At 35.8% G+C, this 139647-nt stretch overlaps 14 protein-coding genes, 1 long non-coding RNA gene and 1 pseudogene across 28 annotated transcripts; 10 read left to right on the top strand and 6 right to left on the bottom strand.

Annotated features, from left to right (window-relative positions):
• Positions 1 to 5725: 5725 nt before the first annotated feature.
• LOC121262893 (probable alkaline/neutral invertase B) lies at positions 5726 to 8785 on the top strand. Its single transcript, XM_041165575.1, has 4 exons — positions 5726 to 6391; positions 6628 to 7059; positions 7368 to 7926; positions 8174 to 8785. The coding sequence occupies exons 1-4, from the start codon at positions 6005 to 6007 to the stop codon at positions 8467 to 8469; spliced, it is 1674 nt and encodes a 557-aa protein (XP_041021509.1). The 5' UTR covers positions 5726 to 6004; the 3' UTR covers positions 8470 to 8785.
• Positions 8786 to 12401: 3616 nt separating this feature from the next.
• On the top strand, positions 12402 to 19768 carry LOC121263078 (ER lumen protein-retaining receptor erd-2.2-like). The gene is made up of 6 exons (XM_041165867.1): positions 12402 to 12935; positions 14388 to 14587; positions 18509 to 18649; positions 18804 to 18884; positions 19284 to 19408; positions 19498 to 19768. The coding sequence occupies exons 1-6, from the start codon at positions 12713 to 12715 to the stop codon at positions 19544 to 19546; spliced, it is 819 nt and encodes a 272-aa protein (XP_041021801.1). The 5' UTR covers positions 12402 to 12712; the 3' UTR covers positions 19547 to 19768.
• Positions 19769 to 27386: 7618 nt separating this feature from the next.
• LOC121262845 lies at positions 27387 to 33843 on the top strand. 9 transcript variants are annotated; one of them, XM_041165496.1, is made up of 13 exons: positions 27393 to 28740; positions 28888 to 29087; positions 29183 to 29264; positions 29872 to 29999; positions 30089 to 30296; positions 30414 to 30702; positions 30796 to 30959; positions 31096 to 31165; positions 31255 to 31345; positions 31489 to 31674; positions 31777 to 31839; positions 31929 to 32153; positions 32391 to 33259. In XM_041165496.1, the coding sequence occupies exons 2-13, from the start codon at positions 28992 to 28994 to the stop codon at positions 33048 to 33050; spliced, it is 2262 nt and encodes a 753-aa protein (XP_041021430.1). In that variant the 5' UTR covers positions 27393 to 28740; positions 28888 to 28991; the 3' UTR covers positions 33051 to 33259. The 9 variants fall into 9 exon arrangements, 8 of the variants coding, with proteins under 8 accessions (XP_041021425.1, XP_041021430.1, XP_041021423.1 ...); XR_005940179.1 differs by adding an exon at positions 33330 to 33843 and having other exon boundaries at positions 27394 to 28740; positions 31489 to 31839; positions 32391 to 33157; XM_041165488.1 differs by having other exon boundaries at positions 27394 to 27732; positions 28532 to 28740; positions 31489 to 31839.
• An 883-nt stretch (positions 33844 to 34726) lies between these two features.
• LOC121263175 (AP-2 complex subunit sigma) lies at positions 34727 to 38680 on the bottom strand. Of its 3 annotated transcripts, none has more exons than XM_041166003.1 (7): positions 38464 to 38680; positions 38264 to 38362; positions 38121 to 38171; positions 37652 to 37825; positions 35435 to 35494; positions 35024 to 35083; positions 34727 to 34949 (listed from the first exon to the last, which is right to left on the bottom strand). In XM_041166003.1, the coding sequence occupies exons 1-6, from the start codon at positions 38464 to 38466 to the stop codon at positions 35042 to 35044; spliced, it is 429 nt and encodes a 142-aa protein (XP_041021937.1). In that variant the 5' UTR covers positions 38467 to 38680; the 3' UTR covers positions 34727 to 34949; positions 35024 to 35041. The 3 variants fall into 3 exon arrangements, with proteins under 3 accessions (XP_041021937.1, XP_041021936.1, XP_041021935.1); XM_041166002.1 differs by having other exon boundaries at positions 34727 to 34838; XM_041166001.1 differs by having other exon boundaries at positions 34840 to 35083.
• Positions 38681 to 39385: 705 nt separating this feature from the next.
• Positions 39386 to 40820, top strand: LOC121263121 (WEB family protein At1g75720-like). 2 transcript variants are annotated; one of them, XM_041165916.1, is made up of 2 exons: positions 39386 to 39760; positions 40068 to 40820. In XM_041165916.1, exons 1-2 carry the CDS (start codon positions 39620 to 39622, stop codon positions 40590 to 40592), a joined length of 666 nt encoding a protein of 221 aa, XP_041021850.1. In that variant the 5' UTR covers positions 39386 to 39619; the 3' UTR covers positions 40593 to 40820. The 2 variants fall into 2 exon arrangements, with proteins under 2 accessions (XP_041021850.1, XP_041021849.1); XM_041165915.1 differs by having other exon boundaries at positions 39392 to 39760; positions 40062 to 40820.
• Positions 40821 to 41668: 848 nt separating this feature from the next.
• On the bottom strand, positions 41669 to 42587 carry LOC121263181. The gene has a single exon (XM_041166007.1). The coding sequence runs from the start codon at positions 42342 to 42344 to the stop codon at positions 41940 to 41942; it is 405 nt and encodes a 134-aa protein (XP_041021941.1). The 5' UTR covers positions 42345 to 42587; the 3' UTR covers positions 41669 to 41939.
• Positions 42588 to 52343: 9756 nt separating this feature from the next.
• Positions 52344 to 54599, bottom strand: LOC121262972 (annotated as a pseudogene).
• Positions 54600 to 57446: 2847 nt separating this feature from the next.
• Positions 57447 to 64071, top strand: LOC121262937 (tRNA (adenine(58)-N(1))-methyltransferase non-catalytic subunit trm6). Of its 3 annotated transcripts, none has more exons than XR_005940181.1 (14): positions 57447 to 57833; positions 57927 to 58054; positions 58706 to 58826; positions 59057 to 59138; positions 59238 to 59308; positions 60078 to 60119; positions 60578 to 60702; positions 61226 to 61319; positions 61460 to 61562; positions 61639 to 61814; positions 61889 to 61994; positions 62118 to 62208; positions 62765 to 62851; positions 63566 to 63609. XR_005940181.1 is itself a non-coding variant. In XM_041165644.1 (14 exons), the coding sequence occupies exons 1-14, from the start codon at positions 57709 to 57711 to the stop codon at positions 63650 to 63652; spliced, it is 1395 nt and encodes a 464-aa protein (XP_041021578.1). In that variant the 5' UTR covers positions 57447 to 57708; the 3' UTR covers positions 63653 to 64071. The 3 variants fall into 3 exon arrangements, 2 of the variants coding, with proteins under 2 accessions (XP_041021578.1, XP_041021579.1); XM_041165644.1 differs by having other exon boundaries at positions 62161 to 62208; positions 63566 to 64071; XM_041165645.1 differs by lacking the exon at positions 62118 to 62208 and having other exon boundaries at positions 57451 to 57833; positions 63566 to 64071.
• Positions 64072 to 66458: 2387 nt separating this feature from the next.
• On the bottom strand, positions 66459 to 70381 carry LOC121263063 (putative HVA22-like protein g). The gene is made up of 8 exons (XM_041165847.1): positions 70079 to 70381; positions 68929 to 68968; positions 68736 to 68834; positions 68599 to 68655; positions 68447 to 68510; positions 68129 to 68338; positions 67019 to 67424; positions 66459 to 66863 (listed from the first exon to the last, which is right to left on the bottom strand). The coding sequence occupies exons 2-8, from the start codon at positions 68958 to 68960 to the stop codon at positions 66847 to 66849; spliced, it is 885 nt and encodes a 294-aa protein (XP_041021781.1). The 5' UTR covers positions 68961 to 68968; positions 70079 to 70381; the 3' UTR covers positions 66459 to 66846.
• A 3549-nt stretch (positions 70382 to 73930) lies between these two features.
• LOC121263162 (protein SPA, chloroplastic) lies at positions 73931 to 75842 on the top strand. Its single transcript, XM_041165985.1, has 5 exons — positions 73931 to 74273; positions 74370 to 74453; positions 74574 to 74625; positions 75127 to 75283; positions 75683 to 75842. Exons 1-5 carry the CDS (start codon positions 74109 to 74111, stop codon positions 75702 to 75704), a joined length of 480 nt encoding a protein of 159 aa, XP_041021919.1. The 5' UTR covers positions 73931 to 74108; the 3' UTR covers positions 75705 to 75842.
• Positions 75843 to 76602: 760 nt separating this feature from the next.
• LOC121262910 (endoglucanase 10) lies at positions 76603 to 81638 on the top strand. The gene is made up of 6 exons (XM_041165605.1): positions 76603 to 77097; positions 77495 to 77778; positions 78164 to 78601; positions 79688 to 79835; positions 80808 to 80977; positions 81096 to 81638. The coding sequence occupies exons 1-6, from the start codon at positions 76887 to 76889 to the stop codon at positions 81426 to 81428; spliced, it is 1584 nt and encodes a 527-aa protein (XP_041021539.1). The 5' UTR covers positions 76603 to 76886; the 3' UTR covers positions 81429 to 81638.
• Positions 81639 to 86331: 4693 nt separating this feature from the next.
• On the bottom strand, positions 86332 to 88503 carry LOC121263130 (cytokinin riboside 5'-monophosphate phosphoribohydrolase LOG3-like). The gene is made up of 6 exons (XM_041165932.1): positions 88349 to 88503; positions 87723 to 87820; positions 87629 to 87659; positions 87433 to 87532; positions 86853 to 86923; positions 86332 to 86554 (listed from the first exon to the last, which is right to left on the bottom strand). Exons 1-6 carry the CDS (start codon positions 88490 to 88492, stop codon positions 86363 to 86365), a joined length of 636 nt encoding a protein of 211 aa, XP_041021866.1. The 5' UTR covers positions 88493 to 88503; the 3' UTR covers positions 86332 to 86362.
• A 3141-nt stretch (positions 88504 to 91644) lies between these two features.
• LOC121262809 (5'-3' exoribonuclease 3) lies at positions 91645 to 112021 on the bottom strand. The gene is made up of 23 exons (XM_041165419.1): positions 111627 to 112021; positions 110534 to 110636; positions 110358 to 110434; positions 109108 to 109299; positions 108861 to 108980; positions 108648 to 108710; positions 108322 to 108471; positions 108057 to 108221; positions 107162 to 107239; positions 106958 to 107044; positions 98842 to 99213; positions 98534 to 98629; positions 98330 to 98425; positions 98165 to 98235; positions 96922 to 97050; positions 96756 to 96832; positions 96616 to 96656; positions 96451 to 96525; positions 96193 to 96350; positions 93981 to 94085; positions 93811 to 93886; positions 92611 to 92690; positions 91645 to 92499 (listed from the first exon to the last, which is right to left on the bottom strand). The coding sequence occupies exons 1-23, from the start codon at positions 111828 to 111830 to the stop codon at positions 91788 to 91790; spliced, it is 3327 nt and encodes a 1108-aa protein (XP_041021353.1). The 5' UTR covers positions 111831 to 112021; the 3' UTR covers positions 91645 to 91787.
• On the top strand, positions 100851 to 101535 carry LOC121263252. Its single transcript, XR_005940226.1, has 2 exons — positions 100851 to 101018; positions 101407 to 101535. It is a non-coding gene; the product is annotated as an uncharacterized LOC121263252 (long non-coding RNA).
• Positions 112022 to 125024: 13003 nt separating the features above from the next.
• On the top strand, positions 125025 to 129121 carry LOC121262926 (ATP sulfurylase 2-like). The gene is given in 6 exon segments (XM_041165627.1): positions 125025 to 125378; positions 125381 to 125711; positions 126579 to 126984; positions 127296 to 127556; positions 128307 to 128393; positions 128730 to 129121. Coding segments are annotated over 6 exon segments (1452 nt in total). The 5' UTR covers positions 125025 to 125149; the 3' UTR covers positions 128868 to 129121.
• An 8532-nt stretch (positions 129122 to 137653) lies between these two features.
• Positions 137654 to 138392, top strand: LOC121263198 (auxin-responsive protein SAUR50-like). Its single transcript, XM_041166032.1, has one exon. It carries the CDS (start codon positions 137939 to 137941, stop codon positions 138254 to 138256), a length of 318 nt encoding a protein of 105 aa, XP_041021966.1. The 5' UTR covers positions 137654 to 137938; the 3' UTR covers positions 138257 to 138392.
• Positions 138393 to 139647: the final 1255 nt, after the last annotated feature.

Genomic DNA, 139647 nt, shown 5'->3' with positions numbered 1-139647 from the left:
TTCTTCAGTGTCAGTGTGAGTTGATGTGGTTCGTTGGTCTACCGTTGGCGTAGCTGTGAAGAAGGAGGTGAGCGGGGGTGGGCAGCGAGGCCCCGCTGCTCCGCCCGATTCGCCCCACCCCCACCCATGCGCGGGGGGGGGGGGGGGGGGGGGGGGGGGGGGGGGGGGGGGCGCTCGAGCAGAGGGCCCTGCCCGCACTCTAGGAGGCCTGTGAGGGGGCTAAGCCCCGCTCTGCTTTTTTCCCGCCCCCGCTTAATATATATATATAATTAAAATTATATATATATAAACCCCATAAGTAAGTGAAACGGCTCCATTTTGTCCATGACAAAACGGTGTCGTTTCACTTTTAGTTAAGTTCCCCCCTCCCCCTTCCCCCAACGTCCTTCTCGAACTCTCTTCTCTATTAGACTCACTCTCTCGTGCTCTCTCAATCTCTCTTGCTTGATCTATTCTCTCTCTCGCACAACTACACGAGCACCACCGGGACTTCAGTCACTCCACCGTCGTTTGAACTTGTTATTTTGAAACTTTGCATTCGCCACCACTCAAAGGTAAGACATCCGAAACCCTAGATTTTATTTTTTTAGTTTTGGATTGGAGATTGGAGGAAGGATGGGTTAAATAGGAGATGGAGGATGGGAATGATTGTGAATTTGTGTGCTGTGGATTCATTTGTGCATGTGTTTGAAATTTATCTCTTCTCTCTACTTGTTTTTTTTATTTTTTTGGTAGTTTGTATTTTACTATTACTGGGTTTGGATTTGGAACCTTAATTGATTTAGGGGTTTCGATTGAAACCCCTAAAATTTCAATTTAGGGATTTCGATTAATCGATTTATTTAGGGGCTTCGGATTGAACCCCTAATGATTTAGGGGTTCAATCCGAAGCCCCTAAATAAATTGATTTAGGGGTTTCAATCCAAAACTCCTAAATTGTGTTGGTTTTACACTTTACCTTGTTTTTTCATGTGTGGTGTATTATTATGATTTTTTTTTTATGTCATGTGTTGATTGATTTTATAATTTTTTTATTGTATTGTGGAATCAGGAATGTTTTCTGAAAGAGATTTTACTGATAGCTCTCATACCCCTACCAGTACCCCTGCCCCAAAACCTAACCCTACTCCAACCCCTGTGAGTGGGAGTACATATTGCCTTACCCCCAAGCCCACACAAAGCAAGAAACCTATTTTCGTAGTTTTGTCTCATATTGTCAAACTAGAGGATGGTGACCCCAATAACCCCTAAGCTAAATATAATTATTGTGGAAAATATATAGATGTCACTGTAGGAAACATGATACATCCCAGTTAAAGATCCATTTAGAAGAACAATGCAAAAAGAATCCAAGATCATTACTAGAGAAGAGTCCATCTAGACTAGAAATTGGACTAAAAAAAATGACGGATGAGAGTAGTGAAGGTCCAACGTTGAAGGGGTATACGAAGTATAATACTGATGAGTGTAGAAGGAAGTTAGCTCGTACGGTTATCATAGACGAGCTACATTTTTAGTTTGTAGATGAAATATGGTTCCAAGAATTTGTCTAAAAATTGGAACCTAGATTTATGCTTCCTTCTCGCCACACTGTGGCAAACAATATTAAAAAGATATACTGGAAAGATAAAAATATTTTGAGGGGCTAATTGGCGGGTTTGGTAGTTTGCCTCACTACCGATACTTGGACTTCTGTCCAAAATTTCAATTATATGTCTTTGACTGTTTATTTCATCGATTCTGATTGGATTCTTCATAAAAATATTATTCAGTTTTGTCAAATAATTGATCACAAGAGTGAGACGATTGGGAAGGCCTCAGAGACCTCAATAAAGGAGTGGGGGTTGGCAGGAGTTTTGACAGTTTCGGTTGACAATGCCTCGTCTAATGATGTCGCCTTGGGATATCTGAAAATTTATCTTAGAGAGGCAAATAAGAAATTCTTGAGTGGTAAATATTTGCATGTTAGATATTCTGCATATATCTTGAATTTAATTGTGACTAAGGGGTTGAAAGATATTGATGACTCGGTTGCACGAGTTAGACTTACTGTGAAATTTGTGAGGTCTTCTCTTTCTAGATTGGAGAAATTCAAGATTGTTGCGAAGACTATGTGCATAACATCAAAGAAGGGTATTTGTACTGATGTTCCTACTAAATGGAACTCAACTTTCTTGATGTTGAAGGGGGCCCAAGAATATAAGGCAGCCTTTTAATTATTGGGTGATGAAGACATTCAATATGTCAAATACTTTGATTAGCACGGGGATTAGGAAAGCCTAATGATGATGATTAGGAGGTTGTTTCTACTTTTGTTGATTTTCTCGAGCTTTTTTATAATGTTACATTGAAGTTATTTGCTTCTTTGCACCCTACATCCTATTAATTTTATCAACAAATATGTATGGTGAAAGAAGAATTAGACGACATGTGTAGGGGTTCCAATCTAAGGATGAGGGAGATGTCATTGACCATGAGGGTTAAATATGACAAGTATTGGGAGATTTGACTAGACTAAATATTTTGTTATATGTGTATGTTATTCTTGATCCATGTCTGAAAGTTTCAGGCATGTTATATGGTTTGAGACTTGCGCACAATTAGGTATGGACTGATCTTATTGGTAAGATGGCCCGAGATAACCTTTATAAATTATATGATGAGTTTAATGCAATTAAGGGTGGTACTGCATGTATTACATCTACACCTACCCCAACACCTCCTCCAGACACCGGGGTAACAAAGAAGCGTAGATTGGCATGGACTATGACCCTCGCACATAATCTCACACTAGTCCGTCAATCTACGAAGGTGGTTTCAGAATTAGACAATTATTTATCAAGAGATCTTATTCAAGATGATGATAGTTTCAACATATTAGGATGGTGGAAGACATCATCAAAGAAATATTCCATCCTTTCTGATATTGCTCATTGTATGTTGATCATCCCTATTAGCACCGTTGCCTCGGAGTCTACCTTTAGTACCGACAAGCACATATTGGATCATTTCTATAGTTCATTGTCTCCAACAACTGTGGAGGCATTGATATGCACACAAAGTTGGACGATGGAAAATGATATTTAAGTTTCGGATGTTTTAGATTTTAAAGAGATTGACGAAGAGGGTGGTGATCAGTCTGGATCTAGACCATCTGGTAATTGTTGTTTTTATTTTATTATTTTGATTTATTTATATTCATTTCGATTTCATCAGTATTAATTTTAGTATTGATTGTTATAGCAACACATGAGATGACTCAAACGATGTCTACCTCCACTGTAATATGAATATGTGCTTAAACCTTAAAAGACTACCCATTCGGACCACCCTAAATGTCATAGTCAAAGACCCAAATAGCTCGCCTCTATTTTTAGATTCTTAATTTATTAGAATATTGAAATTTGAATCAGTTGTACGTATTATGTATTTGATTTGTAATTTTTTAATATTGATACAATGTCGCTTGGACGCTTTTTTATTTGTAATTTTGTAATTGTTTAGACTTTCTATTTTATTTTTGTAATAGCTTAGCTATTATTATTATTTATTAGTTTATTAGGTAGTAGACTTGTAGTCTATAGTAGTACTTCATTAGAGTCTTAATTATATAAATTTGTATCATGTATATATTAAAGACGGGGGAAGAAGAAGAAGAAGAAGAAGAAGAAGAAAAAAATGGGGTTTATTAAAATTAGGTGAAACAGCGCCTTCCTTTTTTTTTTTTTTTATATACGGATAATATAAATATATATATACAACAACCGGTTCAACTGTTTAGATTTGGTTCTGACCGAAACAAACCGGCCGACATCGGTTTCCTTAATTTTATACTGTCGGCCGATCAGTTCTCTGTCGGTTTTGGCTGGTTCGCATCAGTGACAGCTGGTCCCATCGGTTTCGGTACAACCCTAAGCAAATATGGGAAGATATTGTCTCTGTAATGAGAGGTTTATCTATCGCATTATTCTATTTTCAAATTGGTGTGTAAAGTATATCATTCACATAACTTAAATGTTAAGATTTGATTTGTAAATTCAAATTTTAAAATTTTTATTTTGAATTAAATTATGTCATGTAAATACTTTATTATATATATTATCCACACTTAAATTTTTCTTATCTATAAAGTTGAATACGTATATAGAAAAGTCAACACGATAGCATATTTCCCTGCAGAAGATGGGGTTCAGGGTGTTGACTTTAGAGAAGGCAGGTTGTAACTTATCCCAACCCGTGATATGAGTAGGTTCATTCTACACATGGTTTTGTTGTGTGATTTTTAACTTTTGGCATTGCTCATGCCCTTTTCTTTGAGCTGATTGAATGGAAATTGGGTTTTGAAAGGAAAACAAACAATGCACTCCTCACGAGTCATGAGTATTGAGTTACAATAACTTCTTTTTTATTTGGCATTACAATACTCACAAAGCATCCACAGATACAACTGCTGCAAATGGCATGCACATTTGTTGTCCATTGCCAAGTCAATCAATTATTTTTAGATTAAACACATCATCCCACCGTAATCAAATGCATTGCATCCATTAATATGATTGAAAATTATTAATGAAGAACGGTATTTCTCTTTAACGAGAGGTCGAAAAAATCTAGAATTCAAATTAAAACTTAATACATCACTTTAAAGGAATATTATATTATGAGTCCTGTGGCCTTGAGGATTTCTAACGAGAAGTACAAAATATTTTTTTTATTTAAATTATTTTAAACATTAAAAAAAAAATTCACAAACTCATTTAAAAATATTTATTAATTTTATGGGAATGTATTCTCGGATGCATAATTTCCTTTATGTTATATCAATTATCAGCTAATTTTGACTTTTTTTTTATAATTGTTGATAATTGATGATTCATGCATTAGTTTGAAGTGGCTTTGCGTAAATAATTCTATATATAACTATAAAGTATGTAAATATTATAAAATTATTTAAAAAAAATATATAGTTTATTATTAAAAATTTAATTTTTTATATAAATCTTATATTTTATTTATTTTTTTAAAATGATTACGTAATGATTATCCAATTCAGGATAGCAAATTTTTTTTTCCTCATTTGGCCTAACCTCGGGCATTCTTTGGAAAAAATATAGAGTTGACCGGAATAAACCATAAAAAATAGCCAGTCTAGCAGTAGAGAGTGTATCCCACCAAACAGGTAGTTTGTAACGAGAGGTCTGCTGTCAGAAGTTGAAGAAAGACGAGCTCGTGAGGGAATTTTCCCTACCCGTCATCGTATTTCCCGAGATGTTCACTTTCCACCCGATATACAACTTCACCGGCTTTGCATCGGCCGAATTACATTTTCTAACCAGCTATATCAGGTTTTGCCACGACTAACTTCACCTACCCGCCATGCCGCTATATAATATATATCACAGAAAATAAAACCATGGCTTGCAGGAAACGTGATTGTTTTCTTATTCATTCTCGTTGATGCGCACGAAGGTGACGTGCGTTTGTTTCTCCGCAGCCCCACGGCGCTTCCGAGGCATCTTTCCACTGAGTTAGGTTTCTTTCTTGGCATTTAAGGTTCATAAATCGTTCTGATTCTGGTAAGCATCTTTTATTATCTTCTGTCATATGCTACTAATATCGTGCAAGGACTTTAAAGTTTCATAGCAAAACTTTTTTCTTCTGTCATTTTAAATCGCCTCATTTTCTAGGTATGTCTCATTTACTCCTTGCAGTACAACAATTAACCGTTCATTGCTACTTGTTGGTTGACTTTGGAAGTCTATAGCTTATATTGCAAATCAACAATTCTATACATCAGCTAAGATTTATTTTCGCACATCACATTTATAGTTTTTTTTTCATAGAGCTTGGACTATTTTTTATAAGATGTGTTATATGGAATAGTGAACAGTAGCTGATAGAATTTTTCATTGCAAATAAACATCTTTCTCAGCGACCAAGTGTAGATTTTGAAACATTCATTTTGTAGTGGGTATTTGAGGTTTTGAGTATTGAGATTTCAAGAATGTCATCAGGTGTCACGAATATGTCCCAAAATGGGAGTAAGAAGAGTTTTGAAACGTCAGGCTCTATATTTGAAATCGAAGATATTTTGGGGTCATTGGACAGATCAAGGCCGATTCATGTTGAGAAAAATAGATCCTTCGATGAAAGGTCAAATGGCGGATATGCAGACAGTTCCGCTCCCATCGTAGACCATCTTGAGAATGGATCTTCTCCCTGTAGAAGTTCTGGTTTTAATACACCCAGATCGAGTAGCCACTTTGAGTCACATCCCATGGTAGCTGAGGCATGGGAAGCCTTGAAGCGTTCCTTGATTAACTTCCGGGGGCAACCTGTTGGGACCATTGCTGCAGTTGACCATTCTGTTGAAGAACTTAACTATGATCAGGTGAATCCCAATTTCCATTGAAAACTTCTTCAAACTAACTTGTAATATTCTGATATTTGTTAGAAACTAAGATGTTTGATCCATTGAAAACTTCTTGAGGTTTTTTTTTTTTTTTTTTTTTTTTTTTTTTTTTTTCTGTTCTTTTAACATTTCGCACAATTTTCTCTGAAACAGTTATTTGCATTTTATTCTTCTTTTTGAGCACCGAAAACAATTGAATTTACTTTACATGGCAGGTCTTTGTTAGAGATTTTGTACCAAGCGCCCTGGCTTTTTTGATGAATGGGGAGGATGAAATAGTAAAAAATTTTCTGTTGAAAACTCTTCACCTTCAATCAAGGGAGAAGATGATAGATTGGTTCAAACTAGGAGAAGGAGTTATGCCTGCAAGTTTTAAAGTGATCCACGATCCAGAAAGAAACTATGAAACTTTGATTGCAGACTTTGGTGAGAGTGCAATAGGAAGAGTAGCTCCCGTTGATTCTGGATTTTGGTGGATTATATTACTTCGTGCATATACAAAACATACAGGGGACTCTTCCTTGGCAGACATGCCTGAATGCCAAAAGGGTATGCGCCTTATTTTGAGTTTGTGTCTCTCAGAAGGCTTTGATACTTTCCCAACTCTGCTGTGCGCTGATGGATGCAGCATGATTGACAGAAGAATGGTTAGTTTATTTCCATAATTTGTGATATAATAAATAACCTTCAAAAGAGAAACTGTGACAAATTGGACAGGCAGTTGACATGAAAAGATTTAATGTTACATATTGTGAATGGATTATATGTTAGAAGTTTTCCTGCCAGTGCCAGCTCTCAATGCCTGGTTTTAAAAATGCCACTTTGTTATTTCTTGCATTTGGTATCCAGCACCATGTTATTTTGTGGACCATAGTTTGATTGGAGCGCATGTACTTTCCCATGATTTCTCGGTATTCTTCTGTATTCTTTAATTGTCTAATTCTTCATCATTCAGGGAGTATACGGATACCCTATTGAAATCCAAGCACTCTTCTTTATGGCTTTAAGATGTGCTTTGCTTTTACTTAAGCAAGATGAAGCAGGGAAGGAATTTGTGGACCGAATAGTTAATCGTCTCCTTGCTCTTAGTTATCACATGAGGAGTTATTTTTGGCTGGATTTGAAGCAGCTCAATGACATTTATAGGTATAAAACAGAAGAGTACTCTCATACTGCTGTTAACAAGTTTAATGTAATGCCTGATTCTCTTCCGGATTGGGTGTTTGATTTCATGCCAAGTCGCGGTGGCTACTTCATTGGGAATGTTAGTCCTGCAAAAATGGATTTCCGTTGGTTCTGCTTGGGTAACTGTATGGCAATTTTGTCATCTTTGGCAACCCCTGAACAATCTGTAGCTATAATGGATCTCATTGAATCACGTTGGGAAGAGTTGGTTGGAGAAATGCCATTGAAAATTGCTTACCCAGCACTTGAAAGTCATGAATGGCGAATTGTAACTGGCTGTGACCCGAAAAACACTAGGTGGAGTTACCATAATGGAGGCTCTTGGCCAGGTTAGCTTCTGCCTAGATTTTCTTAGTTTTGGCTAAGATTGTCACTTAAGGTGTCATAAACTTGGGCATGCATATGATTTCTTAACTATGAAATGCTTTGAAATATAGCTTAGGCTTAACTAGAGCCATACAACTAGCATTCAAAGTGTAGTTTTCAATATATATCATGGCTCTTTTTTTTTTTTTTTCTCCATTAAAAAAAGATGTTCCCAAGATATTCAGTTGATGAAATTGCCTTTCGCTGCAGTGCTTTTATGGCTGCTCACAGCTGCATGTATCAAGACCGGACGTCCACATATAGCTAGACATGCCATTGAACTCGCCGAAAGCCGGTTGTCCAAAGACCACTGGCCAGAATATTATGATGGAAAGCTTGGCAGGTATGTTGGAAAGCAGGCTCGAAAGTTCCAAACCTGGTCAATTGCAGGATACTTGGTGGCCAAGATGATGCTTGAAGACCCTTCTCATTTGGGAATGATATCACTCGGGGAAGACAAGCAGATAAAACCCATTGTAAAAAGATCTGCCTCCTGGAGTTTTTGATACGTCCAAACTCGTATCTCCATTCTCAAATATATCTCTTTTCTCATTCTTCAACGTTTGACCAATAATCTAGCTGAGATATGTTAAATCCTACATGAAACAATGGAATTCATGCACTTCACAGGTTGAAGGGTGGCTATTTCTTGTTATCTAAAAAAAGTGTTATAAACTTATGCTGCGTGTCCCCATATTTCCACAATTATTTGGCTTGGACACATTTATGATTGTGATTCAGCAGAATAAGCTTGCATTTGGGTCTTAAAAATTGTAATAAGTTTATGCTATCGAACAATCCGTGGAATCAGATCATATTTTATTTCCGTGAGTATGGAGTAATTATCGGGTATTGGTGTAAGGTAGTTTTTTTTTTTTTTCCTCGGCAAATAGAAAGGATTCATTAAGAAAATAAAGGAGTCTTACAAAGTAATACAATAACGACAATTACATCAATTAATAAGGAATAAAGGGTGAGTCTTTTCCACTATAGAAATCCAACATACATTGAGGCACTTTCTTAAGGGGATGCTTCTGAACAAGTTGTTCAATGTTGCCTATTGCGCAATGAAATGTGCGTATCGATTTTAAAATCGATGTATTTTGATTTTTTTTTTTTTTTTAGAGGACGGTACCTCAATTTTATTGATAACTCTCACTTATGACGAAGGAAAACCGTGGTTACAACTAGAAACCTATTGGTTTACAGATATGCAAGAAAGACTAAAACCCGGGCCTAAAAAATCATAGACATGAAACCAAAATTACAAGATGCCAAAAACAACATAAAAAAAAAAAACCTATAAAAAAATATAAACAACCTGCAAGAAAACACCAGCGCAAGCAGATAGCTACTGAAATAACAATGAAAACAAAAGCAAATAAAACATACCTTACTAAGATATCCTCAAATAAGGAAGACCAAGTCTATCCATCCAAAGAAGACCTCTTAACTTACTGGGCAGAGAAACTCTATCTTCAGTCCAATCCATATTCAGACCCCCAGCTCCATGTTTCGCAAGAAAATCTGCCACCGCATTACCTTCACGAAAAACATGATTCACACTATACTCCAAATAATCAAGACAAACTTGAATTTCATCCCAATAATCCTCAAGATACTAGATATTACACTCTCTCTTTTTAATCCAGTTAACAAGAATTTGAGAATCTGTCTCAATCTGAACTCAACGAAAACCCAGATGACAACACCTCCTTACACCTTCCAGCAAACTCCTTAATTTAGCGAAATTATTGGAACCCTGTCCAAAGGAGGTAGAAAAAGCAGCATGCATCTTACCTCTAACATCACGAATGACACCCCCCGCCCCTGCCGGACCAGGATTTCCCAAACTGCTCCCATCAATATTAAGTTTAACCCAGCTCTGTCGGGGCGGGATCCAATTCACCACAAAAACCTTCTTTGCTTTAGGAATCGAAATCAAAATATCTAGTCTCTTAAGAATTGTGACATCCTGGCTAGTAAGCCTCAAAGCTTTCATATTTAATTGCATAATTCTACGGATCCAATAACTAATAACATGCCAAACAGACTCAACCGTATCAAGCTTACCTTCATACCTGGCTTTGCAACACCTTTCCCACAACTTCCAAGAGATAATGGAGGGAAGGAGGCCAAAAATAGTCTGAACTTGAGATGATTTACCAGCACGACAAAACCAAAAATTAATTTACTCCTTCCAAGTTCGGAACTCACCCATATGCACACTTAACTGAACAGAAGACATGCGCCAAATCTGTCTAGCAAAATCACCAGAACAAAAAAACATGATTAAGGTCCTCAATCTGACCCAAAGAACAGCAATTACATTTAGACACCAAAGGGATCCCTGTCATTTTAATCTTTTCATCCACATTCAAGCAATTATTAGAAGTCTTCCACATCATAATTGAGATTTTCTTAGGAAGGTTATTGTGCCAAAATTAATGGGCCCAAGGTAAATGGGTTGTCCAAACCCTAATACAATCCCAGACACTTTTAGTATTAAAAATACCATCATTTTTTTCCTCCAAATTAACACATCTTGTCCCTCTTTATGCCTCGCCAAGAATTGAAGCAATTCTATAGCTTTTTGTTGACCCACAAACATTTTCAGGAGAGGAACATCCCAACCATTGTCAATGTACAACTCTTTAATCTTTATAAAAGGTTGCACAGTCACTGTAAATTGGGCATTGAGCGGACCACCCTCCTCCTAATTATCATACCAAAAAGTGAGATTACCCTCTCCCACACGCCACTTAAAGTTATTAAGAATATCAGGAATACTCTTAACAATAGATCTCCAAAAACGACAATCCTTATTCGGCGCCAAAATAGATAAATGATTGCCCCTAACATACTTGCCTCTGAAAAAATCCGCTCACAATGAATGACCCGAAAACAAACGCCATGTAAGTTTCATGTGTAAAGCCCGCTGAATATCTCCAAAATCCCTAATACCCAAACCACCTTTTTCAGTAGGACGACAGATCTTATTCTAAGCCACCCACTTTCTTTTACCCTTCCCGTCGGAATCACCCCAAAAGAAAGAACTCAGAAGCCGATTCAACTCCATGATCACAACCTTTGGAACATTTAAAATAGCAAGGAGATGAGTTGCCATACTTAATAGAACATGACGCAAAAGAATAGTTCTCCCACTTGCAAAAAGCAATTTCATCTTCCAACCATCAATTTTCTTTTTAACTTTACCTAACAACTCACCAAAGTCAGAAGCTTTCAAATCTACCAACCACAATAGGCACACCTAAATACTTGAAATGAAAAAAGCCCTCAGAAAAACCGATAATACGGAGCATGATCCTTGTATCTCTGATTGGGGCTTCTATTGTCCAATCTGGAGTTTGTTGAGTTTGTTGTAGAGCTTCGACAACCACTTGTGAATCACCTTCTAAAATGACATTTTTAATTTGGTGTAGAAGGGCTTCCTGTACTCCTATACTTGCTGCGATTGCTTCTCGTTGGTTCGAGTTCTTTAATCTCAAGGTAGTTGTTGATGTGATCAGCACATATAAAAAGTCTAATTTAAAATATAAATACTTTAACTAAAGAGATTATACAAAAATGTATTAAAAAAAATTGACGTGATGTGATATAATATATCAGATTATAAAATTTCTTTTGTTATAAAATAGTTCATTGTTAGTTTATAAGTTTACTTTTGTAAAATTTCTGTCTATAGCACTTCTAAACTTAAAAAGTTGACATGTGTCTCTTTGTTAAAAAAACATGCTTATATTAATCATTTAAATGGGTTGAGCTTTCTCCGATTCAATCTAGAAAAACACTGTCCATATTTTTATTGGAAAATGCTGTTCGGCAATGAGTTTACCGCTCAAATGGACCACTTAATCTGACATTGTCACATGTCATATTAAAAGGCAAAAAAAGCATAACACTTGTTTTTTTCCTCAACTGCATCAATTTTTCATTCTTTTATTATTATTATTAATAATAATAGCAATGACGGTAAAACATAGCAATAATTATAGGCTATGATATTTTTTTGGTACAATAGAATGAAAATGAAATTATGATTTTGGAAATAAGGGAGATTGAACAAAATGATACATTTTGGAAGTTTGTTAAAGGATTTGATAATCGTTTATAGTGAATCATTATATAAATACTTGCCATCACGACAACATCTTGGTGATAAAAGGAAAAAAATGAATTTAACATTCTGTTTATTTTTTAATTGAGTAACGCTAGATACTGTACAAGCTTCGCACACTGTTTTGAAGAAAGAAGACGTGATGCTTTCAAACTTGTCAATATCATTCTGATTCATTTCATTTCTCCTTTTAACATGACGCACGGGTCAAGCGGTCCATCTAGTAAACTCAAGTAGGCGAGTTGGAGCTTCCATTTTATTCTGTGAACTCCTTTTCATGCGCCGAAACAGATCTTGTACGCGAAGAAGATAACTGGGCCAGGCCCAGGCACCAGGATGTTGCTCAGTGGTTGAACCGCTCAATGCCCAACCCCAACCAAATAGTGTTCTCCCCACGCGTGTCAAAACCGCAAACGAATCGAAACTCGAAAGTCTTCGAGGCTCGAACCTGCACCACATCTAAAAGTCGCGCACTTACAGCGCGAGAGCTCGCTTCTTTGAAAATTGAAACTTCGTGGAATCGATCATACAACGTTTGTTTGCTGATACCACATCTTATAGGTAGAGATAGATAGAGAGGGAGAGTGCGTGTGAGAGAAAAAGTAGACGCAATGCAGGGGCCAAAAAGGCCAATCCACGCCGTGGCGACATGGGTTCGCAGACAGCCGCCGAAGATCAAGGTGTTTCTTGCGCTTGTATCGGCCTTGGCCACACTCGTTCTCCTGCGACTGGTCGTTCACGATCACGACAACCTTTTCGTCGCAGCCGAGGCCGTTCACGCTCTCGGCATTTCCGTCCTTATCTACAAGCTCACCAAGGAGAAGACCTGTGCTGGTAAGGGAAAAAAAACTCATCTCCTTCTTTGGTTTCTGTTTTTATCTTCTTCTTTTTTCAATTTAACATTCTGATTTGGAATTGGGCCCTTGTGGGTTACACCGAAAGTTAATATCTTTGACACTAATAAAGGGATAAAATAGATTAAAGCTCTAGGCAAAATGGTTTGGCTGCCCGGGAGTAAAAAAAGTGAAATATATTGACTATAATGATTTGAGAATAATCCTTCAGCAACTAGAAAGAAGACTAGCTCTGATTGACATTTTACAAGGGACTTTTTTGAAGTATTGGAATCTGGCAAATACTTGTGATTTATTTTCCGGTGGTTTGGAGGCAAATCGCACTCTGGATTAATGTGCCGACTGATATGAACAAACAAATGGCTGTCCTTCCTGCATGACCGTGCGGCTTTTTACCGTTTACCTTTATATATGGTGTGATACATTCTTGCGTTCTCGAATTATAATTTTTTATTTTTTTTTTCTAACCACAGAATTCTTTTGGGTATTGGATACTGAAACTGGTCTAGCGTTACTATTCTGTGGCTCTTTTAGGGGATAATATAGAAGATAATTTTCTTTTGACAATACTAAGTCGAAAATTGTATGTCAGTGTTCTATTATGTCCCAAAATATTGTTCATTAGGAAAATTATATATGCCCTTTCGCTCTTTGATTTGTTGGTGTTCTCAATTTACAGGGGAAATTATATTCTGCACCCTTGAACTACTACCATTATTTTCAATTTACTTCCTGAAATACTCTCTTTTTTATTTATTAAGTAATTTACTCCCTGAGAGACTAAAACTGATAATTAGAACCCTATCAATTTATTCAATTTGCACCTTGATTAAAGTTTGACTTTGAGGGTGCAAATTGACTAAATTTGATGGTTTTGGGTTCTAATTATCACTTTTAGTAGTTTAGGGTGCAAACTGAAAAAAATGATGGCAGTTCAAAAGTGTAAAATGTATTTTCCCTGAACTCCTAGTATATCATAGATATTCTTGATGGGCATTTATCTAGACAAGGTTCCATTTTTTTAGTGAAAAAGTAAAAACTTGATCTCCTAACTATAAAGGTTTTCAAGCTTCCTTCATTATTTTCTCTTTTTGCCCTGGCATCAGTTTCTAGCTGGGGAAACTGCCAGGTTTTTTATTTTTTATTTTATTATTATTATTGGCACCATGTGTCCGGGAACAGAGTCTCGACTAATCCTGGGGGTGCACAAGCCCTCAGTAATGAGTTTTCCGCAAGTGCACCTCGGGTAATTGAAGGGAAAAATCTACCAGTCCAATGGCCCCTAGAGATTGTTTGCACCCATTGGGATTCAAACCTTAGACCTTGGAGGGAGCATACCACCAAGACCAAGGCCTTGACCAATTGCCAGATCTTGTTAAGATTATAACTGCCGAAATGCCCTTTTTGATTCAATATTATTAACCATCTGCAGGGCTTTCACTCAAATCACAGGAACTAACAGCCCTATTTCTGGCGGTTAGACTCTATTGCAGTTTTGTCATGGAATTTGATTTACACACACTACTTGATTCAGCAACACTGGTGACAACTCTTTGGGTGATCTATATGATTCGTTTGAATTTGAAGTCTAGTTACATGGAAGAGAAGGACAACTTCAAAATTTACTATGTGGTGGGTCCTCAATCATTTTGCAGAACAAAGTAACCTTCCTTCTTGTATCTTAACATTTGTGGCATTTATATGTTTTTAAAAGCAAGTGAATGTAGGAAAAATTGCCAATACCGGCTAAACTTGATTTCCTAGTTTGTTAAGTGGCGTCTCTTGCTGGTCATGAATGGCTATTTCATTGCAATGTTGCATGTTTGTCTGAAATATGGAACCGATTTTTTGTTTCTCTACATGTATCCATTTGTTTGCTGTTTTATCAAATCATTTGGGTTCAATATTTCATCCTCTGAGTTCACTGCTAAACATATTGTCCTCATTCAAAGTAAAACATTATACTTGTTCATACTACACTGTGGTGTGTTGAAGGTGAGAAACCATTTTAACGCTTCAAATTTTGGTAAAATTTCTTTCTGTTTGCATTTCTCATAATTCCAATAGATATAGTTTTGCTAATATGGTTCATCTATTATTTCTGTTTTTTTTTTTTTTTTTTATAAGTAATAATATTATTTATATATATATATATATATATCAATAGGAGTAACTAAGTATACTGGATGTATACAAGAAAACACCTAGCCCATACAAGAGAGCCCCTAATGACCCAAAACTCCCATGAAACCTACCCAAAATACACCAACCCCAGCCCCTTGTTTCCATAAAACTAATCCTTTAACCGAACATCCCACTACGAGATTGTCTTCACAATGTCCTCCCTTTAGGCTACGTTTGGGTAGCCAACATACCTCAACACTTTCCAAGTATTCTCGTACTATTGGAAATACTCCACGTGCCAAACACAATGAGCCATCTTCATATCAAAATCTTTTCAAAAACCACTATAATATTTATCACTATTAAATATAAATAAAAAATAAAATCACTATAATATATAAATAAAAAATAAAATTACTATAATATTGATCACTATTATATATATAAAAATAAAATCATTATAATATTTATCACTATTATATATAAAAATAAAATAAAATAAAATCACTACACTATTTATTAATATAATAAAATCACTATAATATTTATTACTAAAAATAAAATCACTATAATATTTATAGGTCCCACACCTTTTTCAACTACCTATCCAAAAGTCAACAACTCAACATACTTCACACATCCAAACAACTCAAAATACTCTCAATGGGACCTACAAACTCACTTCAATCTCTACTCATAACTATTCACAAACATTCTCAACACTTCTCAAGTATTCTCACTATCCAAATGTAGCCTTAGTCTTCCCTAGACTTGAGCTACCTCCTTTAGCATTGTAGTTGATTGCCCATGAAAGATGCTTTAACTCTCTGCTTTTCTTAAAATGTGATTTGGTTTCAAACGCGTGACTTGCCTCAATCGCAGTGATTAGAGCTTTAAATTGGTCTTCATGTTCTCTATATGAAAGCCCCAAGAGTTGTTGAAGCCCGTTAACTTTATTCAGAATCTAATCCAATGGTAAACCCGCTATATTGTTTAACGGAGGAAGAGAAACCAAGGGAATGACATTATCCCCAACCATAGTAGCCAACTGCACTCCCGATTCTAAACCTTCCCCCACATGAGGCACCAACGACAAACCGCTAGTTTCCTTCCCGCCATATTGTTGCTCAACAGCTATATGGTTTTTGTCCATTGTTTCTGTCACCATTATAGGTTCCTCCCCTCCATCAGCATTGCTTGACTTTGCACCCACCCCCGACGATCCTTGTTGTGTCATTTTATCTGACCCTACTGCTCCCTCCGTAGAACAAGGGAAGCACTACCTTCTGTAACCCCATTTGCATCTTCTAAAAGAGGCTTGACTATTTCTTCCAAAGTTCTCGAGACCCTGGAGGGACCCCCGTCTTCAACTAAAGATGAGCCCTGGACAGAAGTACCAACCCCATCTGCATTTGGTGCCTGAAGCCCTACAACTCCCTCAGGAGGCATAGTGACACTAGCATGGACTAAGATGCCAGCGTCCAACGACCCTATCTGTGACGGCTTTCATACACCCTTTGCCAGCACACTTGTAGCCTTCAAATCCAAAAGATCTACCCCCTGCCCTCCCTCATCCATACTTGACCCACCACCAATACCCATGACTAGGTCCAACCCCTTATTTACTTTAATCATCAGATATTTCACATACTCCATAACTCCATTCAATTGATCTTTGACATCCTACAATACCCCCTCCACCTCTCCCAATGTCACCTGACGACCTTTGTCTCCTACAAGTGCCCTACTCTTTCTTTTTGCCGCTGAGCTGAGCTCGGCCGGACTACCCGCCATTGACCTCAACACCTCAGCGTACGAAGCACATTTGATTGAGGACGACCTTCCCACTGTTTTTCCATCAACAAACTTCCCACTTCAAATAGTGGTTTTGGACTCAGTAACACTTCAAATGGATTGCAGAAAGACTTTTCATCCAATGCCATTTGCGCCTTTCGGAATCACCAATAAACCTGTCCTCCCATTCCGGAATTCTAAGAGTTGTAGAAAGCTGCCCTTGCGTTAGCATGATGTTAAATGATAAAAACTTCATTACCCATCCTTAGCTCTCTGAAGAAACCTTCGTGATAGATAAGTTCTAAACAATCCTCAATCCCCTTTGCCACCCACTAAGCTGTCATCCCCCTTAGACACATGAACTTAGCTATCATTTTGCTATGTTTAGAAATATGAAAACTATTTCCTCCCGCTTTCGTAAAAACGAAAATTTTTTATTCCACTTTCAACCACCTCTTGCCTTCCAACTAAGACGAATCCACATCGCGCATCGTCATTGTCAAATCTCACTGCTCCCTACTGCTCCCGCTTCATCCTCTTAAGGTAAAAAACAGATCTGTGCCCACAGAATGGACTCCCGGTCGTCAGATTCCGTCGATCAAGTCAAAAGCAGGTTGCAGGCAAAGGCTCAACGCAACTCAAAAGAACCAGTACCATGTTGACTCAAAGCAACTCAAAAAACCCGGTCGCAGGAGGGGGACCGACGTCGGAGGGCCCTCAAAAGAGTTGTCGGAGCCCAATGACCTTGTCTAGGCTAGTGGTGAGAAGTCACTCGCCGGTGGTCAAGGGCGCAACGTCGGAGGGCTCCAAGAAAGAGTCTTGCGAAAAAAGTAGGTCGTCGTCGCCAGGACCTATGCCGGACGACCCTCAACACTATCGCCGGGGCCTGTCAACCTTGTCTGGGACGGTGGTAAGTATACACTTGCCGGTGGTCCAAGTCGTCTCTGAGAAATGATAGAGAAAACTTGTGAAAAAAGAAAACCAGATCGTCGGCGCTAGGACCTACGCCGGACGACCCTTTGCGGGGTTCACGGGAGTCCGTCGACCTTGTCTGTGCCGGTGGTGAGGGGTCGGTCTAAGGTGGTAGCACGAGGGCGGCGGTTCTTCTCTCTCCATAAGATTTTCTATCACACATTAACGGCTTATTTCTGTTATAAATGATGCATGTTACTTGGCTATGAGAAACTTCCATAGATTTTACAGATTGATCAGGTTGTAGTTTGTATGACTTATGATTCCCCTTTGGGGTTTGGATAGTCTGGATTCAGTTCACCTTTTTATGCTTGAATAAGCATGCCAATTCAAGCTTCCTAAGTGTAACTCAAAAGTCAGGTATGGCTTGTTGATTTGAAAACACTTGATAAGCTTGATCTGGATATGCATCCATGAACAGAGTCATATTTCCTTGCTTTCAGATATTCTTGGGCTGGCCGGACTATCGTTGTCCTGACAGGTTTTCATTAGATTTGATATTTGCACTTTCATAATTTCTAGGTAGTTCCCAGTTTCTGTGATGCATTGAAAAGCAAAAATATTTATTTCTTAGAATCTAGCAAATAGTAAGTCACTGTATTAATGTATTCTGATTAGTGAACCTATTTAGGTAATTTACGCTCTTATCTTTTCTTGGTGCAGGTGATACCTTGTTCTGTGCTATTATTTATAATCCATCCTACAACACAGCATCATATCTTGAACAGGATTTTCTGGGCCTTCTGTGTTTATCTTGAAGCTGTTTCAGTGCTACCCCAGCTGCGGGTAATGCAGAACACAAAGGTATGGTTTCAAAGTTACTCTTGCATGCTCTCTTAGTTTTCCATTCCGATGGTCCATCGTGCATGGCACTTTAAGCTATTTTTTTATTAACTAAATTTCATAAATGACGTTTTGATATTTTTTTTTTCTCATCTTTGTTTCTTCAAACTCTCAGATTGTGGAACCATTCACTGCACATTATGTATTTGCACTGGGGGTTGCAAGGTTCTTGAGTTGTGCACATTGGCTTCTCCAGGTTTGATGATGAAGCTCAAAACTGCCATATATGCCACATATGAGATACAATTCAGTTGTCTATATTCTGGTAATTGAGTGCGAATGTGGCTAGCTCAATTTTGCTACACAAGCCATCGTTGCTTTTCAGAAGCTACAAGCTACAGTGTTCAAACCTCACCAGCTTCGAATGTGTCAATAAGTGAAGGGAAACTTGCAAGCAGTCTATTTCACGATATCTTATAACATTATACAAATAACTAGCAGAACGACTGTGAAGTGTTTTTCTTTTCAGTCTTTAAATTGTTATGCATGGACGCCATTAACATGTTGATGGAACTAATCCGGGATTTGATTCATTGATTGTGGTAATTATTGCCTTTCTTAATTCCTTAGTTTATGGTTTCCTTCTTTTACACAGGTATGGGATACTCGAGGCCGCTTACTGACGGCTTTGGGTTATGGTTTGTGGCCTCCAATGGTTCTCCTCTGCGAAATTGTGCAGACCTTCATTCTTGCAGATTTTTGCTACTACTATGTTAAAAGGTAGGTAAAAACTTCCTGATTTTGAAATCCTTAGATGCTGTACACTACTTTCCTAGTGAGCGCACTGCAAAATTTTCCTCTGGATGCAGCATTCTCGGTGGACAACTTGTTCTGCGACTCCCCTCAGGAGTGGTGTAAACTTTGGGATGATGCCTCAGTTTTTTGGTATACATCTAGTTAAAGCCGGATCGTTCCACTCAGCAAGTCAACTATTGTAATGTCAGGGTTAGTATTTAGCAGTTGTGAGCTTTGGACAGTTTCTTCTTGACATGATGCATGTTTTAGATGCTATCCTCAATGTGTTAGGCCCGGAACTTTTGGTGTGTAAAAGCTCTGAATTTGCACAAAGATTAATTCTATATATGGAAACTGTTCTTGTATCCTATCTTTATGGAGAATGTAAATTGTAACACACATTTTCGCACACTAAATCTAACGGTCCATAAGGGCCCATGTTACTCACAGCATTGATGAAAGAAAGCTTACAAATAGCGGAAGATTTGCGCGAAATTAATATAAAAGAGTACTGTAGCTTACAGCCCTCTTGACATGGCATCACCTATCACATGGTTTATTAAAAAAAAACATATTCAAAGCAAAAATCATCTGAAAACATAAAAAAAGAAAGATGATCGAAATTTTAGGTTTCCTCCGGTACTTTACGTATGTGATTTTTTTTTTTTTTTTAATAAATCATGTGATGGTGCTATATTAAAAAAGTCATCTAAACGGCGGCAAGTTTTTAGATGGCCAAGTAGCATTATTCGTAGGGCTGTAAGTCGGCCGGTCCGGACCGACAAAACCGACCGGACCGGATCGAGAATAGGCATTCTCGGTTTCGGTCCTCCTCACAAAATGAGAATTTCGGTCTTCGGTCCGGTCCCGGGTTTAGGGGTTTTCGGACCGGACTGGTCCGAGAAGCATTGGACCGGACCGGACCGACAAAAAAATTAAATTATATATTTATGTTTTTTATATAATAAATTATGTAATTTTCATCTAACCTACCACATGGTCCAATTAACCTATCATCAATTCACCACTAACTAATTAGTAGACATCTACAAATACAAGACTACATCTATCTAGATTCTACATTATTAGATAACATTTTGTAATATATCTAAATTGTAAGTAAGTATAAAGCAATTAAAAATTTAAAAGTAACTAATGTAAATTATAATTAACTTCATGATTCATGTATGACATGAATATCAATTAACTCACCTATGAGTCTATGACTAATTCACCATTAACTAATTTATAAGTTAGAAGTTAGAACTATAATAAATTGTAATACATTGACATACTCTAATTAGTAATAAAGTAACAATTAACATCATCAATATAATTATAAGTTTATAGCTAAACTAAATTTATAACTAAATCAATGTAAGTCTATAAGTTATTATAACTAGTAACTACAAGTCTACAAGTCTATATATAGTATCAATACAACTAATACTATGACTAATGACTAATGAGTATTACTAATGAGTATGAGTAATGAGTCTATATGATATATCACTGATTCACTATGACTCTAGTTTACTATTAGTAATTTAGTATAGTATAGTCCATAATTTAGTATCCATGTGTTATTATATAATATATATTCCATAATATATAACATATATAATTATATTATTAGTATCACTATTACTATTAGAGTATAATATATAATATTATCATTAATTATTTTTTCAATGAGTTACAAGAATAATCACCATTAAATAGTTTAATTAAATTTACTAATTTAAATAATTTTTTTAATTAATTTATGTGCCAAAAAGATAAAAACAATCACAAGTTTAAAATTAAAACACATCAAGTTTGGAAAACATCAAACGGCGCCGTTAAAAATAAAATTGGACTTAAACGGTGCCGTTTAAGTCCCAACCGGTCAAGATATGCATTCACTGGTTGCGTGAAACGGCGTCGTTTCACGCAACCTTTTTTTTTTTTTAAATGAGTGCAAACTTACTTAAATGGTGCCATTTGGGTTCAAATTTAACCCAAACGGCGCCGTTTCGTCACCCCCACTTCCCCAGTTAGCCCCCGGCCCCCAACACCCCACTCCACGGGCCACAAAATTGGAATTCTCAGTTTTCCAATTCCGTAACCCTAGCAGCTGCGCGACAACCGCCCTCTCCAGCAGCCAAGCCCCTCCGTTCGGTCCCCTGAAAATTCCAGCCTGCAGTCCATCGTCTGAGTCGTCTTCGTTGGGTCCCCAAAAAATTACAGCCGACAGCCCCACTCAATCGCTCCGGTGCTGCCTCAGACTTCAAAGCCTCACTCTCGGTATGTTTATTTCATTTCATCTACTTGTAATTCTCGGTATCTTGATCTTGAATATTGTGAATTTGTGGGGGTATAAAATTTTGGATGCCCAAATATGAAACCCTTTTTTCCTCTTGATTTTGTTTATTTATTGGCCCTCTTGTTTGGTTGGTTAGAAAATTTTTTAATGGTGAATCGGTGATTACAGAAAAATCTCTCTTTTTAAATCATAGACTATAGTTTATTATGTCTTAAATTTTAACAACCTGATTATAGACTATAGTTTATTATGTCTTAAATCATAGATTAGTAGTAGAAGTAGTAGTTATATGCATCTATTTTGGTATCATTACGCTGCAATTAAAGGGGAGCCTAATGCCCTGCAACAATATATCAAACAGTTGGCTGACCTAATTTCCTTGAAGCCAAATACCTGCACCACAGCTAGCCATGTTTAATTAGCTTGCATGATCTACCTAGCACCATAATCAGATCAGTAACATGCATGCATCGTGAATATCCCTAGCATATATATGATCATCATGATATGATTAATATGTACGTTATTATATATAAGTTCAAACTGGAGCATATATATCATGATCTCCATGATGATATATTGCAATTAATATATATTACTTTTGAAATAATAAATGGGTTCCAGCTTATTGCAACTAAGATTTTTGTCCCTAGCAAGACCTAGTAGCTAGTTGTTTTTATATTTCAAAAATGTGTAGGAAAATCATGAGCACTTAGCTCTCAAATGAATTTCCCACCAACATTGATACAAGTTTTAATGGACGTGAATATATATATATATATATAAAGCCAGAGTAATATGAGAGTAAATAAGATTTCTGATGTGAGATTTCCAATATTCTAGCGATGCTATGGGTCATCACATGACTGGCATGCATGTGAGATAGCCAATATTCTAGCGATGTTATTTACAGGCCATGCAGCTATACATGGTGTCCATATAAGTTGAAATCTTCTCAAAACACTTACCAATCTCTCTCTATTCACTAAAATTTATTTTGTATTTCAACATAGGATACTAATTTTCGTGTCCATATGTCTACTTCATTGACTTTCTTGTATCCCTTTCTAGCTCCTTTTTATGTAACTAAGTGTAATATATCTACTATTTATTGATTATATGTTATTTTTACTTAATTTCATTTTTTTTTTCTAGATGGAAACGATTCCAGAATTATTTCCACATGATTCTACTACATATGATGTAGAGTCAACACAGGCTACACATGGGCAAGACATTCCTCCACTCCCACCCAATGTAAGTGTTAATACTACACAGAGTGGTAGTGGTAGACATAGGTCAATGGTTTAGGATCACTTTACAAAAATACCAAAATGTGATCCAAGTAAACCTAGGGCTGCATGTAATTACTGTGGTGCTTTGTATGCATGTGATACGAAGACCAACGGTACAAAGTCCATGAAATGTCATATTGAAAAACAATGTAAGAAATGTCCATTGAGACAGACAGATAAGTCTCAAACTACTCTCGGTTGGAAGGCGGGTGTAAGAAGTGTTAGTGGGGAATTTGTGCCCATATCATTTAGTGTTGAGGTTTGCAGACAAGCCTTAGCAGAAATGATTATTCTTGATGAGTTGCCATTTAGGTTCGTTGAAGGGAAGGGTTTCAAGAAGTTTATGCTCATTGTTTACCCTAAGTGGGTCGGGATTCCATCTCGTGTTACGGTTGCGAAGAATTGTTTTAGTGTGTATATAAGGGAAAAAAGTAAGTTGAGAAGTGCTCTTCAAGGGCAACGAGTTTCCCTCAACACGGATACATGGACATCCGTGCAAAACCTCAACTATATGTGTCTCACTGCACACTTTATTGATGATAATTGGAAACTACACAAAAGAATTCTTTCTTTTTGTTTGGTTGAGAATCACAAGGGTGATACACTTGGTAGAGCCATAGAGATGTGCTTGCATGATTGGGGGAGACCGAAAATACTTACAATCACACTTGATAATGCAAGTTCTAATAATGGAGCAATTTCTTATTTGAAGAAAAAAACCAAGTATAGGAAAGACACTGTTTTGGAACATGAATTCTTGCATGTTCGGTGTTGTGCCCACATTCTAAACTTAATTGTCCGTGAGGGGTTGAGGGAATTTGATGAGTCTATTGTGAAAGTGAGATGTGTTGTGAAATATGTTAAGTCCTCACCTCAAAGGTAGACTACATTTAAGAAGTGTATTGGGTTGGAAGAAATTTCAAGCAAAAGTGGCATTTGTTTAGATGTACCAACTAGGTGGAACTCCACCTATCTTATATTGGAGGGGGCTTTAAAATTTCGAAAAGCTTTTGAACGGTTGGAAGAAGAAGATTCAGGATTCCTTAGTAGTGTTGGAGACGATGATGTCGATGATGATGAAATTGGTGATATAGTGAATAGGAGAACATCAAAGAAGTTAGGGCCTCCCAATAATAATGATTGGGAGAAGGTAAAGTTGTTTGTAAGGTTTCTTGAACTATTTCATGATGCAACTTTATCTTTTTCGGAGAATCAATATGTAACTTGCAACTCTTTCTTTCTGGAGTTAGTTAAAATATCTGATGCAATTAAAGTGGAGTGTGAAATAGGAAGCCCTGTGGTGGGATTAATGGCCACAAATATAAAGAAAAAATTTGAAAAATATTGGGGCGACTTAGATAATATGAATATGTTGTTGTTTGTTGGGATTATTCTCGATCCTCGATATAAGATGCGATATTTTGACTTTGCATTGGAATGCATGTATGCCAATGACCCCACAAAAGCGGTTGATTTGAGTTGGAAGGTGAAAAATACTTTAACCTGCATGTATGAGGCATACACTGATAATGACGGAGGCAACAATTCTGATTTACAACAGCAGCGCACAAGTCCCCCACGTGAAGAAGTAAATTCTACAGATGGTAGTGGTAGTGGTAGAGTTGATAGGACGGTAGAAAGAATAGCCATATTCAAGCAGCGGTTACAGTCGGAAAACACTTTAGGGAGCAAGAATGAGGTTGATAGATACCTAGCTGAAAGTTGTGAGGAGGCGTTCCCAAGTTTTGACATTCTTATTTGGTGGAGGGTTAATTCAGTTAGATATCTTGTACTTTCAAAAGTTGCATGAGATGTATTCGCAATACTGGTATCTACAGTGGCCTCTGAATTTACATTTAGCACGGCGGGTCGTGTCCTTGATCCTTTTCGAAGTAGTTTATCTCCGTTGATGGTTGAGGCTCTCATTTGTACACAGAATTGGCTTCGTTTTTCTTCTATTCCAATCAACCTTAAGATTTTAATGAATGAGGTGGAGGATTTTGAAAGGCAGTTGAGTATGTTTCTTACTTACTTCATTTTATAACTTTTTTTTTATAAGTACATCATTTTATAACTTTTATGAGCTATAATACTATATGTTATGTAAATTTATTTAATTTGTTTTATTTCTTTATTGTATAGAACTTGTTCGGGACGGTGACAATTCTATGGAGGCTTCAAATACAATATCTACAACCAATGCAAGTTAATGAGGTGAATCTATTTTAGCTTGTTAGTTTTCAATTTTCACTTTTGCTATTTTCTAATAATTTCTTTGTTTACACTTTACAAAATACTGTGAAAATTGAAAAGTATGCCAAGCCAGAAGATGTAGGAAGCTATGGCTTATGAGCTGTCAGGAGAAGAATTATCTTTATTGTAATTTGTATTTAGAGCTTTTAATTTTTCAGTTATTTGGGAATTGTATAATTTTTAATTTTCATTATCATTTATCTATGCTTGGGAATGATTTTTTTTTTCTTTCTTACTTTTAGAAGCCAAATCTGCTTGGAATGTTATTTCAATTTTCTTTCATTATCTAGTATAATTTTTAGTTTAACCATGTTTAAATTGTTTGGAATCTTTGGATGGATTAGTAGTAAGAAAATCAAGTAGCTATTCATTTTTTAAAGTTTTTTATGGATATAGACAAAATTTATTTTTTGTACTAAAACCTTTTATTCAAATTTATTCACTGTAATTTAGTTAGCATATTGCTTGGCAACACAAGTATTATTAATTTATTATATTGACAATTTTTTTATGATTATTTTTATTTCCCTTTAAGTTCTTTTGTATTTTTTTGCTTCAAATTGGATAAATTGTTAGTGGGCTTTCACCATTGGGCCGAAAAAACAGAGGAATAAGATTGGGTTTTTGGCACCATTGGGCCGAAAAAACAGAGGAAGAAGATTGGGCTTTTGGCCCATCCGGTTAGGATTGGACCGAATAGGACCGACCAGACCGGACCGGACCGAATTGGACCGGACCGGACCGGTCCTTCTGCCTATTCGGTCCGGTCCAGGGTGAAAAAACCCTGGACCGAATTAGTCCGGTCCGGTCCATTCCATAACACCTCCTTCGGACCGACCGAACCGGACCGAATTCACCCCTAATTATTCGTATAAAAAAATACACAATATCATGTTGCTGGGTAGAGGGAGAGGGAGGATTTGGCCTATCTCCAGGCCGCCCCCGCCGCCACATGTGAACATGTAAAGAGGGATTTTGTTTTGGATAATAATAGACGTACACTTTATTTATTACTGTTTTACTATACACTTATTTTTTTCTCCTTGTGCTATTTGAATTTAAATTAAAAAAATTTTAAAACATGACCTTCTTACATAATCTAGAAGAAAATAAATTCAATTAACCAACGTAATCATGTAATTTAATTAAAAATCAATTCAATTTTATAAAAATTAACCTTCTTTTGCTTTTTCTTATAACAATGTTTTCTTATAAATTATGCAAGAATATTATGTTATGAGACTTTTAATAGAGATTCAAATTACAAAAAGAGAAAAAAATAATTGGATAGTAAAACAGTATTAAATGTATCATTATCGATGCCACGGAAAGAATATCTAAGGCTTTGTTTGGGAACCTGTCCCATCACATCATCTTCTTAAATATCACTCAAATACAAATACTTTTTAATTTCAAGTTTTTAACTTTTTTATGTAATCATTACAACATTTTCAAACTCCTATATAAAATAATAATAATAATAATTCTGACTTTTTTAAATTTTAAAATAAAAATAATATTCTAACGAAATTTTAACTTTACAATATTTTTATTCAATTTCTTCTCTCTCATTTCTCAAAACTTAATAAAACTTTTTAACTTAAATAACTTTACTACTATTCATATATTTCTCACCTTATCTCATCTTATTCTCGAGAGAACATCATGACCTGTATTAATAGCATGTTAAATTGTAAAGCTCTTCATGTTTTCTTGACTTATAATATCGGCTACTAAATACAAGATATCTTTAGGAATGGTAAGAAATGTTGAGCGAGGGTTTATTTACTTTATTTATTTTTAAAACAACAGCGAATTGCATTCATACTATTATAAATGAATATATTGTTATATAAAAGAAGATACAAGAACAGTCAAAATTAATAAGTAAATTTCATTCATTTATATTTTCAATGTCCATATAAGCTGAATTAAAGTAACAATATTACTCTTTTATTTTTTTCATTGCAGTTTCCAATATAATGCGTTTTGTTAATATTTCTACAGCTTGTAATATATTGTGTACCGATCAATTCATGCATATGAATATATCCATTTTAGATTTGTGCATTTTACAAAAGGCATTACTCTCTCCAATAATAAAAACATCGAACGGCCAATGAGGTGGAGATTTTCTAAGAAACGCATCGGAGCCGTGGATTCTGGGCCGTCGAGCTCTATTTTCACGTCATTCCATGATCGACGGTTCACACTTGGCAGTCACTCGTAGCCGTTAGATCACCGCCGAATGTGATGCTAGAGAGAGGAAGAAAGAAGAAAAAGGCCAAAGGCGGAAGGGACAGAGAAAGGTGGTGGCAGTTTCGCGACGCAGCGCGATTTTACGGTGCCAACCTTTGGTTTTCTTCGGTTTTTTTATTTATTATTATTTCTGTCGGAGCTCGTGCTTGATATTTTTGTGAGAGGAATGAGCTTCAGAGCACTGATGTGTGAAATCTGTAATGCTTTTTTGGGATTTTCCTTTGACTTTCTTTTCTGGTTTAAATTTCCACTCTCAGATTTTATTTTTAATTTTTTAAATTGGAAGAAAGAGTGATAATATATAGGGGGAGTCGGCAATGAAGATGGGTTTGGAATTGTTGGGAGATTCGCGCATTAATGGGGTTTTCTTTGATTCTCCAAGTGAATGAATGTGATTCATCCGGTATTTTGGTTCAAGGACTTTTTTTTCGGGTATTTATGATCTTTTCTATTTTGTCTGCCAAGTGCCAATGTTACCTGGCTGGCTCTCTCTAACACACTCTCTCTCTCTGGCCCCCTTTTTCTGTTCTGTTACCCTGCTTTATTTCACGAAGAACCTGATTCTCTGAACACGAGGAACGAATTTCCTTCGTTTGTTTTCTGCCATATCTTTACCAGCCTTTTGCCTCTGCCTCCTGTGTTCGTGTGTTTGTTTTTTTGTTCTATTTCACCGTCGAGATGCTTGCGAGCACTTCTACTGTGAGCTCAGAGAGAGAGATAGAGAGAGAGAGAGAGAGAGAGAGAGAGAGATGCGGAGGGATATGTGGCAACTATAATTAATTTTGTCTTTCGTTGGAAAACCCAAACGCCACCTTTCCCGTTTTCTTTCCGGCGAGCTTTTCGCTAGAAACTAAAACAAAACAAGAAAAAAAGACTACGATGTTCTCATCTACTTCTTATTCACATTTTCATTTTTTTCGTTCGTTGCAATAACGGAAACATTTTTTTCTCCGAGCTTTGATTTCTCTGACTCGTCTTTCTCTTCTGTGATTGAAGAAACTCAAATTCTCGAAAGTCGAATGATCATAAATACATAAAGAGAGCTGGGCGTTCAGTCTCGTGACTGGTTGGGTCCGATTAAATTCCGAGCCGTTGAAGCCTTTTTCAAAACTCAGATGTTGGGAAGTCAGAAATGGACAAAGTTCGAGACGTGAGGCGTGGAGCCAGTCGGTTCTCTCCTGCCAAGCCCGACAAGCTCTTCTCTGGTAAATTTTCACTCACACACAAATATACCAAAAGAAAACAAATCTCCCATCCGTTTGGTACTTGTCGTTATCTGGGCGTTCCTTGTTTCGCTTTATGATAAGGCTGTTGTTGTTTATGTGTGTTTCGATTTGTGTGTGATTTTCAAGGGTCAGATGGTGTTGGTGGGGACTTCGTACATGGGGAATGATCGAATGAAGATAGAAGATTGAGAGTTGTTGGTAGGACAAGCTCGAGCTACGAAGACGACGAAATGGTTAGCGATCTGTCCGACAAAGAAGATGAGCTTCGCTTACAAGCACCGTCTATGAGTATTGGTTCTAGCAAGAGATTTAAGATTCCCAAAAAGGTCGATAATTTTGATGAGTCGATGTTATATTATTGGTCATGGTCACCATCGATTGGTATTTTTTAGCTTCTTTATTTTCTGATACTTTTCTACAGTTTTTTTATGACCGCAATGGTGTGGATCAGGCCTCTGTTCCGAGAAGGCTGCGTTCAGGTGCTTGGCGAATCAAACAAGCTGGTAGAATTTTGCTTTTATTTTTCTACATAATTTTTCTTCCATTCGAGGGTCTGCAATATTATTTTTTAGTGTTTTTTTAATTGTTTGTAGTGATTAAACTTGGGCCGTTTGGATTAAAGCTGAGACAAAGATAAGTTGAAATGGTTTTAAATGGATTAAATAAAATATTATTAAAATATTATTTTTTAATATTATTATTATTTTAAAATTTAAAAAAATTAAATTATTTATTATATTTTATATAAAAATTTAAAAAAATTATAATAATCACTGGCTTCGACCGTCGGGTTTAAGATTTGGTCGTTCTTCTTGGAAGTTTCTTTTGTTTTTTGTTTTTAACTTTTTGCTTTGTGAGTTTGAGTAGGACTGAAGAAAATTCGAAGCTTTTCGCTTTTTCTTTCTTGTCCTGGACGCAAGATTCTGTCTTTTTTTATTTAATTCTATTTAATATAGTGATAGTGCAATTTTTACTGCTCCTTTGTTCTTTTTAATTTAGGACTACGTTGTTTTGTTCTGAGTTTGACTTTTGCAAGATAAATACTTTTGCATTAGTGAATCGGAAAGGTTTTCTGTATTAAATTTAAAACACAATGCTTAACATTTACAGACATGAAGAAGCGCAATCACGAATCAGTTTCTCCACCTTTACCAGATTCAAAGAAGGTGAACAGTACAATCAGCGGAGTCGAAGAATCACCCATAAAAAATGGTGTAAAGAAATCTAAACTGAACTTGGTTAGTCCTCTCTAGCTCATCACCATATCGCTCTCTTTTGCCTTTTTCACTTAGCATTTCAATTGATAGACTTCAACTTGTTTTTATAGAAACATAGAGGCTCAGACTGGTCCCCAGAACAGACTTTCTCTGGGCAAATAACAAAAGAGGAGGAAGAAGTAGTGGAAACCTTGTATGCATTGGCTGGAATGTTCCCCAACAATGATGCAAATGAGAAGAGTAAATTAGACAGAGAATATACAGAAGCAAGACCTTTGGCTTTTCCAGAGTCAAGGGAGAATCCATTGTCTATGCAAGGTTTCTTCATATAGTTTCTTTATATGATACTAAGTTTTTTTTTTTTTTTTTTTTTTTTTTTTTGCCAGAAAAAAAAATCATTTGTTGTGGTGTTTTAATTTGTATTCTTTTTATCAGATTCTGCAGTTACAAATGACGACTTAAGTACAATGCCTTGGAAATTATCCAATGTTACCAATCCCTCATCCAACACGGATAGTTTGCCCAAAGAAACTCCAAAAGTAGATTCTTTGAATGAACCCAGTATTCAAGAACGGCCAGATTTATCTAACAGAGAGAAAATTCATATGGAGTCAGATTGTCCCGTTCCCCAATTGAATGCAAGTAGCATGTCATTCTTGGCTAAGAGTGACAGTGGCAGTGACGGTGAAAAGCCATTGCGCAATTATGAGCTAAGCTTGACTGCGTGCGTTCTTTTTTTTTAAATAATTAAGTGCTCTGTTATCAGCTTTTCCTTTTACTTTGTGTATAACTATTTTCATTTTTATAAATGACCCAGCAGATTAAAACTACCTACACAACCGGAGACCCCACTAATTGAGAAAGAATCAGAGATGGCAATGGGGCCAGTAAATGTAATTTCCAAGTCTAAACTAAATGGGGCCATAACTATTGCATCTGAACCGGAACAACCAAAAATGATCAAGGAGCCCAAGAAAAATGGTAAATTTCTAGCTTGATTAGAAGTCTAATGATCATGTTGTCCGGACTCTATCGTACTCTTTTCTTTGACCAACAGGTTGCATATTAATCATATTAATATTGTGACTCTTATCATACTCTTTATTTTGATCAACAGGCTCGGCATTGTGGCCAGGCTTGTCTTCAGTTGTGCCACATGGAGTCGGGAGTCCTGGTCCTTCTTTACAGTAATTTTCTTACATTCTTGTCACTTTTGAACCATTAATGTAGCCATTTTTTGGGTGCTCCCATGTCCTCACGCATTTAGCTGTCTCAGGTCCCCTGCTGCTGAAGTTCCAGGTTGGCTCGATACTGAAATGATTGCCCGCAGACACAGGTCATTTGAAAATGGTTCTTCAAGTGGAGAGGTGAAGATGGCTTGTAATCTATGATTATATCGCGTTTATGCTTCTTAGCTGTTGTTCACAACTTTAATATGAGGCTGTCTGTTTCCTCACAAATGATTGTGTGCTACTTTGATCATCTGATTGGTATATGGTCAACTGTGCAGGTTTCAAAAGTTGACATCGAAAAAGATACATGGAAGAGGTGCTCTGCTCATGTTCATATAAGTCATCTCATTCAGAATTTACAAATGCCAGAGAACCAAGGGAGGCTGCTGCTGCAATCTAATCAATTGAAACTCGAGAAAGGACCAAATCTTGGAGCTCGTATGGCACTTAACAGCTTTCATGGGGTGAGGACTAGTTTCAACGGCACTATTTCTTCTACCACTACATGCAATTCAACTGATGAAAGAAATTCAAATGACGCTAAAACTGGTATTCTTTGGCAACAACAACTCCATCAAGATCAGCCCCATGCTGCTCTGGCATCTGAGGCGTACACTTCGCAGAAGCAGGTAAGCTTATACTGCAATTGCCAATGGTTTCTTCCCTTCCAATTGTTCTCTCTCCCCCTTTTTCTTTAACTATTCTCTGTTACTTGCAGAGTTTCAATTTCTTGTCCTTGTTCGCTGGAGGTGGTGGGATGGAAGCTAAGAATTGTGGTGATAGAACTATTTATGGGTTGGATCCTTCGTCACAATGCCAAGTTCCTTATCTTCAATCTCTTGCACAACAGCAGACTCTTTTGCCTTTCGCTATGCCTCAAACTCGCTATACCTCCGCTGCTTACCCTGATCAGCTTTCGATAACATCATCAGCAGCAAATAAGGTTTTATTCTTTCTTTTAGGACACATCTACAAGTGTGTTAGGAAATTCATTGGAGCCAGTTAAACAATTGCTTGCAACTTTCTCTTTATTGTGTTCTATCCATCACCTGACTGTAACGAACTTGCAATAAGCTGCAAATTTGGTTGTATAATATGATTTAGTTGCTAACAACTACAGTTCTTCCTAGTCTTGTTAAGCTATAGAAACTCTAAAATATGTTGTCATGCTTCATTGTAGGTGCAGATGCGGGTAGCTCCATTTCTTGTCAATCCATTCAGCGGTCGTCATGTAAGTTCTGCAGCCTTGACAACGCAGCAGCAGCAACAGCAACAACAACAGCATCAGCTGCAGCAACATCAACGACATCAGCAACAGCAACACCTTTGGGCTGCCCAGCTAGCAGCTCATTACAGGCATGTGGCAACTTCAATATCCATGACCCAAATTTCGAGCTGGCAACAGGGAAGGCAGGATCCTCCTATGCTGATCCCATGTGCCCAAGCCAGTATCCCACCATCCCTAGAGGTACTTGGCCCTAAGTATGCTACAGCCTCTCAACAAAAGCAGCGCCTTATGGCCATTACTCCATCATTGCCCCAGCCCAGATTAAAAAACAAGACAACCTTTTCCCCTCTACCTACGGAGAGACCGAAGGAGGGTTCCATGCCAGTGGCGTGCTGCCATTGCAATTACTCTGTAATGAGCACCTTTGATGTGACTTTCACTGGCAGTTTAATAAGGCAATGGGGTGGGCAATACAATATTGCATCAATTCTTTCTGTTCATACTCAAGTCTTCACGTGGCATGATCAAAAAAGTGCAGATACATGCAAGGTTCGACTGATTGCCATGTATGGAATATCAAATGATCAGAAAATAATGCCGTGCATTTCATAATATCAAATGATCAGAGAAAGAAGAGCATCCAAGTCAGGCAAAGGAAAATTGCTGGGACATGTGCATATGTTGGGGGAAAACCTGAGACCTGTCAGCTGCTGGAGATGGTAATTAAGTTTTGTTGTATGATCCTTTTATCAGCATCTATGGTCACACTGGTGCCCTTTTACAGAGAACATTACTAAATAGAATCGTCAAACTTCTTTCTATTTGCCTGTCCCCCACAGAATTTTCTTTTTAGCTTGCTTCCATTATTGTTGTTGACTTTTTCTGCCTCAGCTTTACTGCTTTAGGGGTTAAGGTTAATGCTAACCACCCAAAGAATGAAGGGGAAACGCCAAAATATAAAAAGGATAAAGTAGTAAAGAATGAGATCAGAATATGGGTCTTAAGCAACTTCAGTGGAATTCCGGCATTGGCTCAGCGACAATCACAGGATGGGTTCTGCTAGGGAAATGGTGATGTCTCTCTCTCTCTCCCTCTCTCCCTCCTTTTTGGGGGTTGAATAGACTATCAAGAGGAAGATTTTACAAACTACACTTTCATCCCACTATGATAAGGTAGCATTGTCCATCAATCTTTAAATTTCTTCTTTAAAAAAATACAGGATGATTAAGGGCAATAAAAGTGCAACATATGACTAGAATGAGAGTGAGATGAGAATGGTTTGTGGATGTTCATAGATAACGAATCAATCCTTCAAATATGTTAGAACCATGTACTCGATTATGCACCATCAATGTCATTTTCATTGCATGATAATGCATTTAAGTATCGTGAAACGTGATTTCAAGATTTTGTTGTGTTGCAAGTGTTCGTATTAATTCATTATGATATTGCAATGTCATTGTACTTATTTATTTCTTGTACATTTTTTTTCCCTTGAGAATTAATTAGGCTAGAGGGTACTGGATGAGCATATTTAAACATTAATCAATTTTTAATTAAGTCCTTAAAAGTCTAAAACAGCAAGGACTGGTCCCAACATTTAAAAGCCACCTTCGCCTGATTGCATTGAATTTTGGAGCATCCTTTTGGGAATAAATAATATTCGATGCAAGTTATATGCAGTCCTTTTAAAAAATAGTTAAGTTGTTTATGTGAATTTCAAGTGTACTTCACTTTTTTTTCAAATAGACTGCAGACTTTGCTACGTACAAATATTTTCCTTTGCATATTGTGGGTGCGTGGCTTAAGCAGCAGCCCTTTACTTGTGCTGCCGAATTGGTATCTGGCAGTCATTCTGACTTTGGAAGTTAAATTGGATTAGACTAATTGGATTTTTTTGAAGATGTAAGCACAGCATTGTGAAGATGACACTTGGGGTCACATTCCACGCAGCTTTCATTTCATTACTATTAACAAGATTTGGTGCCCAACACTTTCTCCACCAAGGATTCATTCGGACAGTCGAATGGAGGCCCCATTCTGTTAGCACCTTGCTTTTATTGGAATTTCTTTTTGAAATAAATGTCCAGTGAATATGGGTGTTTTTTTTTTTTTTTTTTTAATGAGATATTTTTTTTTTTCTATTTTACAGAAGTTGTAGCCCATGTTTTAACTCAGACGCTAGCTGGTGTCTATGTTTTTTTTTTTTAATCTCTAAATAAGGTTATCAAATGAATCTTGGAGTCCATGTTTTGAAGCATAAGCTAGCTGGTAACACTTAAAATTATTCAAAATATTTAATTCTTACGAATACTAATAATAAATAGTGTACTATTAATTAACATGTCTTGTATGTCTCTATCTGTAATCCACCTATGAAGCACTACACCAAACAGCAATCTGCAGAGTGAACGTGCACAGTCACGTTTTATTCACAGAGCGAAATGGGAAAAGAAGTGGAGGACCACAGTACAGTAATGAAAAAGGAAACACTTTTTCTCGTTCGATTTTCTGATATACAAGAGGAAATTGGCAGTCATGATTTTTCTGAATAATTACAAGAAAAAGAGCGACAGGTTGCACACCTGGAACACAGAAAATTTTCACTCTAACTTCTCCAGCTCGCCCATTCTCTCAATAATCGCCTGCAAGTTGAAGCAAAAATCAGCCAAACACTTCAGTCGCGGTACTGCAAATAGATATCTTATGAAAAAACCAATATTAGTTGCTTCTAAGTTATTATAAATATAAGAGCCCCGATGAACAGGAATCAGACTTTAACTATATGACAGGTTGGTGCGGTAGTTGTGTAGTGGCAGAATAAACCATTTACTAGGAACAATATGAGGGAGAAGGAAAGGCAAACAAGCTTTGGTCTTGGCATACTCTAGATGCAAGAATATGCACACCTAGGGTCTTGGCAAACAAGCTTTACCGATCAAAAAAACTATTCTAGATGCACAGGGGAAGCACAACGAATTCACAGTTTCACACACCTTTTTGCTTGTTTCTTGGAGCTCTCCAGCAAGAATGAATTCATCGAGTATCAAATAAACCTTCATTGGATTTTTTTTTTTTTTTTTCCCCAAAATAAAGGATCAGTACAAGAAGTCAATAAAAATAAAATAACCACAACAATACTCCCCAAAACACACACGTGGGAGGAGTAGAGCATATATTAACACTTCAAGATCAAGCAATATCCTCCTATATATCTTCCATACATACTTCTTGCCACAGGAGTCAATATAACCTGGAGATAGTCTACACATGCTCGGCCCAACACTATGCATTGTGCAGCATGACTAGCCTAACATGAAGGGAATCAGAGATTGTGTTGTAAATGAACAAGGGCATCGCAGAAATGCCAGGCATCGTTTTCCAACGAAATCAAATCCACATGAAAGAAATACATGGGAATTGTGCATTAATTCCTTGCTGCCATGGGAAGCCATATGAAAGAAGATATATACAGTCATTTCAATGCAATGGAGAGTTAGATACCAACACATGCTGACAGCTCAACAGAATTAGTTTAGTTTCTCCGTCCCAAAAACAAGGGAATATGAGCTTTTAATTAAACATTGAATGGAGTAAGGAAACTAAACATAAAAGTAGCAATCGCATTAGAGGAAAAGAATAAGAAAGTACATAAAAGGATGAGACAAACTTGACTCTGAAGCAACTGACAATTCAGAATAATTTAACAAGAAAACACAAGGTGACAATCTTGAGAAAACTAGATGTCAAATCTAGCTTGCATACATTTCTGTTGAAATTGTATGCTATATCTACAGAAATACTCCATTGCATCCAAACATCCCAACCCATTAACATTAATGTCAGCATTGTAGCAATCAACAGTACGGCAGAACTAATAGCAATACAGCTGCTCTCAAGTTTTCTCAAAAGATATTTCATTCTCAAACATCACTCAAATACAAAATACTTTCAATTTCAATACTTCACTTTTTTATCTAATCATTACAACTTTCTCAAACTCTCAAACAAAACACAAAAATAAATAAATAAATAAATACTACTTTTTCAAATTTCAAAACAAAAATTATATTCAAAAAATTTCTTAACTTTATAATATTTTTATTCAACTTTTTTTCCTCATTTCCCAAAACCCAATAAATATCTTAATTCAAACAATTTCATTACTATTCACCGATATACTGAGATATTCTAAGTATCCAAACGGACCCTAAATTTGACCAAAATATATCTAATTAAGACTAAGATTAAATCACAGCAACTCTGATTTAAAATTTGGTTGTTGTGTGGCAACAAAGCTTAGTTGGAGTAAAAAAATTATTATAAAAAGTAAAAATTATTTTTTTATTTATTATTTTAAATAACACATTTCTGTTAAAACTCATATTTACAGAAGCACTATTCTAAGTAGGAAACTGCTTAGTTAAAAATGATATATTAATTAATATTATACATTCATTTTGCTGAGATTTCTCACCTTCAAGGACCAGTTCAAATGATACTTTCATCACAGTTTTAGGCTCCATTTGGGTAGTTGCACTACTATTCATTATTTTATCATTACTTTTCACTACTTTTTACTACTATTCACTATTATTCAATATTTTATCATTAGTTTTTCACTATTATTAACAGAATATCTGAGATCACCTCACTACCCAAACGCAACCTAAAACACACTTTTATTGATCACCATACGGCGTTATATCAAAAAATCTATTTGGAATGGTGCTTTCATGGTATTTATTTGTCTCAAGACATCACTTCAAACAATTCACTCATCATGGAACAAGAGGAGCAATTCCTAACAATGATTTAGAACTACCATAAAGGCGTTACTTGAAATACCGCTTCAATGAAAGAATTATTTCTAAAAGCATAAGTCCCATAAGCTCTTTTGTCATATTATTAGAATCTTTGTCCAAATACATTACTTCCTGTTACAAATTTTTCACAGTTTTCCTTCGGCCAGAAAGAAAGCACCATTTTTTTTTAATCACACATTTAACATTTGATGTTGACACACTTCATTTCAAGCTTCCATTTTTTCCCCCAAAAAATTCTGTCTAGAGACATCATTTAAGAAAATAATTTTACTACAGCACTATTACTTGACACTAGCATTGATACATTATATACCAGAAGCAGAGAAGCATTGAGTTGGTGTGATTTACAAATAAGTGGGAAAGAAAAATCATTATTAAGTGGCAAACCTTGTGAAAGTTAAAAACCAAATCTAGCTCGCACACATTGCTGAAGAAATGGTCCAAAATCTCCACAAATAGATGGATGCACTCCAAATAGGCCAACTCATTATCAGTAATGTCAACACAGAGCGAGAAAAATAACCCTGCATATCGCCTGTATATTACTTTGTGTGTGCGGAACTGCAACAAGTAATATAATCAGGTAGTTAGCACATAGTAACATCAGGAAAACTTCAATGAAGCAAAGCAGATCAAAACAAGCTAGCCTGCAATAATTTCAAGTCGGCACATTTAACCTAATCCAAGCTTGGAAATTAGGTTTAGTAGCCGAGGGTTGATTTTATTTTCTTAAGCCAAAAATACAAGAAATGTAAGAATGAAAGCTCTCCATTACAACTTCCAATCATTCCCTGTACCCAAACAAAAAAAAAAAAATCCGCAAATTTTAAAGAAGATGAGAGCAAATATATTTCACCTCGACAAAATTTGTGAATTTGGGATCTCTGTTTACCACCAATCGATGAACCTACAAAGCCAGGAAATTCAAAAAACTAAAAAATTCTCCCTTCCCTACAATTATACTACGATAAAATTAAATGAAGACGATGAAGATCATACCTCGTATTCGACTTTGTGCTTCTCGGAATCCTCGAGAGGAACGTAGTACTTGGCAAGACGGGTCTTTCCCTGCCTGTTCTGTAGCAGTATGAACCGGATCTGCCAAATCAAAGAGTTAACGATACGGTCAAGAACATATAAACCGATTAAGATCAAAGTCAAACACTAGATGAGAATTAATTCGATACTAATTGAAGTACCATTCTCCCAATTATGAGAGGGAAATTAAGCAGTGAGCAGCTAGGAATTAAATTTGGAGAGAGCTAAAAAGGCACAATTTCGTTTTTCAATTCAGTCGCGGGTTCTAGTCTATGCACGAGGCAAAGAGACTTTGAGCGAAATCTAGCGCGTGCGCATGGCAGACGAAGAAACGGTGTCCCAATTCAATTCTCATGCCAGATCAACTTATATTGTAATATTCGAATTTTATCTCCCAAATTAATCGATTTCATATAAATATTTTATTAAATATACTCTATACATCAATTTAAGAATAATTTTTTTCCTTAAAAATATGCATAATTTTTTTTTCAATAAGGCAAAATGAGTTTAGTACTTTTAAGATATGGAATGCATTATTCACAAAAGCATGTATCAGAATATACAAAACGAGTCATGTTATACTACCGCCCCGCAATGATCGTTGGGTGTGCCACTTAATACAAATTTTTATTTTTTTCTTCTTTTTTATTCATATTTTTTAACATATTTAAATATTTAAAAATATATATATATATCAATACATTAAAAATTACTTTCTTAATCATAAAATTAAAAAAAAAAATTAATATATGAACAGTCAAAGTGAGGGGCCAAATTCAGGCGATATAGTAGCATTTTCCTTATCCAATTACAAAACCAAGATTAGTTGCCATTTTTAAATAAAAATTAGTATTAATTATTCTAAATTTTGTTATATTAACAAGTATAATGAATGATAATAAAATTTAAAATAGAAAGTACAATTATTTTTTATAATCCATCGTTGATAAAAATTGCATCCATTTTTACTGAATGAGTGCAGGCAGGCAGGCAGATCCATATAACCAAGAGTCACCCACCCACCCAACCGATGGCTTCAGCTTCAAATACATTATTACATTAGTAAGTACAGAATTCGATCCAGTGAAGTGGGCACGAAGAAAGGAAGCTCCCCCATGAAATATTATTGCATCTCTCAACCCCTCTTCCTTGCATCACTCACCCTTATACCTATTCAGCATCTCTCTCTCACACTCTTTCTCTCACAGTCACAATTCCAAACATAAAAGGACATCCTTGAATTTTCATTCAATATTAATCCTACGCCTCTGATCTATCTCTGTCTGTCTCTCTCTCAAGGGTGCATGATTAAACATGGATAAGGAAGATGGAATTGTGGTGATGAAAAGGGCGGAGATTGATACGAGGGCACCCTTCAGGTCTGTCAAAGAGGCCCTCACATTGTTTGGAGACAAAGTTTTAGCTGGGGAGCTCTATTCCAGCAAGCTCAGACAGGTGATTCATTCACTTTAGATTATTTCAGTTCTTTTTCACTGGAGATTGCCATTTAATAGGCATACATTTTCTAACATGTTCGGATATTGATTATGTAATTAGTATATATAGTATTTGAACGAAATTAAATTTACAATTTCTTATCATGTTTGGATTTCAAGAAATCATGAGACAACTTTTTTCCTTTTCTGTTTCCCCAGCATTCATCAATACACGAAAAATTATTTAAATTCAAGACTTATGAATCTGACAAAAGATGTATTTTTATGTTTAGTACTAAGTAAGTTTATTGATCATATAGATGCAGGGTGGAGGGAGTGAAAATGGATGTAATGGCCTTTCAAGGCTCGGAAATGTTACAGCTGAGCTAGAGGAGACAAAACAAAGCCTCCAGAAAGCAAAAGAAGAACGCATAATTTTGGCAACTTGCCTCTCTTCTATGAAGACAGAGCTTGAACGGACAAAGCTTGAACTCCAACAATTGAAGGAACATGAATCCAACAAACAACCGATGGAAATTACAGAGTTTGAAGACATCAAGTTTGTTGAAGACTCTACGAAATTTGAGGTCAAAATACAAGACTCTGATCACAAAGAAGAAGAAGAAGAAACGGAGTTTCAAAAGAAAAGATATGTGACTAATTTTGCAAATCCTCCCTCCTTCGCACAAGTTTCGATCCCACAAGTTGTTGAAAAACTTGAGAGGCACCCTTCTCCCAAGAGGAAGAAGAAGAAGAAGAAGAAGAAGATCAACATGCTGATCCCTCTAATCGGAGGGATGTTTTCAAAGAAGAAAGGCAGCCCAGAAGTTGCATTGCCTCGAGTTCCCTAACTGCACTGCATTTCAAAGTACTCGACATGGTACATATTTTGGGTTCCAAAAAATAATACCAAACCGTTTTCTTTTTCTTTTTTTTTTTTTTGTCGACTTTTCTTTCAATTTCCTCTGCGATTCTAGCCAGTAAAAGTTGGCACTAAATGGAAGGAAATTGTAACTTTGTGAGCATATAATATGTTCGATATCCAATAAGAGAGCCATGTGATAAAAGTATTCTCCTTATAAAGCAATATCAGTATGCGAAGATCTTATCTATTTATTTTTTAAATAGGACGTATCTAATAAATTTTTTAAATTCTTTTCTTGAAACTATTCTAATAATTTTCTACCTTGCATGGTTAATTCTCACGTGGCATAAAATCTTAGAATTCCAAATAATAAATCCAAATCCTTTTCCACTATTTCAGGGGCTTTTGCAATTTTTTTTTTTTGGATTAAATACAAATATTTTTTAAAAGGGAAACACTACAAGCTCTCTCTTTTTCGTGTAAAAAAAAAAAAAAAAGTGTCTTTTTAGGGGATAAGGGGAGTGGCCCAATTCCTTAAATGGACCCAGACATATTAATTGAGTGGACATAAATCATAAATTAGCCCAACTAGATTTTCAGCTTATAATTTCCTTTAAATTGACTGGACCACGACATTTTTAGTTTCCTTTCTCGATGAAATATCTTCATCTTCATGAATGGCAAACCAAACCGTTCATGAGGATCTATCTCATCATCTTGGACCATCTTCCATTTGGCCAACCATCATATCCCCCATACATATATAACCGATTCAACTCTAGCAGACATGAGACATAGTAGTTAGTACAACATGGTTAACGAGAAGTCACATGCCAAAATGTATATACAATAAAAAAAATGAGTATTTATGATGAACTATAACTATTTATGTTAGAATTAATTCAATTTTAAGAAAATTATCATTTTTATAATATATAACTGTTCACAAATAAAAAATTTTCTTATAATGATTTAAGGTTTATTATCAATGACCAACGCAACTCAACAACGATGAAACCCTCTAGGCTCTCTCTCTCTCTCTCTCTCTCTCTCTCTCTCTCTCTCTCTCTCTCTCTCTCTCTCTCTCTATATATATATATATGCGTGTGTTTGTAATGTATATATCAATTGTAGGTCAAGATCGGAGAAACGAAAGAGAACAGGCAAAGCATAATTAAAACAGGACAACAGTACTGAACCCATCATATTTGCATTTTCTGTATGAATATGTGCTTTAGATCCAAAGCGAGAACGATCGAGGAGAAAGAACTGGTCAAAGAAGAAACAGGAACATGACAGTTAATTAAACATGAATATATATATTTCCATTATATCAAACCATGACATCGGATTTACGACCATCCAAAATCCCATCCTGCGACGACTTGTTGAAGAACTCGATGCAGTCAGCGATGGCCTCGTTGTAGTGCGAGTGAGAGGAGTAATAAGAGCTGCATGAAGTCTTTGGCGGCTCAAATCTGTCACAGCTCTTTTGCCTCGAAGCCGAACTTCCGGATGTAGGCGCTGATGATGAAGAAGACCCAGGAGAAGGGAGTGAAAACAACAGGCGCATGAGAATCTTACGGAAACGATTAAAGAGCTTCATTGCAGAAAAGTTAATTAACTTGGGAGAGACAGTACAGCTGGTTTGATCAGGAAGATGATGATCAGCTTCACAATAATTACCGGTTACTTGAATGATGAAGCTGCTCTCTCGTTGGGGAGGCCTGTACTGCATCGTATTGATCTCCCTTTGACGCCTCCGGGAAGTGTAATGCTATGATGGGTGTCGTTTGCTTCTGTGGATTTATATAAAAAGGGGTGAATTCTTTGAGTTTTTTTCTATGGGAAGACTCGAAATAAAGAGCATATTTCTCTGGGGGGGAAGGAGATGTGTTGGCGAAGTTCATGTGCCCAAATCATTTGCATGGGCTTCCTTGTCCTGACAGAAAGATTTGTTTATTGGATTTCTATGATCATCTTCAAGTTAAGTAATGTAAGTTTAAGAAACGTACCTACAAAGTTTACGAGCACTTGGGTCTTAATAATTTGTTAAATTTTCTGAATCAAAGTTTGTTGATAAATGTTTGAAAGTGAAAGTGAATGATGAGTGACCCCTTTTTGTCCCCTAATAAATCCTCAGCGACCAGATTTTTGGTGTTTGAGAATGGTACATTAGTGATTTCATGGAAAGGCCGTTAGCCAAAAACGAAATTAAGTTTTGTTTGGAAACATAATATTCTCGTCTCGTCTCATCTTAAAAATTTTCATATTTTTTTTTCAAACATTATTAAAAAATAAATACTTTTTAATTCTAAATTTTTATCTAATTATTACAACTTTTCCAAATAAAATACAAAAAACCATACTGATTTTTCAAATTCTAAAACAAAAATTATGTTTTAATAATATCTTAACTTTATAATATTTTTATTCAATTTTTTCTCTATACTTTCTTAAAATCTAATAACACATCTTAACTCAAACTATTTCATTACTATTCATAAATAATTTCACTACTATTTACAGATTTCTCATCTCATCTCATTTTCTAAATATTTTCGATTTTTATCAGATGAATGCTATGAGTATGAACTGAGAAGTCGAAGTGATCATTGACGACACCACGAGAGATTGTCATTCCAAATACTTTGGCAAATTGTGATATTCGTAATTGTTCTATGATACGTGGGTTTGATTCTCTCTCAATAAATAGATCTAACACGTAAATTATTTAATTAATGAGATAAAGTATAAAGTCATAATTTAAACTCCAAATTTCTATTCTAATATTATTTAAAATCAATACTATTTATGTAAAAAACTTAAATCGACAAAATAGATATATTTAATTATTTATATTCTCAACACATTCAATGAATGATCTGACTGTCTCTATATAATTATTAGTGAAATAAGAAAACTTTATAAATAAGAAAAACCAATAATCTGCCATTAATTAGTTACCAGATCAATTGCTGAACTGCTATAATTGTCAATGCAGCCAGTTTAACGCAAGATGATGTAATTAATTAGTGCTCTAAAATTTGAGAGGACAAAACCGAAGAACAATAGTATAAGAAACGTAACATCATAAGATCGTTTGGGTTTATAATATAAACAAATGGTCGGAAGTAGTACAACATGATGATCATGAAGTGGTGAAGGTTCAGAGGATATTATGGATGGCTTGAGATAATAATTATTTTTCAGACACCATAATTGTGTCTCGTACTTTCTTCCTTATACTAAAAAACTTGGACAATGATGAAGTCACCAACTGCCTTAATTGTTCACCAATATTAGTATACATTATTCACATTTTAGGGACAAAGTACTACTCATCTGTGACTGTCATGTATGTTTAACAAGATAAATTGTCAAATTTCCAGTCAATATGACTCAGTTATTGACATGTATAAAGATCATGAGGAAGATCTGTTATAATTATATTAAAAAAAAAATATCAACCCTTTTTATATTAATTGATGTGAAAAGCGTTCCTTTGTTAGGGGTATAAATTACATAAAATTAGTTAATAAAATATTATTAAAATATTATTTTTAATTTTATTTTTATTTTAAATTTTGAAAAAAAATTAAATTATTTATTGTATTTTATATACGAATTTGAAAAAATTATGATGATTAGATGAGATATTTATAAAAACAAACAAGTTATTAAGATCCTGTTTAGATACAAGAAGTGTTTTATCTCATTTTATAATCTCATCTCATCATTATAATTTTTTTAAATTTCTACATAAAATATAATAAATAATTTAATTTTTTCAAATTTCAAAATAATAATAATATTAAAAATAATATTCTAACAAAATTTTATATAACTTTCAACTTTATTCTCAATTTATTTAAGCAGTTTGACTCGTTCTTGTTTCATCAGCTAATGGCCTCAATCAAGTTTAATGAGTTTGTGAAAAGTCGAGTCAATAGTCTCTAGCTAGGACTATGATGCAATTAGGTTTGGTTATGATTTTTTACCAACCTTCTTACAATAAGGTACACTGTTGTCAACTTGTCCATGACCCAGCTTTACTCCAATAATGAGGAGGGATTTGAGAGGTTGTGTGCTTATGGGCTCTAAAATTTGGTGATTAAAGCACCCATGATTAAGCTGAATTAATGGACATGAAATGCTGTGACTCCCACGTATTAGCCTATTACCTCAGCCTCGTCTCGCATATATAGAATCTACAGCTAGCCCAAGGTTGGATCCTCAGCCCAACAATATTCCAAGTCACTAGCCGAATGAACGGGACACGATTTTAAAAGGATTTATGCTATATATATAACTTAAGAAAGGTGTTGTAAATTTCAAATATAGACATGAGCTCGCGGCCTATATATATATTATATATATATATATATATATATATATATATATATATACACACACACTTGTGCATTCCTAAATTACTATGGAAGTGAGATATAGTTTTATAAGACTAGTTAGATTAAATAAAACTACAGTCAGTACTACTTGCTGAGTATTATTTATCTAAAAAAATACATTTTGTATCCTCAAGTACTATTATATATAAGAAATTCTGCACTTAATTTGTACCATAAATTATATATACAAACTAACACATGATTGTATCCTTAAATTAACTACTACAAATTTTCAAAAGTGCACCATCATTTGATTAATTATGACACCATTAAGCGACGTGATATAGTCTTAACGATTCAATATTTTCAATATATAGTGAAAAATGTCGCTTTTCTATAATTTAAGGGTGCACTACTACTTGTTAGAAAGAACAAAGTAGAGCATGAAGACCCACAAATACTCGAAGATTCTAGAAGCAATGACTCAGCACAATCAAAACGAAAAAACCTAGAATAAGTGGCATAGTGGAATCGTCTGGAATTATTCTTGTAACAAATTATGTTATGTAAATATTCTCTAAATAGAATATTCTTCTGATATATAATAGCCTATATAAATATATTGCGACAGTCTGTAAAAAGTATTGTAGAAAAACTGACCAAAATGTCACAAGGAATCGATAGTGTGGTTGAGGTTTTTCTTCATACAGCAGGTGCATGTGCTTTCATTCTTCTTACTTTAACATGGCATTAGAGCTATCATAAAGACCTACTAGCTCCTTTTTTTTTACTTTCTTTCTTAGCACCCAAACATGAATCCTGGTCCAAAAAAACACTCTAAAACTTCCCCATCACCTTCCTCCCCTTCCATCATGAACTTTGTTTCTCATTTCGTTACTATTAAGCTAACCATAGACAATTATTTGCTATGGAAAGCTCAGGCCGTTCCCTTCCTCAAAGGTAACCAGCATTTTGGCCATGTCGATGGCACCATTCCTATGCCCTCCCCCACTACTGATGATCTTCTGAATCCTGCCTACCATCGTTGGCTCCTTCAAGACCAGCTTATTGTTTCTGCACTCAATTTGTCTTTCTCTAAACAAGTGCTTTCCCAGGTGCTTGACTGCACCACGGCCAAAGAAGTATGGTCCACTCTCCATACTGTTTTTGCTGCTCAATCATGTGCCCATGTCATGCAAACTAAATACCAGGTAGCCACTCTAAAGAAAGGTTTTGATTCCATCACCATCTACTATCACAAAGCCACCACCCTCTCTTCCTCTCTCAGTGCCGCAGGACAATCCCTCTCCCCCTCTGAATTTTCTATGTATCTTCTAGCTAGATCGGGCACTGACAATGACTCTATAGTCACCTCTCTCACTACTAGACCAGATCCTTTAACTCCTCAGCAGGTCTATAGTTTTTTGTTAAACCATGAGTCGAGGCTTGCTCATCAAACACAATGTCTTCTTTCCAGTACCTCTTTGTTGGCTAATACCACTTTGTTCAAACCTTCATCACCACCTTCACGTGGTAGAGGCCGCACCCGTGGTCTGGGTACGGGTCGTGGCCCTCCTAATTTATTTTCTCCTAAACCAAACACTCAGTCAGTTTGTCAAGTGTGCCTTAAACCAGGCCACACAGCATTAACTTGCTACCATCGATTCAACCAGACATACCAAACATCTCCTACCGCTTCTCTCGTTACTCACTTAACCACCTTCCATTCTCCCTAAGCTCCACCAAATGTTTGGTTTCCTGACACTACAGCTACTAACCATTTTACTATAGATTTCTCCAACTTAAATTTGGACTCAACAGCTTATCATGGCCCTGATCAAGTTAGCATTTGTGATGGCTCTTCTCTTTCGATCAATTACATTGGCTCGGCTCATCTTCCCATTACCTTTGGCAAATTTCTACTTTGACACCTCCTTCATGTTCCCTCTATTTCCCGCAATTTATTCTATGTGCGTCAATTCTATGTAGATAACTCTGTTTATTTTGAATTTCATTCCTCTCATTTTCTTGTGAAGGATTTGCAAACCAATGAGGTAGTTTTTTAGGGAACCGTTGAAAATGGGTTGTATATGCTTCCAGTTGATGCCACTGCCACCACCTCCATTGGCATTCTCAACTTGGTCACCCGTCCTCACGAGTCACCTCCTTTACACTCAAGAATTTTCAGCTTCCAATAACTAGTAGCACAAGTTTCACTTCATGTTTAGCTTGCTCTCAAGCAAAATCACACACACTTCCACATCCCACCTTACCCTTGCAATCTCACAAACCTTTTGAACTTATATTTCTTGATGTTTGGGGGCCGACACCTATGCTATCTACTTTGGGTTCTGGTTACTATTTAACCATTGTAGATGATTTCACCAAGTACAATTGGATATTTCCCCTTCAATCTAAATTTGATGTCTCAACTGTTTTTCTTGCCTTTTTTATTTATGTTCATAATTGTTTCTCTTCAAATGTAATTTTTGTGCAATCAGATTGGGGCGGTGAATTTCGTCCCCTTTCCCCAATCTTAAAAAAATTTGGAATTAATAAAATGATCACTGCTTCTCATTCCCATGCCCAAAATGGCAGTATTGAATGTCGTCATCACCGTATTGTAGAAACAGGGCTCTCTCTTTTAGCTCATGTGTTCGTACCACTCAAATACTGGTCTGCCGCATTCCAAACAGTAGTATTTTTAATCAATCATATGCCCACCTCCATTCTTAATAACATATCTCCATTCCAAAAATTATTCCACAAATACCTGATTACAAATTTCTAAGGACATTTGGGTCTGCTTGTTGGCCTCATTTACGCCCCTTTAATAGATACAAAATGGAGTTCAGATCTCAACTCTATGTCTTCATGGGCTATAGCTCAGATCACAAGGCCTACAACTATTTGCGTGTGCTGTCAGGTCATGTGTATATTTCAAGGGATGTTAAGCTTGATGAGCTTAATTTCCCTTTCGCTCATATGTCCAGCATGAGTCTTTCAGCACCCACGGCCCCATCTCCTAGGCTTCATAACTTTGTCTCTCCGACCATATATACCAAGGCCCAACTCTTCCTTTTCTCTACAAAGTGTTCCACCTAGTCCTTCAGTTTCATCTTGTGGGCCTCCCGTTATTACTAGAGCCCATTCCCTTTTTTCCCCATCAAGCCCATCTTCTCCTCAACCCAACTTACAAACTTCTCAAACCCTACCCGATTCTTCTCAAACCTTCCCATCGCATACACTCTCTCCTTCCTCTGCAATTCCTTCCCCTGTACACACCTCTTCAAACCTTAGCCTCCCTGAGCCAATTCCTCTTCCCAACATTAAAGCCACTTCTCGTCAAAACCGAACCTCATCTCTCTCCTCTCATCCTATGGTTACATGCCTCAAAGCTTAGAAAATCTTTCCTCCTAAACAGACAGATGGCATGGTTCCTTGACCCCCACCTAAACCTTCTCTCTCTCACTGTATCTCGACCTTCATCCATCGGAGCCTACCGTATTCACAAAGGCTTCTAAGTATCAAAAATGACGATCTGCCATGGAGGCTTAATTCCAAGCATTACTCATCAATCAAACATGAGATCTGGTACTTTTCTCTTCCTCTTTCAATATATTGGGTTCCAAGTGGGTTCTCAAAACAAAAAGACTTGCTGATGGTACCCAAGAAGGCTGTAAAGCACGACTTGTGGCTAAGAGATATTATCACCAAGTCGGTTTGGATTACACTGATACATTCAGCCCTGTAGTAAAACCTGTTACTATCCGTTTACTCATTTCACTTGTTGTATCTTCCAATTGGCCGTTGCATCAACTAGATATACATAGCATTTTTTTACATGGTGATCTACAAGAAGTTGTTTACATGCAGCAGCTTTCGGGTTTTGATCATCTTGATCTGCCTACACACGTTTGTAAGTTGAAAAAATCCATTTATGGACTTAAACAAGCCCCTAGAGCTTAGTTTTCAAGACTACGTGATCGACTACTCACACTTGGTTTTCAGAGTTCTAAATCTGATTCCTCTCTCTTTATTCTTCAAACTGCTTCCACTGCTATTTACATTTTAATTTTTGTTGATGATATTATTGTAACTGGCACTAATTTCTCTATTATTTATGAATTTATTGTTGCACTTGGGCTTTACTTTCTAGTTAAAGATCTAGGACCTCTGCATTATTTCTTGGGTATTGAAGTGTGTCGCACTGCCTCTGGTTTATTTTTGTCTCAATCTTGATACATTTCAGACTTACTTACTCGGACTAATATGCATAAGTCCAAACCTGTTTCGACCCCCATGTTTTCATCTCTTAAACTCACTGCACTAGACGGTCATTCTTTTGAAGACCCTGGTTTATATAGAAGTGTAGTGGGTAGTCTCCAATATTTGACCTTCACTTGGCCAGATATATCCTTCTATGTTAATAAAGCTTGTCAATATATGCATTGTCCCCGTGCCCCTTATTGGCAAGCTGTGAAACACATTTTGCATTATTTACGGCTCACTGAACAATTTGGTCTTCACTTTTCTTCTTCATCCTTTCTCACACTCTCGACGTACTCCGATGCTGACTGGATAGGTTTCCCTGATGATCGCAACTCCACAAGAGGATTTTGCATTTATTTTGGTAAACATTTAATTTCTTGGGGTTCTAAAAAGCAACCCATAATTGCTCGTTCATCTACTAAGGCCGAGTATAAAGCTGTTGCAAATACAACTTGTGAAGTCTTATGGTTGCAATCTCTTTTGAAGGAGCTTGGTATTTTCCTTTCGGATCCCCAACATTATGGCATGACAACTTGGGGGCCACTTATCTGTCTGTGAATCCTATTATGCATGCTCAAACCAAGCATGTTGGGTTTGACTATTATTTTATTCGTGAAAGAGTGGCTGCCTAAAGCCTCAAAGTCTCATTTATCTCCAACACGGATCAACTTGCTAATATTCTTACAAAACCACTTTCAACAACTCAGTTCAATCTATTGCGATCAAGCCTTACCATTGCCATGGTGCCACTTGATTCGAATGGGCTATTAGAAAAAATAAAACAGAGAATGAAGACCCACAAATACTCGAAGATTCTAGAAGCAATGACTCAACACAACCGAAAGGAAAAAGCTTACAATAGGAGGCAAAGTCGAATCGTCTAGAATTATTCTTGTAACAAATTCTATTATGTAAATATTCTCTAGCTAGAATATTCTTCTGATATGTAATAGCCTATATAAATATGTTGCGATACTCTATAAAAAGTATTGTACAAAAATTGACCAAAAGGTCACAAGGAATCAATACAATCTGGTTGAGGTTTTTCTTAATACAGTAGGTGTGCCTTCATTCTTCTTACTTTAACACTACAACACATCGAGTACTTTTGTAGTTTAAACTTTAGGATACATATAATTACATAACCTAATTGGTTGTTTGAGGGTATAAGCATATTTGTCCATTACCATAAATTAGAGATCATAATCATCTTCTAAATTTCCTTTTGCAAATTCTATGATTAAGAGACATATAAAGAATATATATAATTCTATATATAATGTATATTGTTGTAAGTTTGTGTAAGTTTTAGAACCCAAACAAAAAGTACTCTACCAAAATTTGATTCGCAATTTAGTAATTGAGATTGATCGATAAGGTTGATCTTAATGATCAAAAGGGGTTTTAACGACTTTTAATAACACATGCAAATTCCAAAGCCATCTTGAAATGCGAGTCTTTAGAAATTAAATACAAGAAAGATTAGGTAGCTGGGGCAAAGCAGGAAGCTTCTTCGGAGTACTCCCGGCCTTCTCTCTCTCTCTCTCTCTCTCTCTCTCTATATATATATATATATAGTTTTACGTGCAATATTTTAAATAATTAATTGAGGAAGCCTTATAGCTATTTGTGATTATCCCATGCTCCAAACACACCAAACAATGAGAAAATGCACACATATACATGCTCAAGCATGTGTGCGCAATTATCATACCCTCACTCATCTCCTCCTTGCACAAGCTGACCTTGATCATCTGCATATATATATATATATATAGTGCACTGTCTAATTCCCAAGTCATGCTGTTTAATTAATTGGTCAAAGTCAAGCAAACTCTAATTTTCTCCTTCTCTCTTTCGTTAAATCTCCTTTAATTCCACACTTTCAGCGTTCCAATAATACTTCACATGGCTCTCCATATATAAATTCAACTTATTTGCTACACGATCAAAACTAGTCAAATAGAAAATTAGATTTATTAATATTAACTCCGTCATCGATATCTAAAAGAAAATAATATAGGAGGCCGGCCGGCCTCTCATGCACAGACTAATCATATAGAATTCAATATGCTGTTCTTTTTAGTTACATGAATTTCCTAAAACTTTGACTCAAATATTCTTCATAATAAAATAAATAAATACATAATTACATGCATGCAGCAAACTATATTATAATTATTGTTGGGGTGATCTCCAATTTTTATAACTTGAAAAATATATGTATAATATATAATACATAACAGTGAACTCATCGTAATTAGAAAAATGATATTTACAATTCTAGATGGTTCAAGTTTCATGTATTCATTTTGAAAAAAAAAATAGATAAATATAAGAATAAAAGAAAAAAATTAATTTTTTTAACGATGGACTCCACTCTTTTTCAAAGAGAGGGCATTAGGTTTGCACATCATAAAATTGTATCTAACATGCATTACTTTTGTAATTAATATTAGAATCCATTTTGTCTATAGATATATTTAATATTTAATATTATGAGATTTATATGTTGTACTGTCTATCACTTCAAATCATAAACTTCGTTTGAATATATAAAAGAGAAGTTACCCTTAAAAAGAAAGTGCATAGGATGTCAATGGAGTTGTTGAATAGATTCTTGGTGTAGCTTCCAAATGTACGTCAGGACTCAGGGCCTTTGCAGAAGAAAGACCAAAGAACGTCACGAGATGAGCCGAGGCCAGCAGAGAAAGAAATTTGGCGCGAGTGCTTTAGACCGACAGTACGTACTAAAGGATGTGCCTTGAAGATGACAGGTACTCCACGCTTCCAGCGGCTTCCATTTCAAAAAGTTGCACTTGCCCTCGTCACCTTGGAGTTCAATCTCATCCTTTAGCATGTCCACTTTACACTTTTCTTCCTAAATCATGATCTTGTCTCGAGAGAAAAATAATTAAAGACGTTTTAGTAAATTATTATCTTAATTGCTATTCCAAAACGAATTCATCATGTATATAAAAAATTGATCTTTTATTTGCATGATAAATCAATTTTTAGTACGTAAAACAAATTATTATAATTATAAATCCATTAAACTCGAATGGACTCCTACAATGTGAGCTTCGAAAAGAAAGAAGAAATTACATAATATATACACAAACACAGATATGAGGCCAGCACGTTAGCTGACCCTTGGATTGTAAGTACTGTGATTTTGATAGTAGAAGGTACAAAACATTCTTAGGAAAGAACAACGTTAATCAAGACTCCAGGGCTTTGTAGATCACTACGAAACAAGGAAGGATAGCCCTAGGATTAAAAACAGTCAGCTCCTCAAAGTTGGAGTAGATCCCAGCGCAGCCAACGGCAGAATCATACAATCCACCTGAAACCGCGTTGTCCTCATCCATTGGCGTTGCATCATCCCCTATACGCCTCACCCTCCCGGCAATGACACGGCACACCAGCATGGCCCTGCGGCTGTCCGCACAACGTAGGGAGTCGTGGGCTCTGCCACTACTTGCAGTGGTGGTACACATGATCCCCTTGCACTCCTCGCCCTTACCTTGGAACCCGTGCCTAATGATGGTGCATACTCCACAAGTAGGTATAGAGCTGCACAAGTTGGACGAGCCGCTTGCCCCAAGCGTGCATGTTAAGCTGGTGCAGTGGAATCGGAGGAGCTCGTTCCCGTCAGCGGCGCATCTTGGGTTTTTCTTGTTGCTGTTCAACGCACGAGTTTTGACTACATCTCGACAGTCCTCAAACGTTGTATCGTCCTCTGGGTGTTGTGAACCTTCAATATCCGCTCAATCTTGCATAGTGAATTGTCCCTTTTGAGCCAGCTTGATTTGAAGATGATCTCCACGATGTTTCGACCCGAATCTTCATGTCCCAGCTCCGATACTGTACTCAAATCAGATGCCTCTCAGGCTCCTTCGATAAAGAAAATCGAAATAATAATAATCATAATACTAATAATAATAATGATGATAAGGAAGATAAGAATTTCACTTTACAAATTTAATGTCTAGAAAGGTATAACTGGAGCGGTCACTGACAACCAATGAAGGTACGCCGGCTCACCGAAACAGGCCCTTCATACGGGAACAGCTGTTTGGGTATACGAAATGGTCCCTACAGCCTTCTAGCTAGACCATAAAGGGCCCAAGGGGGAAGCGGCTTGATTTTGGTCTTCACGGAAAATAGTGATACGAAGAAGAGTTACGCCCAGTTTGTTTTTACCATTTTTCTCAATTTATTTTATCTTATTTTATTTAATTATTATAATTTAATTTTTTTAAATTTTAAAATAAAAATAATATTAAAAAATATATTCTAATAATATTTTATTCAACTTTTAATTTTAATTTCAATTCATCATCTATGAAAACAAACGAAACCTAAAACTATCTAGCGATAAATGATATACAAAATTAGAAATTAAATATTAATATAATTAATATTATTACCAGCATGGCGAACTGCTTGGTGAAGCTCCAAGCTTTCAACCTTCGGAAAGACTTCCCCGCACTGAGAGCAAGCACAAATAGAGGTCCTTGGAGTTGGGTACCTGATTTATTTGCTCTATTTTAATTCTCCACCATATTTTCTTGACAATTAAATCATGAAAATATAACCATTGGAAGGGGAGGGGGGCTGGGGTACTGAAAGGTACAATACCTGCTAGGGTCAACGATCATGCGACACTCATAGCATCCGGAAAGCTTTCGGAATTGCATGCCTCTTGAACCAGACGAGTACGTTGATCCACCGTTGGATCTTGCTGTTGCTGGCCTTGATACTGGCCGAATTGAAGACCCGCCGGCTACGGTTTTCCGACTCAGCAGCCCAGTTTCCTGAGTACCGACTATGCTGCCCTCTGGCGAGTTATCAGCTCTATGAACAACCCTAGTTTTCCCATGAACTATGTCCCGGAAGCTGCATATGGAGCTGCAAGAAGACCCTAGCTTCGAGTACCCAACGCCGGTGGCGCCGTTCTTTGACGGATCATGCACTGATCGGGACCCATCGATCTGTTTGCAGGTGATGAGGTTCTTGATTTGGTCCCATGAAGACGGTGGTTTTTTCTGCTTCTTTCGCTTGTGTTTGGAATATTGTTGTTTTTTAGGCTCTAAGGGCTCTGGTAAGAAAGTTAAGAGCGCCATAAAAGAGCAAACCAGGAAAATAGAAGGCAAGTAAAGCAAAACGATCTCTCTCTTTAGAGAGAGAGATAGGTGCTTTTGAAAGTCGAGCGTGGTGTGATGGGGGTGAGGGATCCGAGCTAGAGAGGTAATAAGGAGTCAAAGCGGGTGGGAGTGGTGGGTCTGCTTTTGCTTATTGTTCCATGGACATGGCCGATCGACTCTCTCTCTCTCTGCTTAATTTGGATTAACTTAATTCAATATGTGCTTGTCTTGCACACTACGAATTATGTGCATCTTTGGCAGCTAATAATCTCAGCTTGATGGTTGACCTTCTGTTGACTGGATGCATGGCTCGATTTATTTAGAGGAAAGTTCATCGTGTGGTTCAGGACTATCCAGGTGCTAATTGTCCCACTGCTTTCACGGTAATAGAGATTAATCTATGTTTGGACGTTCAAGCGTCACTCAAGATGCACGTATGTACATGCTTTTTTGTGAGTACAGCTTGGAACACTAGGGGCTTAAGTGTTTCACAAGCTTACAACTGTACGTTAATTGTCATCACGGGTTAACCAAATCAACACATGCACCCCTTTTGATCAGTTTCTTTCTGCAGTGCTACAAGGACCGATAATCAACCAAAGAATTCAAACCGACAAGTACAAATCTATTTTTATATTTTTGTCTTTTTTTATCATTTTTTATATATATATATCTTTAAACATTTTTAAAAAAATAGAAAACATATCAATTCATTAATATTTACTTTTTTAACCATTAAGTAAAAAAAATATTTTAAAAATAAAATAAAAATGTCACTTTTATGAATTCAACCAGCATTTTCCTTCTATTTCCTTCTAGAAAATGCTTCGGTTTCAAAATGCATGCCAATGATGCCATATGAATATGTGAATAAAGTTGACTGGAAAGAGGTATATATAATTATTTGTATTATATTTTTAGTACTTTTTTTGAGTTGGGGGAGGAGGATTTCGAACTCCAAACCTCTATTTTGAAGGTTGGGAATTATGTCAATCAGGCTATAGGTTTTTAGTTATAGTCTTAGTACTTGATCCCCTCATGTGTGGGTTAAATTCTTTTTTAATGAGTGGGTCTAACACATGAAATATTTAATTAAATGAAATAAAGTATAGAGTTAGAATTCTAATTCAAGATATCTATTCTAACTAATACCATCATGTCAAATCATCACTAATTGTATAAAAAATTTAAACCGATGAAAATATGTATATTTAATTACTTATATCATATTCTTAACAACGTATAATTAAATATTGTCATGTGGTGATGACACGTAAGTTATTAATAACTAATTAAATAATTAAACGGGCCGGGATGTTTATAATAAGCAGGGTAACTTTGCGGAAATGATCTCTAATTGGTAAAATATTATGGGGTCAGCAAGCTCCCAGCTCCCATATATGATCATTTTATAAAATATGGTGATCAGAGTGGGCACGTATATATATATATTTGGGTGGTTTCTGGAACAAAATCACGTGTGAAGGAGGGGTCCAGATTCCAAAACGAAGCAAAATGAGCCGAAGAGATATCATATAAAACAGGGAGAACGAATTAAGGATCGAGACTCCTATGCCAGTTTTCGTTTTCCAATGCCCGGCCTTTGATCTATCTACTTTGGTGGACAGACGTTGCGTAATGATCATGACCATGCAGTACCCTTTTCTGTTTTGGCTGGGCTCGAGATTTGTTCTAACATCTAATATATTCATAATCATAACCAGAAAATAGTAATGTATAAAAATAAATATTTGTAACGAATTATTTACGACGATAACGATTATTTATGATAAAAATAAATTTATTTTGATAAAAAATAATTATTTTTATAAGAAATAACTGATCACAAATATCAATTTTCTTGTAGTGACGTGCTAGCTAGCTAACATAAAGTGAAAAATAATGTAGCCTGTTTGGCATTTTGCTATGAATTATCTAATCAAGTTGTTTGAGATGAAAATAATTATTTGTGTTTAACTATTTTTATTAAATTTTTTGGAGCAAGCTGCATTTTTTTTTTTCTGATCCTAACAAAACATGGTTGAATTATGTGATTCTTGGTGGTTTTGTTCGTGCCCACGTATCAAAACATATGAAATAGTAAACTCGGATGAAGAGTATCTTACTGCATGCATGGGAGTGGTTAGAACCTCAGATGTCAGACACGGATCGATTTCGCCAACCATTCCCCTAAAAATAATGGAGATCGGTGTGTACGTGCGTAGTACCCTTGTCGTCCACGACTCATGACAAGATAATCACTCACTACCTCTCACCATCTATATATTATGGAAATATCACTTCCCAATCCATTAATTACGTAAGAAAAGCATACTTATGTTCATGCTATATAGTACGATCGATTACAATTATTATTGCATTATTTTCTTAGTCAAACCAAACCATTGTATTATTTCTTGCCTAGCTGTAGCTTCGGATTCATAGCTAGGTTAATGAATTCCTGGCCTAAGATGTGTCTTTGTCTTTGTCTTTGTCTTTGTTCTCTTGTAGCCATGTGAGATGTCCCTCCTTTGTTTTATTCTAAAATATATACCAACAATTTTATTTACAGGCCGGCGTTGATAACACATGTAGTAAAATAATTACGTGGTATAATTTAATTTTAAAGATAAATTTTAAAATTTAAATTTTAGGGTATTTCTCATCTTGGAGCATGGGTTTTTTCTACCTTAAATCCAAAAAGCTAGCTAAAACCAAGAAATATATATATTCTATAATTAATTAACGTAAAACATACCATCCATATAATTTAAGGAAAATGTTAAATATATTTAAGAAAAAATTATAAAAAATTTATTTTTCTACATTTTAATTAAAATAAAGTTTATAAGTAAAATTATAAGTATACGTAACACCACTCATAATTTAAATAATAAGATTTAATTTGCCATAAATATAAGGCCTAAACTATAAAACGAGATGTCATAACAGATTCAATTCACAATCACAACTTTGTTATTCTTCGGCCCAACGTTGGTTTGGGTACGAACAAAGACCGTGGAACATCATCATTGGGCCCGAATCAGCCTCCACACTTGGGGCAAGGTTAGCCTGTCAGCAGTTAAAAGTATGTTAAACCCTAGAATCAGGGTTCTGAAGTTTTGGTACCTTTAATGGCGTTCCTTCTGGACTTTGTATTTATATATACGCTTCCCTCAAGTTTCTTTCACTCAATCCGTAATTTGTTATCCAACAGAAAATAAATCTGCAGTCGCAGTGAATTCTTTCGGCTTTCCATTTTAATTGTATCTTTTGTTTTTCATATTCTTCACCATAAGAGTTGATTTTTCTTCAATAAAGAATCGAGATGTCCCAAAATAATTCTCAAGCCGGCATAATTCAAAACCCTAGAGTAACCTGGGAAGGTTGCAGTGTCTTGCTCGACATCAATGATGGCGACCGTTTGGTTTTTGCTCGTCTCTCGGCCGCTTCGTAAGTCCTATTTTTTCTTTCCTCGTACAAAAGTTGTTTTTCTTTTCCATATAAACTTATTTGGCATCGATAAAGACTTGGGTGATTTTGCAGGACACTCAAACTTGGGAATAAGAACTTCTCTCTGCAGCCCCTGATTGGCTGTCCTTTTGGTTCTTCTTTTCAAATCGAGATCGGAGACAAAGGGCCGTTTTTGTCTCGCTTTGTTGCCTCCATAGAAGGTTTGTTTGTAATCTGCATTGACTTTCTTACGACTCCAAATAATGAATTCGATACCTTTTTACTGTCTTCATCTGAAGTCCTTCACTTGCCACTTTGATGTCGAGTTCTCCAGGGAAAATAACTTTTTTATATAAGAAAGAACAGATAGCCGCGACGTTTAGGACGCGATAAAATGCTCTGTTCTTAAGTTGTCTTATTCTGGAATGAAACCACCCCATTTTGTCCTCAGATATAGCCACAGCGTATGGTACACGATTGCATGTCTATGACAGTTGATGGTTAAAGACTATGTATTTTGCCCCCTTTGTTTCCCTTCCTCTTCTCAATCAAAACTTTCCTTTCACTTCTTTATGGAGAATTCAACCAGAATGAGAAATGGTTTATATTCTTTACTCTCATTTTATCATTTTATTTAGCCATTGTATTCTTCTCTCTTCTCATACAACTAGCTATGGATTAGTGGATGCAGTATTGTAGGTATATTTTTTCGTTACTGTAGTCTAGAACTCTATCTCTGTTTTTCATGTTTGTGACGTTTAATATTTTTCTTTTTCTCTTTGTTATAAATTTCCTCACATATTTTAGCTGTAGGTCCTTGTTCGTTCTTCTGGCCTCATTTTGTGCATCTTTTTGGTTGAATTTCTTGGCAGGCAATAATGCTCAGGAGAAAGAGGACTTTGAATCACAAGAAATATCCAAAGATAATCGAGCGTTAGTTGATAATAATAAAGCCCAAAGCCTAACCTGTGAAGATATAGATGCAATGAGAAGGTGAGAACATCATGCCTGAAGTTTTCTGCCAATGTTGTTGCTTCATGCTGTTACTTCTAGGTTTCTACTGAGGTGAGTTCATGCATGTCACATATAATATAGAAGGATCTTACGATAAACAACCTATAGGGACATCTGCTGAGTGAAAAATCTACTAGTTACAAGTTTTTGTTTCGTTTTTTATATTTATCTCAAGAAATGTTGTGTAATGCTTGCTATTTTTCTCACAGACAGGGTGCAACAGGTGATGAAATAGTTGATGCTCTTATTAAAAATAGTGCTACATTTGAAAAGAAAACACTTTTCTCACAGGTACGTTAGAGAATGAAATTTTCAAACAGTGTTTATTTGGGAGAAAAGCTGATTTTAGAATGTTTTTTTTTATAAGCACTGATTTTATAATGTTTGTAGGAGAAATATAAGCTTAAGAAGCAGAAGAAGTATGCACCCAAAGTTCTTTTGAGGCGCCCTGTTGCTCGAAGGTATTTGCTTTGTTCGAGATATTTTATTTGCTGACATTGCTTTGTTCGAGATAGTTTGTGGATTTACATGCTGCCATTCCCTAACAAGCCTCTAGCATTTTCTTTTGAACTCTATGGCTTTACCTTAGGCAAAAGATGAATACCCAGCATTAATAAATTCCTCCTAACTGTTGAATGACGTCAACAAACTTGTGGTAGGCTTTGTGCAATTAAGAGGAGCCAAGCCAAGCTTTAGTTGTTCAAGCTTAACTTATAAAAGACATAGTGTTCAAGCTTGACTTGTTATTGACTTCAGCTTTGCCTTTTCTCCATTTGATGTTAGTTAAGCTCAAGATATGAGCTTAATCTCAAGATTGAGCTAAGCTCATCTAATCTACATTTTGAGCTGAGCCAAGCTTAATCTCAAGATTGAGCCGAGCCAAGGTTTAATGTCGAGCTGCTTGTGAGTTTGATGAGTCAAGCTATATCTACATTCAAGCTTGTCCCATTTGAAAGACAAGCTTGAAATTGAGGGTTGAGTGGCTTGGTTCATATTCCTCATGACTGTAGTGGAGTATTTCCTATAAATGGAAGCATAAGTTAATAAACCAGTCAATTATCATAGTGCATTAGGAAATTGAAGAAACATTTTGTTATTTTTGTTTAGTTGGGATGAGGATATGGGGGACATTGGCATTTATGATTGGGAAGATTGGCTCTGTTAATTTCTTTAGAATTATTTTGATGACTTAAGTCAATTTCTATTTTCTGACTTGTGTTTTTTCCCCAGCATATGTGAGGCATACTTCAAGAAATACCCTGCAAGAATTGGGTAATGATTCATGTTTTTTCCTCATTCACATGATAAAATGAGTGGACTATTTTTGTACTTGAAATCAAAATCTTGAAAGGTAGCTAACCGGACTGATGAAAAATTGTGGAATCAGTCTATGAAGCTATGATATATTTTCAATAGGCAATCAAATTAACTTTACAGATTTCATATTCTGCTCTCCAAAACTATTGTTTAAACTGTTATTTTGTTCTTTTTTTAGTTGAAATAGTCCATTGAGAATCTCATAACAGTTACAGCACTTGCATATATGAAAAACCTGGAGTTAAAAAATAATTTGGAAAGACCATGTCTTTCTTTCTTATTTTTTACTTCTGTTGATTAATGTGACAGTTAGCTTTCCAAGTTTTTTTTTTCTTTTTTTTTTTTTTTTTTTTTTGGGGGGGGGCTTCTCTTCTATACTTCTTGCTATTTATTCCTGTTTTCCTGTGAATCAGATTCTTGCGCGTGGATACATTATCTCTTCTGCTTTCCATGGCTAATGTTTCTGCAAATTCTGATGTTCTCGTAGTGGATATGGTTGGTGGCCTTCTAACTGGTGCTGTGGCAGAACGTTTAGGAGGTTTTTCTATGCTGAAGCTCTTAAATTGGGTTTCATTATCTGGATTTGGAATTTGCGTACTAAGCGAAAGTTTAGAACAATGAAAATGAATATCAGCCTAAAAGATTGAATAAAAGAGAAAAGAAATCACAAACTAAACGTGGAGTTCTTTCTTTTAATTAGATAGATACTCTCCCCATCCCCCCCCCCCCCCCCCCCCCCCCAAAAAAAAAAAAAAGAAAAGAGATCATAGCACGGACTAGAAGTTCTTCCATTAATACGTGAAGTTCTTTCATTATCTGGATTTACTCACATTAACACATTTACATTTTTTACATCTCGTTTTGGTAACATTTCAAAATGCTACTTTTCCTGATAGCATGGACTAGAAGTTCTCCCAACATTTGTCTGCATGCTCCATTTTAGAGTTGGATCTATATAGTCTTTGCTGTCTGCAGGAAATTTCTTTGTTATGGTTGACTCATTTATTGAGAGCGATTTTTGCATATATTCTTGGTTGTTGAATGATTTGTCGGTGTGACAGGCACTGGTTATGTTTGTGGCACATATCTCGGAGGTACACCCTATCCTATGGATATAGTAAGAATATTTAACTTCAGCGATGAAGTTTGTAATAGGTAAATTTAGCTTTGAGTTCTTCCATATCTTGGAGTTGCCATTACTTGTGGTTCTTTTTTTCCCTTATTGGAAGCAAGTTATCACCATGTTGCTGAGTACTACATTTTTTTTTTCTTTTTATTAAATTTATTTGGTCCAGGATTGTACGGTCTGCTCTCACTGAGCTCTCTTTAACCCCGACCGTAACTCTTGAACAAATTCACCAGCAGGAAAATGAACTTAACATGGAATGCCTGTCAAATGTAAGTGGGCTCTGACGTATTGCTCATATATTTTGTTTACAGTCCCCTGATTGTGTCATAAGATTGATTTGTGCAGCCTCAAATGTCTTCATCAGTCAGCATGGAAGAAATTTCTCCATCTGAAAAGGAGGTCTCAGTTCCTGTACCTGAGAATGCCGTTTCTCTTGTAAATAAAATGGGCAAATCTACGAAGGCTGGAAATAAGGCTTCTCGACAGGCCATTGAGTTGTGGAAGGAAAATGGTTTCTCTAGGTATCTACACATTTAACCTTTGGCTTACTAGTTGAAGGAAGCATTTAATTGACGGTTCTTTCAAAAACATGCAGCCTAATAATTGCCGCGCCAGAGCTTGATATTTGGAGCCTGCTTCAAGATATTTGGCCACTTCTATCAAATTCAGCTCCTTTTGCGATTTATCATCAATATCTTCAGGTCAGTCCTCTGAACTCTTGGTATTGATATATTTTTTACTATATTGTTCGTTCTTTTAGTCACCTGTTTTGGGATGCTGATTCTTGTAATCCAAAAAAAATGTTTACACATTTAACTCACCAGAAGTATGCCATGGATCTTCTAAGCCGCCATGGATGCTTCACAGGTTGCCCCATGTGACTCCAGCTTAATGCCAAGCTGTATTCTCATGATGGTGAGCTGCTATCAGATTTGGAGTAGTTGAGGAAAAGAATTTCCATGATCAACTCCAAAATATGTGGAGTAATATTACAGTGATATTTTTTTTCTTTTTATTGCTAAACAAAATTTTATTGAGCATAAAATAGACAAAGGCCCGAGTATACGGGACATATACAAGAGCATTGCTAATTACAGTGATGATTACTAATCAAAGAAAATATTACAGTGATAATTGTGGCACAACAATCTCTGTAGATTTTTATATCTGAAAGGCTTGAGCTAAGTTTACCAACAGTTCATTTGCAACTATTATGAATGAAATGAGCCTGCAACTTCCTCTCATGGGCATGTAACTCTTGAATTGGTTTATAGTGATTTGGGTTAATAGATTGTAGCTACTGCACACCCTTAATATTGATTTGGTTTCTCATTTCTTAGATGGGCCATTAGCACACATCCTGTGCACACAATTTCTCATTAGTCATCTTAAAAAATTAATTTGATTCAGGGATAGGAATTCATTTACTGAGAGGAGAAGAATCTAAACTACTACTTCTGTTTGAATGCAGCCTCTTGCAACTTGCATGCACAACCTGCAGCTTGGGAAAATGGCAATTGGCTTGCAAATTTCAGAACCTTGGTTGCGTGAATATCAGGTATTCTGTTTGGTTTTGATGTACATTAGTTTGGCAGTTCTTGTTTATGATCTATACCTATTGCAGATGTGTTGAATTAAATATTCATTGTTCAAATCTTCCAGAGCAAAAGAAGTTTTGGAGATTTCTTATGTGGCAAGAATCCATTTTAATATTATAATATTCTTTGCCCAATTCACATAGTTTTTATGTGTTGGTGTGGATGGGTGAGTGTGTGTGTGTTTTGTGTGTGTGTGTGTGAGAGAGAGACTGTCACAGGCTAAGTGTGGGATGCCGTAGGACGATGCCATGGCCTAAACAAGCAAAGGATGCAGAATTTTGACAAACATTTAGGTTCTTCCTTTTGGAGTGGGATGTTGCTGCTTTAAGAAAATAGTATCCTACATTTTGTTGTATGTTACTAGTCACCTAGTATTGTGGTAGTGGAAAATATTATGATGTATAGAACCCAGTAAGGGGTCTTTCTTTTAGAATTGTACAATGCTTCCAGGAAAAGATCCATCATTCATCTTGTTTAGTTATTGGCTACATAGATCGCAGATGCTGTTCGTATGTATGACATGATGCTGAGTTTTATACATTGGCAGCTTCCTCATTTTGTCACAATGATTGGTGTCTGATATTATCATGCAAGGGAATACGTGGAATGTAGTTCTTCAAATGAGATTAGGAAGCTGCCTTTTGACCTACCTCTTAATATTGACAATTTTGTAGGTGCTTCCATCAAGAACTCATCCATGCATGCAAATGAATGCATTTGGTGGATATATTCTTAGCGGGACTAAAATATGTAGCAGCTAATCCCGGCTACAAAGGAGCTAAATTGCTCAGTTCTTGGCCATTTGCTCGTGTTGCTTCGTCACTGGCATGGAAAACAGATATCTGTGGAATGTACACTAGCTTTCATTTTCTGTAAACTTGCAACTGCTGCATTTTTTTCTTGCATGGTTGCGTTCTGGTGGACATTCTATTTGCTAGTTATGGCGGTTTTCAGTTTCAACTTATCATAATGTCCAGTTGCTCCAGTATTTATATCTAGTCGTGCACTTGAATTATCCGACAATGTACAACACATTTTGTCTCCCCATTTTTTTCCCCTGGGTCTAGGAGTTAGGACCATGTACAATGGAATGATCTGATAATGTTCCTTTTTAAGATTTTAGAAGCCACGTTAGGTCTGGTCTGGCTTTGGTTTTTAAAGTTAATGAAAGCTCAATTCAAGAAGGCTGCCATGTTTCTTGTTCGGCCAGGTTATGTTTCAACAAGATTGCTGTTCTCATCTCTCTTTGGGTTTCCTTCGATGGGACGTTTAGTTAAGATAATCTTGCATTTTATTCAGCAGTCACATTTTCAGGAATGTGTTTGGATTTGGGGAATGTGATTAAACTTACATATTAGAATAATTATGAATTTAATAGAAAACCTATAAATTTGAGATTCACATGTTTTAACACATCCTGTATGAATAAATTCCAAAATAAACTTGTGTTTTTTCCCAAAGAGGCATGAAATTGTTGGGTCGTGCTACTCTCAATTCTTAGTGCTGGATGTGACCACTAGTTTATTCTTTTTTTTAAAAATATTTTTTAAATATTTAAAGAACACAAATTTATTAGTGGCAAAATAATGCTACATAAAATTATGGAGTGTCTAAGCGTCATATAATCGTTTTGTTAAATAATAGTCTATTATTAAAAAATTATTTTTTTTTATGTGAGTCTCGTATTTATTCATTTTTTTAAAGTGATTGTACGGCTCTTGCGTAATTCACAACTGCAAATATCATTTCTCTTTCAAAATTGTTTCATTTAAAAATCTAAAAAACAGTAAATAAAAAAACTTGGGGAACGAACATAATGTAAACTATGTTTTTTTTTTTTTTTTTTTCCTTTTCCAAATTTATCTTTTTTTTTTCTGGTTATTCATTTGCTTTCTACCGGATCATAGCTTGTTCATTCGATTTTTGCTACGAAATTAAATAAGTAATTAATTTTACAAATGGCCGCAACGAAATAAGAAAAACACATTAAAAAAAATAAAAAAAAAATACCACATTTTCGGGATTAGGTAACAACAAGTGGAAACTGGACCAATTCGCGAGAAGATAAGGTGGTCTAGTGAGGAAACACTAGACCAATTCGGGATTAGAAGTTTTATCTGAATTGCTAAAAAGTTAAAAAAATAAAGATTAACATAAAAAAAATCAAAAACTGGGGGTAAAATATCTCGTAGCTAAGATAAATCAAACCTAGCTCATCAAAGTGCTCTAATTAAAAGGTATCGGAATAAGAAAGAAAGAAGAGATAAAAGAGAAGACAACGAATGAATAAGGAAAAAGAATATGCAGATAGAAAAGAAGGTGGTGACGGAAAGGAAAGAAAAATGAGAAATGAGAGAAAAGTAAGACACTTAAGCGATGAGTAGAATAAAATTATCATTCTTCATCACTCTCAATGCCAAGATAAAAATGAATAACAGAACGAGAAAGTAGATTTCTTCTTGAACTTCTTCAATTTCATGACAAGAACTTTAGAGAGAAGATTTTTTTCAGAAATAGCTCTACAATTTTTATTATACAGCGAGAATAAAAGTTTATTAGAGATTGTAAAACAATTATATTATAATAAATTTATCCTCAAACGATTTGTGAATATAAGCATTAACAGATGATTTGACAGATTTGATGAGAATAAGAATAGAAGGCATAATAAATTCACTCAAAAATACGAAGAAAAGTGAATTATTTAGTTAGTACATGAACCGACCTTCAGAATATACAAATCCATTTGTTTTTGTTGCACTGATTGTCAAGACCGAGTGCTAGAATGCGAAGCTTCCGTCCTTGAAATTTTCCTTTCCTGAATCTTATGGACCGTTGCCGGGTCACAATCTCGAATCTTTTAGGGCTTGCACGTAGAGTGAGATGAAATGAGATGAGATGAGAATTTTATAAATTGTCATAAGATAGTTTATAAATAATATTGAGATAGTTTGAGTTGAGTATTTTTTGAGTTTTAAGAAATGAGAGAAAAAAAAAGTTGAATAAAAAATATTATAAAGTTAAAATATTGTAATAATATAGTTTATAATATTATTTTTATTTGTAGATTTGAAAAAATTTGAATTGTTTTTTATTTTTTATTTGAAAGTTTGAAAAAATTGTAATGATTAGTTTAAAAAAGTTGTAATGATTAATTTAAAAATTTTGTATTTAAATTATGTTTAAGAATAAGATGAGATAAAATGAAATGAGATTAGATAAAAAAATTATGTCTCATTCCAAACCTGCCCTTAGAGTTTTAATGGATAGGTCACATCGTATGATGTTTGTTAGAATAAAAAATATATTATAATTTTTTAATACTAAATTTAATTGTTAGAATTTAGTATTTATTATTAACAATTATTGATTCATTAGTGTCTAATTACCCAAGTTGCAGGTATATTTTCCATTTTGCTCTGCGTATAATTTACCAACTTAACAACTAGATGATAATAATAATAATAATAATAAAAAGAACTCGTCTTATTACCTGCTTCTTGTTTCAAAGGGAGAAGATATATGTTGACATTGCTGAACGACAACCCTGACACTAAGCTTGACAAATTTACTTCACATAACAAGTCTACATAGACTTGTGTCTTTCGAGTGCTGGAAAGGTTCAGAGGAAAAAAGCATTTGTAATCTGTCAGGACTCGGACATCCTAAATTCAGTTTCAATTTTATCCTGGTATAACTAATCATATTTTTTTTCTGTGGTTTTAGGACGTGGTCTTTCAAACTAAAAGGATAGTGCCATCATGGCCCTAGTCCTAAAACAATACGTCTTCTAAACAAAAGCATATATCAATAAATTTAAAAAAGCCTTCGAAACCTAAGTCTGCTTCCACCAACTTTCGACGACGAAACTTACATGCATTAGCCTGATGATACGCCTCCCAACCCTCCAACGCACGCTAACATTAACAAAATCACCTTTTATCCTCATTCCCAATCATTCGCGAGTTGCACCTGTCAACAAATCATCAAAGAATGAAACAAGAAATGGAATTGAAGCTAGAAAAACAACAGATTTACATCATCGTTCACATCACATTTCAATACCCATTATTGTCCACCTAGATGAAATGCTAGTTCTGCATGATAAAAATTGGAAAACAGCTAACTTTCATTCTTTGGGGATTTCCCAGCAGAACGGGCTTTCCTCAATCGTCCACGTGTAACCCGAATGGCTTCTTCCATTACAGTTTCTTTTGGGGCAGGATTTGTGTTCTCATCATTGGAAGAAGAAGGCGCTACTTCAATCTGCATTGTTTCAGCTTCAGTTGGTGTAGCTTCACTGGTTGTTTCGGGTGCAGCGGTTGCTTTTTGCGTATTCACACCTACTGCAGCAGGAGGTCCTTTAGGCTCTTGTGCACGACCAACCTCTTCCGCTACCTCCTTTTGGTGTTGGTTGGAAGATGTACTAGAAGAGGGAGATGGTGGTTCTTCAGTCTCTGGTTGTACTGGGCTAGCTGCTTGTCGATTAGAGGTAGCAGGGGTTTTGCCAACCCTGGCACTTGGTTGTTGTGGCTGTAATTAGAAGTAATAAATTGTTTAAAACAGGGTAAAAATGAATAGTAACATAATGTATGATGCAGTTTAAAGGGATAAACCAGAAAGGCAACATTAACAATAAAAAAGAATAGATTATCTTGCACAGGGTTTTAATTAGATTCAAATATACAAGTATTCAAATTGGATTCAACATTGCTTATAAATTGAAAAAAAAGGATTCCCCATTCACTTGCTGTGGATGATACATACGTGCAATACTTTGTTTTTAGAACAACAGCAAGCATAACAGTATTGGTGACCCACTTCAACCTCACAACCAAAAGCATACAAAAGTAAAAAGGAACAGTGTCCTGTCAAGCATTTTTGGTAAATCACTTATCGAAGATAAAAAGTATTTTCGATAAATAGTCACAGCTCATCAAGGAAAACAATACAAATCTACCATGTAAAAGATAACATCACTCCAAGAAAATATTCACTTGCCCAGCAGAAAAATTTACGGTCCACAAGAAAATCATGATAAAATGGCAATGAAAAAAAAAACGAAGGCCTTGCTTATTGCGTTACACTGAGCACTTCATTTTCTTTTTCTTTCAATTGGGGAGAAGGTGTGTTCTACTTGGTTATAAGTTTAGACAATAGTTACCAAACACAAGCTACGAGACAAGGTATAAAAAAAAAGGCAAAACAAATCCAAAATCACACTTGTAAAAAACTACCTGAGAAGGACGAGGCCGTGGTGTTGATTGTGCAGCGACATACTGCAAAATATCATATATTCTGGTCTGACCATAGCTTGCAGCTCTTTGCCAATACAAAACTGCAATATCTCCAGCCCTAGTCCTCAGTTCTAATAAGTTCCGATCAATCTCAGTCTCATGCTTTGCAAGATATGGTCTAAAGAATGAATCATACACATACGTTGTTCCCTGTCACAATTACAAAATAGTCAGTAAAGGAAAGAGGGGAAGTATGGTAAAGGAAATCAAATATTTAGATAACTGTTTAGTTTCTAAAGAATGCCAAAAAGAAAGCACCTTTGTTTTTGGGTACCACAAATATATAAAGAATGCCAACTTCGCTTCACTATACATTGGAACCCTTCAAGAAAGTTGGACAAACAAAATTACCATACAGATAGATTTATCTAAGCATGAAAATTGTTTCTTTGTCCACATTAGCATCTTACCAAGAAATAAAAGCATCTCCAAATCTCTCGCAAACTGTCAAAACTGCCACCAAAATCCTGCAATGTACGGGAATAAAAATAACTGTCACTATTATTTGCACACTATTTTCAGCACAAAATGGCAATCTAAAACATACCAATACTGGCACCAAAAGAGAAGTTGCTCGATCTCCAGCTTATTCTTTTCGACAGTTTTGTAGCACTCATAAGCTGGATAAGCATAGCCGAAAATCAATCTGCCAACATGTAACAAGTGATTGACTTTTGACAATCAACAACAATAGAACTAAAAAAAAAAAAAATGAGAGAATGAGTTGCAGAGTCACATACACAAGCCCTCTAGTGAGAAAGGATCCTATCATTTTGGATATACCTAACACATTCAAAGAAACAAACTAGCTAAGATAAATAAGGCGGCTTAAAACACATCTAATAGAATCATAAAAATAAGCTGTTAAATCTAAGGAACAGAATAGTAGCTCATTGTTCTCTAAAGCAAATATGCAATATTTATAGCAACATTTTTATAGGTTTTTTTTTAATAGGTATTTATACCAACATGACTGCAGAAATTATGCTATTAATATATTTGCTTGAAGTCTTACAGCAATGGTGCAGATATAACATTGATACATAAGGCGACTATGGCAGATGAAGACCCTATAGACAGAGACAAGGCTTGTAACTCAGTATCAGCATTCCTTGAATTGCTTACAACGAAATCAATTACTATTTCTTCGAAGGTAACACATATATTCCGTGTCTTTGAACTTGCAGCCTAGCTTCTACCATACAAATTCAGGTTTTGCATTCCCCAAAACAAATTTAGGGCAAGCTCTCTCTTTCCTCCCACCCAAAATTAATGGAAGCTGAATTCAACTAAGATAAATGATTAAATCAAGCTTCGCCAATCAGATTTTGGCACTCACTAGATCATAAACCTCAGAAATGTTTCACTAAACCTAACACAACAACTTAGCCAAGTTCAGGAGGCCCGTTTAAGAGCCAAACCACGTAAAATCCTTTGAGGATCCCGTTTTCCTTGCTCTTCCTCAAGTCTCTCCGCAGCAAAAATATGCGTAAATGCATTATACAAATGGAAAACTAGATTCTCCAATAAAACACTTGGGGAAAAAAAACAAAGCCAAAAATAATCACACGGAACAACCACCAAATAACCAAGAAACCGTATGAAACAAACTTCAAGCAGATTTAATAAAAAAGAAAGAAAGAAAGAAAGAAACTCAAACATAATCAGATTCAGACAAGTAAAAGAAGACGATTTACAGAAAAACCTATTAATAACCTTAAAATAAACCGAAAATGCACAATAGCAAGAAATTTTGAATTTAAGATATCTCATAAACTATATGCTCCAATTTCCAAGGTTGTTTCCAAACGCTCAAATATTAAAAAATAACGAGGGGCACGGTTTAATTTCAGAGAGAGAGAGAGAATGAGCATGAGAAATCGATTACTACCTCTTGATTATTTTCCTGGAATAGAAATGGTGAAATCCAAACAAAATTTAAAAAAAAAAAGGTGTAAATGGAAATGAGGAAGCTAATCCGAAGCAGTTGACGAACAACGAAGCTGAGGAATGCTACGAGATCTTTGTGAGGACAAATCGGCGCCGCCGTAATGCCACGGCTGGCCGTTGCGATCTCGGCGGTGAGTTATCTATTTGAGAGAGAGAGAGAGAGAGATCTTCCGTGCCGTTTAAATTTTGTTGTCCCGTCGTATTTTTGTGCTAACATTTATCGCCGCTCTCACTCTCTCTGTGTCACGGAATTGTTTGTTAGGGGGTTTAATTGCATTACTTTACAACTCAATTAAAATAATAGCAATAAATTATTGCTATTATTGTTTGATCAAAATAATAGTAATAATTATTACTTTAATTGCATAAGAGTGGGGTTGGATAAGTTGGATCTATCTTGTTTCTTTTTTGTGTTTTGTTAGAGAATATGTAATTATGTATACCCTGTCCAAACTCCTAATTATCATGTAACTAACTATGTGGCTCCCCATTTTGAATCATACAAGAAAGTTGATGCATGTATTATTATTTTTTCAAAAATTTTATATATAATGATTTTTACGTATTCTTTATGCACTCTATTAATGTGATTGGTTGCGTCTGATGTTATGTGATAAGTTTTTACATTAGTAGTGTGTGTGTTTCTGATGTGTTAATAAGTTGATTTGAAGATAGACTTTTTTATTAAGTGAATTCGTTTCATTGATATGGGATACAATAACCACCATAGAATCATAGAGAATTTTATATAAAATTAACCTAACTAGTTAGGTTAAGATCAAGCTTATTGTCCAATTCAAGTACACCATATTTAGACTCTATTTGGATGCAAAAACAGTTTAATCTCATCTAATCTCATTTCATCATTACAATTTTTTAAAATTTTCACATAAAATATAATAAATTTTTAATTTTTTTAAATTTTAAAACAATAATAAGTTTAAAAAATAATATTTTAATAATATTTTATTTAATTTTTATCTAAAACTATCTCATCTCATTTCACTATTTAAACGGAACCTAAGAATATGGCGTGGCTATTGTTGGCTGTGATAAGAGGAAAAAGCGAAAACCCTCGATGTTTCATTAGGAATTGGGTTATTCTCATAAGGATTAACGAAAAAAAAAATAAAAATAAAAACCAACTTAAGCATCAATGTGCAGGCAATCAAAATGGCGCCCAATAGTATGATAATTTGAAAATTAAATTAGATCGAAATGGTATGATAATTTGAATCCTTCTCGAGAATTAAAAAAATAAAAAATAAGTGGGTTATATACCGTTTTGTCGTTTGCAGAAAATTGGGAAACCGGATTAATTACTAAAAACATAGGAGTGGTATTTATGTGAATTCGGTAGAGATAGAGAGGGCTATGAGACAAAAGGTCTAAAAGGGGTGACAAAATATAAGTGCAAGGGACGGGACAATGATAAGACGCCGATTAGCGGCTAATAAATAAAGAAAAGAAAAGAAAATTGATCGTTATGGATAAACAGGAGGTGGCCGAGCTCGGCAATTGTCAATTTTTATTAGGAGTGGGGTCCCTAAAGTTAACGTTAGGCTAAGGTTTTATTTCAAAAAACAATTGTGGGCTGGGCTCCAACAGATCTAATTATCTTTTCTTTTTTTTTTTTCTTTTTTTTTATAATAATATATTAGATTTGATGGTGCATGTTCTTTGTGATGATGCTATCTTGTGAATTTATTGATTTGAAAATTTTAACTGTAAACAATTTTACTTACTAATACGTGCATTTATTTAATATAATTGATGTAAATTTTATTAAAAATAGTATTAATTTAAATTTAAAATATAAAGATAATAATATTAATACGTAGATTAATACATAAATTTATTTGTACATGACAAAACTCTTATTGATTACTTATTAGAGGAAAGTCTTAATTATAATGAATAGACTAGTAAAAGGTATACATGTGTAAAAAACAATTGTAACGGATGAGTTGACTATCAGTGAACAATCCTAATGGGACTGCCACCCTTTTACATCACCTACCATCCTTTTACTATTCCTACCAACCCAAAAAATCCTGATGTCAAAAACAAGGACTGCAAACTTTGTCAATAACATACATGTCCAAACAATAAAAATGCATGTGTTGGAAACTGAGAGCATTATTCCCAATTTTAGAGCACTCTCAATGTGTTGTGTAAAACTCATATTTCTATCAAATTTACAAAAATTAGACTAGAAGTACCGTCCAATGAATGATGTATTTTATCTGTAATTTCCAGTTTGTTACAGTATTACTGCTACATTTAGCTTGTATTGTTCACCGTTGTATATCATTTTAAAATCATTTCTCTCTCATTTATGTATTTTCTTCTCCAATACCAAAATTCACTTTATTTCATTTTAACCCCTTTCAGCCTTATCTGTTTATTTCGTGCATCTTCCCTTCTTCATAGTTGGGATCTACTCGTCTTCCATTAATTACAATTTGTTACTTTTTATTTTCATTATATAATCTCTTCTTTTCATTATAACTTCTTCAAAGTTATAAGTTAAACCAAAATGGAAATTAATTCAAAAAAAATAAAATAAATAATAATCCATTAGGAGTACTGCTCTAACAAATGGGGGAATTAAAATGTGCAAGATGATTCCCTTATTTGTTGTAAACAGACTTGACCTCAAACTATCTAGAAGACAGGGAGAGGAATAGAAGGTGAAAAAAGTGGCTGTGTGAGAAAAAGGGAAGCATGCGGATTCTATACGTTTCTCGAATGCTGCTACTGGTAAGTAGGCCTCCACTCTGCGGGACAAGGTGCGTCTTGTTGCATTATTTATAATTTATAACCCTATTTTTCTTTGGGTCCAACGTTAAGTTCACCCTCCTATCTCATGTGCTCCTTCATTATAATAGGTTGGTGGCCTGTCGCTCTCTTGTCTCCTCCTCTCCTCCACACACACACACTCTCTCACTCTCTCATCGAACTCCTTTTTCCATTGACCCTCCAGCTCATGCCTGATACTCCTACAATGATGGAATGTTCTCACCTTTAACCTTACCAAAAACAAATGGAATTTTATTTCTTCCATTTCAAGCAACTTCAATGCCTTTGTTACTTTACTTTTAGGGTAGCTCTTTGATCAGCTTGTCTTAAAAAATCAATAGATTAACAAATGGAAAATGACAGGGTTACTATCATTCTACTATTCATTTATTACTCTTTTTAGATTTATTTTTTTTTTAATTTTTTATTTTACTTAATGGTTAAGGAAGTGACTATTAGTAAAATTATATATTTTTTTAATTTTTTCTTAATGATTAAGTAGTAAATTGATAAGTAGTAAATTGATAGTAATAGATTAGTAACCATATCACCGCTCTTAACAAATATAGCATATTCTTAGAGACAGCCAAAGTTTTTGGTTTATATATTTTTTTTGTTCTGTGGATTTTGTTATTTACAAGCTTACGTGTAAACACATTACTTATCATATAATTTATTATCGACTTATAATTATAAAAATTTATACTAACTGATGTGACAGATTAACACATTAGTGATATATTTGATCCCTTAATAAATGAATTTACAAATATTTTTCTTGTACCGTTAAATCCGAAATTATGACTAGGAGGCATGCATTGGGCTGAAGTCTGAATCCAGGTCCAGCTGCTTGGAAAACCATAGGTATTGGTCTTGTTTTGTGACATGAAACCTTGAGCCCCTTTGGTTTTGAGGTCACAAACAGATTGGGCTAAGATAAATTTTGAGCCCACAAATGTTGTTCGAGTGATACGCCGATGTCTCACAAACTGTCTGGTGGTAAACGTTCGTCTGCTCCTACTTCCAACCCCCACATTATCCGAATCCACACACCACAGCCCCTGGACTTCAATTTTAACACCGCCTCTCGCACCGTGCGTGTCAACTGTCAGGGACGCAGACGCAGACCGCAGACGCAGACCGCAAAATTGAAGCGCGAAGCTGAGAAATGTCACTAGCACCTTCGCTCCCTCGTTTCCACTCTCCCTTTCTTCGTCGCCCTCTCAAGCTCTCTTCCACCACTTCTTTTCTCCCCTACAGACCCGCGAGCAGAAATCAACGCTCCCCAGCGTCTTATCCATGCATTCGAGCTCTTGATCTCGATCAAAACACGGTTCTTTGTCCACCCACTTTCATGTTTTATTATTGGCATTCCTTTTTTCTCTCTATAACGTGAGCGTTGCAGTGACTTGGGAAATATCGGGTTCAGGTAGTGGCAATATCGGTTGGGCTTGTGAGCGTTGCAGTTGGGATAGGCATTCCAGTCTTCTATGAAACCCAAATTGATAATGCTGTAAGTGCTTTTTACCTCGCCCCCTATCTTCTAGAATATCCATAAAATTGCGATGCTAAATGGGTAATCCTGTTTTGTTTTGACCTGATGGAATTTTGAGGCTTTTCTATATGGCTGCAGGCACAGCGAGAAAACACTCAGCCATGCTTCCCCTGCAGTGGCACCGGCGCGCGTAAGTAAATAGTCAATTGATTTCAATTGTGAATTGTCTGTTTTGGTAAAACATGGGTGGAGAGATTGTAAATAGAATCCTCGTCGGTCTGTTTTTTCCTTTCAAGTATACTATCGGTTCAAGCCAATTGAATGCTTGAGCAGCTACGGATATTTGTAAATGCCCTTGAATGCTTTGACTAAACAAACTGTTTCACTTTTCCTAGTTTAATGGACACGGCACTAACTCTTTGTAGCTGGATTTTAGTTCTAAAATACATTACCAGGTTGGCTCAATTGGGCAAACTCACAATCTGGTTACCAAATAGTTATAAAAGGAAGGGCAGTTATTCAACTGCAATTCCATATGGAACTCACAAATTTTTAGGCAACATTAAGCTAATTGAGATGACACTGGGAGCAGTCATAGGGTTTGTTAATATGATTGTCTATGATGCTTGCCATTTTGAACTAGCGATGGCTGTTTCAGATCTTTACTCTCATAAAAATGATGTCCTCCCAGAGAAATGCAGATTTTGCACAGGAACTGGCTCAGTGACAGTAGTGCTTGGTGGGGATGAGAAGGAAGTCTCTCGATGCATCAATTGCGATGGCGTCGGCTCATTGACATGTACCACATGTCAGGGCAGTGGTATACAACCTCGATACCTCGATCGCAGGTATGGATGTACACATCTAATGATGTTTTCATTCTCCTGCACAACCATTAAAATGGAGCAGATACAGATACTAAACTTTGTTAGATAGTTTTGATTACAATTCTCAGTTATGAATGAGGAACTGAATGGCACCTCGGAAAGGACATCGTTCAATCCCATTAGGGTGTCTGTCTGGCTTACTTGCCTAAAAAGTTATGAAGAATGTTAGAATTATATTCTCTTCATCATTTTGCATCTTTCAATGTGGTTAATGTTATATAAGAGATCAAAGCAATACAAGAGCCTTATTTAAGCAACGGGGGACTACTATTCATACACACAATTCACACACTCACATATATACTAACAAAGAAAACACTCATGATTTATTTTTGACAGAGTGATATTTTCTTTGAACAGGGAATTCAAAGATGATGACTGAGCCACAGGAAGATATAGCAGTGATTTTGATTTCAATACACTGCCTAGATAACTTATTACTCGAGGAATTGGAAGAAATCAGCATTTCCTTACTCTTATTTGTATCCACCTCTTATACATTATGCCAAATTGTTCTCCATGCCTACATCTCTAATGTACAATTCTGATTACAACTCAAAAACTATAGGACACAATAAACATACGGAAAACGTAGAAGGATGATGATTAAAAAGATGATGAATGTGAAAGCATAAATAGATCGCAAAACGTTGGGAGTCAGGACACGCTCCCATAACCGGATCGCCTCATCCATAATTTATGAAACTATGAATAAAAACTATGGCAGCAAAGATGAGAGATGCATTATCTATAAAACAAACAATTTCCACCTTAAAAAAGGGTAGAGAGCATATGAACAACCTGGTTGGCTAGAGAGAGAACTATTTTAGTAAAGAGAGATGATAGCCTTACGATCCAACTGCAATTTATTTACAACTTATTGTAAAATAATATTTTTTTTAATTTCAAACACATCAAATCAAAATTAAAATAAATATTTTAAAAATTATATTATTTTATTAGAAGGTTGTAGACAAATTGTAAAGGGGTAGGTAGTTATTTTGTCATTTCTCTCACTGGGGATATTTTGCGGACTAGCGAAAATCACTGGATCTGTTGATCTAAGATCAACGGTATCTGTCAACCCACCTTCTTGTCGGTGGACAGTTCAATGGTCCAACTCAATTAGATAATGACAACTCAGCAAATTGTCCTTTTTGCACAAATCTCTCCACTCAAGGAAGTATATTCTCCACCCAACCTCATAAACTATGTCAGGGGCATTTCCGTCACTCTGACCCTCAAAAGACCAGAAAAATAACAAAATAGGAACCTATATTTTTAATACTGCTTCCGTCGGTGTTGATCCAGTCCTGTCCAAGGAACCATATTCTCACCCTTTTTTTTTAAAAGAAAAAGAAGAGAAAAAACAGGAGTCATTGTTCAGATCGGGGTCCTGTTCTTCGTTTCGGTGGTCCGAAGCCCTGTTTCTAATCTCTCCAGAGCTTCTATAGTCCGCCAGAACGCTTTCGTACATTGTGTTCGGGTTGAGTCAGATCTAGGCCTTCAATATTCGTATTTTATAAGTGATTGAATCGCACTGTAGAGCCGGCATTGCGTAAAAATGGGTGAGAAATCGAGGTCCAGAGGCTGGTGCGGTTGGTTTCTGGTTCTAGTAATCTTGGCCCTCGTCGTTGGTGCGGTGGTAATCACCGTAAGAAAAAAAAAGGGTGGCTCCGATGAGGCGGCTCCAGTGCCGGGTCCTCCAGGCGCGACTGTCAAGAAATACGCCGACGCTCTAAAGATCGCTATGCAATTCTTCGACGTACAAAAATGTGAGGACTACTCTCTCATTCCCTTCCACGCAGTAATTGTTGCGCATTGCAATGCAGCATTATTTCGTACTCATTATTCATTACATTAAGTAGTTTTAGTATAATCACTTCGTAGCACTCAGGAAGATCTGAAAACTGACATGAGCTTTAGATTCAGTTACTATCATTGGTGTTTATGTTGTTTAAGACAGAAGGCCGTACTGGTAAAGTTCACACCTTACAGTTTGCTTCCTAGGGGGTTTTTCAATCTTATTTTATTTTTCTCTCTGTTTTTTTTTGGGGTGGGGGTTGGAAATGTAAATTGTGGCTATTACCGTACAATTCCAATTATCATAACGTTTCATTCTTGTTCCTCTGGTGCTAATTTGAGTTGGGTGTGCTGCTTCGCTTTTTGTAGCTGGTAAGTTGGTAGATAACGGGATATCTTGGAGAGGAGATTCGGCTTTGAAAGATGGAAGCGAAGCTGACTTGGATCTGTCTAAAGGAATGTATGACGCTGGGGATCACATGAAGTTTGGTTTTCCAATGGCCTTCACTGCCACAGTGTTGTCCTGGGCTATCCTCGAGTATGGAGATCAAATGGACACTGTGAATCAGTTGGAACCTGCTAAAGACTCGCTCAAGTGGATCACAGATTACTTCATCAACGCCCACCCTGCTGAAAATGTTCTCTACATTCAGGTTGCTATAACCTTCAACTCTAACCTATCTGATTTTGTTTAGCTGTGTGTTCTAGAGTTCCAATTGTTGATAGTTTTCCATGATCCCGTGTCAGTAAACTAAAATTTTACAGCTTTGATTTAGTACTTGGCAAGATCATAGTAACTTTTGTTTTTGCACTTTGGCATTCTTGGTGGTGTTCTCATGGTTTGGCATGAGATCAAAATGTTTTGTTAAAGAAGTATGTTTTCATTTCACTGTCTTATGAAGCATTGTTGTAAAAGCACTCGTATTTGGGCTTGAATTAAGGAAGCACTTGTAATTTGGGCTTGAATTTTTTTTCCTGTTGGAATGACAATGAAGCGTCTGAAATGTGTCTCTTTATTCATTTTTAATTTTGGACCAGGTGGGTGATTCCAAAGCAGATCACAAATGTTGGGATAGGCCTGAAGTCATGACCGAGAAGAGGCCAGTCACGCAGATAAACACAACTACTCCAGGAACAGAGGTTGCAGCTGAGACTGCAGCAGCAATGGCTTCAGCATCTCTGGTGTTTAAGAAAACTGATCCAACTTACTCTGACAAACTCCTTAAGCATGCCCAACAACTGTTTACTTTTGCCGACAAATATAGACATTCTTATAGTCTTAGCATCCCTGACGTCCAGACCTACTACAATTCGACTGGATATGGAGATGAGCTCTTATGGGCAGCTAGTTGGCTCTATCATGCTACAGGGGATCAATCATACCTTCAGTATGTGACGGAACATAATGGAAAAGCCTTTGCTCAATGGGGAAGTCCAACCTGGTTTAGCTGGGATAACAAGCTTGCAGGAACCCAGGTACACGTGCACACACGCATGCATATGTTTTTTAAGTGTTAGGTCTATGCATAGATCTTACACAAAGAAGCTTATGCACTGATTTGGTTTAATGCAATGATTACTTTACAATAAAAAGAGTTTTACAATATGATTAATTATATTAAACCACATCAGTGTGTAAGCTTCCTTGCGTTAGATTTATGTACAGACCAAGATTTTTTTTCCCTTTAGGTAATTAAGATTATTTATTCATAAAGTAAACAGGCATAGCTAAAGTACATAGGACGTGTACAAGAGAAATGCCTAGCTAGGATTACACACGCATATGTACACGTGTATTTTGTAGGACATAAAGTTTGTACATCTGTTCCACTTTCATATGTAGTTTGCATACCATGGTTTCAACCATCATTACTAGATGCCAATAATGAAAAAAAATTCATTTTAGTTCTATATTCATGCAGTGGATCAACCATCAGCTAAAATCTGGGATCATTGTTGTCTAAGAAAGTTATTTTGTGGAGGAAACACACCCTTTTCAATTATTCATTTCATACTGATAAATGTGAAATCTCCCATGTTCTATGATTGAGAGAAGCCCCTGACGGGCAAGCCTCATATATCAACTGACGCATGAAACTATACATTGTGTGAACCGTGAGAGATAGAGTTTTCAATATCAAGCTAAAACAGCTTTAACACATTGCTGATAAGCACATATAAAAAATTAACCAAATTGACATTTGAGATGTTTCAGGCCTTATATCTGGAACCACCCTTCTGTTGTCTTTACACACACACACACACACTTTTATTTATTGAATGAAGACTGTGGCATGGGACATGTTTCTGAAACTGTACTTTCAGAAAGAGATTTGAAATCTATGTGACAACCTTCTATTTTTGAAAGAGTGTTTACTGATTTGGCTTTGTGTTACTTCTCTGAGGCATGAGTTGAGAAAATCCATTGCTTTATTTTTACCTTCCTAAATAGCACTATTTTATATAAAACAGAGTTACGTTAGTCTTTGGAGATATTGTAAAGCCATGAATAGCGTATTCTTCGTCTCAACTTTGTTAAATGGGTCTACAATTTTGATGCAGGTTCTGTTGTCCAGGTTAAGCTTCTTTGGCTCCAAAGACATCTCAAGCTCACAGAAATCTGGTCTTCAAATGTACAGAAAGACAGCTGAGGCTGTTATGTGCGGCCTCCTACCAGATTCTCCAACAGCCACAGAGAGCAGAACTGAAAGTAATCTTCTCCACATTTGCAATTAGACTTGGATAATCATGCACATATTTTCTCTAATCTATCATCTCCCTTTTTTTTTTTTTTTTTGTCTTTGCATTGATTTTTGAAGTGAATGGTCTCATTCCATCATGATTAATCGTATAAAACTAAATCTTCTTCTTAAGCCAGCAATTAGATCACTTCAACATGCTGTGGATTTTCTGGGTCCTCCCATGTTGTTCCATCTTTTCCCAATTTAGGGGGACATCTAATTTTTGTTGTCATTAAATACCAGAACCGCCTCGTTTGGTATTACAGCACTTCTCACCTCAACTCATCTCATCTTATCTAATCATTCCAACTTTTCTAAATTCTCATACAAAATAAAACAAACAATTCAACTTTTTCAAATCCCAAAACAAAAATAATATTAAAAAAATATATTCTAATAATATTTTATTCAATTTTCAACTTTAATCTCAACTCAACTCATCTCATCTCATCTGCAAAAATGAACTAGGCTGAAGAAATATATTGAAGAACAAATGGATGATGATTAATTGACCTCTGAAATAAACCAAAAAAGAAAAATGAAGTGGCTGTGGCTCTAGAGACGGCTAAAGCTAATAATTGGCACCCATTATTGTTAAATGACTCAAGTAATTATTGGGATTTCTTTTTTCCTGTAAACATTTAACTTCATTATTAAGTCATACACATCCAAGTGATTCACTACCTTATGGAAATGAGAATTAGAGATACAGGAGAGTTTAAGACTGCCAAGATACCAAACATTTCCAAGCTATCAAATGCATGTTCAGAGTGGAAGAGAGAAATTTTATGGGCCTTGGATTTTTGCAAATTAGAGCACCACCCCAATTTTCCTAGGAAGTAATCAATATGCTCCAGGCAGAACTTGGGTGTCTTATTTGTGTATTGAAATATCCAATTGCATTCTTAGCATCTGATACCATTATGCTTTCCTTGATGCAGGTAGTCATCTTATATGGGTCAGTGAATGGAACTCTTTGCAGCATCCTGTCGCTTCTGCATTCTTAGCTGCTCTTTACAGTGATTACATGCTTACATCCCGAACTGCAAAGCTCTCATGCAATAGAGATTCCTTCTCCCCAGCAGATCTTCGGAAATTTGCCAAATCTCAGGTATGCAAACTCTTTTTGTCTGTGCTAGAGATCTCCTAGAGGCAATAGATCTTAGCACTTAATAACTATGACACTCGGGGCATTTCTTACATCCGAGTATTCTGTCCATTTTTACCAGGCTGATTATGTCTTGGGTGACAATCCTCTGAAAATGAGTTTTCTTGTGGGTTACGGCGACAAGTACCCGCAATATGTGCACCATAGGGGAGCTTCAATTCCAGTTGATGCAAAGACTCGCTGCACTGATGGGTTCCAGTGGCTTGACTCTGCTGAACCCAATCCAAATGTAGCCATTGGAGGACTTGTTGGTGGGCCGTTCAAAAATGAAACTTACATCGACTCCCGGAACAACTCCATGCAAGGGGAACCAACAACATATAATAGTGCGGTCATTGTTGGCCTCCTATCGAGTTTGGTCACCACCTCATCAGCAGTTCTATCCTTCACTTAAAGCTGCTTTAGTAGATAATAACTACTGGATGTCTGTATTATATCTAGCCGTTTACTTGACCTGTTCCTCTGCAAAATTCTAAATTCGTTGCTTTACATGGGTGAGATGTGATTTTTGGCTCAATCTGATGAGCTTTCCTATTCAATTGTTTTAGTAAGCGTCAGATATGTTTCTCTTTTGCAGTGATTGTGTATCAATCTCTTGGTGTAATTTTGTCTTCTTTTGTTTTTATTTTTTATTGTTTCTATGTTCCATCTTCCATAAGAAAATTGCAGAGCAGCAAATCTGACGATGCAAGAAACAATAATATTAGTATGTTACTGTCTTTCATTGAGGATAAAATCTGGACGTGTAAAGTTGTCTTCAAATTTTTGTTCAATAACTTAAGCCTTATGCAAAAGAAAGATAGACATATGAAGTAGATAATATAACATTTATCAAGTAGAGTAATGTTATATATAGTTATAGACTGTGCAAGTGATGTGCAGTTGTACTAATAAAAAGTAGAGTTTACTATTAAAAAAATAATTTTTTTTTTCATGTGGATCTCATATTTATTTATTTTTTTTAAGGTGATTGTGTAGCACTTGTATACTCACGACTATAACTATAATTTTTCTATAGCAATTATTAAGTATCTAATGTTGTCCAAAAGTTTACAGGGTCAACAATAATGGCTTGTTCACTTTCATAAAATTTTTCATTTCATATCATCTAATTATTACAACTTTATTAAATTTTCATATAAAATAAAATAAACAATTTAATTTTTTCAAATCTTAAAATAAAAATAATATTAAAAAAATATATTCGAAAAATATTTTATTTAACTTTTAACTTTTATCTCAACTCATCTCATATGCGAAAACAAACAAATCTTAAATGTTGTAAGGTTTATTTTATGAGTTTATTTTTCTCTTGTATGAGAGTATGAGATCCTAAGTTCGAATAACAATTTGAGGAACCACTAGGAAATCATAGTAGGTCAAGCCACTCGGGCGATGGTGTTGAGTCGGTTCTAGAGAGAGAAACTCCATATTCTCTCTACAAAACTCTTCCAAATCTGGTTCTAGCTTTGACGGAGAGGGTGCTTTGGCTCCTCCCTCTCACCTCCCTCTTGTCTATATGTTCAATCTGTTAGTTTTGTTTTATTTTGGTGTGTTCATTTTAGCTCTATTAAGGGGTGCTCTTTCGGGTGATCCCTTTTTTGCATAGGTTTTGTTTCTCATTTCTAAGTTCTGTGTTTTTTAATATACTCATAGATCCGAAACCTCATCTCTAATTTTTTCTTTCGGACCCGTGTGTGGTGTTGAGTCACCTGGAACGGCCGCAGCTGGGGCAGGAGTTGGTCGAGAGGGGCTGGCAATGCTATGGCCGGTTGGTCGTGCGGCGGAGTTTGTGCATAGGAGGTCTTCTGCACAGTGGAGGCTGGTGTTCGTGCAAGCTGGGTGCTCGTGCTGTCTAGGCTTGGGATGCCGATGCTTGCAGTGGACGCGCTGTTCTGGGCTCACGCCGGTGCTCGTGGAGGGTAGTGGTAGCAGAGAGGGAGATGGCCTTGGGAGAGAGCGGCGGAGGGGGGCGATAGGCAATGTAAATCGCAGAAGAAGAAGAAGAAAGTAGAAGAAGGCAGTAGCAAAAAAAGAAAAGAAAAAAAAAAAAAGGAAAGTAGAAGGGGGGCGGCGGACCCACTTTTTTTTTGTGTTTTGGTATTTTTTATTGTGTTTTTCATGTGTAATTTTCAGTTTTTAGTTTTTAATAAAAAAGAAATAGGCTATTTTGGACTTAATGTCTATAGTAGCAGAGTCCTGTATTCCTCCTGTCTGGAAGGATGGAGGGGACTAGTGCTTCTTTTCTTTGGAAGAATGGTCGTTTAATTCTGTTTTTAAAGAGCGCTCTCTCTGTTAGGAGAGAGTTTTATAGAAGTTAAGATAATATCCGCCATAAATGAATTTATGTGCGGGGGTGTCCCTGAGCAGATGGACGTAATTTGACTTATAGTTCGAGTTTATCCTGTATTGATAAATCACAGATGTAACTTCGATTTATAAAATAAAATGAAGTCTATTTCAAAAAAAAAACAAAAAAGTAGATCAAGCCACTCTTCAATTTTTCTTTTTAATTTAAGAGAATTAAAGATTAAAAAAGACCAAAATATTATCACCCTCCTTTCCTCTCTCCTATTTTTTCCGTAACCAAAAGAAAAACAGAGACATTAAAGTTTTTATTTCTTTCTATCATTATAATTTTTTTAAATTTTTATAAAAAATATAATAAATAATTTAACTTTTTCAAATTTTAAAATAATAATAATATCAAAAAAATAATATTATAATAATATTTTATTTAATTTATAATTTTTATCCAAAACTACCTTATCTCTTCTCACCGTCTAAACGTATCCAATTCATTCTCTCATTTCCATTCTTAATGTTTTCCATCGTACGAAAATGGGTCATAAGTCTTGCAAGCAATGATTCCAAATAATCAAATTTCTTTTGTGGACAGGACTCGAACATAGGCCTTCCTACAGTTGCACGGCATTATGCTTATAATACCTAAATAGAATTAAAATTGACAGCCGACAGGAGTTTTAAGGACAAATGACCTCAAAGGACATCATCGAGTTAATGCTTATCCCGACAGAGAATAATAAAGTCAAACCTTCCAAGCTGCAAATGCCAAATTCAGTAGTGTCCCAGCCACCCTTATGTACAACTTTCAATTGCTGAGTAACACCTACACATAAAAAGCAAGGCCCACCTGCTCTCTCAGACTCCACCATTACTTTTCCCCTACCTCCATGCACACGTGTCACTTTCTCCCCGGTCCTCCGAGTTTGTGGTAGGGTCGAGGAAAGTTGTGGGATCAAATTTCCCAAGTTATCTGAATTCGAAACCGATCCTATAATATTTAATTGTCGTTTATATAAATATCTCGAGTAGTATTAAAGACTCATCCAATTTAAATGGACCGAATAAAACAAAATGTTACTACTGCTACAGTGACTCAGATGACAAATTCTTATTATCTCTTTACCTATATTCTGCATGCAGAAATTTCCTTAGCCACCTCACCAATATAATTATTATTTTTGTTTCAGAATAATTGGTCAAGGAGGGACTGCTAGAGCGGTGGTATTATGCCGACTGCAGCGCTTGTTTATTGTGCTGTTTAGTATAAATTATTTTTTTATTTTTTATTTTTATTATAAATATATTAAAAAATTAAAAAATATATATAAATATATTAATAATTATTTTCTTAATTATTAAGAAAAAAAAATTAAATATATAAACGGTTAAAATGAGAGTAAATTAAGGAAGCATATCAGCATTATTTGGGACTATTATTCCTCTTTTACAACTATTTATTTTTATTTAGGTCTTGATTTACATAGGAATATATATATGAGAACTGAATCTCAGATTGTTTTTTCTTGAACATTATAAAAATACTCACATTATAAGAATTGAGTCACTTTCCATTCACACAACTCTCTTTTGGGTGAAAGCTACTTCCAACAGCCCATCAAATCATGGAAAAGAGGGATGTATACCGACATGCTAAAGCTGGCTTAAAAATCACACTGGTTTTTGAACTTTTGACATAAAAATCATTGTAACGCCAACTGTGGTGGCATCCACATGATGATAGAGAAATATGTTAAAATCTATGGACAATAATCGTGAAGGTCTAAGGTCAGGTCAAAGAAAAATTCGACCCTGACTTTGTTGCCCAGTCCAGTTGTTGCTCTATCTCCCAACTTAGAATAGGGGGTCACGCCGCCATGGCCTGTGACTAGATGGCACAAATTTCAAAATGAAGATCATGGATTCACCCCTCCCAAAAAAGAAGAATAGGGGGTCACGCCAGATGTTCAGTACTTGGAGATGGAATGAATGGACGGCTCAAATCAGTTCATTTTGCTGCATTAACTGAGATCTTTAAACGTTCCAATCAGATCGTTTAATTCAGAAAAGAAATAGATACAAGAACTAATATTGGGAGCAGCTTTTGTTTGGGAGAAGTCATTTTGTACATTCTATATGGCATCATTTAAAACATATCTTTCACACATCGTTTAAATCGGATTGAGAGAGAGATGATAAATGAGAGACGGAGAGCGAGAGAGAGAGGTGGAGGGCTTGTCTGGCTCTGAGGAGCTCAGAGAGGAGTCGCGGTGGTCAGGAGAGATGTTCGGTAAAACTAGAACCGACGCACAGCGACAATAGGGCCGTCGATGTCTCTGAGCCCAAGCTCATATGAAATCCATTTTATGGGTCGTTTGCGTGGATGCGACAGAGAGGGAGAGGGAGGTTCATGATGGCTGGGTCTACGAGAAGTGGTCACCAGTGTGAGGTGGTGGAGGTGCAATGGCCTGGGTAACCGCGTACGGTGGCACAAGTGAAGAGAAATAGATTTCACCTATTTTCGGTTGGATTACCACAGGGGAGAGAGAGCTACGCGTGAGGGAGATCGGTGGCAACTGGCTTGGTCGCCAATGTGAGGGGGAGTCGCCAGTGGTGGTGGTGGTGGTGAGACTGGGCAGCACACGACGATTCCCGACTGGGCTGAAGGAGAATCAGGCGTGAGGAGAATCGAGCCAGAGAAGAGAGAGAGAGAGGAAAAAAAAAAAAGATTTCTTGATCGGACGTGCAATCACATAGTGTGTGCACAATGATTACTCTGTAGCATTACTCTAGATACAAACATTAATACTAGTTGGTTCCTATATAATACGGAATATTTATTGTCCAAAATTTGTGCACCAATAACATAAAATTATTTATTATCCAAAATAGTAAAATCATTACAACTTTCTTATTTTATTTCATCTAATCATTACAATTTTTTTAAATTTTTACATAAAATAAAATAAATAATTCAATTTTTTTAAATTTTAAATTTCAAATAATATTAAAATAATATTATATTCAACTTTTAACATTTATTTCAATTTCATTTGTAACAACAAAAGATGCCTCAAGCTTGTGCATGAGTTCTTGGGCAGTTTGAGCAGAGACGATAATGTTTCGGGCAGTGGGAGTTATGAATCCTTCGTCGACTGCTTTGTCTAGGAATGAGAGGAGTGAGTTGTAGTATCCATCCACGTTTAACAAGCCCACCTGCCACCAATCACAATTTTTATCCAAAAAAATCGAATACAAACACATAAAAATAATAAAGAGATACTTGATTTCGCCAAATACCCAATGACCCAAACTTTGAGAAGTGAATAATTCCATTCATAGACCTCAACATTACATACAGTACATATGGTATAATTTGATTTAAAAAATAAATTTTAAATTTTAAATTTTACAAATCAAATTATGACATATAGATAGTGTGTGATGTAAAGGCCAATGAATAACATCGCTCGAAAACTTGATTGAACAAAGACACAGAAAAATGAAATGTTACCGGTTTATCATGGATTCCCAGTTGAGCCCAAGTGATGACTTCCAATAGTTCTTCCAAGGTGCCATACCCACCTGCAGCATGTAATTTTGTTAAATTACAGACACGTGATATTCTCATTCTTAAAAATTAATATTTAGATAAATACTTTTAATGATATGAGATCATTTAAAAAGATAGAAATATTACGTAAACCGTTCGATCAGAATATCTAATAATTTCATATTTCACAAACACAAACACAAACTAAGACGGTCTTGAATGATTGTCATATCTAGAAGAAACTGTAAAGAAAAATAATAATTATTTTATCGTCCACTAGACGATATTATTGTGCATTTAAAAGGACAAGTGCGGGAATAAATAAAGGAATAAACAGATGGAGGATAATATATATATATATATATATATATATGAGAATTAGTTTATATACAATCTTCATTTCCATGCAAATTCATATAATTATATTTAAAAATAATTTTAAATTAAAATTATATCTTTTTTAAAATAATATTTTTTCTCATTTTACTCTGATAATAAGACAGTCGGTACATATAGAATTTAAAAGAGAAAAAGATAGAACCTGGCAAGGCAATGAAAGCATCGGCTTGACGAGCCATTTCAGCCTTGCGTTGGTGCATGCCTGACACTGCTCGTAGTTCTCCCACAGTCTCTCCTGTTATCTGAAATCGTACACCACCACAGCCATCTTTCTTTTTCATATTCCAACTATCCAAATTATGAAATATTTACTGAAATATTAATTGATCATCACGTACCTCTCTTGGCATGAGAATTGTGGGAATTACTCTGCAAGGAAGAAAGAAACGTTAAAACCCAGAGAGATCAGAAAGAGTGAGAGAGAGAAGGTACCCCAAGACATGGCGACCTCCATCATGCACAGCTTGGGAGACCAGACCCATCAAGCCAATGCTCCCTCCTCCATAGACCAAGTCAATGTTCCTCTCCACCTGTAATGTTTTCTTAGGGTTAATAACCGAAGTGCTTGATTTATATAATAATGAACCAAATGCATATTATTCAATTAAATATTTTTATATTTCTTATGTTTTGTTATCTTCTTCTTCTTCTTCTTTTCCCACTAGTATTCATCCAAGGAAGGCAAGAGAAAACAAAACAGGGGATACCAAAACAGAGGACACTGTATATGATCTCTGTTTTACTCTGCCACGTTTTCGTCCTCGTACAGTCATACTGCTAACACAGTTATTACTAGAGTTTGGAACGTATTTTGGTTAAATAAGACAAAAAGACGTCAAAAAAGCATATACGTCGGGCACTAAGAGTGCTTCTTGGTATCTGAAATCTATCATTTTTCATGAAAAACATCGCATACAATGTTTCTGTAAGAAGCGGATAGAACTTGCATATATCCTGTTTCTGTGCAAACATGGTAAAGAGAAATCATGCCCCATGTTCTGCGTTAAAAACAGGTTTCACAGCAAGAAAAAAAAGGAGAGGTTATATATTGGGGGCACCAGTTGTTGGCCGAGTTGGATAGCAGCAATCTGGTAGTTAGGGCTCTTGCCGGGGCTGCTCCCACAGAAAACACAGACACGTCTGAACCTTGATTTCATGATGGCAGGCTGAAGCTGGCGCTGCTGCTGTTGTTGATTTTCCATAAATGGAAAGTGTAATGCGTCCTTTTTTTGGGTTTTTGGGTTTTTTTCAAGAATCTTGGAAAGAAAGAAAGAAAGACGAAGCCCGAAAATATGGGGGAATGGTGTATATGGTGGTGATAATTGATTCCGGCTTCCTTTCAATATATATACTGTTAGAGTCTAAATTGACTGGTGCAGCACTTTGAAAACCTATCACTAGGGAAGAGATAAAATCAAGAGATAAAATAGGAAAGAGATAAAATAAAGAAAAAATAAATTAAAAGAAGTTGGTTCAAACTCCTAAAAAGAAAAGCTTTCACAAGATAAGTTAGACTCTATCACTCTAAAAAAGAAAACAGATCTTTATAAAAGGAGGATATTATCTCTATAAATGAAGAACGGACTCTCGACAGGCTCGGGACGATTTCTCTATGCCTAGACTAAATTCCTCCACTATATTGAGCGACATGTGAGATCATGAGAGATTGTAAAATCACCAATCATAATGAATTTTGCCCTCAAATAACTCGTAGATGTAGACTTTTATGCTGAACTACGTAAATCTTTGTGTCTCTATTTATTTATTTATATTTGTTTATTTACTATTTATTTTATTTATGAACTCGAAAGACACCGTATTAACACCTGAATCACCATCGTGAGTCGAAGATGATTCTTTCCTCCATTCAGGCCTGTTATGCAAATTAAAGCATTAACATATTATATATATATGCAGCGCCACAGTATACATACATTTCACACCTTTCGTTTTCTAGTCTCGAGATACTGTGCATGTACAACGAAATTCACGTTGATATTAATGACGACGATAACGTTTATATATATATATTCAAATTTTAATGGAAAATCACACACATATATAGGTATATACCGATCGAATTTGATGTCATGACAAACTCTTCCCCTGGATAAAAAAGTACTCGAAGTGGGCAAAATCATCAAAAGCGATAGGATAATGAGCATTTAGCTATGATTTTCCCTTAAAATATTAAGGCTTTGACTATTAAGGGTAACATAAAACTGTGCTTGATAAGATTGGTTGCAATGTGATTGGTGTAGAAAACACATGATGATCTCAAAAGTGGGTTTTATTTGGAAGTAGGTGGTGCAAGAAGAAGATGATCAAATGACCTAAAGATCTTAGATATCCGATAAAGAGATTAAGGCATTATCCATTCATTTGGATGAGAAGCAATCTTAAATTGCTGGTGGGAGTACTATGATGACTATGCATGGGAGCCAAATGACAGAGGTACTGATCATCTTCATTTGGCATTTTTGCATGACCTTTTTGAGTCTATATATATATATATCCATTTCCATGGCTCCCATCTTTATTGCAAATCAGATCTCTCCCAAAAAGCTAATGGCATAAAGAGTGATCGATAATTGTCCAGCGCCGAATTATATGACTGTAGTCATGACGTGTGCAATTGTCTTGTGAATTTTTTAGTAGTGTCGGGAAGCTTCAACGGCAAAGATGTTCCCAAAATCAGGAAAATTATTATTACAAACTGCATGCATCTGTAATCTACTTTTTAAAAAAATAAAAAAATAAATTAAATTAGCTGAATATATAATTTAATTTGTTTGCAAATGATGGAAACTGAATGCATGATCGATTGACTGACTACATATTATTTTATAAGAATTACAAAAACAGTATTTAATTAATTAATTTGGAACCCTTTTGAGGCTAATTATTTTTATGGCAACCATACCACCCACGTGGCACGTACAACAGGTTATAATGATGGGTATTAATATATCATCATTAAAGGATAATGATGATTGCTTTATAATTAATAATTTAGCCTTTGTGGACTGACTTTGTACACATCATTACGTGCGACTCACTGGCTGGCACGCGTCACTGATGACTTAGGCTTTCGGACTGGAAAACGATCTCATTATTATAATTTTTTTAAATTTTTACGTAAAATATAATAAATATTTAAATTTTTTAAAATTTTAAAATAATATTAATATTAAAAAATAATATTTTAATAACATTTTATTTAATTTATCTAAAATCATCGTATCTCATATCACTGTCTAAACTAACCCCATATCATTTTGTAATCACTCAGTTTGCCGCTTTAATTCCTTCAAAACGCCCCCCGCGGCGGCACTCTCGATCCCACCATAATTTGCTTTTTAGCTCTGAACTAAAAAAAGAAATAATCTCTTGTTTGACATGACTTGAGATAATTAGAGAAGCGTCGGCCCCATTAACTCAATCTTTGCTATAAGTTGGAACAATATTTTAGTTGAAACTGGATGGAATAATTCATGGTTTACTAATTTGTTATTTCTAGCTATGTATGATCAAATCTTAATATGTTAGATACGGAATATTGACTCTATAATAAAATTAAATTGGGTTCACATTATAAAATTAAAGTTTACATGGAAAGTAATAGCTCCTTATTCCACACTACCAATGGCACTCTCCTCTGATGGCTATAATAGTACTGAGTTAATGGGCTGCTCCTCACCCTCTTCTCCTTTCGTATCCAACTTTTCCTCTTACAGTCCAAGTCAACTTTTCCACTGCACATCTTCACCACGTTTTCCTCTAGCGTTTCCTTCTTCATTCTCCAAGATCACCTACCTAACCCTCCACTCCTTGTTACAACAGGGGAAAAAAAAAAACACCCTAAATTGAAATCCACAACCTTGACCTCTACCATCTACAGTTATAGGACGTACTGGTCGACTCGAAACTCATTGGTACTTTTAACTTTTACTTAATTTGATAATACGATTAATAAGAAGTCTAACAAAATAAAAAATCTCAACATAGCTTTAATGACATCCACTTTCGCCAAAAATATATGCCATCCATTGGTCAAACAACGATCACGGTAACCCAACCCAAAGACACGTATCGAATTATGCTACGCATATCCAAACAACACAGAATGTCTGAACATTTATGAATCGCCGAGATCTGTATCATCCAGCCCGTATGAAAAAAGTGCGACACAAACGAAGAATTCTTTCCAATTTGTATTTTACGCAGATAATGGACTCTCAACCTCAACGGTCAAATTGTCCCACAAGTATACATCCATACTCGTGCCGTTTTTCAGAGAGATTTACTTTTTTTTTTTTTCATTTCTATTTAAATTGGAAAAAAACAGATAACGGAGAAAAAACCCTATAGATCTTGGACTTCCAAAAACAAATGGAAAAAGAACTTAATGTTACAACTCACAGCAAATGAAAAAATGTGACTAGTGTACACATTTATTGGCAAGGACAGGTTAGGGTGACAAGCAGAAAAGTATTTCTACTTGTGCCCATATCCAGGCGGCGGTGGGGATGGCCGCTTATTTGCTCTTCTTTCTGGTACAGAATATTGGTTGCCTAGTTGTTGAGGGTGACCATACCCCCTCGGAATGCCCTGATTGGTCATTGGAGGCCGAACACCCCACCGCTGATGACTAGAACCTCCAGGTGATTGGTAGTTCTGATAACTGTTGTGACCACCTTGCTGCGGATAAGCACTGACCCCGTTTGGAGCTTGTGCCATCTGTTCCCTAGCATGCATGGGTACTCCATTCTGATGAATTCCGGATGGATGATAGTTCACATTCCTGGAGTACTGACCGTTACTGTGGGTAACTGGTTGGTTATTTCTTTCGTAGTTCTGAGGGTGAGACCTATTGTTGGGATGACGGTCCACGGGTGAGACATATGGTGGATTGTACCCATCCTCATTGTAACCTGGACCGGCAGTGGAATTTGAAAATTGATGGTGTCCTCGAGGAGAGTGAAATGTTCCTGGTGGTCGCATTCTGTTATATGCCTGATCATGATATCTTTCATTTTGGTAGGAAGCCATCCGCGGGCGATGATGAGGCATGGGGTAAGATGGTGGTGGGGCATTCATTTTATTGCCGTACCCATTAGGATTTACCTTCACTTGTAAGCTGTTAGCAACAAATCGATGAGCTGCCTCCCCAAGCTGTCGGCCAGAAGTGGTTCCTGAGGAGTTTTGCCTGAAAAGAAAATCAAAATAAATAGAAGTCAAATATACATGAAAAAGGAATTTCCAACAACTTAGTCTAAACGGTGTGAATCAGTCAACATGATATACAATCATCGAATACCTTCCATTCTCCCATGGCCTCCTTCCAGAATCTTCATGCCACAAAACTGGTTCAGGTTTTAGATCCCCCAAATTCACAATCTGTAAGAAAAGAACTTTCATGAAAATTGCTATAATACACCATATCAAGCTTAGAAAACCCCACCCCACTCAGCCATGTTATCTGCTTTTGCATGGTAATAAATAAATGACGTTTGCCATGATAACAGATTTTTTCAAGAAAAACCTTCCCCTAGTAAATGCCAGATATAGGAGAAGAATAGAAACATTGCTTGAGAAATTAATCCAACATCCGAAATGATATGATCAAGGTGTTTGCACGGAAGCAACCTCCCTTGCTAACATGGATCCACATAAACTGAAAAAGTCTAGAAGCTCTGTGGGGTACGATATGTATCACCAGAATGTTTGGGTTTTGCTGACGGTCCTTTCACATGGATGTGGTTGATATGAGAGAATAACAAGAATAATGTAGTGTTTATAATTCCTATAGACAGAAAACGTGTTTGTTTATCATTAGCACCACAAACTTCCTTGAATTCAATGGACTGAATGAAAACTGGAATAAAATCTCTCTGTCAGTCTGTCTCTCTCTCTCTCTCTCTCTCTCACACACACACAAGTTTTGTAACATAGACCATAGCTAGTTCCATACCAATCCTATAGGGTTTTTTCCCTTGCATTTTTCAGTCACCATTACACTTCTACACTTGATCCATCTTGCTCTTAACTTGCCGCATCCTCCTCAATATACTCAGCCTTATAAATTACTGATCCCACATATGAAAACTGTCAATTTTTAGTTTCCATCTACCATTAAATTCTGTCATCCCTCCATCCATTCTTTCACTTAAATTGCATTCCACACGCTTGCTTTTTAGTCCTACTAGACCTAAGAAGGTAAGACCTGTAGATTTTACAGTACCACTCCAAATTTGTAAGCTGAAATTAAATCCTGCTAAGTCTCATGAAAGAATACAATATCATCTGCAAAAGCATATATCAAGCACCGTCATCCGGAATCAATCATGATCCATAACCAATGCAAACTTGATGCAAACCCCTTTTTGATACCTCCATTTGTCTCCATCTCTATCCACAAAAAGATTTGATACCATACCGAAATTGGGAAAAAAGAGAACAAATAAAGTGGAAACAGACTTGACAGATGCGTAACAAGGCCTCAACAATAACCACATACCTTCTCTGGGAATTTAACCCCCACAGGTGGTCGAGTGATGTGTTCATGCATATCTGGGAGTTGGAATATAGCGCATCTGAACAGCAAGAATGAAGCGAAAAAATGAGGAAAAGCGATTCTAAATAATATGGTTCATTCAATCGAATAGCAACCAGTGCTCAAAAACTTACATGACTTGGTTGTCAATAATATCTTCCATCCCTATCACGGGAGACCTGAAAATAGGTGGGTGGGGTTCTCCAGCGCATGGGGATAAATAACCATTCATTCCACCACTGCATGTAGCCCTAAATAAATCAGAAAATAGTACGATACCATATATTGAAGTGTACAGTTGAGTGGATGTATTGCAATTGTTTGCAACATAAACCAAGATATACGCAGTAGCATAAGCAGGAAAGGATATCATTCAACTTGAAACCAGACCACAGACAATCTGTGATAACATTTTTTTTATAAATAAAAAACACAAGAATCAATTAGCCTGTACCACAACAATAATACATACGAAATTGTCAGAAAGGGATGTTGATTCCTAGGTGGCAACAATTTAACTATAATAAGTGAAGAAACATCTCTGCCCTTTTTCCTCCCTTGTTTTTGGAGGGGAATGCTTAAGAAGGGCTCGGTTCCTCCTAAAAGCAAGAAGACAACACATGGATAAACAAGTATTCAACACAAAAAGTTTTAATCAATAGCAGCTACCCAGGTCATATTAAGGGCTTGTTTGGGAAGTGGAGATGATCTCACCTCATCTCAAATCAAAACTTCTCATAATTTTCTTCTTAAACATCATTTAAACACAAACACTTTTCAATTTCAAATCTTCAATTTTTTCATCTAATCATTATAATTTTCCCAAACTTCCAAACAAAACACAAAAAACAATACAAATTTTTCAAATTTCAAAACAAAAATAATATTGAAAAATTATATTCTAACAATATTTTAACTATATAATATTTTTATTCAACTCTCTCCTTTCCCAAAACCCAACAAAATATATTAACTCAAACCATTTTACTACTATTCACAAACTATTTCACTACTATTCACAGAATTATCATTTCATCTCACTTTCCAAACAAGCCAGCCCTAAGGCCCCGTTTGGATGTTGAGTTAGCGCTCATTTGGATTCAGAGAATGTTTCATCTCATCTCATCTCATCTCATCATTACAACTTTCCTAAATTCTCATACAAAATATAATAAACAATTCAACTTTTTCAAATCCCAACTCAACCTTTTCAAATCTCAAAACAATAATAATATTAAAAAATAATATTCTAATAATATTTTATTCAACTTTCATCTAAAACCATCTCATCTCATGTCACTGTCCAAACCAGCCCTTAGTCTCATCTCAACATCCAAACACCATTCAAATACAAATATTTTTCAATTTCAAATCTTAACTTTTTCATCTAATCATTACAACTTTTCCAAACTTCCAAACAAAATACAAAAAAAAAAATAAATAAATAAATAAATCTCAAAACAAAATAATATTAAAAAATTATATTCGAACAATATTTTAACTTCATAATATTTTTATTCAACTTTTTCTCTCATTTTTCAAAACCCCATAAAACATCTTAACTCAAACCATGTCACTACTATTCACAGATTTTTCATCTCATATCAACATCCAAACGAGGCCTAAGACTAGACGCATGACATCTTACGATCCCCATGAGAAGCCAAAACATAAAGTGTGAATCCAATTTCCACCAAATAGCACATACTGGCCTAAGAAAAAAAAAAGAGGAAGTAGAACAGAATGACTTATGGAATTACCTACAAAAATATAATGATTGTGAAATGAAATCAATCTTATTAACATGGCATACTTTTTTGCTTAAAAAAACAGGGCATTAAGTAAAATCTTATGTACTCAGTATGAAGTAAAATACTAAAGCTCGATATAAGATACTATTGAACAGAAAAAGTAATGCGCACAATCAAACAGACACCATAAGTCTCAACAAATGATATATATTTTAGAGAGGGAAGCATAAAATATAAATGATCAAACATCAAAAGGGACTACAAAAAAAAAAAAAAAAAAGAAGGATGGCGATAAACATAGAATAAAGTTAAAAAAAAAAAATTATTGCCTTGAAAAATCACTGCTAAATCTTTTTCCCTTAGTTTTCTACTTACAAAAGGATCTCTTACGAATGTTCCAATTCTACAAACTTGGGAAACTTGAATGAAAATTTCAACAAAATGTGCTACGCAATAAATGACAGCAGTTCTACAACAAAGATAAAGTAAATAATAAATAATAACTATAAGGTGAGCCCTCAAATGTACACATTGATTACTTTAAAATATATATATATATATATATTCAATGAACAATTTAAAGACAACAGCAAACCTTTTTTCGGGCTTGAGTTTCTCCTTGACCTTGACACGTTCTTTGTCCGTTAATCGTTTATACTTCTCATCAAGAATACTTATGCATACAGAGAGAGGATGACACAATTTCACGAAAAGCATGTCGAACATCACGCTATTTCTCCAAACCTCCTCCTCCTTAGAAATAATGCAAAAAATAATAAAATGAATTTGTATCTAAAAAAGAAAACAAAACTGGTGTACAGAATATCAAACTGGCTTATGTCAAAAACCATACTGTCAATGTATGTTCAATTTTCTGGACTTCTGAAAGAAGGCGAGCTTCATCAATAAAAGGCAATTTCGCAATACCCTTAAGAATAGCAAATACGGGTGTAAGAAAAAAGAAATCTATAAACAGTCATCACGCTGTCTACATATACAGATTAAAACAGAAACCCACCTGCCAAGCAAACCGTTTGCCATTCATATCCACCTCAAAATCTGAAAAACAGAATTAAGGTTTTGAGTGGGAAGAATTCTTGTTAAATATAAGTTCAAAGAAAGATGAGTTTCAGGCTCCCATTTTAGCCAAAAGCATACCAGTCGGGTAAAAGTCAATAATAGGTGAATTTGGATCGGTCATCAATTTCCTGTAATGCTCAGGAAGTGCATGGGAACTGCAAATGAATAATAGTTTGCTCTTAGGGATGGGCAATTTACAAAAAATGTGAAAATGAAAAAAAATAAATAGTAATGCCTACTGCACCTTGCAGCAGGAAATACTCCCAAAAGCTGATTGAATGGTTTGAAGGGAGAGCCAAGCTCAAAGCTTATGTCCAGCTGACCAAGATCCTTGAGATCAGAAGCAAAAGGTGCATAATGATAAGGATAAAACCTACAATATAAATTCTTCAAAGTCAGAGTAAAGATCCAAAAATGTAAAAGCATATAAAAAAGAGAGAAAAGGATAACCGGAAAGTAATCCACACCACAAAAGAAGAACAAACGCCCCAGCACAAAAAAGATTAGGGCAAAGCCTTAAATATTATATTTTTACCTTGGATAGAGGATATTGATGCAAGTTGGAGTTTAAGGAAATAAAAAATGGCATGATAAAAAAATAAATTTCTTGTTGAATTTCAACCGTATGAAAAAATCTTTTCATCTTTCATCTGTATCCCTAAGGACACTGTCAGAGAAGAAGGATCAATACGCTGTTACTCCATAGTAATTGGTTTCAGCTCTTAAACCATATATACATTTAGTTTGAACTCTTAGTTGGCAGTGGGGCATCAATCATATTTTACTTCCTTGCAAGGTGGCCGGGGATCTATGGACATCAATATTTCGTACCTTCGAAATTTAGTAGGTCATGAACCAACTGTTGGTGGACTTGATAGCTTTTTAGCAACCTCACCTCAGTGGCCATAGCAATTAAAGGTTTGGGAATGGTCCCTTTTGGGTTTGATGTGGTGTGTTTGGCAGGAACATAATGCTCGAACTCTAAGACAGTATTAGAATCAATAGTCATTATATTTAATTCTCTTAATGTTTGGAAGTGTGCAACAGCTCATGCTCCGCTAGCTTTCTAGATTTCATAGGATCGTGTTCTTTTTCTCCCTCCCTCTAGTTGGGTGTTTCCTATTGGATACTTCTTGTATACTTGGGTTGAGTCCCTCTACGCTTTGAATAAAATTACCCTTCTTACCAGATATATGAAGCTCAACCAGATGATCAATTTAAATTTGGTAGTGTCCCATTATGAACCCATTCGATGGCAAAAATACATAGGAGGGGGTGTTGCCACCCTTACCTGCAGACCTGAGAAGGCAACCCTATAAACTTGACCCAATAGGGATAGGGATCACCCTCTGCAACATGATTGTAGCACGGTTCTAATCCCCATCAACAACATTATTTTGATATTATCCCTGTATGACTTTTTTTTTTATAAGTAAACATATTATCCCTGTATGACTTCGAAGAAGAATAAGAGAGAACAAACTCACCACTGCCATGAACAAACCCCTTCATAATAATAGTGCATGACCCAACAAAGGCCTTCTGTGTAACTCAAGACCTGATAGAAGTGCCAATATACAAGCTTAACCAACAGTTATACAGCAAATACAAGCTCTAATATATTAGATAACACTTGAATTCATTTTACTCACAACATCCCTTCGTATGGCTTCAAGCTCCTCAGGAGTTCTAACAGAAAACTTTTCCTCGTAGTATCTTTCTTTCCACCCCGGTTCTCCCAACTTAATCTAATAATATAGCATAACATGTATAAAAACTCGAGCAGAAGGTAATTGAATTATGTAAGTCAAGCTTTTGATACTTATAAATATGCAACGGTAAACTTATCATCAAACCTTGTCCTCTTCTGGTTTTTGAGAGTTAAAAACATCTGACTTCTCGCGAAGTACCTCCTTAAGCTTCACTTTCAATTCTTCTTTGTTTTCGCTTACCTGAAAAGCAAGACAAAAAGATGACTAGATGAGCATCACTTTAACATCATATACCGTCAAGAAAGGCGACAAACAAATGATAATACAGAAGAAGATATAGTAATAACTCCTTGCAGGCAAGGCTCATACCCAAGCCCACAGAAAGTTACTCTAAAAGATGGTTGACGGAGTCAACTACGTTACAGTGCCTCTCCTGAAGCAAGAAAACATACTTCTATTTCAAGGCTATTTTCAGCTTCAACAATAGCAGCACCAATTGTAGCCCCTGAAGACAAGCGTGCAACTTTTTGAGGCGGAGCAGAAGCCCCTCTAGCATCTGCAGCCCAAGACTGTTTGCTTTTAATTTCAAGCCCCGACAACCCTGCTGTGTCTTGTCCAAGTTGGTAATCTTTTCTGGCAGACATTGAGCTCCCTGAATTGTAATTAGATTCTGATTGTTGATATGGAGAAGGTGAAGGACCGGAAGCAAGCCGAGAACCATGAAATCGAGCAACTGGCACCAAAGACTCGGGTTGAACTAGAGGCTGTGCATCATCCCCTCTCCTGGCATGTGCCTTTTCACGCTTTATTCTTTCAGCCTGCCGCTGAAAAAGAAAGCAGAATAAAAATTCCATCAATCTGTTTATAGGTATAACATATAGCAACAGGCCATACAACCACATCAGTACTGAATCCAATAATATTCTTAGAAAATCATTGCTTTAATGGCAAGCAGTTTCAGCAATAACACCAAGCAGACACTTTGAACAATATAACCAATCCTAACAAACTGCTGATATCCATTGTGAGTTATTATGAGAAGCTTTTTACGGAAGAACATTCATGGAGACCAAAGTTAGATGGGCTAGTGTTTGAGTCCATTGATCAAATGAGTGCAGATTGGTTGGAGCGAACTTTTGAGGAAGAAGAAGTTCTTGATGTGGTTAGAGGTATGACTAAGGACAAGGCTCCGGGCCCAGATGGTTTTTCTATGGCATTTTTCCTAGCATGTTGTGACAACGTGAAGGATGACATTAGGAAAGTTTTTGGTGAATTCCACCCGTTCCTGAAATTTGAGAAGAGTATTAATACTACATTCATTTCTCTCATTCCTAAAAGGGCGGGTGCAGTGGAGATGAGGGATTTTCACCCTATTAGCTTGGTAAATGGGGTGTACAAAATCATTGCCAAGGTGTCAGCCAATTGTATTAGTGTGGTTATGGACAAGATTATATCAAACTCTCATAATGCATTTGTGAGGGTAAGACAAATCCTTGACTCGGTTTTAATTGCTAACAAATGCTTGGAAAGTAAAATAAGAATGGGTAAATCAGGATTTTTAGTTAAATTGGACATGGAAAAGGCTTTTGACCATGTCAATTGGGAATTTCTTCTTTACATACTGAGGAGATTTGGCTTTGGTGAGAAGTGGTGTTAATGGATTAAACATTGTATTTCGATGGCCAGATTTTCGATATTAGTGAATGGCAATCCAGTTGGCTTTTTTAACAGCTCTCGGGGTTTGAGACAAGGCGATCCCTTATCTCCTTTTCTATTTGTAATAGTGATGGATGCATTGAGTCGAATGCTTGAGGCGGCTGTCGAAGGAAGATTTATGTCAGGATTTGTGGTGAGTGATGAGACTCGGGATAGTATTTCGGTATCACATTTGCTTTTTGCAGACGACACTTTGATTCTATGTGATAACAATCGGGATCACCTTCGTGTTTTGAGAGCCTTACTGTTATGTTTCGAAGTTGTTTCTGGTTTAAGAATTCATCTTTCCAAGTCCAAAATTGTTTCAGTGGGTACGGTCAGAAATATTTTGAATTTGGCCAATATTTTGGGATGTAAGGTAGCTTCGTTACCTATGAGATACCTCCACCTTTGGGTGCCCCTCACAAATCAGTTTTTATTTGGGATGGGGTGATTGAGAAGATTAGGAGGAGGTTAGATAGTTGGAAAAAATTATATTTGTCTAAAGGTGGAAGAGTTACCTTGATTAAGAGCAAATTGACTAATCTCCCTACTTATTTCCTCTCTCTTTCCTTTACCAATTGGGGTTGCTAAAAGAATTGAGAGAATTTATACGAATTTTCTGTGGGATGGTAATGGAGATGGAGAGGAAAAGTTTCATTTGGTGAGATGAAAAAAGGTTTGTCTTCCGGTTTCCTGTGGAGGGTTGGGAGTGTGAAATTTAAGACTTTTCAACAAAAAAGCTCTCCTTGGCAAATGGCTTTGGCGGTACCAAAATGAGAGTAATGCATTTTGGAGAAATATTATGGATGTTAAATATGGGAGGATATGGAGGAGTTGGTGCACGAATGAAGTTAGAGGGATATTTGGGGTGGGTTTGTGGAAGTCTACTCGGCTGGGATGGGGGGACTTTGTCAAGAATTCCAAATTCAAGGTGGGGTCATGCCAAGATCTATTATTTTTGGCATGACCCCTAGTGTGGGGATTCTCCTCTTAAGGTTGTTTTTATTTTTATTTTTTTTATAAGTAAGAAAAGTTTTATTTAATGAAACTAGGCAAAGCCCATGTACACAAAGTATACAAAAGAAGCACCTAATTACATTCTAGAAACTTGAAAAGAAAACAAAAACTCATGAGCATTTCCTCCTTTTTTTTTTTCAATAACCATGGGTGTCCGAGACAGTTTGCGCGCACCTCGACTAATCCCATGGAGCCCTGAAGTTAACGACCAGGTAAACCTCCAGTGGCCTTAAGGGAACTTGAACTAGTGGAAGTCTATTCGGCTGGGATGGGGGGACTTTGTCAAGAATTCCAAATTCAAGGTGGGGGATGGGGCAAAGATTTATTTTTGGCATGACACCTAGTGTGGGGATTCTCCTCTTAAGGTTGTTTTTTTTTAATTTTTTTTATAAGTAAGAAAAGTTTTATTTAATGAAACTAGGCAAAGCCCATGCACACAAAGTATACAAAAGAAGCACCTAATTACATTCTAGAAACTTGAAAAGAAAACAAAAACTCATGAGCATTTCCTCCTTTGAGGACAATTTCCAGATATCCTCAACAATTCGCTCTTTGTCGTTGAAGCACCGCTCGTTCCTTTCTATCCATAAACACCACATAATACATAAAGGGATCATCATCCAAGCCGCTGCCAACTGAGAGCTTCTGTGCCGCCTATTCCAGCATGATAGTAAATCCACCACTCTCATTGGTATAACCCAGCTCTACTAAGAACCTCAATCCATAACTCCCTAGCCACCTCCCAATGTAAGAGTAAATGATCAATCGATTCATCATTTTTCTTGCACATGGAACACCACTCCACCACAACCATACCACGCTTCTTCAAATTGTCAATCGTCAAAATCTTCCCAAGTGCAGCAGTCCAAGTGAAAAAAGCAACTTTAGACGGCACATGCGCCCTCCAAATACTCTTCCATGGAAAAGGGAATTGTTGCAGGCCATGAAAAACCTTATAATAAGATTTAACAGAAAGTTTTTGTTCCCCATGTGTTTCCACAACATTAGATCTCTCGCATTTTCTCCTATATTCAAAGAACACGAAGCTGAAAAAATCTGCAATCTCATCAAGTTCCCAATCATGTACATTTCTAGTGAAAGTAACATCCCACTACACAGTCCCATTAGCACGACTTAACACCTCTGAAACAGCGGCTTGTTGATTTCCAGTCAAACTGAAAACAACCGGGAAGATAGAATGGAGGGCTCTCTCCCCACACCATTCGTCAAACCAAAAACGAATTCCCGCACCCTATCCAACCTCAAACTTAGTATGTTTTACAAAGTTGTCCTGCCCCTTTCTAATATATTTCCATACACACACACCATAAGATCCCCTACCCTCCTTAGAGCACCATCCCCCCCAATCACCTCTGTACTTTTGATCAATAACCTCTCTCCACAATGAGTCCCCTTCCATTTAATACCTCCATAATCACTTCCCTAACAGTACCTTATTAAAATTACTCAAGTTTCGCACCCCCAGGCCTCCATTTGCAATCAAACAACACACCATATGCCAACTCACAAGGTTGAATTTATTCTCCTCTCCCATGCCACCCCATAAGAATGCTCTAAACAACTTCTCAATCCGGTTTTGCCAACCCAACTAGTAAAGGGAATAAGGAAAGATAATAAGTGGGAAGGTTGGAAATGGTGCTTTTAATGAGGGTTAGTATTCCCCCTTTTGATAAATATAAACACTTCCAACCTAACAGTTTTTTCTCAACCTTTTCTACAACACCATCCCATATCTTCTTTACTTTGAATGACGCCCCCAACGAAAGCCCAAGATATTTCATTGGAAGAGAACCAACTTTGCAGCCCAACAAATCCGCTAAAAGATTCATATTCCTCACATTTCCCACCGGTATCAATTCTGACTTGCCCAAATTCACCTTGAGGCTTGAGACAATTTCAAGGCACAATAAGATAACCCTTAAAGCTTGAATCTATTCACTATTAGCATCACAAAAAATGAGAGTAACATCCGCAAATAATAAATGGGAGATTGAAGTAGTATCATTGTTAATATTACCCACCGAAAAACCAGAGAGAAAACCCCCCTACAGTAGCTTCCACCATACAACTCAATACTTCCATCACTAAAACAAAAAGGAAAGGGGACAACAAATCCCCTGATCTCAAATCTCTTGAACTCTGAAAAAAACCACGAGTTGCCATTAACTAAAATAGAGAACCAAGCGGTCCAAACGCAATGTCTAACCCATCCACACCACTTATCCCCAAAGCCGCATCTTCTTAGCATATAAAAGAGAAAATCCAAACACACGTGGCCGTATGCCTTTTCCATATCAAGCTTGCAAAGTACACCCGGAATACCAATCCTTATATGGCTATCCAAACACTCATTAGCAATTAGAACTGAGTCCAAAATTTGACGTCCCTTAACGAAAGCGTTTTGAGGTTTAGAAATGATTTTATCCATCATCGTACGGTTGTACTCATACGGTTAGCTAACACCTTCGATATAATTTTGTAGATCCCACCTATCAAACTAATAGAACGAAAATCCTTCAACTCATGACCACCAGCTATCTTAGGGATAAGAGCAATGAATGTAGCATTTAGGAATTTCTCAAACTTCTGACAAGAATGGAAATCTTGAAATACCCGCATAACATCTACTTTCATTATATCCCAACACTCCTGAAAAAAAAGCCATGGAGAAGCCATTCGGGCCCATAGCTTTATCTTTACACATTCCTTTTTTTTTTTTTTGATAAATAATCTTTACACATTCCATTCACCACCTGATGCACCTCGTTTTCTTCAAAAGGCCTCTCCAACCAGATGACTGCACAGAAGTCCAGCTGGTCAAAATTCAGACCATCCAACTTAAGACGCCACTCCTCTGTCTCGGTTAGAAGATCTTCATAATATTGAATCTCATTAGGGGTGTGAAGCACATTGGTACCGGAATAAAGTACCTCAATAGCGTTGTTGAGCCTATGTGAATTAGTCATCTTGTGGAAAAACTTCGTACACCTATCCCCCTCTTTCAACCAAAGCACCCTTGATTTTTGCCTCCAAGAAGCTTCTTCCATCAACAAAACCTTCTCAATTTTAGTCACTACCTCCTCCTTCCTCAACAATGACCCCTCATTTACCTCCCCTCCTCCAAAGCATGCAACTCATCCCAAAGCAGATTTTTCTGCACTTCAGTGTGCCTAAAGACTTCATTATTCCACTTCTTAAAATCAAACTTTAGAACTTTAAGTTTACCTGCCAAAATAAAGCTAGGAGTTCCAGAAAAGGAGCACGATACCCACCAGTTTCTAACCTTTTCCACAAATCCGTCAACTGCAAGCCACATATTCTCAAATTTAAAATAACGCCTACCCCCCAGTAAGCCACCACAATCAAGCAAAATATAGAACAAACACGAGACAACCTCTGCTGACATAAATCCGAGTAGTGAGTCTCCCATGAAGGAGAGACTAGAAATCTATCCAACTTTGACCCCCCTCTACTATTAGACCAAGTATAAACCCCCTGCCAAAGGAAGATCCACAAGATTCAAATAAAAAATAGCTCCAAAAACTATTCCATAACCACAGATAACGTAGTTGCACCCGCCCTCTCACTGGGAAACCGAACGATATTGAAGTCCCCACACAAGCACCAAGGCACATCCCACAAGTGAAACAAACCCGCCAACTCCTCCCACAAAAACCTACTCTCTCTATCCACATTAGACCCATACACACTTGCAAAAACCCATCGCCAATCATCCTCAATGGTTTTAAAATAACCAGCCACAAAATAATTCTCAATGCAATCCTCTACTAACTCCACCACCCTCTTATCCCACATCAACAACACACCTCCTGAAGCACCCAATAAAGCAAGATAACTCCACCCCACAAAAGCACAACCCACAAACTACGAATAATGCTTCTATCAATAAAACTCAGCTTAGTTTCTTTTTTTTTTTTTTTTTTTTTGATAAGTGCATTCATTCTCGATGCAATATCAAGAGAGGATTTTAGGCTTCATTTGATGACCAAGATCCCCTCCCTTTCAACCTGTCCCTCCGCACACTTCCCTCCATATCGTAATTAATGGAGCATATTAAATGTTTCAACTCCCTATCCTTTTTCGCTGCCAACTTCAAAGCCATAGGTCTTCCAGCTTCAATGAAAACAAGAAGAGCCTTAAACTGCTCATCAAACCCTTCACAAGATATCCCCAGGCATGCCTGTAAATCTTCAACCCTTTTTAAAACCCAATCTGAGGCATTTTTGGTTGAGGCAAGAGACGGGAGAGTGCATATAAGGATCGGGCTACCCGCATCCTCATCAAAGGTTTCCCCCTCATATAATTCCAACTATAAAGTGGCCTCAATCACATCCCCTTCAGAAGAAACCTCCTGTCGTAAATCTCCAATCAATGCCAAAATAGAGCAAATCATCTCAGGGTGCAGAAGATCAACTGGATTGAGGGGTTTGAATAACAAAGAAACTGGGTCCATCGACTGCATTTCATTAGCCAAAGGAACCACAGACACAAGCGTATTACAAACCATGTCAATCACCTTTCCCCTTACGACTTCACATTCCACGATTTCTCCCTCCTCCACCTCTAGTGACAGCGCCACCTCTGACACACCACCAAATGACTCCCCGAGGACCGGGGAAAGTTTCTATGTGAGCGGTGGCGCAATCGGGTCAAGAGATGGCGCGTCGTGCTAGACTCCCCCAGCCTCCCAATACACCGAAACTCCCGATATCTACAGCTCGAGCCTTAGCCTTCCATACCTGTTTCGGCCCATTCACTGGATCAGCCATACAACTGCTTCCCTTTATGAAGCCCTCCACTGAGCCCGTCCCCCTGATCCAAGCCCAACTTACCCTTGTGAAAACCTCCAACAAGCCCATCCCCCTAACCCAAGCCCATCCCCACCCCTTTACTTCCTCAACGCACCGTATCAACCCCATCCCTTTATCCTCCTCAATGCTTAAGGTTGTTTACTCTAACCTTTTCAAGATTGCTAGAGACAAAGGGGCTGCAGTGGCTGATTCCTACCACTTTTCTAACAATTTGATTTGTTGGTCTGTGGAATTTATTAGAGATGTGCAGGATTGGGAAGTATGTGAAGTTTCTCACTTTTTAGGAAGATTATATGAGATGAAGCTTGATCAGAACAGGGAGGACAGCCTAATGTGGGCACATACAGTTAATTCCAGATTTTCAGTGAGTTCTTTTTATAAGGTATTAACCAGTCATGGGGTCAAAGACTATCCCTAGAAATGTATTTGAAGAGCCAAGGTGCCAGTAAGGTTGCCCTTCTCTGCTGGCTGGTGTCCCTTGGGAAAATATTAACCACAGACAACTTGAGGAAGAGAGGTTTTCAGGTGGCAGAATAGTGTTTTATGTGTAAGAATGAAGGTGAATCTATTGATCATCTTTTTCTTCATTGTGAGGTAGCAACATTGTTGTGGAATGAGATTTTAGCAAGGGTTGGCATTTTATGGGTGATGCCTATGCATGTGGCAGATTTCTTTGCATGTTGGCAAGGTATTGAAGGGAGAAGTAACAGCACTGCAGTGTTGAAGATGATCCTTGTGTTTACTTTGGTGTTTTTGGTTAGAGAGGAATGGGAGGTGCTTTGACAATTGTGAACATTCTATAGGGGAACTTAGGAAGTATTTCCTTAGTACTTTAAGCTTTTGGGTGAAGAATCTTGTAAGGAATCGGAATGATTGTAATGTTTTCCTTTAGTTATATTCTGTTTTAGCTTGTAAGTAGGTATTCTCATTTGTATACATCTTGTGTACTTGGGCTATGCTTATTTACTTGGAATAAAATTTCTCCAGAAGTAGAGCAAACCTGATGCAATCGAGCTCTTTTTTGGAATATCTTATCTTCGAAAGATCCAACAGCCTGAATAAAATGCTCCACCCTGCTCAAATTTGGCTATGAAATAAAACAAGTCAAGAATAACTCACAAATAATATTAAACAATTATAGAAAAAGTAATTTGGCAACTGAACCAACTTCTAGAAGCTACTATGAATATAACTAATTGAATACCTTGCTTCCATTAGTCAAATACCCGCCCAATGCCCTGATTTCTTTCTTGTATATTGCCATCAGCAAGTTAATCGCACCCTATAGAAATAACACAGTATCGAATATTTAGTTGTGTAAATCCAAGAGAAGTCAATAAGGAAATTCAATCACAGATATCGTGCAAGTTGCAAAGTATTGCGTGTTCCAATGAGATGATACAAATAAGGTCTCATTTGGTTATGCGGTTTAGATGAGATGAGATGTTTTGTTGAAAGTTAAATAAAATATTGTTACAATATTATTTTTTAATATTATTTTTGTTTTGAGATTTGAAAAGGTTGAATTATTTATTATATTTTTATGTGAGAGTTTGGAAAAGTTGTAATGATTATATAAGATGAGATGAGATAGTTTGATTTTGTGTAACCAAACCAGCCCTAAATCAAAACATCCTATCTTATTCTATCACCAAATGCCTACTTTTAAGGTTTTCATCTCAAAGGAGAGTGTTCAAAACTAATCAACTTTATGAACATATATACTTCTAAAATCTAGTTTATGCCAAAGCTATAAATCTCGTTTTGTATCCTTTACAGGTTTTTACTAGCACTTGTTTTCCACACCTTCCTTAAACTAGCCGGTCCGCCTTGTATAACCCTGTGTACTTGGGTTGCACCCCTAGCGCTTTATTCAATAAAAGTGGTATTGTACTAAAAAGATAGCGCTTTAGTTTTCTGGTGTTAGTTTCTTCTCGTTTTTGGAAGTTGTAGGTGTTTCCTTTGTATACGTCCTGTGTACTTGGGCTTATGCCTATTTCTTTGAATAAAATTATTACTTATAAAAAAAAATAGTTTATGCCAAACCTATCAAAATTCATAAGCTAATTTAATACAAAATAAGACACTTATTAACAAACCTCGCGAATCTCCAACGTGGGCATATGCGGTAAGAAATCATTGCCAACAAAGAAACACATGAAGATAAAATCATCCACAATGCATTCAAGATCAATCTTGAATGAAGTGTTAGGAACTGTCATCTCATGCTCCAAGTATTCTCTAAGAGTCCAGATGTTGAGAAACTGCCGGGAAGGTAAAGCCAGTGCTATATTAGTAATTAGAACAACCATATATACACAAAGGATCTTTACCACCAAGGTCTTCCACATTATGAAAACAAACCTGGTATGGTTTTTTGGCAACAGAAGCACCATCACCTTTCTCATCAAACTCTCCAGCCTTTCTTTTTGCCTTTCCTTCACAATTTGCTGCTAAATGGCCCATCTGTCCACATAGGAAGCATTTGTCTTGTTGCCCAGGAGTAAATACAATCTGAAACGGACCATTCAGAAAGATAATGATTATTTTTTTAAAATAGAAATAAAATCTAGATATTATAGGAAAATTAGAGCTCTTGGGTTCCTTCATTCTCATCATTATAACTTATTGAAAAAGGAAAACTAAACATAAAAGTACATGTAAGTCCATGTAAATAAGAGAATACCAACCTCTCGAAGAATTGAAAAATGAATTTCATGGGTAGCTAAACCCAACATTATCAAATCCGCATCCTGTCATTGCACCAATTCATAGAGCAGCTAATGTTAATCCAAAATAATCGGGGCGCAACTCACAAGCATATAAAACAAACTCCTAATAATTATAAGGAAGCCAATACTCATTATTATATCTGAACATATATGTTTAAGGAAGATATATACCAAACCATACAGGCAATGGCGTGTATTTGGGTCATAACCAGGGAGGTTTCTTTGAAGGCGAATGTATGACATAATCTTGTGTTCCCCCTCACCAGGAACATTGGCATCAGAAAGAATAACCTTGCCAAGAAGAGAAAAGAAAAGTCACTCGATCTAGCAAGACATGCAACCGCAAAACAAGCATTCTATCCACGAAGAAACCAAAGTACAATTCAAAATTTACAAGGGAGTTTGGCAAGTAGAATACCTTAACTTTTTCCCAACCAGGGTCATTGTTCAACCTGAGATGAATATAGTACTGCAGTGCAATTGATAGAACAGCCATAAATTCAGTTCCTGGAGTAATAACATTAGAATCAAAAACTTGTGACTCCTGTTTTGGAGGAAGTTTTCGGCCTTCTCTCTCAAACTCTTCCCTTAGCCTTGCTTCTTCATCTGCCTACAGAATAAAGGAATCAACATCAAAAGTAAGAAACTTTGCTTTCCTTTATTCATTTTTATTTCTTATTGGTGCTTTTTCCTCTTCTTGGGAAAGGGAGCAGCAGAACATTACTGAACGTAATACAGTAATGGGGGGTAAGGACTCTATAGAACATGAACATAGGAAGGGGGATAGCAACTGCAAATGCCAACTAATAACTTGCGATTGTCATCCCCCCAACTATTCTCATGGCAGATATGCGTTAAAAATTCCCAAGATCAAAGAAACCTAGGGACAATGGTCAATATGAGATTCTCACTTGATCAAGAGAATACTATACATGCATGCTAAAAAGAAATGAAAATGTTAAGAGGACAGATGGAGCAGGTTTGTAACATAATGTAACCCACTCTTCTCGATAATTAATACAAAATATCATCCCTTACACCAAAATAATGAAACAAAAAATCAAATGCAAAAACTCCATTAGAAATATAAATAAGAGTTTTTTTTTATAAGTGAATATAAATAAGAATTCTCTCGAGATCTTTTGACTGTTTTTAATCCCAAAATCAATACCTCCTTGTCTATAAATGGGAAGCATTCCTCTGGGCATGTAGTATAAAAAAAAATCTAAAAAAATGAGTCCAATAGTTCTTATATTAACTATTGAGATTAGAAAATGCCAAAGAAAGCGCCATTAAAAAAATTTCAAAGAAAACAAAAACCCCATGGCTTTCTGTTGGAACTGTAGCCGTAAAATAATATACATTCTCTTTCAATAATTGCATCTGGTGAATCTTTTGTATCTATTTCTAGTTCTTATTATTTTTTTTTTTTTACTGATAAAAAAAATATATATTTTTCCTTGTATACACCCTATGCACTTGGGATATGCCTATTTGTCAATCATTAATAAAATTTCTTTTACCTATCAAAAAAGAACAGCATTTGGAGCATAAGTTTGTTTAATACAAATAAGCAGTGGCAAGTTACCCAAAGAAACAATATATTTAAGAAGCCCTTCACGTGCACACACATAAAGGGCGCACCTAGCATAAAACAAAAGCACATACCGCATCTGCTGCATCTTTGGCTGCTCTAAAACGCCTAGACCGTTGTTGATTCATTTTAGCCCTTGGAGCAACACCATCTACCACCAGCCCCCAGATAGTTAGCATCATACACAGAACATATGATATTTAATAGGCTAGTACTTTGCAGTAACAAAAAATTTAACTCCAATACCCACCAATAGCCATGTATAGCAGTTTTCGAGGCCGCACCATCACAAAAAGCCTATCAATGTAATCAAACATACACTGAAATACCTCAGCATAAGTAGTTGGAGAAGGCTGCATAAATAAAACAACGCGATGAAGGCGTAGCTGGTTAGAAATAAATTCGAAAGAAAAGGATGATACAGGCAGTGAGAATACGACATACAAATATAGAGTGTATAGAAGAGTAAAGCTCTTAGTGAGCAGAAACAGATCTTTCCGAATCATGGAATCCATCGAATCATAGAGCAAGTATTTAGTCAGTCTATTTTGTTGATGTAAGTAATTATAAGAGGACATCGGCAGGGAATATGAGCAGAATTATATTTGTTTCATGTATTTGCACCATCTACATGCTAAAAAGGCCATGAAAATGAAACCAACTACATTTTGCCTTTTTCCCTCACACAACTACGCTTCTTCCTTATTAATATACATATTTGCGTGTGCACACTTAAAGGACAAATAAATACCATAAAAAATCTCTATTTGTTACCATGGCTATAATTCTTAATAATTTCTATACTGGATTTCAAAAACAAGAAAAGGCAACACACGATTTTTATAGTTAAAATAAAATTTAAAAAATTCATTGCGTTGCCTTTTATTTTTTGAAAACCAGTTTAGTAAACCATAACAAATGATCTGGGCTATCATACCATACAGTTAGTAAATATTGAGCACGCGTACTACGCACAAAACAGCACTCATTAACCAATTCAAATAATAAAAAATACCTAAAGGTCATTCTCCTGCACAGAAAGAAAGAATGAGAAATGCGTGATCCACAAAAAAGTTTCTTTTTATCGGTACACAACAAGAATTACAAAAGACTACATTAAAAAAAACTATATTAGATTCTACAAATTTTTATTGTGAAATAGATATGATATTCCACATAAGCCACCTCAATTTTAATTTTGTAAGGTAGTTATAGGAACTTGGTTGTAATTTAGCCAGCACTGCTAAAAATATATATAAACGGAATCATCTGCAGGTCCCTAATCAGGTAGTTGAGCATCAAAACTGCAAGCAAGATAATTGTAACTATGATTTGAATCGTACCCTATCTTCGGGATGAAAGCAGGGGTGAATAATCCCGTTCATGTCGAGGTAGAGATTGTCGAATTCCATATTGTTAGGGTTTGGCTTACTAGTATCAACCGGTATCTTAATGCCATCGATTACAACCGGTTCTTCTTCGACGACATCCACCACCACCAACGGGTACTTCTCCGCTAACCATCTATAGAAAGCTGGAACTCCCATTGAGAATCCGCTTAAGAGCTCGCAGACTCAGAAAGCTCCCGCAGCCCACACAGGCGAACGAGAAAGAGCGAGAAGACGAAATAAAGCCCCTAACCCTAATTGAGTGTTCAGACAGAAGGGTAGAGAATATGCGACGGCGGGGTTCTTGGTGCGCGCGAGTCGCTTTGTTCATGAAATGTCGGTCCTGATGAGATGAAATCAAGTTTTTTTTTTTATAAGTAGATGAGAATAAATCTTTTTTTTTTTTTATAAGTAGATGAGATGAAATCATAAAAAAGAATTCTTTGTAGGAAAATGGTAAAGTTACTAATAAATAATAATTTGTATACAATTATGTAATAAAATAAAAATAATATTACTTGGTCCTCTCATTTTGACTCTTTATTTTAATTATTTATGTATTTTTTTTATTTATTGATTAAATAAGTAATTATTAGTGTATTAATATTTTTTATTTTTTAAATATTTACAAATATTAAAAAATGTGAAAAAAAATAAAATAAATAAAATATATAAGTTTTGCCTAGGCGGCATACCCAGCAGTTATTGCTGGGCGCCGGCAACCTAGCATTACTCATAAAATAATATTATTTTAAATTTTATTTTGACTTTTACTTTTGATTTGATGTGTTTAAATATAATAAAATTGTCTATAAGTTATGAATTGATGGTTAGCCCATCACTACCCTCCTTTGTATATATCAGTTATTTAAACGACAAGATTTATCTTATAACAAAAACGTTGGATGCAAGCGGCCAAAGCACAATCGGCGTGCAAACGCTGACGTGGTGGCTATGTCATTTAATAAAATAATTGTGCTTCATTTGTGTATTTTTTAGAAATAAAACGGTGTGTTTCATGAAATCCCTCTCTATTCTAACAGACCTCCCTCTCCATTTCGCAATCAGTTTTAACATTATACTCTGCAATTTCCCACTATTTTATCATTGAAAACAAGAAGATAGAAGCATGATAAAGATAAATGAGAAGTGTGCAAAAGAAGCAGATAACTCCATCTCCTTAATCTCTCTCTCTCTCTCTCTCTCTCTCTCTCTCTCTCTCTCTCTCTCTCTCTGTGGTCGAGTTCTAATTTTCATTTTTCCTTAATCAATCAAACAACATTACCATATCCAGATGAGACAAACTGTCTTTTTCATCATGCACAAGCACGAAGAAGACCCATACGGGTTGTGTTCTAATTTCCAGCATGCATAGGCACAAAGAAGACCCATACGGGTTAGATTCTAATTTCCATCATGCACAGACACGAAGAAGACCCATTCGAGTTTCCTTTTTCATCTATAAGAAGATCTAAATGAGATGAACTCTGAGAGATTTGCGAGACCCAAACAACGACCAAGACCCACACAAAGAGCTTATGCCTTTCTTCTCACTCTTTGCGTTTCTCTTCTATTTTTTATTTTGATCTTTTTTTATATATTTATTATTATTATTTTTTAAAGTCGTTTGCACGCTGCTTACATAAGACGACTATACGTAGCAGTTTTGATTTTATAATATCAAATATTCAAATTTATTTTTGAAATCAAATTATATCATATAAACATTTTAAATTATATGCTCTACACACCGATTTATAAATATAATTTTTCATGAGTATATAGTCCTGTGAGCATAGCCAAACAATCAAACCGAACCAACCTAATGACCTTATGAAAAGACGCAATCTGTCCATTTCACAAATAAATCACCATCATTTTATGATGAGTTATTTTATTCTCAAGCTCGTGTGTTGAGCACACTATCCACAATACTTAATAGTAAGATTTGATTTGTAAAATTTAAATTTTAAAACTTATATTTCAAATTAAGTTATGTCATGTAAGTACTTCACTAGCTATATTATTCACACCAGCTTAGAGTATTTACATTGGGTTCCCCATAACCCTTTTTTTTTCCCTATAATTTGAGAAAAAAATTCAGGGAATGCTCTCAAAATCTCCCTCCATCCAAATTCCTATTTTAGGGAAGATTTAGGAATGAATAGTTGTTCCTCATATTTGGAGAAACTACTATTCATCCTCTAAATCACTTTTATCAATATTTTATTCATTTCAATAAACTAATTATTATTTCAATCATCTACATTTTTCTCTCGTACTCATATTTGTTATAGTTTTAAATAATAGTTTTAAAAATAATTTTAAAAACTAAGAAAATATAAAAAAATATTAATTTTAAAAATAATTTAAATTTTTATTTAAAAGATTCATTAGAGTAATAGTTCAAACCATAAGAAAAATATTAAGTAGTTAAATTTGTAAATGAGAGTGAGAGAAAAAAGTAATAAAGAAATAATAGAGAAATATTATTTTAATATAATAGGAAATGGATTAGGGAATGAGATATAGAATGTTTTTTTAAAAATGATTAAAATTTAGGAAAATTTTGTAAGAAATGTACTTTATAACTAAATTGTATGAAGTTTTATGGGGAACCCAATGTGAATGCTCTTATAAATATAATTTTTCATACTTGTAACCCATCGTTGCTGACAAGCATAAATTAGACTAGTCTTTTGAATATTGACTAGTTAAGCGTCCACATGCCTTACTTTCACTTTAAGCGAACACGACAGTACTTGTAATTCTTAATGGTGGTGTTCTTGGAATGATCATCCGTGGATTGCTTCCTCTCATGCAGTGCTTGCTTGGAGGTAAGTACTTTTCTCTCCATGGTGCTTATCGAGGTAGCAAACACTTTGCTCTCTATGAGGCTCACCTTAGGGCGATCACTTTGCCTGAGGTGTTCGTTAAGGGCGATCACTTTTGCTCTCACGAGTCACGATGCTCACTTAGGGTTGATGACTTTTGCTTTTCATGATGCTTGCTCAAGAGTGAGCACTTTTTTGCCCATAATGTTTACTTGGGATTGAGCACATTTACTCTCACGATGCTCGCTTAGGGTCGATGACTTTTACTCTCACAATGCTCGCATGGGCGCGCACACTTTGCTTTTCATGATGCACGTTGTCGGCGTGGCCACTCTGTCTTTCAATTGTGCTTACTTGAGGTGAGCACTTTGCCTTTTAGTGGAAAAATTGTTTATTTAAAAAAGAAAAACAAACTAGTTTAATAAAATAAAACTAAGTCGAACATAAGAATTTACTTATAATAAACATTTCAAGACCATTTTTTTGTTATATAAATTTAGCACCAAAAACACAAAGGAAGCTAGGGAGAGATTGATATTTTTTTTAAGTGCGATTTAGATAGTGAGTTGTGATGAAAGTTGAATAAAATATTGTTAAAGTATTATTTTTTAATATTATTATTGTTTTTAAATTTGAAAAAGTTGAATTGTTTATTATATTTTATGTAAAAATTTAAAAAAATTGTCATAATGAGATTACATGAGATGAAATACTTTTTGTATTCAAATGTTTCATAGAATAATCAATAAGCAAAATATGTAATTTCATACCTATCGAAATGTTTACATATTTTGTCTATTTTGAAATAGCCTAAACGAAAAGAGCACATAATCTATTTCACTCTCCGTAGTTAATATTGTTCAAAAACTAAACAGCACTCGGGCAGTTACCCACCCGGATTTTACCTACTCAAGTATACCTAGGAGTAGGTGTACAAGTAAAGGAGTACTTCCCAGGCTCCAAATTTAAACATGGAATCTAATTTAGATCTTGTTTATTTTTATAATTTTTTTCAATTTATCACAATTTATTTTATTTAATTATTACAATATTTTTTAAATTTTTATATAAAATAAAATAAATAATTTAATTTTTTTAAATCTTAAAATAAAAATAATATTAAAAAAAATATTTTAATAATATTTTATTTAATTTTTAACTTTAATCTCAATTCATTTTATCTGCAAAAAAAAGTTACGCCTAAGAGTTTTTTATTAACAAAAAACCAAACAAACAAACAAACTTTGGACATTGTAATCAAGCATGCATTTTTCATATTTTTGGTTGAAAATAATTATCTATATAACTCGTTCGTGTATGATCTGTATTGGCATAAGGTTTTTTTTAACTGTTTTTTTATTATTAAAAGGTCTTGAATTTTACTTAAACCATGATAATAACCACGCTGCAGCCCATGTGTTCAATCTACGATGGTCACTGAAGTTGTGTTTTAATAGTAAATGCTTAAGCCGTTCAGTGTGTAAGTGCAAGTTCAGTTTGCAAGGAGTTATTTCTGTTTTAATTATTATTGTAAAGTGATGTGGGTCTGTTTGGGTGGTCCTTAACGGCAGATGGCTATGGAAATTCTCTGATTCTATTATGCAACATGCTCTTACTTTGAATTTACATAAGTCAAAACTCAACTTCAGAAACCATAAATTCACATTAGCTGTATTTTACGGAATGAATATTCGATTTCTTTTTCTTTTCTTTTTTTGTTTTACATGCATTTACTTAAAAAACGCAAGTATTTTTTTAAGCTTTAGTTATTTTTTACATAAAAATTTAGTTTTTCATTTTGATATATTTTACTATTATAGACAATGTTCAATGTTTTGAGATTTATTCATTTCATTTATTATGTTTTTAACAATTTTTTTCTTGAAATAATCTTAATAAAATATAGGCTTTAAAAAATGTTTTTGCAAATTTCGGGTACAACCCGAGTACCCAACTTTCAAAAATCCATATACATTCAAGTACAAGCCCAAGTCATAACCCAAGCGGATACCCGGGCCGTAACATCCTCATCCATGGTGCTCTTTTGGGGCGAGTTTAATTTTTTTCACGATGTTTGCTGGGGTGACGAACCTTATACTTCGTCATGGTGCTCGGCAAGGTGAGGAGCATTGTGCTTCATTGCTCTCTGAGGTGGCAATCACTTTACCTTTCAGTAATTCTCGTTGAGTAGATGAGCCCCACACTCCTTCACGATGCATGTCGGTGTGAGGATCATTGTCTGTTATACGCTGCAGGTCACGAAGCTATGGAGGACGAATGAAGAGTAACATAGAGAGAAGAAGAAGATATGTGCGGCGGCTAAGAAGAGAAAGTATGTCCCAAATGACCTAGAAGAAATGGTGGCTAATGGGCTTCAATGGACTTCACGGAAAGACCTTCACGTTGGGCTTAACCCAACTCTTAGATGTTAATTCATTTCTATGTAATAAAGATTCACAAGCCCGAGTAGTGAGGACAATTTAGTCTTTTACAGTTCTAGTATATAGCCTAACAAACTATAAGGAAAGAAGGATCTAGAATATTTTCAATACAATTCAGTTACAATTTGGAGGCGCTCCCCTCAAAGAGAGCTTTATCAGAATTCAATATACATTCCATTATCATTTTCCTATGTAATTCATACAATCCATAACTTGGACTGTTACATTGTGCTTCATTGCTCGCTAAAGTGATGAGCACTTTTAATCATGCGTTGTTAGTACGTATGACGAGCACTTTTTTTTTTTCTGTAGTGCTCACCTAGATGAAGTGTATTTTTTCTCTCCATGGTGCTCATCTAAGCCGAGCACTTTCAAAAGCTGGTCTTTATTTTGAAATTTGGCATTAGAAAATTAGAAATAAGAAACCGAAAGAAATAATTTTCAAGATATGTACACTGTTAAAACTAATGCCTTTTTCTAGATTTATAACAAAGTAAACTGAGGATTTTATACAACATTCTCAAAAAAAAAAAAAAAAAACCAAACCAAACCAAGCCATGTAGAATTCCATAAGAATCTAACCCATAGACTAGAATAGAACTCCATTTTATCGATACCCAAATCACCAGACATAAGAAACTAAACCAGTTAGAATTCCATAAGAATCCGACCCAAACCACATACCCAAAAAAAGAAATCTCATTTTATTGATAGCTATGAATAGTGCTCCTAAAACGACCAGGCACATGAAACGTCTATACAACAATTGGGCCAACGCAAACCAAGTATTCAAAAATTCATGGAAGGAATAAAGCACACTACAGAATAACAGCCTATGGAATACATGCAAACAAACAAGAAAACAAACCACAAAGCCAGCCTTGGGCAAAGCTTCATTTTTGTTACCTCATGAGAGATGACAAGATGCAAGAATAGGACTAAGCGAGACTACAGGACTCTTTGGCCGTATGCAAGATGACTACATAGAAACTATGGGGGTAGTTGGGAGCCATGACGAGGCCATCTCGTACAAACCTTGTAATAGATGACAAAAGACACGAGTGGAGATTTGCCCACTGATCCAATGGTTCTTACCCGTGCTCCAATGGAATGAAGAAGAGCTTTCCTCACTGGGTTTAGGCTTGGTTTATTGGGACCGTTGATTCTTAACCATTTCGGATGGATAGAATAAGGAAAAAGACATTCCTATTTGAGACTGGACGTGACTCAGAGGAGATTCCTGTTTTGCTCATACGTTAAGAAAGTAAGAGTAATCAGCGTAAGTGGTGAAATTGGCAGAAGGGAAGGAAGGGAAAAGATGTGGGTTGCTCGAGAATGATGAATGCATGAATCTATCGATATGAACTGTGTAGATTACCTTTTCCTTGGAACCAGGTGTGCCCAAGAAAAATAGAGACAAAAATAAAGAAATTGGGGATCAAATGATATAGAACTGTTAAATAAGACGATACAACCTGCAACGGAAGTAAAAAGTAAAAAAAACCAATGGAATTCTACATGCAATGTGGAAGTCAAAGGACATAATAGGTAAAAATGCAGAATTACCTAAAGGGCAACCAAAACGCTGCATCTGCTAGATCACGCTTTGGAGGACATTTTCGTCCATTCAACTATCTAGTAAAAAGTACAAACTCTCCCTTCATCTATAAATTCGCGTGGTTTGACGTTAAATCTGAGATGTATTTTATAATAAAAAATTATATAATATAATATATTATATCAAATTATATTAATTTATAAGTTTACGAGAAATATATGCACACCCTCAAATTTTGAAATTAAAAGAGAAATGGAATTTGAAGTTTTTTTTACCTTCCTCCCCTTCTCCTTCTCAGTTTACTCATTATTATTATTGATGTTGAAAAAATTCCACAATAGGTCAGAGGGAGAGAAATAGTCATACCAGACCCATCGAGTGAATTGAGACTTTTTATATATCTCATTGTTGCGTGTACCAGTCTGCAGTGATAAGACCTAACCCTTTTGAGTGTCTCAGCTTTCCTTCTCTTCCTACTTTCTCTCTAACCACTCTGACACTTACATGCTCTCATGTTTCTCATTATTTCTTTCTTATTTCTGATATTTTATCCCTTTCACAATTATAATTTTCTTTTCCAGTTGATCATGTTGGGGATTTTTAATATTGCGGAAAGGTGGTAAAAATCAAAGAAGAAAGGAGTCAATGGATTTTGGGTGGCGATGTAATATTGCTGAATGTTACAATTATTAACTTTAGATACTATATTTTTATTAACGGGAAATCTGACTTGTAATTCTTACCGTATTCATGAGCTCTTAATAAAATATTATTTTTTAGTATTATTATTATTTTAAAATTTAAAAAAATTAAATTATTTATTATATTTTAATAATAATTTGTTCAACTTTTTAACCCTCATATCATTTTAATTTACTATTTAAACCTCTCTAATTTCAACACGAATAATAATAGTTTTACCACTCTTCTACTATTCTTCTACTATTTTTTAAATTTTTAAATTTTTAAATTTTTTATTTATTTAATAATTAAGAAAGTGACTATTACTAAAATTATATAATTTTTTTAGTCATTAAAAATATTAAAAAAATATTTAAAAAAAACAAATATACTGAAAATATTAAAATGGTGGTAAAAAGAATCAATCATTGATTCATTACCCTTCCAGCACTACCCACCCGCATAAATGGCTCCCTTCCCACACCACCACAGGCCCCAGCACCACCCACCGAATCATAAGCCGCGATCGACATGCTTTGAAGTTTCAACCTTCTAGCCCCTTGGAACTTGGAAACAGGCCCCAGCACCACCCACCGAATCATAAGCCGCGATCGACATGCTTTGAAGTTTCAACCTTCTAGCCCCTTCGAACTTGGAAACCACGTAGTTCAGTACAACTACACAAGGGTGCGGCCGTGAACTAACTGCCAACTTACGTATAGACATTGACCAATGGCATCCGTGTTAGAGCCTTTAAATTTTTAAAAATACTATAATTCCGTTAAAAATAAAATGAGAGTAAAGTTGGATAAATTTTTATTATAATATAATTTTTATTATAACTTTTAAAAAATTGAATTATTCTTTATATTTTATTTAAAATTTTAAAATTTTTATAATAATTAGTTCTAAAATGAAATAATTTATAAAAATAAATCAAGTCTAAATCTTACCACGATGGTAGAACCTGCTCATTCGGAGTAAGACAAGAAGACGGAAAGTCAACGCACATTCAAGTTGAGTTTGAGACTTGAGTTTAGTTTTTGTATCTCAATTCTATTAGACATTTTAATAAGAGTGATGAGAACACTCAATGGATTGTTCATTTTATTTTTTAAAATATATCATTAATTTTTTTTTTTTACATACTAATTTTTATAATATACCATACATTAAGTTTATCTTTTTTTATATCATTTAAATAATATACTTTTTAATATATTTGATTCATTTAAAATAAAATAAAAAGTAAAGAGATAAATGAATTAAATATTTATACAAGTATGAATAGTATTCTATAAATATAAAGATGTTAATGTAGCAAACTGATATTAGTTATAAAATACATAATCTATTAGATGGGCTATATTGAGTTATTTCCTTCAAATTTTACAAAAACATGAATTTTACATAACCAATTGGAAACGCTATTATATGTAATTATAATTTTATGTTAATGTTTTTTAAATTTAAATTTCATAATTTTTAAAATATCTTGAAACATGGAGAATTAAGTTTGTTAGTATTTTTTAAGGGTGGGCAGCAGGGCCCGGCGCCCCACTGACCCGCCCCGTTCTTCGCACCCCCGCCCATGTGGGGCGGGGTTCCGGCCCGCTCAAGCGGGGTGCGAAGAGCCCCGCCAGCACCCCAGGGCTCATGCGGAGGCGGGAGACGGAAGGAGCGAAGTCCTGCTCTGCTTTTCCCCCACCCTGCTTATATATATTATATATAAATTTAAATTATATATATAAATAATAATAAAAAACCATAAGTATGTGAAATGGCACCGTAGACAAAACGGTGCCGTTTCCCTATTAGAGTTTAGTTAAGCCTTAACTAATAGTGAAACGGTGCCGTTTCAATTTTAGTCAAGGTCCCCCCCCCCGGGCGCATCCAGACACCTTCTTGAACTCTCTTCAGTCTTCTCTCTCACTCTCAGACCCACTCTCTCGATCTCTCTCGCTCTCTCTCTCTCTCTCTCTCGCTTGATCTATTCTCTCTCTTCGTCTCGCACGATTGCACGAGCAAGACCACAGTCCAGTCACTCCACCTTCGTTGACTCGTGCGAACCTATTTTGAAACCCCTTAACTTCGCATTCGCCGCCACTCAAAGGTAAGAAATCCGAAACCCTAGATTTTATTTTTTTAGTTTTGGATTAGAGATTGGAGGAATGATGGGTTGAATCGGAGATAGAGGATGGGAATAATTGTGAACTTGTGTACTGTGGAGAAATTTGTGCATGTGTTTGATTCGTTGTGTGTATGTTTTTTTTTTTTTTGTAGTTTTTTCACTTCCTAGCCTTTGGGTGTTCAGATTTGGAACCTTAAATCAATTTAGGGGTTCAATCTGAAACCCTGAAATTTAAGGGTTTCAATTTTAGGGTTTCAATTGAAACCCCTTAATTTTCAATTTAGGGGTCTCAAATTGAACCCCTAAATTGATTTAAGGGTTCAATCCGATCCCTAAATTGAGTTAGGGGTTTCAATTGAAACCCCTAAATTTTAGGGTTTCGAATTGAACCCCTAAATTGATTTAGGGGTTCAATCCGAAACCCTTAATTGAGTAAGAGGTTTCAATTGAAATTCCTTAATTTTCAATTTGGGGGTTGAGTTAGGGGTTTCAATTGAAACTCCTAAATTTAGGGGTTTAATCCGAAACTCATAAACTGAGTTAGGGGTTTCAATCCGAAACCCCTAAATTTAAAATTAAAGGATTCAATCCGAAACCCCTAAATTGTGTTGGCTTTGCAGTTTGCACTTTGCCTTATTTTTTCATGTGGTGTATTATTATGATTTTCTTATGTCGTGTGTTGATTGATTTTATAATTTTTTATTGTGTTATAGAATCAGGAATGTCTTCTCAAAGGGATTTCATTGATAGCTCTCATACCCCTACCAATATCCCTGCCCCTACTAGTACCCCTGCCCCAGCACCTAACCCTACTCAAATCGCCGAGAGTGGGAATACACCTTGCCCCGCCCCCAAGCCCACACAAAGCAAGAAACTTGTTTCCGTAGTTTGGTCTCATTTTACCAAACTAGAGGGTGATGACCTCAATAACCCCCAAGCTAAATGTAATTATTGTGAGAAAATATATAGATGTCACTATAGGAAACATAGTACATCCCATTTAAAGGTCCATCTAGAGGAACAATGCAAGAAGAGTCCAAAATTAAGATCTTACTGGAGAACAGTCAATCTAGACTAAAAATTAGACTGAAAAAATGGCAGATGAGAGTAATGGGGGTCCAACGTTGAAGGGGTATACAAAGTATAATGCTGATGAATGTAGAAGGAAGTTAGCTCGTATGGTTATCATAGACGAGCTACTTTTTCAGTTTGTGGATGGGAGAGGGTTCCAAGAATTTGTCCAAGAATTGGAACCTAAATTTACGCTTCCTTCTCGCCACACTGTGGCAAATGATATTAAAAAGATGTACTTAAAAGATAAATATGTGTTGAAGGGCCAATTGGCGGGTTTGGTAGTTTGCCTCACTACCGATACTTAGACTTCTGTCCAAAATTTTAATTATATGTCTTTGATTGTTCATTTCATTGATTCTGATTGGATTCTTCATAAAAAGATTATTAAATTTTGTCAAATAACTTATCACAAGAGTGAGACGATTGGAAAGATCTTAGAGGCCTCAACAAAGGAGTGGGGGTTGGCACAAGTTTTGACAGTTTCGGTTGGCAATGCCTCGTCTAATGACGTTGCCTTGGGATATCTGAAAAATTATCTTAAATAGGCAAATAAGAAATTCTTGGGTGGTGAATATTTGCATGTTAGATGTTCTGCACATATCTTGAATCTAATTGTGACTGAGGGGTTGAAAGATGTCGATGACTCGGTTGCAAAAGTTAGATTGGCTGTGAAATTTGTGAGGTCTTCTCCTTCTAGATTGGAGAAATTCAAGATTGCTGCGAAAAGTATGGGCATAACATCAAAGAATGGTCTTTAACTGATGTTCCTACCAGATGGAACTCGACTTTCTTGATGTTGGAGGCGGCCCAAGAATATAAGGCAGCCTTTTAAATATTGGGTGATGAAGACATTCAATATGTCAAATACTTTGATAAGCACGAGGGTTTAGGAAAGCCTAATGATGATGATTGGGTGATAGTTGCTACTTTTATTGATTTTCTTGGACTTTTTTACGATGTCACGTTGAAGTTATCTGCTTCTTTACACCCTACATCCCATGAATTTTGTCAACAAATATGTAGGATGAAAGAAGAATTAAACGACATGTGTAGGGGTTCCATCTAAGAATGAAGGGGTGGCATTGACTATGAGGGTCAAATATGAGAAGTATTGGGAGATTTGACTAGACTAAATATTTTGTTATATATGGCTGTATTCTTGATCCCCGTCTAAAAATTTCAGGCATGTTATATTGTTTGGGACTTGCGCATGATCAGGCATGGACTGATCTTATTGGTTAGATGGCCCGAGATACCCTTTATAAATTTTATGATGAGTTTAAAGCAATTAAGGGTGGTACTGCATCTATTATACCTACACCTACTCCAACACCTCTTCCAGACACCGAGGTAATAAAGAAGAGTAGATTGGCATGGACTAAGACCCTCGCACATAATCTCACACTAGTCCATCAATTTACGGAGGTGGTTTTAGAGTTAGATAATTATTTTTTAGGGGATCTTATTCAAGATGATGATGATTTTGACGTATTAGGATGGTGGAATGTAGCATCAAAGAAATATCACATCCTCTCTGAGATTGCCCATTGTATGTTGGCCATCTCTATTAGCACTGTTACCTCGGAGTCTGCTTTTAGTACCGGACGACGCATATTGGATCCTTTCCGTAGTTCATTATCTCCTACAACTGTGGAGGCATTGATATGCACATAGAGTTGGACGATGGAAAAATATATTTATGTTTCAGATGTTTTAGATTTTAAAGAGACCGACGAAGAGGGTGGTGATCAGTCTAGATTTGGACCATCTGGTAATTGTTGTTTTTATTTTATTATTTTGATTTATTTATATTCATTTCAATTTCATCAGTATTAATTTTAGTATTGATTGTTGTAGCAACACATGAGACGACTCAGATGATGTCTACCTCTACTGCAATATGAATATGTGCTCAAGCCTCAAAATACTACCCATCCGGCTGCCCCAAATGTCATAGTAAAAAACCCAAACAACTTGCCTCTTAGACTTTTTTTAGATTATTAATTTCTTAGAATATTGAAATTTGAATAAGTTGTACGTATTATGTATTTGATTTGTAATTTTTTAATGTTGATACAATATCTCTTGGACACTTTTTGATTTTGTAATTTTGTAATTGTTTAGACTTTCTATTTTATTTTTATAATAGCTTAGTTATTATTATTATTTTTTAGTTTATTAGGTAGTAAACTTGTAGTCTATAGTAGTACTTCATTAGAGTCTTAATTATATAAAATTGTGTATGTATATTTTATTTTTATTCATGTAACTTTTTTCTTTTTTTAAACTCTTTTTTTTTGGAAAAAAAAAATTTATTTTTATGGGCTTAAAATGGCCCAGAAGCTATTTCTGGGCCATTTTCAGCCCATTTCAGCAGTTTCTAGGCCACCGCTTCTGGGCCTTTGGCCCAGTAGGGTGCGGGGGTGGACGAAGGACCCCGTTATCCGGGACGGGTCTCCCGTCTCCGCACTCTTATATGGTTGCTCTCAGCTTTCAACTGGCGGCCTTGACCTGGCAAATAAAGACATTGGTCCCCAAAATATTACATGGACAAGTAGCCAACTACTGTCCACAAGTTGAGGCTGCTGGGCACAAACAAACGTGTGGATTCTCGCCGCTCTTTCTCCCATTCAAAACAAGATGTTCGGTAGATTTACTGGCCCAGGTACACTTCCCCAAATTAGTCGGATCGCTCTATCACTTCCGACTACCTGTTCTCAAAACCAAACCCACAGATTACTCCCTCAAAGGCCATAAACATGTCTCTGACTATGAAATTACACATCACCTCCACCCACCTTAACCCCATGCTCAATCCCCAAACCAGCAATAAAAGTACGTCCACAAACTATAACACGAAGACCCGCTCCAAACCCATTTACCATTGCAACCCATTGATCTCCACCGTGTACAAATCCACTATGCATGTTTCTTCTTTCTCTTATTCTTCTTGTTCCGTCAGAAGCTCTCTGATTGAACCCGACGGGGGGCTCTGGTGGATCTCGTGGTGCCGGAGAGCGAGCGGGCAAAGAAGACGTCAGAGGCTGAGGCATTGCCCAAGGTGAGGCTGACCAAGATTGACACCGAGTGGGTGCACGTGATCAGCGAGGGGTGGGCGAGCCCGTTAAGAGGGTTCATGAGAGAGAACGAGTATTTGCAGAGTTTGCATTTTAATTCTTTGAAAATGGCAGATGGGCATGTGGTGAACATGTCGCTTCCCATTGTTTTGGCTATTGATGACAAGACCAAGGAGCTGATTGGGTCATCTTCCAATGTGGGGTTGGTCGGACCTAACGGAGATTTGGTCGGTATTCTTCGGAGGTCAGTTGTTTCAGTGCGAGTATTTTTTTTAATACTGTTCGTCATTTGTTATTTGTTAAGATATGTGAATAAATGAGAGCATGCTTATTATGAAAATCGTACGTGTTAGTTTGGTATCTCATGAAAAGAATGTTAGTTGCCGCAATATAAAATAAGGAGAATTTTGACAATGGAAGTCAAAGGGAGTCTTTTCTGATTATAAAAATCTGAAGTAGTGTTCTTGTTTCTATATTCTTTCTCCTTTGCAATGGCATGCCCTTGTGAGTGAGATATGGTGTTGTCTAGCTATATAGGTAGATTAGCTGAAGTTTGACGCATTTGAGTTGGCTGAGCACAATGAATGTAGTATACCCGGCATTCATATGTTAATGCCATAATGTGGATCCTTTACTGCTTCGAAATTAAGTTCTGTTCTTTCATAATTACGTGCGTGACCTGGTCGAGAGAATGAATATGCTGACATACGGTGGATATGGGAGGAGGGAACAATGTTTAATGGTGCTTCTGCCTATTGTTTTCTACGTACGGGAACCAACTCGGATCAGACTCAACGTGTACCAAATTCGGCTGGGGCTTCCAAAGAAAATAATATAATAATAATAATTAAACACGTTCCCTGCTCTCTATCCCCGTGCGTCTTGTTCATGAGTAAAAACCACGTTGCGTTTGACGGGCCAAATCTTTGTTTTAGTTGGAACTATTGAAGTTCTCGAGTTCGGGAAGTCAACCATTTTATTATTTCGTTTTTTGTTTAGTCTCTTTGTATTTTGTAATGGCGCGTTGTTGCACTTACCAGATCAATAAACGTATACCTAGCTCAGTTTATTGCTGTCATCCCAAGTTTTTCTGATGTTCATTCTTTTGCAGCATTGAAATCTACAAGCATAACAAAGAGGAAAGAATAGCTAGAACTTGGGGTACAACGGCTCCGGGATTGCCATATGTTGAGGAGGTCATTACTCCTGCTGGTAATTGGCTGGTTGGTGGAGATTTGGAAGTATTAAATCCCATCAAATACGGTGATGGGCTTGATCACTACAGGCTCTCACCCCTACAACTCCGGGAGGAATTTGATAGGCTTCAGGCTGATGCAGTTTTTGCTTTTCAATTAAGGAACCCTGTGCATAATGGGCATGCTTTGTTGATGAACGATACAAGAAGGCGACTTCTGGAAATGGGTTACAAGAAACCAATTTTATTGTTGCATCCTCTGGGAGGTTTCACAAAGGCAGATGACGTGCCCTTGGATGTTCGGATGGAGCAACATAGCAAGGTTGTTTACATGGCTTGTCTTGTATAACCTTAATAATAATGAGTTTGACAGCTAAATTGTCACTAAAGCGATACTTTTCTGTTTGTTTGAATATATCTGCAATGAGTCTAATTGCCATATTGTGGACCATAGCTTTTTGGTTATTCAGTGAAGGGTCCCCTTTTCAAAATTCCATAATCATTTTTTATATGAACCCGTGGGTGTGATGAAGTGATCTTTGCAGATCCAACTTGTGTCTCACACTCCATAACTGAAATTTTGACCAGTGCCAAAAATATAGGTTTTGCTCATGTTTTTTCGTTTCTGTCCAGGTCCTAGAAGATGGAATCCTTGACCCTGAGACAACTATTGTATCCATTTTCCCATCACCTATGCATTATGCGGGTCCAACTGAAGTACAGTGGCATGCCAAGGCACGAATAAATGCTGGTGCCAATTTTTACATTGTTGGTCGTGATCCTGCAGGTATGGGTCACCCAACTGAGAAGAGGGATTTATATGACCCTGATCACGGGAAAAAGGTGTTGAGCATGGCTCCTGGCTTGGAGAAGCTAAATATTTTGCCCTTCAGGGTAGGTAACATTATGCTTTTCTTTTAGGCTGCACCTTTCAAGCTCTGTTGCATATTTCATTCTTATCGCTTCTTGCAATATATCTATTATCCTTTGTTTCAATTCTATCAATTCTATCTTTTAGCCTGGCGAGGAAAGATTCTCGTGTACATCTAACAAATGCATATTATGCAGTTATCTCCCTATCCAATCTAATGAAGTTTTGAGAGTGTGTGTGTTTTATAAAACACAAAAAGTTTTGAGACGGTGAAGCTTCCCATTAGCAATCTTAAACTGGTATTCCTGAAAATGGTTTTTGCATGGATTTTCATCTCAACCACTTTAATGCCTTATTTTTGCATTCTCTTCATTGAAACGTCTTACTTATCAAAATATACTCGAAGAAAGTTCAGAAGTAACTGACTGCCTGATTAGGAGATGCTTGCCACTAGCCACTGCTGCTACTGATTAATACAGACAAAAGAGAGTTTTGAGTACCCAACCTTCTGAGACCCCACACTATGATTTATTCAATCACATCACAGAGCACAAAGATTACTTTATGATCACTGCACTTTAGGAAGCTCTGTGTATTCTTCTGTCAATTTGATATGTCTGTTCACATCAGAACTCTGTACATATGCCAAGCCTCAACTGCTTGCAGATTTACCATAAGCCTTTTCTGCTGCTGCGTTTGTTCTGTGATATGAAAGGTGAAGAGGCTCTGTTGTGTGTGCGTTCTTAATCTTCTTTGTTCGTCATAAACTGCAGGTGGCAGCATATGACACTGTGGAAAAGAAGATGGCGTTTTTTGATCCATCACGTGCTAAAGATTTCCTCTTCATATCAGGAACCAAGGTAGAAACCGTATATTATTTCCTGGTTGCTTGCAGGACCTCTCAAGTTTCTATACCATTTCCTAGTTTGTGGAAATGGTATAGAACTCTACTGTGATCAACGTTTAACTGGACAAATCAATTTTGAAAACATTCCTATTCTGTCATCATAAGCAGATCTTTGGAAAGTATCAAAACTTGTTTATCATGTTAACTTGTATTAAAATTGTGCCTTGTAGTTACTCTTGGATTTGTTCATGAATGTCATTAAGATACTGTTTACCAATTTTTGGGAATCCTCATGTCATTCATACTTGTTTGTATCTCATGATTTGTTGGACTTACCGTACTGTTTCAGATGAGGACATATGCAAGGAGCGGCGAGAATCCTCCTGATGGTTTTATGTGCCCAAGTGGATGGAAGGTCCTCGTTAAATATTATGAAAGCATGCAAGCTGAAGAGGCATCACAGCAGCAAGCTGTGTCTTCTACTTAGATCTAAACCAGAGTTTTTAGCTGATTAATTCCTTTTTCTTATTATTCTTCTTCCCCCCTGCCCCTGCGCATGCGCGATTGATGGGTTAAATGGAAAATTTACTGAAGAAGAAACCAAGAAGCAGCAGTGTTTCGAATTTAGTATGTGGGGTTAAGAATATTGGTGTTGGACTTCATTTTTTAAGCAGGATGCATGTAATGGATTTAAATTCTTAATAGAATCGATATATGCTAAATAAATTGATATATCTTTCCTCATATTCTCACCCAACATAGTACTGATCTCATTTTCGCAGTAGTACTCTTGTTGTATGGATCAAGACATTCACCACTTCACGAGGCGCACAACACTTCTTTCCCTTTTGGTTCTTCCGTTTCTCATGCTCTGCTGTTAATAGGCTATAATAGCCATATGAATGAATCAGAGACCTGCACTCTCTTTGTTTGCCCCAAAATGATAACTGGCCTCGTAGTACGTGCCTTTGCCTGCTCTTTGTTATAATAAGAGAAACGTGATACTGTTGCGTAATTATTTAAAAATAAATAAATAAATACGAGATTTATAAAAAATTTAATTTTTTAATAATAGATCTATTTTTTTCAAAGTGATTATACAACATTTGCGCACATATAATTTTAGGAAGCATTACTGTTGTTATAATCACCCACCATTCACTTTGTTTTTTTTTTGTTTTTTTTTTTTTTTTGTTAAATTTTATTCTTTTCTTCCACCCTCTAGTGGAATCCTATATAGAAGAGAGTAGTCGATCGGAATGTCAAAATCAATCCCCACGAGGGAGAGTGACGAGAGTCATTTTTTCACGGTTATTTCTTGTTCGTTCTAATATTGGTAATTTAGTTTACAAAAAAACTATTTCTTGAAATTACTTGTTTGATCCAAAACTGAAGAGGTTTGGATTCAGAGATGAGTTGAAATGGATTGAGATGATTTGTGAATAGTAGAATAAAAATTGAATTATTTATTATATTTTGTGTAAAAATTTGAAAAAGTAATTTTAAGATTTGAAAAAGTTGAATTGTTTATTATATTTTGTGTGAAAATTTGAATAAATTGTAATGATGAGATGATATGAGTTAAGATGGGTTGAAATGAGTTTTGAATTAAAATCTCTCTAGCAAAATTCTCTGAAATCTTTGAGAATAAATTTATGGATGATTTTTTTTTTCTTAAGAGTTTTGTGAAAATGGTGTGTCGGTATCCTTAAATATGTCTGGATATTGGAAAACTTGGGTTTGAGAAAGTCGTTTGTCCACTGACAACATGTCTAAAAGATCAGTTTCTGTGAGATGTCCTTTTGAGTTTTTTTTTGTTTTTGTCACAAAATAACAAGATCATAAATAATTTGATGAAATATTGAAAATTCTTGGTATGCGGCCACATGCATATGTAGACTTTGATGAAGAACCTATCTATTCACAAATTGTTATTTAACACATGCCCAACAAAAGTATATATATATATATATATATATATATATATATATATATACACGCGACTAATTAATTAGTCTCATTATGATAAACAAGTATATATTAATATTTTAACATTTTTATAACTATAGTTGGTCCTATATAATAAGCGGCACGTCCACACATTAAACTTACGGGATAAAAAAATATTAATATTTTATTTTTATTATAATTAATCCTATAGCAAGTGGTACAGCGTGTCATACACCAAACTTATTACGAATTAGCAAATTAAATTGTAAGAGATTTTCTTGCAATATTTAGGCCTCCAAAGTCCAAACGCGCGTGCATGCAGGTTTTCTTCCGGTAATACACAAAAAATAAAAAATTAAAATAAAAAAATAATAATAATAATAATACAATACAACCTGGCCTGGTCCCTCGTAGCCAGAATGTTGTTCCCTAACGTGGGTGATGAGCTAAATTGCAAACCCATTGAATTTTGACACCGAGGTTGCTCCTGATCTCATGTATCAATATGCATGTAGTACGTACATGTGCACATGGCTATGTATCGACGACCTATATATGGTTGAGGTACTTCCGTAAGGTCCTTTAATTCCATTGCTCCGATCGAACTCCCAAAGGTGAGCTAGCTAGCTGTAATGGGGGGGCCATTTATTTATACGTACGTCGTTGCTTTTTCCTCCTGATTTATAGTATCAGATCTGCATGCACATTAGGTTTGAAAATGAAGTATGTGCTGATCCATCTCTTTGTGTATGTGTGGCTTGTAACAAAAAACATAGGTTCGCCAAAGTGTCCCACCATTTTTTATATTCCAGGACATGCTGGCACGATTGGTGGTACTGAAGGATTTAATTTGTTCCACAAAAACAGTTAGTGTAGTCGGTGTCAAGTTGATCTAACTCTATGCAGTGCAAAACATGCTTGTGTTTGTTGTCTATGTCTATATATTATATGCCATGCATGCACGAACCCTTTCTTTCTTCATTTTTCTTCGTCATGACCAAGCATATATGCTGAAAGAAATATAGGAAAAAGGGCTCTCTCAAGTAATTATCTAAATTCGAGGGTCTCAAGTGAAAGAGATGTAGACATGTCAAGTAGGTTATACAATTTATAGCCCTTCAAATTCAGACAACTTAAAAAAAACATTGATCCAAAGTATAGATATAAGACATGAATAGTCCTTAATTAGAAAGTGTGGATGAAAGGTGCATGCATGCCCATTAAATTAAAGATCACCTCAATAATGATGAGAGGAGCAGCTAGGTTAGGTACGAACGTAATTGCATTATATATTCTTGATACATGTTTGAGAGATAAGGTACAAGCTGTATACGTAGTTTGCTTGACGTTTCAACCACATTTGAGGTTCTTAATTACTAAGTTGTATTTTTATCAAATAACTCAACTACTGTAGTCGTAGGTCTGATCCATGCAATGCGAGCATTCCGAACGTACGTACGTACGTAGGGGAGGGGACCGATCGACGGTTTTGTGCGGGTGAAAATTAAAGGGGGGTAACGTGGGAACAATGCTTGATATACTTATGAGTTGTATAAATATTGTACATTTATTTTAAAAAAGAGTGAAATTTATTATTAAAAAATTAATTTTTTTATATCGGTCCCATATTGATTTACTTTTTTAAAGAATACGTAGCACTTGTACACTTTATGACTGTAAATATCATTTCTCTAATTAAAATATTAAGAAAATACAAGTGAAGTCTCCTGTAAGAGTTCAAAGTTGTCATCTGATCAAGGGATCCTTGATGATGATTGTATGTCTATACTTTAGCTAGATATTCTCTACCCCCTGCAAAATACCCGCTGGGTCGCACAATCCGATTGGGTTGAACCTGTTAAAGTCGGGTTGAGTAAATGTCGATTTCCATCCAATTTGACTAATATCGTATTGCCCGGCACTGGAACTTTCAACGGCTTGTGCAGTATCGCACTCTCGAACTCTGACAAGATTCCCCTCCCAGCCTCTGCAAGCCGAGATAAAATCTCAGCTGCTTGAATCCGTATTGACTCGGATGATTTCGATTCGAACACGACGTCGATGTCCTGATCAATGCGTCGTGGAGGTCGAGGATTTTGATAAACTTCTCGAGGGATTGCCGGCTTATACTGATCGCCTAAGCAAAATTAAACAATTGAATCTCCGGGCCCTTATTGGTCTCCATAAAACATGCATCGTCCACAACGGTTCCCATTCCATCGAAAATCTGCTCGCAAAGCCTTTTTTCACTCTCAAACAAAACCCTGACGCAGACCTTTGCGACTCATATCCACTGTCGGATCTTTGTCTCCGATTGCTCCCACTCTAACCTCTGTATATCGCCGATACTCATTTTTTTAGTTTTTAATGGTAATTTAATGGGATTCAATGAGATGAATGTTTGAACTTTTCCTTTGGTATTTTTTTTTTTTGGATCATCAAATCAATATTATGCTAATGCTGATTATGATGTTGATGAAATTTTTGAGTGTAATGACAATTTGGTGGCTACAATGCTGATGTTTGTTGAATCTCTGATCTTTTCTTTGCAAAACAAACAAAAAGAAATTAAGGAGGACATTTCTTTCTTTCTTTTTTATTTGCTAAATAATAATAAAAAATTGACAATTTTAACCAGGTCAGGTCAATTTCGGATTGGCTGGATACCGGGTTGGGTTTGGTCTGACCCAAAATAGCCTTGGGTGGGCTAGGTTGTAGGCCTGGGCCTCAACGATCTATTGGTGCGAGTCCATTATTAGCTTGCACATGATTACAAAAATTCTGTGAAGTAGCCTCCAACCCGAGCTAATAATTCAACAATGGTTCAGACATAGGAAGCCCCACTTCCAAATGCATTTAAGGTTAACTGGGATGCGGCCATTGACAAGATCAAGTGCAAGGGGGGTGTAGGAGTGATTATCAGGGACTGTGAAGGTAAAATAATTACTTCACTCAGATCATTAAGAGGGCTTTTTCCAGATGCTCAACTAGGAGAGGCAGTGGTAGTTCTTAAAGCTACCAACTTATGTATTAATTTGGAATTGCGGCAAGTAGTCTTTGAAGGTGATGCCCTCTCTATTGTAAAAGCTATAAATAGCCCAACAGAGAAATGGACTTCAGATGGAATGATCATTCAAGATGTCAAATGCATGTTACAGAAATTTGATAAGTGGTATGTTAGGCATGTCCTAGGGAATTAAACTTTGTTGCTCATGAGTTAGCTAAGAATGCACTCCTATTATCGAAGGAGTATATTGATTTAGAGGTTATTCCTCATTATATTAGTACTTTGTTCTGATTTTTTTAATGAGGTCAGTTCCCTTAAAAAAAAAAAAAATCCATCGTATTACTTGGAATGTAGCTAACGGACTCTCATAGTTTTACTTAGCCATGTTAATACTAAATTTCTATCTTCGAGCTATTAAAAATTAGTAATACGATGTACAAACCATTGAGAAACTCTCATTATCTTCTAACTTAAAAGGACTCTTGCTAATTGCCTGGCGTGTGTGAAAATTTCAAAATATGAAGTTGTTTCAGCAAACTAATCTTGATGTGCGTGTTGTGGTTGTCAATTGTTTTGATTATGTTGAGAATTACCAATTAATTATAAAACATGTCAAAGTTCATAACCAGCTCTCAACAGTGTGTTGGTATCCTCCACCAAGTGGGTCTTTTAAACTGAATGTAGAGAAGCTATTTTTAATTCCTTGAATATTTCTGGGGTGAGTGCCGTACTGCGGGATGATAAAGGTTGCATGGTTATGGTAATGTCTAGAAGGGAGTTGGATATTCATGAGGTGGAAGATATAGAAGCGCTTGCTGCTCTAAGGGGCTTGCAATTAATTTCTCACTTGGGTATCTTTTACTTGATTTTAGAAGGGGATTCACTTCCTGTGATATAGGTTATATGTCAAGGGGGGTGGATCTGAATAGGTGCAGTATTTTAATCCATGAGGTGAGGAAGTTGTTGTCCACTTTCACTTATTTTGAAGTTTTGCATGTGGGAAGACATGCCAATGAGGCTGCACATATTCTAGTTCGTCAAGCATAGTTTGTGGAGGATGCTGTGTAGTGGTGGAATGAACCTCCAGATTTTATTCGAAGTAGGCTTGAATGGATGCAGCGAGTGCTTGTTGCTAGTTGTTGTTTTAATTGCCTGTCATTGTCACCATATTGGTATATTATTTACTTTGAATTTTATCTCTCGCATGAATGCAGAAGTATTTTATTCTCAAAAAAAAAAAAAAAAAACTTAAAAGGATTATGTCCGCATGTAATCACATAACCACGATATTGAGGGATTGTTTAGAAGGGGTTTCATCTTATCTCATTCTTACACATCACTAAAATACAAATATTTTTCAATTTCAGATATTGAACTTTTCTATCTAATCATTAAAACTTTCACAAACCAAACTCCAAACAAAATACAAAAAATAATTCAATTTTTTCAAATCTCAAAACAAATATAATATTCTAATAATATTTTAATTTTATAATAATTTTATTCAATTTTTTCTCTTTTATTTTCTAAAATCTAATAAAACATCATAATTTAAACTATTTCACTATTATTTATAAATTATTTCATTATTATTTACAAATTTCTTATCTCATCTCATTTTCCCAACATCTCCTTAAAAATAAATGATATAACGAACTGACCTCGCAGATCCTCTCCCACACACATTCCTACTTCTTTAGGAACGAAATAAGAATTAATAAAGAGGCTCTCAGACAGAATACATGAAAAATTTATTTGCGAATTTAATTTTGGATACACCCCTAAATTCTGTTCCACATTGATAAAAAAAAAAATGTGAATGTTTTAACTTTTCTAAAATGACAATAAGTATTATATTAACACCTCCAACTTTATAAGAATAAGTAGGGAATCTACATATTGGAAGCCGCAAGATGCCACTTGTTGCACTTTATCTTTCACTGTGCTATGCAGATTCGCTTTATCAACAATCAATATTGGCCGTACGTACGTCACAGCACAACTTCATTTACCATTGAATTTAAAGAAAGTACAATTATTTTGTTGTAAGAAATTAGCTATTCAGCTTTTTTACACATCACATGATACATTATTTTTTATTTTATAAGATCTGTTTTATATTCGTAATCCATCTCAATTTATTTTATTATTATTTATTATTATTTATCAACTTTTAATCATAAATTTCATTATAATTCACAACTTATCTCATTACTATTTACAATACATTTCAATTCATCTTCAAATCTAAACGACACTTTAATTTTTTTATATTCTTCTTGAATTAATTAAAATTTTTTACTCATCATTCAAATATCACATATTTGATAAGAAAAAAAATATATAGTATATTATGTATAGAGATGGTGAATAATAATTTTTTTATTTAATTTTAAAACTTATTATTAATTTTTTTGCTAAACTTATACAATAAATATCATTTTTTTTTTTATTGAATATCAGGAGGAGAGGCCTAGTAGGCCTACAATTCTTTTAGATTGTGTCGCCGAAATCTATCCCCAAGCTACATGCAAGCTATTCTATGGACGAAAAGCATACCAAACGTGGAGGATATAAATTGATTTAATAATGACTTTTGTTAGTCATCATTTTACGAATTATATTTATTTATTTTTTTTATTTTTTTAAATTAATTAAATTCTTCTACTTATCATTTACATAATAAGAGAAGAAAAAATTTAGTAGAAATAATTAATATAATTTTTTTTTAATAATTACTATGCTGCCTGTGAATTAAATTAGCTGAGAGAGACAGAGAATGACGTGGGAAATAGTTGGAAAGTGCGAATGGGGGTGATTTCAAGGCTGAAAGAAGATAGTGGAATAATGTGTCAAAATAACTCCTAAAGAGAGGGGACATGGAAAAATCCGTATCTTGTAAAGTTTGAAATTGAATCTCTAACAGGGCAACATAATCCAGATTGACAGGGAACATGATCAAAAGTTTTGATACGGTGAAATTGCAAAGTTACTTTAAATCTATTTATAAACTTATTTTTAGGTAGATATATTAAGAAAAATTCTTCTTACAAGCGGTTTTGCACACCAAGCAATTTAGACCGGATTTGACTATTGAGATCATCTCAGACGACTTCACTATTATTAATAAATAGTTCATTATTATTTACAAATAATGCTATTTCAATATTATTCGTAGATGATTTAAAATATTCTTAACATCCAAACATAGCTAACTTATTTCATAAAGTATTGGTATTTTAATTTTTTTTCAAGAGAAGTGCTACATCTCGATAAGGATTTTATAATAATAAGCTTACAAGTTAATATGTTTGGATACAAGACATCAAATCTACTTTATAACAAAATGAGTTTTACAATATGATGTACAGTAACCAATTACATCAATTGGTAAAGTTATTTTTGTAAGTTTGTTTAAGACCAAATATTACTTTTTTTAAATCTAATAGATCTAGTAAGTAATGTTACATATCAGATTTGTAAATATCATAACTCTAAGTAGGAGTATTTCATCGAACAATACCATTTTATTTGATTAAAAAAAAATTACACTCGCATCTTCAAACTACTGCGCTTTACACTTGGCACCCAAATTAAATCATGGCCGTTGAGAAATAAAACAATAACAATAATGACATAGCACAATTTTAATTGACAGATTTTAATGAATAGTGCAAAGTGTTAATTTTAACGGCTTATGCCAACTTCCGTGTGGATGCTAAGAGTATATCAGATTATCTGTAAATATTAGTTAAATAATTTTTAAACACTAATAAATTATTTGTGAATAGTAGTGAAACCATCTGAAAATATCTTAATACACTTGTGTTCTCAAACAGACCCTGAGTTCAATTGATTAGTTTTGATAATTTTAGAAAATACATAACTCTTTCTAGTTTGAGGATGAAAATTTTATTTTTCAAAACATTTACAAAAAAGCTACCTTACAAACGGATATATCTTTATTACTATGATAAATTGTAAAAGTGTTTTTGATTTAAGGTATCAAATCAAATTAAATTAAGAATTAATTTTTTGATAAATTTTTTACCATTTGTGTAACGAACAAAATAGTACCTATGTAAAGGAATCATAGGAAAGTGTGAGGATGCTTCTCATCTTGAAGTAAAGACAAGCTCAGGAGAAAAGAAAACTACAATAAAGGCAAGATCAAGGAAGGGGAAAGAAAATTACAGTAAAGACAAATTATCACAATATTTTCTTCTAAGCACAAAATACTACACTAATTACTTGAAGCCCGATGTATATGAACAGAGAGAAAAGAGGGACCAAGATGTCCATTAGAAGGGCAACAATGCAGAGTGAGCCAAACGGGAATTGGCTCCCTACATGTCCTTAATCTCACACAGACACAGACACAGACCCCAAAAACTCCCATTGGTTCTGTCCTTTGCCCCACAATTGCACATGATTTTGTTCCCAAGTCTCACCTTAAATACCCCCCCCAGTCCACATACCCTTCAGCCCTTCCACACCAGTACCCTTGACCTCTCCCAACTTTTCTCCAATCCCAAATCCTTCCCTGAAACTGTGATCTCTCCCCCTGCTGCTTGCCCAGAAAGTTCATTACTTTCTTAAAAATGGCCATCAGAAAATCAAACAAACTGCCTCAAACAGCTGTACTCAAGCAAATTCTCAAGCGGTGCTCAAGCTTGGGAAGGAAACAACATGACTACGATGAACAAGGGCTTCCTTTGGACGTCCCAAAGGGGCATTTTGTTGTATATGTTGGAGAGAACAGAAGCAGATACATTGTTCCAATCTCTTACTTGACACGTCCTGAGTTCCAGAGTCTACTGCAACAAGCTGAAGAAGAGTTTGGCTTCAACCACGAGATGGGTCTCACAATTCCTTGCGAAGAAGAAGTTTTCCAATCTCTAACATCCATGCTCGGATGAAGATTAGGTCGTGCACTGGGTTTGGTTTTTCTTTTTCTTTTTTTTTGGAGAAAATGGCTAAAGATGAAGCTGCTTCATTGCTTCTCTATTCCAGTTTTCTCTTTTCATCTCTTTTTCCTTATATTTTAAAGGGATCTTATTTTAGACTCTAACTCAAAAACCCATGAATATTGCGAATCTGGGTTTCGATTTGTAAATCTGCATAAGTTTGAAATTTTCCACAACAGTGGTGTGGAGCTGTACCCTGTGGGATAATGAATATAAAGTAAGAGTTTTTGGGGGGCTGTTACCCCTTTTCCTATTACTCTCTCTCTCTCTCTCTCTCTCTCTCACACACACACGGACGGTTTTTATCTTGTACTTGTATTCAGGTTTTTGCGTGCACAATTTTCTGTGATCAATATTCTCTTCTCTGGTTAGCTTAGCAGTTGGCCGTTACTGTTGTCAGGTGATGACTGATAGGATAGATAAACTGAAATGTTTTGTCCCAAAATGAGTGAGAATATATATATATATATATATATATATATATATCACGTCAGAATTTCTGATCCATCACAGAGATTTATATTCTTTCGAAATAAACAAAATCACATTGGATTTGGGAATCATCGTGCTTTGTTTGAGATACTTTCTTCATCGTAGTCAATGTTTAGGAGAAGAAATGAAGAGGGGGGTGTCTTAAACTCGACGAATTATTGATTAAGAATTTTAAAAAGTTTAATTATTTATTATATTTATATATAAATTTAAAAAAAATTATAATAATGAGATGATATGAGCTGAGATAATTTTTCAATCCAAACAGAGCCTAAGGTTGCGTTTAGGTGGTAATATATTATCAGGTATTCTATAAATAGTAGTGAAAAAAATAAAAATTAATGATAGAATATTGAATAGTAATAAAAAGTATGTAAAAAGTAATAACAAAATAATTAATAATAGTGAGATATTCTGAGAATACTTGAGTACTCAAACTAGGCTAACTAAATAAAAACTTCTTATTCTCAAAAAATGTGGAACCTCATACTATTAAGGGAGGAACGAGTCACATCCGGACTTATAATTCAAAAAGACAAGTTAATAATATAATTGAAGTTTCATTAAAGAAATTATAAAAAGTAAGAACTCATAATTTTTAAATAATATGTAATCTTATCCACCACTTATCTTTAACATTCAATAGGCAGTATCACTTAAACAAATTATATTCCTAATTTGAAACTAAAATTGAGAAAATCACTTCATTACTATTAACAAATTATTTCATTATTATTCATATATCATCTTAAATCTAAGCCTCTCACCCTCAAGTCAAGGATCTATATTCATTAAATTTCCCACGATCTGTTCATTAAATTTAGAGCCAAACACTATCACTCTAATCGGAA

Source organism: Juglans microcarpa x Juglans regia, chromosome 4S (genome assembly GCF_004785595.1).
Source record: "Juglans microcarpa x Juglans regia isolate MS1-56 chromosome 4S, Jm3101_v1.0, whole genome shotgun sequence".
In the NCBI taxonomy this organism is placed as follows: Eukaryota; Viridiplantae; Streptophyta; class Magnoliopsida; order Fagales; family Juglandaceae; genus Juglans; species Juglans microcarpa x Juglans regia.
The sequence above is the reverse complement of the archived record's forward strand: the minus strand, read 5'-3'. Positions and strand labels throughout refer to the sequence as shown.

Bases quoted from the DNA above. Each gene is read 5' to 3' on its own strand.
- LOC121262893 (XM_041165575.1), top strand. From the start codon at position 6,005: ATGTCATCAGGTGTCACGAATATGTCCCAAAATGGGAGTAAGAAGAGT. The intron at 7,060-7,367 runs GTTAGTTTATTT...TTCATCATTCAG, and splicing joins GCATGATTGACAGAAGAATG to GGAGTATACGGATACCCTAT. The intron at 7,927-8,173 runs GTTAGCTTCTGC...CTTTCGCTGCAG, and splicing joins TAATGGAGGCTCTTGGCCAG to TGCTTTTATGGCTGCTCACA.
- LOC121263078 (XM_041165867.1), top strand. From the start codon at position 12,713: ATGCAGGGGCCAAAAAGGCCAATCCACGCCGTGGCGACATGGGTTCGC. The intron at 12,936-14,387 runs GTAAGGGAAAAA...AACCATCTGCAG, and splicing joins CAAGGAGAAGACCTGTGCTG to GGCTTTCACTCAAATCACAG. The intron at 14,588-18,508 runs GTGGGTCCTCAA...TTCTTGGTGCAG, and splicing joins ACTTCAAAATTTACTATGTG to GTGATACCTTGTTCTGTGCT.
- LOC121262845 (XM_041165489.1), top strand. From the start codon at position 28,992: ATGGTTAGCGATCTGTCCGACAAAGAAGATGAGCTTCGCTTACAAGCA. The intron at 29,088-29,182 runs GTCGATAATTTT...ACTTTTCTACAG, and splicing joins GATTTAAGATTCCCAAAAAG to TTTTTTTATGACCGCAATGG. The intron at 30,000-30,088 runs GTTAGTCCTCTC...TTGTTTTTATAG, and splicing joins AGAAATCTAAACTGAACTTG to AAACATAGAGGCTCAGACTG.
- LOC121263175 (XM_041166003.1), bottom strand. The intron at 37,826-38,120 runs GTGAAATATATT...TACTTGTTGCAG, and splicing joins AATTCACAAATTTTGTCGAG to TTCCGCACACACAAAGTAAT. The intron at 35,084-35,434 runs GTGTGTGAAACT...TTCAACTTGCAG, and splicing joins TCCAAGAAACAAGCAAAAAG to GCGATTATTGAGAGAATGGG.
- LOC121263121 (XM_041165915.1), top strand. From the start codon at position 39,620: ATGGATAAGGAAGATGGAATTGTGGTGATGAAAAGGGCGGAGATTGAT. The intron at 39,761-40,061 runs GTGATTCATTCA...TTGATCATATAG, and splicing joins ATTCCAGCAAGCTCAGACAG to ATGCAGGGTGGAGGGAGTGA.
- LOC121263181 (XM_041166007.1), bottom strand. From the start codon at position 42,344: ATGCAGTACAGGCCTCCCCAACGAGAGAGCAGCTTCATCATTCAAGTA.
- LOC121262937 (XM_041165644.1), top strand. From the start codon at position 57,709: ATGTCCCAAAATAATTCTCAAGCCGGCATAATTCAAAACCCTAGAGTA. The intron at 62,209-62,764 runs GTGAGCTGCTAT...GTTTGAATGCAG, and splicing joins CAAGCTGTATTCTCATGATG to CCTCTTGCAACTTGCATGCA. The intron at 62,852-63,565 runs GTATTCTGTTTG...ACAATTTTGTAG, and splicing joins CTTGGTTGCGTGAATATCAG to GTGCTTCCATCAAGAACTCA.
- LOC121263063 (XM_041165847.1), bottom strand. From the start codon at position 68,960: ATGATAGGATCCTTTCTCACTAGAGGGCTTGT. The intron at 68,339-68,446 runs GTGCTTTCTTTT...TAATTGTGACAG, and splicing joins TGTGGTACCCAAAAACAAAG to GGAACAACGTATGTGTATGA. The intron at 67,425-68,128 runs GTAGTTTTTTAC...TTCTAATTACAG, and splicing joins CACGGCCTCGTCCTTCTCAG to CCACAACAACCAAGTGCCAG.
- LOC121263162 (XM_041165985.1), top strand. From the start codon at position 74,109: ATGTCACTAGCACCTTCGCTCCCTCGTTTCCACTCTCCCTTTCTTCGT. The intron at 74,274-74,369 runs GTTCTTTGTCCA...TATCGGGTTCAG, and splicing joins TTGATCTCGATCAAAACACG to GTAGTGGCAATATCGGTTGG. The intron at 74,626-75,126 runs GTAAGTAAATAG...ATGTCCTCCCAG, and splicing joins CTGCAGTGGCACCGGCGCGC to AGAAATGCAGATTTTGCACA.
- LOC121262910 (XM_041165605.1), top strand. From the start codon at position 76,887: ATGGGTGAGAAATCGAGGTCCAGAGGCTGGTGCGGTTGGTTTCTGGTT. The intron at 77,779-78,163 runs GTTGCTATAACC...ATTTTGGACCAG, and splicing joins AAAATGTTCTCTACATTCAG to GTGGGTGATTCCAAAGCAGA. The intron at 79,836-80,807 runs GTAATCTTCTCC...TCCTTGATGCAG, and splicing joins CACAGAGAGCAGAACTGAAA to GTAGTCATCTTATATGGGTC.
- LOC121263130 (XM_041165932.1), bottom strand. From the start codon at position 88,492: ATGGAAAATCAACAACAGCAGCAGCGCCAGCTTCAGCCTGCCATCATG. The intron at 87,660-87,722 runs GTACCTTCTCTC...TCTTCCTTGCAG, and splicing joins GGAGGTCGCCATGTCTTGGG to AGTAATTCCCACAATTCTCA. The intron at 87,533-87,628 runs GTACGTGATGAT...GTACGATTTCAG, and splicing joins CAATTCTCATGCCAAGAGAG to ATAACAGGAGAGACTGTGGG.
- LOC121262809 (XM_041165419.1), bottom strand. From the start codon at position 111,830: ATGGGAGTTCCAGCTTTCTATAGATGGTTAGCGGAGAAGTACCCGTTG. The intron at 96,833-96,921 runs GTGCAGTAGGCA...ATTCATTTGCAG, and splicing joins GGAGTATTTCCTGCTGCAAG to TTCCCATGCACTTCCTGAGC. The intron at 96,526-96,615 runs GTGGGTTTCTGT...GCTATTCTTAAG, and splicing joins GCAAACGGTTTGCTTGGCAG to GGTATTGCGAAATTGCCTTT.
- LOC121263198 (XM_041166032.1), top strand. From the start codon at position 137,939: ATGGCCATCAGAAAATCAAACAAACTGCCTCAAACAGCTGTACTCAAG.